The 140,348-nt window shown below is 44.9% G+C and overlaps 8 protein-coding genes and 1 long non-coding RNA gene across 13 annotated transcripts; 5 read left to right on the forward strand and 4 right to left on the reverse strand.

The window, feature by feature from the left end:
- The first annotated feature begins 31,029 nt into the window (after positions 1–31,029).
- On the forward strand, positions 31,030–32,956 carry COX6A1 (cytochrome c oxidase subunit 6A1). The gene is made up of 3 exons (XM_081251750.1): positions 31,030–31,158; positions 31,304–31,446; positions 32,666–32,956. The coding sequence occupies exons 1-3, from the start codon at positions 31,059–31,061 to the stop codon at positions 32,747–32,749; spliced, it is 327 nt and encodes a 108-aa protein (XP_081107876.1). The 5' UTR covers positions 31,030–31,058; the 3' UTR covers positions 32,750–32,956.
- A 382-nt stretch (positions 32,957–33,338) lies between these two features.
- TRIAP1 (TP53 regulated inhibitor of apoptosis 1) lies at positions 33,339–36,356 on the reverse strand. The gene is made up of 2 exons (XM_081251754.1): positions 36,104–36,356; positions 33,339–35,151 (listed from the first exon to the last, which is right to left on the reverse strand). Exons 1-2 carry the CDS (start codon positions 36,281–36,283, stop codon positions 35,068–35,070), a joined length of 264 nt encoding a protein of 87 aa, XP_081107880.1. The 5' UTR covers positions 36,284–36,356; the 3' UTR covers positions 33,339–35,067.
- GATC (glutamyl-tRNA amidotransferase subunit C) lies at positions 36,300–46,489 on the forward strand. Its single transcript, XM_081251749.1, has 4 exons — positions 36,300–36,427; positions 36,523–36,695; positions 43,742–43,845; positions 45,363–46,489. Exons 1-4 carry the CDS (start codon positions 36,347–36,349, stop codon positions 45,413–45,415), a joined length of 411 nt encoding a protein of 136 aa, XP_081107875.1. The 5' UTR covers positions 36,300–36,346; the 3' UTR covers positions 45,416–46,489.
- Positions 46,490–46,639: 150 nt separating this feature from the next.
- Positions 46,640–53,591, reverse strand: SRSF9 (serine and arginine rich splicing factor 9). Its single transcript, XM_081251748.1, has 4 exons — positions 53,284–53,591; positions 50,554–50,714; positions 48,877–49,049; positions 46,640–47,358 (listed from the first exon to the last, which is right to left on the reverse strand). Exons 1-4 carry the CDS (start codon positions 53,469–53,471, stop codon positions 47,215–47,217), a joined length of 666 nt encoding a protein of 221 aa, XP_081107874.1. The 5' UTR covers positions 53,472–53,591; the 3' UTR covers positions 46,640–47,214.
- Positions 49,059–50,826, forward strand: LOC308626555. The gene is made up of 2 exons (XR_014017264.1): positions 49,059–49,605; positions 50,710–50,826. It is a non-coding gene; the product is annotated as an uncharacterized lncRNA (long non-coding RNA).
- Positions 53,592–53,623: 32 nt separating the features above from the next.
- On the forward strand, positions 53,624–76,950 carry DYNLL1 (dynein light chain LC8-type 1). 3 transcript variants are annotated; one of them, XM_081251752.1, is made up of 3 exons: positions 53,624–53,757; positions 74,845–74,982; positions 76,519–76,950. In XM_081251752.1, the coding sequence occupies exons 2-3, from the start codon at positions 74,851–74,853 to the stop codon at positions 76,654–76,656; spliced, it is 270 nt and encodes an 89-aa protein (XP_081107878.1). In that variant the 5' UTR covers positions 53,624–53,757; positions 74,845–74,850; the 3' UTR covers positions 76,657–76,950. The 3 variants fall into 3 exon arrangements, with proteins under 3 accessions (XP_081107878.1, XP_081107879.1, XP_081107877.1); XM_081251753.1 differs by lacking the exon at positions 53,624–53,757 and adding an exon at positions 53,868–53,998; XM_081251751.1 differs by lacking the exon at positions 53,624–53,757 and adding an exon at positions 74,489–74,633.
- Positions 76,951–79,325: 2,375 nt separating this feature from the next.
- COQ5 (coenzyme Q5, methyltransferase) lies at positions 79,326–95,353 on the reverse strand. Its single transcript, XM_081251980.1, has 7 exons — positions 95,119–95,353; positions 91,476–91,625; positions 87,470–87,691; positions 82,450–82,556; positions 80,746–80,834; positions 80,032–80,143; positions 79,326–79,949 (listed from the first exon to the last, which is right to left on the reverse strand). The coding sequence occupies exons 1-7, from the start codon at positions 95,318–95,320 to the stop codon at positions 79,848–79,850; spliced, it is 984 nt and encodes a 327-aa protein (XP_081108106.1). The 5' UTR covers positions 95,321–95,353; the 3' UTR covers positions 79,326–79,847.
- Positions 95,354–98,226: 2,873 nt separating this feature from the next.
- Positions 98,227–129,831, forward strand: RNF10 (ring finger protein 10). 3 transcript variants are annotated; one of them, XM_081252699.1, is made up of 17 exons: positions 98,227–98,831; positions 107,050–107,249; positions 112,860–113,059; positions 114,119–114,209; positions 115,203–115,387; positions 115,467–115,603; positions 118,294–118,454; positions 119,792–119,917; positions 120,223–120,499; positions 120,712–120,845; positions 122,068–122,185; positions 122,424–122,525; positions 123,521–123,676; positions 126,122–126,222; positions 128,625–128,682; positions 128,780–128,938; positions 129,544–129,831. In XM_081252699.1, exons 1-17 carry the CDS (start codon positions 98,675–98,677, stop codon positions 129,618–129,620), a joined length of 2,439 nt encoding a protein of 812 aa, XP_081108825.1. In that variant the 5' UTR covers positions 98,227–98,674; the 3' UTR covers positions 129,621–129,831. The 3 variants fall into 3 exon arrangements, with proteins under 3 accessions (XP_081108825.1, XP_081108826.1, XP_081108824.1); XM_081252700.1 differs by lacking the exon at positions 123,521–123,676; XM_081252698.1 differs by lacking the exon at positions 129,544–129,831 and having other exon boundaries at positions 128,780–129,048.
- A 1,919-nt stretch (positions 129,832–131,750) lies between these two features.
- POP5 (POP5 homolog, ribonuclease P/MRP subunit) lies at positions 131,751–134,002 on the reverse strand. Its single transcript, XM_081252352.1, has 5 exons — positions 133,932–134,002; positions 133,722–133,864; positions 132,526–132,675; positions 132,268–132,351; positions 131,751–132,153 (listed from the first exon to the last, which is right to left on the reverse strand). Exons 1-5 carry the CDS (start codon positions 133,949–133,951, stop codon positions 132,038–132,040), a joined length of 513 nt encoding a protein of 170 aa, XP_081108478.1. The 5' UTR covers positions 133,952–134,002; the 3' UTR covers positions 131,751–132,037.
- Positions 134,003–140,348: the final 6,346 nt, after the last annotated feature.

Here is a 140,348-nt window from a genome sequence, read left to right on the forward strand (position 1 = left end):
ATTTATTCAAGTTGATGTATGTAACGTTTGCACCAGTAGATCACAGTTAATAATTTAAGTTTAAAAATAATAAATTCACTTAAAGAAAAATAGTGAATAAATAGTTCAGGGCATATGCAGATATGGCCAAAAAGCAAAAGCAAAAAAAACTCCAGTGACTGAAGTTGGGAGAAGTATCCAGCCTAAGTTTTATTCCGCTTCCCCTTCTCGTAGAGGGCCAGATAAACATACTGGAAGCCTAGTGAAATTTGAATTTCAGATAAAAAACCGAACACTTTTAAGGTATAAGTATGTCCCATGCAATATTTGGGACATGCGCTGATTTTTTTTCTTTGCTTTTATGTGTTGTTTACCAGAAACTCACATTTATTTGGGCGTCCTGTATTTTTATTTGCTAAATCTGGCAACCCTAGCCTCTCGGGACCCCACCCGGTCTCGCAGCCCGGTGCCCACCGCAGGCGGGAGCGCCCGGCGCGGTGCAGTCACGCCGGGCGCAGCCTGGCAACGCGGCCACAAAGGGAGCCCGGGAGGCGGAATCTTTCCACATGCCTGATCAATGGGGGCGCGGAGACGGCGGCGCAAACAGGCCTGAGACAGGCGCACAAAGAGGAGGCCCCTCGGCCGCTCCCGCCTTCCATTGATCCCGACCCTTTGTGGCTCGGACAAACGGGGGCACGGCGCCTCGCGGGTACTCGGCGCATTCTCCTTAGGGGGAGAGGCCCTAAGGCCCGGGAGGACCCCCGCCCCGCCAGCCCGCCCCACCGTTCCCCCTCCTGTGGGCTCCAGGCCTCAGGTGTGAGGGGGTGTCCAGATCCCTTCAGGGCCACTGGGCAGGGCACAGGGTGGGGTCGGACCAGGCCAAGGAAGGCTGTAGTGAGAAAGGTCTGGAGCCTGCCAGTGGGGTCTGCCACCCACATCCGGTCTCCTGAGGACGCCCCAGTCTGCCCTGGCAGGGCTTCTGTCCCCCGGGTACAGGCAGGCCTTGCAGTCTTTATTTATTTTTTATTTATTGAACAATATTTATTGAGCATTTGCTCCAAGCTGTTCCCACTCTCCTGCCCCCATGGCCATTTAAACTGGCCACTTAAACTCCTCTTCCAAGTTATCACCTCTCTGGGAAAGCATCCCTGACCCCTCTCCCACCCCCAGGTCAGGTAGGGACTCCCCCTCTGTCACTGTGTGTGCCGCCTTCCATCATAGGAACAGCTGACAATGATTGAACACTTACTATGCTGTCTGTGCTAAGCATGTGACATTACCTGTCTTCTTTTATCCTCACAACAGCCCTCTAGGTGGGAGCGGCTATGATCTCCACTTCCCAGAGGCAGGAACTGAAGGTCGGTGTGTTAAGGTTGTCACCCAAGGTCACGCAGCTAGCAAGGAGCAGACTGAGGATTTGAACGCGGGCGGTAGATTCCAGAGCCCAGGCATCCTCCCCACTGTGCAAGCTTCCAGGCTCTGTTCAGGATTCATTACTGTGACCCAGCTGGCACATCCCTGATGTCTCACTTACCCCATCAGAACATTGACTGCACTGTCTTATTGTGTCTATTTGCCCATTTTCTTCTGTTTTCCCCACTAGAAGGATAGGTCTCTGACCTCAGCACCCAGCACAAATAAAGGTGCCCAAGGTATATTTGTTGATCGGCACTATTGAATTTGAGAACATTTTGCTAGGCCCTGGGAGAGTGAAGAGGGAGGAAAACCTAAAGGTGAATCTGATACAGTTTCTACCCACAAATGAGCTTGAAATCAGACACTCAAATAATATAAGAAGGGTTGCAGGGCTCGGGAGTGCTCCAGAGTCTGGTGCACAGTTTTTTCCCCTTTAAAAACAATCAACTTGGGGCTTCCCTGGTGGCGCAGTGGTTAAGAATCTGCCTTCCAATGCAGGGGACATGGGTTCGAGCCCTGGTCCGGAAGGATCCCACATGCCGCGGAGCAACTGAGCCCATGCGCCGCAACCACTGAGTCCATGTGCCACGACTACTGAAGCCCGTGTGCCTAGAGCCCGTGCTCCGCAACAACTCACTGTAACTAGAGAAAGCCTGCACACAGCAACAAAGACCCAACACAGCCTAAAATAAAAAAATAAAATAATTTAAAAAAAAACCCAAAACAATCAACTTTATTGAGATACAATTTACATGAAATAAAATGCACCCATCTTAAGTGTCCAGTTCAATGAGGAGTGGCAAATGCATACACCCATGGAACTAGCATCCTTGTCAGATGTAAAACATTTCCATCTCCCCAAAAAGTTCTCCTGTGCCCCTTTGCAGTCAGTGCCCACTCTCCCACCAACCCACCACCCACCCCCGGTTCCCAGGCAACCACTGATCTGCTTTCTGTCACTATAGGTTAGTTTGCATTTTCTAGAATTTCATATAAATGAAATCATACAATGTGTACTCTTTTGTGTCTGGCTTTTTCCGCTCAGATGCTAGTTTGGAGATTCAACCATGCTGTTGAATGACCCCTTAGTTTCAAATCCCCTCTTTCCTGACCTCTCTGAGATTCAGTCTCTTCAACTATAAGATGGGAGTGGATGCTGTGAGGGTTTTTTTTTTCTTTTAATTAATTAATTTATTTATTTTGGCTGCGTTGGGTTTTCGTTGCTGTGCACAGGCTTTCTCTAGTTGCAGCAAGCGAGGGCTACTCTTTGTTGCAGTGTGTAGGCTTCTCACTGTGGTGGCTTTTCTTGTTGAGAAGCACGGGTTCTAGGTGCACGGGCTTCAGTAGTTGTGGCTCATGGGCTCTAGAGTGCAGGCTCAGTAGTTGTGGCGCACGGGCTTAGTTGCTCTGCGGCATGTGGGATCTTCCTGGACCAGGGCTCGAACCCATGTCCCCTGCATTGGCAGGCAGATTCTTAACCACTGTGCCACCAGGGAAGTCCTATCTGTGAGGGCTTTTGAGAGACTGTCTGCAGAGTGCCCAGGACCTACACATAGTAGGTACACAATAAATGTTCTACATTAGTATAGCGATTCTGGTAGACAGCAAGCTCCATGACACAGTAGGCATGGGACCTGCACACAACAGGCATTCAGTAAATGCTCTTGATTATCATAACCTTTCTGCTAGACTGTAAGCTCCACGAGGACAGGGACCTTATTACAGATGGTGAGTCCAGAGGCTAAGAGAGGTATAGCAACTTGCCTAAGATCACACAGCTAATAAGAGGCAGAGAGTTGAGACTGAACCCAGGCAGCCTAGTCCTGGGATGCTTACTGTTTATTGCTGTTGTTTTTACTGTTGTGAAAAATATGGGGTCAAAAGCTATGGGGTCTTTACTCTTAATCACTATACAAAACTGCCTCACAAACATTTTTCTCCTCTCCCACTATCTCCCTGAACCTTTTTGTCACCTTCATCTTTACCGACCTCCCATGGAGTCAACATAATGTAAAAAAGAACACCTATACTACCCCTAATATATTTTCTGAGTTTATGTGCTGGACAGTATTCTGAGCCCTTCATATATATTAATTAATGTAATTCCCCAACTACTCTGTAAGGTCTGTTCAGTGTTTCTGCCCATTTTGCAGGTGAGGTGGCTGAGAGGCTGCGATTTTGGAGCCAGGACATCCTCCTTTTGAAGCCGGGCATGGCCACATTCTCCATGGAACTCTGGTAAGTCTCTTCCCTCACCAGCTTGTGTGTTCCCTCTCCAAGGCTTCCTGAGAGCCCCTCCCTGGTCTGCCATTTTTCTGGGCACTTCTCCTTTCTGACCCCTCAGCACGGTTTTCTCTTCCTGCTGATTCTAAGTTTCTTTCCCCAGTCACTCCCTGGGCCTTGGCAAGCCCAGGCTACAATTTCAAAAGGAGTTGAGTTCCTTCTGGAAAGGGGCTGGGACTGAACCCTCCCCTCCTCCTGTCTCTTCCCATAAATACCCCCTGTGTGCAGCACCCAGGGGCCCCAGGGAGCCGGGCTGCTGACCTGTAATTAGAAACTTTTCTCCCTTCCCCAGCTGGGAGGAGGAGGGCCCGAGTCTGGGCCTGCCATTTTGTTTGTCATGAATTATTCAGGAGATGGGAAGTGGAGTCGAGAGGGCCCCTCTGCTGACCAGACATCTCAGGCCCTGCCCAAAGCAGACTAACCCCCCAGCTCTGCCCCTTTCTCTGGTTCAGACCCAGAGAATAAACAACCTTTGTTCCAGGCATGTTTACAGAGGGGTTATTTCATCCCGTGAGGGAGGTGTGTTCTTCAGCTGAAGGGGGTGACAGGGACTTACCCAAGGTCACAATGCTAGGAAGAGGACAACTGAGCTGGGATTCAAACCCAGGAATGAGGCTGGACAGAGGGCCAGGGATTGGGAGGGTGGGGGGAGCAGGAAAGGCAGAGGTGCTTCTCTTTCTCTCCTTGCCGCCCTTATTAAATCTCTGGGATGTTGAGAAGGGAGATAATGTTAGAAAACTAAATTCATGGAGCACCAGCTGGGTGACAAGCAGGAATTACTTTGCAGACCATTCAATTTTCACAACACTCTGAGGAACGTGTTATTATGCCCATTTTATGGATGCAGAAACTGAACCTCTGGGAGATAAAGGGAGTTTTTTCGAGGACCCATACAGCTGGTTAGTGGCAGGCAGAATGGTCTCAAACCTAGCACATCCCTCCATGGCACACTCTTTTTCCATCGTACCTGGTGGGTGGGAAGGCAGGGGTGGCAAGGGATCCTGGCTCTTAAACCCACAATGATCCTTGGATCCAACTTTCCTGTTGTCAAAACTCTCGGTAGCCAAGGCACTGGATCCATGGCTCTGCTGCAGGAGAAATCCTTTGAGAATCATGAATGACTCTAAATGAGCCTCAGGATGCTATCTGCCATCCCACACTGGTTAGCCTTGGCAAGGTAGCCCTTTAGAAGGCTCAGGGCTTCCACTGTGGCATGAAGCTGGCAATTCTGAGATAGATCAGCTCTAAATGTAGTTCTCAGAGTGGCTAAGAGAATAGGATTTGGAAAAGGACTGCCTGGTTCCCCTCCTTACTATCTGTACCAACTTGGGACAGTTCCTTAAGCACTCTAAGCATCAGTTTGCCTGTTGGTGAAGTTAGAGGATGATAAGGAAAAAATATGAAGAATAAATATGATAATGCATCTAAAGCATTTAGCATAATGCCTGGCACACTGGCATTATTATTCTCAATAAGAATTATTTATTATCATTATTCCTGATAACAGCCTCTCCTTAAGCATGGTTAATAGAAAGGCAGGAACTGCTAGATAAACATGTGTCTTCTTCAGGAAATAGCACCCCAGTTTCCCTGAGGAGCTCTCCCTCCACCAATATCAGCCCCTGAACCTTGGATGGCGCTTACTCCACCCCTGTGATCCAGCCTGGCCACAGGATTTGTTGAAAGATGGACCTGTGACCCGACAAGAGCCAATCAGAGAGAGCCCTGAGATTTTGGCTGGGGAGAGGCAATCTCTTTTCCACTCGGAGGAGAAAGCAAGCATGGGGCTTCTGAGGGCCATCTTGTCACCCTAGGGAGGAACATGTCTGCCAGAGAATGAAGCCACTGAGGAAAGCACAGCCAGACATGGCAAGGACATTGAAATCTTTGAACACCTGGATCCAGTTGTGAGCCACTAAATAATAATTATTATTAATGATTAATGTTTTTGTTTACATCAGTTTGAGTTGAGTTTTCTGTTGCTTACAACCAAGCATTCTGACTAAATATACCAATTATGTCCTCTCTACCTCCCTCTGTGTATATATAATATATATACAAACGTATATATACATATATATATGCACACACACATATATATCTTTAATTAAAATGACAGTGTATGTTGAAGACTCACTTCTAATTATTACTTTTGTTTTACAAACTTAGGTCAAGAGGGAATGCCAAGTAAGGCTTTAAGATTCACAACACCTACGTACAAATTATGGGCCTTTAACTCACTAAACTTATATTGCCATGGAGTCACAGACTTAGAGTCATGGCTTGGCTTTAACCATGGTTTTCCTTTCTGCTTTCAGGAAAACATTTAATTTCCACCCTGGGCGTAGTCTATCCCAGCTTCCTTGTGGTGCACTGTTTCTGTCTGCCTTTTGTCTGTGTGCTGGTGGTGTCAGAGCTGGTAACTATCTGTTTACAGTTTCAGACAGAAGCATTAATTGCCTTTTGAACCCCCCATTTTCCTCCAAGAGCTCCCCGCTTGTCTCAACTGTCTCACTGTATTTCTTTCTGCACAAAGAGAAATGTCTATTTTTTCCCATAAAGTCTGACCACCTGCAAATCCCTACATATTCGCTTGTGAGTAGGCAACATGAGAGAAAACCATGTAGGCAGCAAAATATCTGTGTTGAACAGAGTTTACAGGACAAGTTGTCACAACCCAGAAGCTTCTAGGCCAAACAAGGAGGCAGATGTGGGGTGGTAGGAGAAGCCCTGGAATTGGAGTGAGACCAGCTTTTGAAATCTGTTTTTTTCGCTCACTTGCTGTGTGACCTGGGGCAAGTTACTTCATTTTGCTGAGCTTCAGTTTCTTCATCTATAAAATGGGCATGATAGTACCTGCTTCACAAGGTTGGACAACATAGCTGCTACACAAAATCACTATCCTCTGGAAAAGCACTTTCCTGTGCTCTTTACTTACCTGGTGTGGGTTCAAAACAATAACAAATTTAGCATTTATTGAGTACATACTATGGGTTCAGCATTCTTTCTTTCTTTCTTTCTTTTATTGGGGTATAGTTGCTTTACAATGTTGTGTTAGTTTCTACTGTACAGCAAAGTGAATCAGCTATATGTATACATATATCCCCTCTTTTTCTGGATTTCCTTCCCATTTAGGTCAGCACAGAGCATTGAGTAGAGTTCCCTGTGCTATACAACAGGTTCTCATTAGTTATCTATTTTGTATATAGTAGTGTATATATGTCAGTCCCAATCTCCCAATTCATCTCACCCCCCCCTTTCCCCCATATGTTTGTTCACTATCAGCATTATTTCAAGTGGAATTCAGCCTTACAATAAACCCTATGAAAGAGCTACTATTATTAGGCTCCCATTTTACAGGGGTGGAAGTAGAGGACCAGAGAGGGTAAGTAAGTTGCTGAAGTCACACAGCTCAGAGGCTAAGCTGGAATTTGAACCCAACAGTTTCACTCCACAGCCTTCTCTTACCCATAAGTACATGGCCCTCACTGAGGTAGCAGATACCAGCCACCCCCACTGGAGGCCAGGCAGGGCCAAAGGCTATGTTCCTGCCTCCTGGGACAAAGCACATCAGTCTGACTTCCCTGCCCTGATGGCCAAGTCTACTCCACAGAGAACTTGATGTTTCCAAAGTCCAGACCCCTCTACTCTTGGGAGGCATGGTGGGAATAAGGACACAGTAATTTAGGTTTGGAATCCAAATCCTGTCCCCCACCCCACACACATAATCACACTTCCTGTATACCAAAAGGAAAGGAGAGAAACCAGGGAGACAGGTCATGTGGGAACCTGAGCGGGGGACTCTGTGTGCACATACATCCCTACATGCCTTGCTCAGTCACCCTCATGACAGCAGAGCACATGTTAACACAGGCGTGAACCCGTGCAGTCACACAGGGAACACATGAGTATGTGTGACCTCACAAGTACATGCATCTTCCCCCCACACTTACACCTCCACCCACCCCACCCTGCGTTGAATTCCTGGGCTTGGTCAGACCTCATTAAGCAGTGTAATGTAAAGGTTAAGCACACAGACTCTGGCTCCTGACTGCTGGGTTTGTGTGTGTGTGTGTGTGTTTTGTTTTGTTTTGTTTTTTGGCTGCGCTGCAGGGCTTGCGGGATCTTAGTTCCCCAGCCAGGGATTGAACCCGCTCCCTTGGCGTTGAAATCACAGAGTCCTAACCACTGGACCACCAGGGAATTCCCTGACTGCTGGGTTTGAATCCACACCAGCTGTGTGACTTTGGGCAAATCCTCTCAGCTTTCTGTGCCTTGACTTCCCCATCTGCAAATGAAAGCAATAATAGTATCTACTCCCCGAGGGTGTTAGCATCAGGAATTTTATATATAGCACATATATAATGTTGATCCTTCAACACTGATCCTTCAATGTGATGTTGTATTCTTCATCCAACTCATCAGCTTCTCCAGAGGCAGACTCAGAGATGGAGCTTGGCACGCAGAACTTTATTAAGAGTTGTTCCTGGCACCAACACCTGTGGAAAGGAAAGGAAGAAAGCAGGAATGGGTGGAGGGAAGAGTTGGGCTGTAATGCAGTCTCAACGGAGGCCTCAGCCAACCCTCTGGAGAGCTCTGGAGCCGAGACGGTCCATCACAGTTGTCCTGAGTTGACATGAGGGGGCTGAGCATTTATAGCTGCATTTGCCAGTCCAAGGACACGAGCTACCCTGAGAAAGGGGCATGACCTTGGTGCAATGGCTCCCTTCAACTGCGAGTAAGCCACAGAGAGGACTCAGCCATGACCTGTCAGCCACCAACACCAGGGAAATGTATACCTCAGTCGTAAAGGGGCATCAGGGCAGTGCACCACGGCATCTGCTACACAGCCCCCAGACCACAGCCAGGGGAGGGGGCATTCTCCCCTCCTTTCATCTCTGGACTCCAAACAAGGACCCTGAAAATAGTGAATCAAGGAACAGGAACCTCAACTTTCCCTGACTTGGACCAGGGTGTTCGCTTTTACCTCTGAATTCCATGGCACCTTATTCAAACCTCAGGACCCTATAGAGCACATCCTTGAATAATAATAAGTGGTGTTAACATTAAGGAGCATTTGCCCAATAGATATGAACCAGTTGAGTATCTTAAATGGATGAACTCATTTAACAATTACAGCAACCCTATGAGGTGAATATAATACTGTTATCTGTACTTTATTGGTGAAGAAACTAAGACACCAGAGAGGCTAGGTAGTTTGCCTAAGGTCACACAGTTTGTGTGGGGTGGAGCCAGGATTCTAACTTGGAGAGTCTGATTCCAGCACTCAGTGTTAACCAGCATGCCCCTGTGCCTAGTGGTTAGTGTTACCATGGATGATGTATACCCATGGATGGATGGATGGATGGATGGACGGACAGAGAGAAGGACTGGCAAATGGATGAACAAATCAATGGATATATGAATGCATGAATGGATGGGTGGAGAGTTGAATGGACAGATGGATGAATACATGGATGGATGGATGGATGGATAGATGGGTGGATGGATATCTAGTGTCCTGGCCTTCTTGGAATTTTCCGTTCTAGTAGCTGCTTCCCCATTTAGAGCAACTGGGTCCGCATGAGCAGGGAGTGTGGTCCAGGCCTGAGCAAGGAAGACAGATCTAGACCTTCACCTCCTGTAGCTCTGACCTTTAACCAAGTGATGATGGGACTATGTAACAGAAGGAGACCTCAGAAACAATGGCAGAATCCGAGGCTTGCCATCTCTGTGGCTGGGGAGAGTCTACCTGTCTGGGCTACAGAGGTCTCATCTGTAAAATGCAGTGACTGGAACTTCTAGGTCAGACACCCTACAATTCTTTGAAGTGAGAACTCGGGCTAAGGCACTTAGTCCTCTTTCACCTGGGGAGACCAGCCAGTTCTAACTTATTTCTTCCAGGCACCATCTCCTTCTCTACCGCCTGTTTTTGCAGGCTTCCCCCAGAATGCACTCCTTTTTAAAGCATTTTTCTTCTCCTCTTCTATCACCTCTTTTCTGTTCATCTTCATACTTCATGCTCCCAACCATGGAATGGCCATTGCTGAATATGCACTGGGGCTGCCCGATTTCCTCCCTGTCTGGGCATGTGGGTGCTTAACTGCTATTTCCTTTTTTTTAATGACTTAACAGGCAGCACCCAGCACTGGAGGGGAGATGCACAGCTGGAGCTGTGGTTCTGAGAGACTCTGAATCTTGCTGGAACCAAAAATCCCCACAGGAAGATTTTCTAAGGCAAAGAATTTTGGAACTCCTACAGTCTTAACTCCCTGGATTAGTGCCCTGTGACCAGACAACGGAGCATAGGGGGAAAAAGTTCAGCAATCTGGGCTTAGGCTCTTTCTCTGATTCTGGGCAATTCACCTCTCTTTTCTGCCTCAGTTTTTGTTTTTTGGGTTTTTTTTTGTGGTACGCGGGCCTCTCACTGTTGTGGCCTGTCCCATTGCGGAGCACAGGCTCCGGACGCGCAGGCTCAGCGGCCATGGCTCACGGGCCCAGCCGCTCCGTGGCATGTGGGATCTTCCCTGACCGGGGCACGAACCCGTGTCCCCTGCATCAGCAGGCGGACTCTCAACCACTGTGCCACCAGGGAAGCCCTCTGCCTCAGTTTTTTAAATCTGTAAAATGAGAGCTTGATCAGTCTATAAATTCACGCAAAGGGAAGCAGATTACCTGGTTCAAACCTCAGATGAACCACTTACCAGCTACATGACCTTGGGAATGACACTTACCTCTCTAAGCCTCAGTTTCCTCATATGTAAAATGGGGATGGTAAGACCACCCACTTCATAGGGTTCTTGTAAGAAGTAGATGAGATAATGTGTGTACAGTGCAAAGCACAAAGTAAACACTTAGTAATTGGTGGTGGCTGCTGCAATGTTAGAGAAGAGAAAGAAAGGAGCTAGCTGGCAACAGACAGGCAGAGATATATATTTAAATTCCAGGTGTTCACACCCAATCTTACCAAGCTGAACCCTCCCCTGCTCCAGAATGCTTGTGCCCTTCATACAGAGTGAAACAGACAGGACATTTCAGAGATTGTGGGTGGGGATGTAAGGAAGGGTAACACTTGAGAAATATTGGACAATGCTTTTTTTTTTTAATTAATTTATTTATTTTGGCTGCGCCAGGTCTTAGTTGCAGCATGCGGGCTTCTTAGTTGCAGCATGCATGCGGGGTCAAGTTCCCCAACCAGGGATGGAAGCTGAGCCCCCTGCACTGGGATTGCGGAGTCTTACCCATTGGACCACCAGGGAAGTCCCTGAACAATGCTATTAAAGTACCTGAAAAATGAGTATTGCCTTTAGCCCAATAACTCCGCTGCTGAGATACAAGGACGTTATTCGACATAGAAGAAAAAATGTAAGTATAAAGTGCTCACCTGAGTTGTTTATAATCACAAAATCTTGGAAACAACTTAGCCGTCTTTAAGAGGGGAATGTTTGAGTGAATGATATTTTGTAACTGTTAAAATTATAGGGAATTCCCTGGCGGTCCAGTGGTTAGGACTCCGCGCTTTCACTGCTGTGGGCTGGGGTTCAGTCCCTGGCTGAGGAACTAAGATCCCGCAAGCTCCGTGGCTCGAGGAAGGGGAGCAAACAAAATTAAACAACTATATTTGCAAGTCGTTTATAATAACATAGAAAAGCATATAAAAATAAGCTAATGAATAAAGGGAAAATACAAATTTACATATATAGAAGGAATGGTGCTGAAAAAAACAAAATCAACTCCCCATAGAAAATGCTGCAGGGAAGCATTCAAAGTTTATACACTAAAATGTAAACAGTAGTTATTTCTGAATAGTAGGGTTTGAGTGGTATTTATTTCCTAACTTTTCTACAAATATATCCTTTGTGTATATTTTTCCACTAGTACATTTTTCAGAGTTAAAAAAAAAACTTTAGAAAGAAAACTATAAGGAAATAAACCAAAATGTTAACAGTGGTTGTCTTTGGATGGTATAGGGGATTATATTTTCTTTAATCCACATTGTATTTCTTTAATGAACTTTGTGTTTACTTAATGAATATTGTACTTTCTTTAATGAACATATATTAGAATTTTATATAGCTAAACTACATTTTTGTTAACTAGTTTAAAATTATGAATATAACGTGTCACATTTAAAGAAAAATTCAATCAGTACACAAAAGTATCAGGTGAAAGTAAAAGTTCTTGGACCTCTCTTTATCCCTTAGTCTCTTTCCCCAAAAGTAACTGTTACCAGTTTCATGTGTGTTCTTCCAGAAATTTTCTGTGCATATACACTTAGATATGATTATCCATTAAAAATATATGTATAGAGAGAGAGATTCACGCAATATAAATGATTCTGAAACGTGCTTTGTTATTCAATGCAGTATAGATTTTTGGGTATCTTTGCATGTATGATATTCTACTGCAATAACTACAAAACATTCCACTGTAATGTAACATTATAATTTATTTAATTAATCCTGACTGATGACCACCAAGGTTGATGATGAACATCAAGGGTGTTGCTAGCTTTTGCTTTTATAAACACTGCTGCAATGAACATATTTGTTTATACTATTTAACTTTTTCCCACTGATGTGACTATATCTGTAGATAGAACTTTATTTTATTTTATTATTATTATTTTTTTGCCACACTGTGTGGCCTGTGGGATCTTAGTTCCCCAACCAGGGATCGAACCCTCGTCCTTGACAGTGAAAGTGCGGAGTCCCAACTACTGGACCGCCAGAGAATTCCCTGTAGAATAGAATTTTATTTTATTTTATTTATTTAAAATAACTTTATTTATTTATTTATTTTTGGCTGTGTTGGGTCTTCGTTGCTGTGCGCCGACTTTCTCTAGTTGTGGGGAGCAGGGGCCACTCTTCATTGTGGTGCACGGGCTTCTCATTATGGTGCCTTCTCTTGTTGCGGAGCATGGGCTCTAGGTGCGCGGGCTTCAGTAGTTGTGGCTCGCGGGCTCTAGAGCGCAGGCTCAGTAGTTGTGGCCCATGGGTTCAGTAGTTGTGGCATGTGGTCTCAGTAGTTGTGGCTCGCGGGCTCTAGAGCACAGGCTCAGTAGTTGTGGCCCACGGGCTTAGTTGCTCCACGGCATGTGGGATCTTCCTGGACCAGGGCTCGAACCCGTATCCCTGCATTGGCAGGTGGATTCTTAACCACTGTGCCACCAGGGAAGTCACAGAATAGAATTTTAGATATGGAATTGCTGAGGCCCAATGGTTTGTGTATTTTAAATTTCAAGATATAAGGTATTAAAACAAAACGATAGGGCTTCCCTGGTGGTGCAGTGGTTGGGAATCTGCTTGCCAATGCAGGGGACACGGGTTCGAGCCCTGGTCTGGGAAGATCCCACATGCCGCGGAGCAGCTAAGCCCGTGAGCCACAACTACTGAGCCTGCGTGTCTGGAGCCTGTGCTCCGCAACGGGAGAGGCCGCGACAGTGAGAGGCCCGCGCACCGCGATGAAGAGTGGCCCCCACTCGCTGCAACTGGAGAAAGCCCTCGCACAGAAACGAAGACCCAACACAGCCAAAAATAAATAAATTAATTAAAAAAAAAAAGATAGGGCCTCCCTGGTGGCGCAGTGGTTGAGAGTCCGCCTGCCGATGCAGGGGATACGGGTTCGTGCCCCGGTCTGGGAGGATCCCATATGCCGCGGAGCGGCTGGGCCCGTGAGCCATGGCCGCTGGGCCTGCGCATCCGGAGCCTGTGCTCCGCAACGGGAGAGGCCACAACAGTGAGAGGCCCGCATACTGCAAAAAGAAAAAAAAAAAAAGATAGAAGATATCGCCATCCAGCAACATAGATATATACATTTATAATATTTAAATATTATATAAATACATAATGTATTTATATAATGTATAATATATAATGGATTTATAAAATATGAAATATACATTATATAAATATATGTATGTTTATATACATATATATTTATACAAATTTAAATATATATACTATATGTATATAAAACACATGAAGAGAAAAGACAAATGGAAGAAAACCTCAATATGTTAAGTAGTGCCAAAAGTGTTTGTGCAGTATAAGTATGCAAAATAAACAAAAATAAAACCAAGAAACTTTGTGCAGAAATAAATCATCAAAGGCTATATACCTAAATATTAAAAGTGACTTTCTTTGGGTGGGATCATGGGTAGTTTTATTTCAGTGTTTTACACAGAATATAAATTTCTTTTCTAATCAGAAAACAGTATCACAGATATTATGAAAAGTACCTCTTTTTTAATTACAAAAGGCAATACATAGTCATTGTACTAAGTCAAAAATAAAGAAATGTGTTAGAAAAAATGTTAATAATGTCCTTCTCCTCACGTCCAAATTCATTCCCTGAGGTTAGCAATGTTGAAGGCCTGGTGAGAATACTTCCATACTCCTTTTCTAGAGCAGGTTATTTTTACACCGGAAAAGAAAGAATGAATAAAAGACCTTAAAAAACACTTTTTTTTTCAAATTAGGACCTCCACTGCCCTTTTGCAGACCATCGCCTCCCTACCACCCACTCTGCCAAACTGTGCGCCCTCTTTCCATGTCCAAACTTGCCTTCAAAGAAACCCACTTGGGGTCCAGCTCCCCAAGGGCACCTGCGCCTCTGCCTTGGTGCAGCCCCAGCCCCGCTGGGCCCGGGCCTGGGAGAGTCAGGCTCCCCGCGCTGGGCGGCGAGGGGCTGGGCCCAGCGGGCCCAGGGTTGCCGGCAAGGCCTCCCTCCCACGTGGGTGGAGCCTGTGCCCGGCCTCCCTCCCGCCCGCCTTCTCTAGGAGTAATTAAGAGTGAAATCCTCCTCCTGGTGACCCCGGTGCTCCTGGCCCGGGCTGATTTACACATGAAAGGTCTACGGAGGGCCTGGGCTTTCTCCTTTTCACGTTCACAATGAGGCGCGGCCTATAAATAAAACCTCTCTGAGAAACGAGAGGCTTCAAAAATGTCTTTGTGTGTGTGTCTGTGTGTGTGTGTGTGTCTGTGTGTGTGTGAGTGAGAGAGAGAGGGAGAGAGGGAAACACGGAGAGAGAGAGAGAGACCACAGAAACAGGAGAATGAAAAAGGGACATCCACTAAGAGTTGGTATTTTTTATTGAGTGCTTACTCTGTGCTTGGCCTCCTCACATCGCTCTTGTAAGACAGACATGATGGTCCCTATTTTATAGATAAGAAACTGAGGTTCAGGGAGGGGAAGACCTGCCCCAGGTCCCACAGTGAATAAGGGGGAAAGCTTGGGCTCAGGAAGTGGGTTGAGCATGAGATACAAATGGTGTTCTAGGCCTGCATTATGATGGTTACAGGACTGTATGGATTTGTCAAAACTCATGGGACTATACACTAAAAAGGGAGAATTTTACTCTATGTAAAACATACTGTAATAACCCTGACTTCAAAAAGGTAAAAGAAAAAAAAAACATACACCCACAAAAAAACCAAAGGCACCCATGGGTCAAGGGGGAGGTCCCCTGGCTGCCTGGGGCTTTTCTGTACCCTTCCATCTAGCAGGGCTGTTTCCTTATACCTCTGTATTCTCAGGCTCAGGGCCTGATATTGAAGAAATGTAGATACTAGGGAAATGTTTGCTTGCTTCAATGAATGAATGAGCTAAATAATTCTCTCTGGATCCATTTCTCCATCTACAAAATGAGAAATTGATGAAACACTAAGGTGAACTCCTGTTAATCAGCTCAGAGGTCACCTCAGGGAAGCCTTCCTAGATCCCCTCCCACTCTCAGGCTGGATCTGGTGCCTCTTCTGGGCTCTCACAGAGCCAGGTTATACTCCCATCTCTGCACTGATCACACTGTATGTTATTTCTTGGTTCTGTGTGTCCTTCGTGTGAATATTCAGGTTCTCTGCAGTAGGGCCTGTGTCTGTTTTGTACTCCCAGTGTGTGGCACATAGCAGGTGGAATGTCTGATGGATTAATGAATTAATGTATTTATTAGTTCTGGTCTGAGGTCCAAAATTGAATCATGCTGGTGTTGGCTGGAGCTGGGCAAGGGTCTAAAGCAGCAGAAACAGTCCAGGGCACAGAACCAGGAAATCTCTGTGCAGCAGAGTTGAGTTGAAAGGCTTTACTTCTAGAGCACCAAGAAAACAATCCTGCTGTGGCCTCTGCAGGAAATCCAAGCCTCCTCCTGCACCAGGCAGGGGGGCCTGGGAGGAGAACAGTCAGACTCTGGAGAGTAGATGGTTTGGAGCGGGGCTCCCCTGGCACTGGGAGCTGGCAACCTGCTTGCATCTGTCCGGGGCAGGGTTTGGGGTGGGACATGTGAGGCACATGAATGTTGTCAAGTCCCAGCTCTCCTCCTTCTTAGCTGTCGTTCCGCCTCACCAAGTCTCAGTCTCCACGTCTGTGAAATGGGCAGGGAATAGAATCATACTTACCTCAACGCATTTATTAGGAGGGCAAAGGGATATAATGAGGTCAAAATGCATGTTATTTTGTACTGCTCAGAAAGATTTTCAACCCCCTAACACGTTTTCCCTTTTCTCCCAGACGTATTTCACCCTAATTAGAGAGGCCTCTTGTGAGTTCCTAATAATAACATTAACTCTTCCTAAGGTTTATTGGGTGTCTGCTGTGCATCAGGCACTGTTCTTAGTTGCTGCACATGGGATCTTCATTGCTGTGTGTGGGATCTTCATTGCAGCATGGGGATTTTTTTAGTTGTGGCATGTGGGCTCTTAGTTGCATCATGTGGGATCTAGTTCCCTGACCAGGGATCGAACCTGGGCCCCCTCGTTGTGAGCACGGAGTCTTAACCACTGGACCACCAGGGAAGTCCCAAATTTGTTTCACTTAATTCTTACAACTCTGGGCAGCGGGCGTTACCCCCTTTTTACAGGTTGGGAAACCGAGGCTCGGAGAAGGGAAGTAAAGGCTTCAAGTAAAACTACCAGCAAGGCATTCAACTGGGGCAAGAATTTAGACTTACTCGATGAAGTAACTACCCACCAGGACATCGTGGGTAGCAAAGGAATCAGAATAAAAGCACGAAAACTTTACAAAGTCAGGAGGAGATGCCTTGTGGTGGGAGGTAAGGAGTAGAGGCTAGGATGTGACTGGCTCATCTCTGGATCCTGGCACACAGTGGGCCCTCAAGAAATCTTTGGTGCTTGGTTGAAGAAATGAGAGGTGAATGAATGAATGAATGAATGAAGTGAGAGACTTGGAGCAAGGCCCCTGCTCTCTCTGGACTCAGTTTCCCATCTTTAAGTGGTTAAAGGCTAAGGTTCTCCTACTCAGAAAAATGGGGAAATGTAGACAATTTTGTACTCCATTTCCAGATGTTCACAGAACACTCTCCTGAACCCCCGCAACAGATTCCTTAGGAGAGGGTGATCCATGGAACACTGAGTAGGGAACCCCTGAATTTGAGGATCTGAGGTCCCTCTAGCTGTGATGTTAATAGCTGTAATGATAACAACAAGAGCAATAATAATAGGATTCAGAAGTTTTCAGACACTGACTCTGGACCAGGCACTGTTACTTCATTTAATCTCTTCACAGCCCTGTAAATAATAATGATGCAGGCATTGTCATTATCATCTCTACTTTGTAGGTGAAGAAATTGAGGCTTAGAAGGACTCATTAACTTGCTCAGGTAGCATGGCCACGTAGTAGGGGCCCTGGTTTCCAGTTCAGCACTGTGGACACCACAGTTTCAACTTTCCCACCTCCAATCCAGGAGAGTATACACATATGAGCCCCATGGGGCTCTTTCAAGGCCCACATCAAGTTGCTGTATTTGGAGAACATATCAATATAATGCTGGCAACCATTCATTCCTTCAAGCATTCATTTAACAATCATTCATGTGCCAGACACAGACTGGCTAACGGAGCCTCACAATGATCATGGTCCCTCCCCTCAAGCAGCTCCATTTATTGCATCCTTCCTCTGACACCCCCAGCACCAGATTCAGGGTGTGAGCAGCTCCATGGCCGATTCTCAGGCCCAGCTCCAGTCCCTGGAATAAGACTCTCTGAGGTTAGAGCTGGGAACCTGCATCTGACAAGTTTCCTGGGTTGACTCATAGACACTGAGATGTGGGAACTCCTGGATGGAGGGTGAGGAGACCTGGACAAGCAAGCAATTGTTTTTTTGTTTTTTAAATTTATTTATTTATTTATTTTTTGGCTGCATTGGGTCTTCGTTGCTGTGCACAGGCTTTCTCTAGCTGTGGTAAGCAGGGGCTACTCTTCATTGTGGTGTGCGGGCTTCTCATTGCTGTGGCTTCTCTTGTTGCAGAGCAAGGGCTCTAGGCACGTGGGCTTCAGTAGTTGTGGCAGGTGGGCTTCAGTAGTTGTGGCTCGTGGGCTCTAGAGTGCAGGCTCAGTAGTTGTGGCGCACGGGCTTAGTTAGGATCTTCCTGGACCAAGGCTCGAACCTGTGTCCCCTGCATTGGCAGGCGGATTCTTAACCACCGCGCCACCAGGGAAGTCCCAAGTAATTGTTACACAGAGGAAAGTTTTCTCTACGGATTATGGAGGTTGCCGGGGGAGGCTTCTTGGAAGAGGGGACCTTTAAGATGAGACCTGAAGGGTGAGTAGGAGTGAATAGACCAAGGGGAAGGGGAAAGAGACACAGCAAGGAAGAAGCCAGTCTCTGTCTTTAGGGAGTTCACAGGGGGGAAGGGGGGAGTGAGGGGAGAGGGGATGGAAAGGGACAGCAGCTTAGCAGAAGGATGTGCCCAGGGGGCTCTGGGAATGTGGAAAAGGTGCCTGACTCAGCCTGGGGGATCAGGGGCGACTCTGCAGAGGAGGTGACTGTTTTCCAACACCCAGGTATAAACATCTACTTCATCACATCTTGAGTGAAGAGAATGGGCATGGAAGAGATCCAGGGCTGGTCGGAGGTGTCATCTCCCAGGACGTTAGAGGCCTCTTATCAGCCTACTAACAGTGGGCAGAAGCCACATCATCCTCTAATCTGGATGCTGTTTTCACCTGCATTGTCAGTGCTAAGCCTTTGCTTGTTTGAACTAAGTCCTTCCATCTAGAGTCCGTAGTGCACAGTAGTAAACGGTGGAGGAGAAGTCCTTTGAAATGGGACCCGGAGAACACCTGCTTAGATCCACCCAATTACAGAAGAAGCACAGGATCTCTTCCCTCTTGGAATGACCCTCCTGGACACCACTGATGACTCATATTAGGTGGATAGTAGGACTCTGGCCCTCGCCAGCCTGGATTCAAATCCCCTCCCAGGACTTCCCTGATGGTGCAGTGGTTAAGAATCTGCCTGCCAATGCAGGCAACACGGGTTCGAGCCCTTGTCCGGGAAGATCCTACATGCCGCAGAGCAACTAAGTCTGTGGGCCACAACTACTGAGTCTGTGCTCTACAGCCTGAGAGCCACACCTACTGAAGCCCGAGTGCCTAAAGCCTGTCCTCCACAACAAGAGAAGCCACCGCAGTGAGAAGCCCGTGCACCGCAACAAAGGGTAGCCCCCGCTTGCCACAACTAGAGAAAGCCCGTGCACAGCAATGAAGACTCAACACAGCCAAAAATAAATAAATAAATAAATTTATTAAAAAAAGAAAAAATCTCCTCCCAGCCATTTTCTAATGACCTGTCCTCGTACTATGTTACTTGACCTTTTGATGCCTCAATTTCCTCCTCTGGCAAAGGAGGCTACTAACAGTACTTACTATCTCCAAAGTGTTATTTTGAGAATTGAATGAATTTTCCTATGAAATGCTTAGAAGAGTGCCTGGCACACAGCAGGACCTCAGAAAATGTTGGGTAGGGACTTCCCTGGTGGTGCAGTGGTTAAGAATCCGCCTGCCAATACAGGCCACACGGGTTCGAGCCCTGGTCCGGGAAGATCCCACGTGCCGCGGAGCAACTAAGCCCACGAGCCACAACTACTGAGCCTGCCCTCTAGAGCCTGTGAGCCACAACTACTGAGCCTGCATGCCACAACTACTAGCGCCCGTGCTCCGCAACAAGAGAAGCCACTGCAAGGAGAGGCCCTCACACCACAATAAAGAGTAGCCCCCACTCCCGCAACTAGAGAAAGCCTGCACGCAGCAACAAAGGCCCAAAGCAGCCAAAAATAAATAAATAAATAAAATAAATTTATATAAAAAAAGTTGGGTAATTAATAAAAAACAAAAGCACAGATTATGATTTGTGCTATAAAAAAAATGATAGTGGCTATAAAGAAAGAGGATCTCTTTTAGAGAGAGTGACCAGGGAAGGCCTCTCCAAGAAGGCTGATATTTAAGGGGAGGCATATCACGTGACAAGTTGGGAGAAGAGGGTTCCAGGTAAGGGGCACAGCGTTTGCAAAGGCCCTGAGGTGGGAATGAGGTTGGCTTGCTCAAGGAAAAAGAAAGCCAATACAGCTGGAGTGTGATCCTATTCTTATTGTTGTCATCTTCCAGCTGAAGAAAGGAGGCTCAGAGAAAGCAAATGACTTGCCCAAGGGCACACAGGAAGTGCTGGTGGCAAGATTTGAACCTGGGTTCAGTTTGACCCAGGAATTTTATATTTTCCAGCAGTGTTCAAGTTCATTCAATGTTTACAAACTTGAATGGAGACCTAGAGTCTGATGTAAACCTGGAGTCTGATGTAAGCCTGAGAATGGGCCTCCATCCCTGGTGAGGTTTAAATAGACCTCCTCTCCATCAGAGTCATTGGTGCCAATGACTGCCAACTTCACAGAAAATGTGTAATGTTGGGATCAATGCTGTGTGCATAACTACGGGCTGGGGTGTGGGCTACAAAATAAGAAAAGAAGCAGTATCCTCACAGGCAGGCAGGTGAGACTTTTCTTCCTCCCCTGCAAAGTCTACAAATGGAAACATGGTTACAGGTGCCATTTAAATCAGCAATGGTTCTAAAGGGTGGGCCAATGGGGAACTCATACCTTCTAATTTATTTCTGTCTGAAGTTTTTACAATTGGCATTTTGTCACCAGAAGAAGAAGAACAACAGCAAAATAATAATAAAAATCTTCAGTGAATTCCCTGGCGGTCCAGTTGTTAGGACTCCGTGTTTCCACTGCAGGTGGCATGGGTTCAATCCCTGATCAGGGAACTAAGACCCCACATGCCACGCGGCCAAAAAGTTAATAATAATGCAATTATACTCCAATAAAGATGTTTAAAAAATTAATAATAATAGTAAAAATAATAAAAATCTTGAATGTGAAAAAAATTTTAGAACAATTAGTATTTATTACTGTGCAGCCTGGCATGGGAAATGCAGACAGTGGGTGACTGGGCGCAGTTTAGGATGTAGCTGTGGGGCACATGAAATTGTTAGATAAAAACAGAAGACATGGGGCTTCCCTGGTGGCGCAGTGGTTGAGAGTCCGCCTGCCGATGCAGGGGACACGGGTTCGTGCCCCGGTCTGGGAAGATGCCACATGCCGCGGAGCGGCTGGGCCCGTGAGCCATGGCCGTTGGGCCTGCGCGTCCGGAGACTGTGCTCCGCAACGGGAGAGGCCACAACAGTGAGAGGCCCACATACCGCAAAAAAAAAAAAAAAAAAAAAACAGAAGACATGGATTTCCCTGGTGGTCCAGTGGTTGCGACTCCGCGCTTCCAGTGCAGGGGGTGCGGGTTTGATCTCTGGTCAAGGAACTCAAATACCACATGCCGAGCCATGCGGCCAAAAAAAAAAACCCCAAAAACACAGAAGACATGATGTTATATTGCATGGTAGAGACCAAAAGTTGTGTCAAAAATTTAAAAAGCATAATCATTTCATTAAAAAAAAAATTAAGCACCTGGTTTGTGTCAGGCACTGGGTTTGGTGTTGGGATACAGGAGTAAGCAAGGTTGACAAGGTCCCTGCTCTCATGAAGCTCCCCAGCTACTTAGAATTTAGTGAGAGGAGGAGTGGGAAGAGCATTCCTGGCAGAGGGAACTGCATGAGCAAAGGCCCTGAGGTTGGAAGGGACTTGGCATATTTCAGAAACAAAAAGATTAGCTCAGAGGATGACTGAGGTGTCCTTAGTGAAAATGGTAGCAGTAGGCAGTGACTGTATATCCTTCAGGACCTCGAAGGTCAGAGTGAGGTGTTGGATTTTAACCTCAGGGAACAGGAAGCCATTGAAGGGTTGCAGAAAGGAGAGGTCTAATCAGACTTGCCCTTTAGAAGAATCACCATAGCTGCCCTGTGGAGAAAAGACTGAAGGCGGTGAAGCTATAAGGAGATGGACCAACCCTCAGGCTAATGCAATAGTCCAGGGGAGAGAGAAGAGTGGCCATGACGAAACAGGGATGGAGAACATTAGACAGACATTTCCAAAGTAAAATCCACTTGGTGGTTGGCTGGCTGTGAAAATGAAAGAGAAGACAATGAGAAAGATCGACTCCTAGTTTGTTAGGTTGGGGACTGTGTGGATGGTGGCGCCATTATAAGGCCACCTACCCAATGACAAGGGACACCTAAAATTAATGATCCAGTAGGAGAGTCAGCCATGGAGACAACCACCATCACACGCGGTACAGTGAAATGTGCTAAAAGAGAGAGGCTAACAGGGCCTCTGGGGGCAGAGAGGGAGGGGGGATAGGTTCTGGCTGGGGAACCTCAAAGACAAAGAGATCACAATAAATGAAGCAGTTGGAAGGAGGCTGGAGGCAAGGAGGCTGGGAAGGTGGCAACATGATGCAGAGCTTGGAGAAGACCTATGTGGCTGATGCATAAAGTGGGTGGAGGTGCCCCTGGGAGGCCCTGCATGCCAATCCAAGGAGTCAGTAAAGAGAAATTACACCGTGTTCTAGAAGAGGACTTGGTCCTTCTTATAGTTTAGAAAGTCACTGATCAGCGTGTGAGAGGCAGTAAAATAGGTGTTCACCTACGTACCGAATATCTCTAGAAGGATCATCAGAAATCTCTAGTATGGTAACCTTCTTTGGAGTAAAACTGGGTGGTTGGAGAACAGGGATGGGGAGGCTTTTCATTCTTTATTCTTTATTCTTAGTATTATTTTGTAATTTGTACCATATAGATGTATGTTTTCGATACTTTAATACTTAAAATAATTATGAAGGAAAAACATGTACTGGTAAAAAGCAGACTTTGGGGTCAGACAGCCATGCATTTGAACCCTGGCTCTGTCAAACTTGTCTGCAGGTTTGTCAATATTTGCATCTCTGAGGCTCAGTTTCCTCATTTGTAAAATGGGGATGATAGTAGTTCTTACTTCAAAGTGTTGTTGGAAGGATTAAATGAGATAATATATGGCAAGTGCCAGTACCACAGGAAGGCTAGGCTAAAGAAATGCTGTTAGTATTAACAATTAATAATGGTCACTTAGATGGGTACACACCCCCTCCGAGGATGTCTCAGCTTGACACATGGTGGGGGAGGGGGGAGGGAGTCGGGGAGGAGGCAGAATCAAGGGAAGGGATTTGGAATCAGACTCAGCTGAGGTCTGCCTCTCTAAGCTACCTCTCTAAGCCACAGTGACCCTCGTCTGCAAAATGGGACGCTAGCACACCTCCCTTCTAAGATCAAAGAGCTCCTGGATGGGCGCAGTTAGTCAACTGCCAAGAGCAGCACCCTGTGAGTTATGAGTTGTGAAGATGAAGATTTTCGGGATGGCCTCTCTCTCTCCTCCTCTGTCTCCCAGGCCCCAGGGGCCTTTCAGTCTCTCCTCTCTGCCCCCCAGCGTGGGGTGGGGTGAGGTGGGGTGAGGTGGGGTGAGGGGACATTCTCTAGAAAGTGAAGTTTCCTTGTTCCAATCCGGGGAAGATTCAGGAGAAGTCTCAGAGGCAAGGCCTTAAGAAGGAGTCCCTGAGCCCGAGCTCCCTCTACCCCTCTCTCGCTCCTGCAAGACAGCCACGTTGAAGGTCGCTGGCGCGACTCATCTGTGGCCAGGCTCGTGGGCGGCGCCCACACATGCGGAGCCTGCCACCCACAGGGAGAGTGCGGTACTGCAGGTGAGGGTACCAGAGAAGCCCCCATTCATCCAGTCACCCTTCCGTCAATCACTCAGGGCCTTTCCTGAGTAGGCAGGAGGGTCCCTGCCCTCATGGGGCTTACAGCCTAATGGGAAGAATACCAACAACACAAGTTCTGGTATCAGCTTCACAGTCTGTCTGCTTTTTGGTGAAAGCCTTTGTTTTTATAGCACAAGTAATAAATATTCATTGTAGAAATTTTCAAAAGAAAATTAAAACCCAGACATACTTCTCTTAACACGTAAGTATAACCCTTACAGCATTTTTCCATGCACTTTACCAAAATGGAAATATACATTTCATCATATTTCGTAGCCTGCTTTGTTGTGTTCAACAGCTTTATTGACATATATTTCACAGACCATACACTGGTACTGTTTTAGCTTAATGTAACAGCAGATGATTAATAATAATACAATACAAATTTCTTCTATTTGTTGAGCAAGATGCTAAGTGTTTTTACACATATCATCACATTCAGTCCTCCCAACAATCTTATTAGGTGGGTACGTACTATGATTTTCCCCATTCTGCAGATGAAGAAACTGAGACACAGAAAGGTGAAGTGATTTGTCCAGCAAAAGTAGCAGAGCCAGGATTTTAATCCAGCTTTGAGGGACTTCCTGGGTGGTGCAGTGATTAAGACTCCGTGCTCGCAGTGCAGGGGGCCCCAGTTTGATCCCTGTCAGGGAACTAGATCCTACATGCATGACTCAACTGAGTTCAAATGCCACAACTAAGGAGCCCGCCTGCTGCAACTAAAGACCTAGTGCAACCAAATAAATAAATACTTTTTAAAAATCCAGCTTTGATTGAGAAACTGAGTTCTTAACCATTTTGTTATGACTGCTCTGTGCCAGGCTGTATGGGAATTCAGAGGAATCTTAGAAAAGGGTGGGAGGAGGGAAGCTCTCCTGGAGCTCAGAGTGGAAATGAGGAGAAGGAATAGTTTTCAAACACAGTGTAGTGAACTTAAACTTCACTGGGGTACCAGAGGCCAGGGGCACGGTGTAACCAGGAAAGGCTGCCTGTAGGAGGTGAGAACTGAGTGGGGTGCGTGCAGACAGAGATGCACAACAGGGTGGGAAGGGCATTTCCAGACAGGGGAGGCCAGCCTGTACAAAGCCTCAGGTGCAAAGCTGATCATCTCTCTCCTAGTTTAAAAGCAAGTCTTCTCAGTACCCTTTGGGTAAAATCCTAACTCATCCTAGCCTGTAGGACTGTAGGGCTCTACGTTCTTTTTTTTATTTTTATTTTTTAACATCTTTATTGGAGTATAATTGCTTTACAATCGTGTGTTACTTTCTGCTTTATAACGAAGTGAATCAGCTATACACATACATATATCCCCATATCTCTTCCCTCTTACGTCTCCCTCCCACCCTCCTTATCCCACTCCTCTAGGTGGTCACAAAGCACTGAGCTGATCTCCCTGTGCTATGCGGCTGCTTCCCACTAGCTATCTGTTTTACATCTGGTAGTGTATATAAGTCCATGCCACTCTCTCACTTCGTCCCAGCTTACCCTTCCCCCTCCCCGTGTCCTCAAGTCCATTCTCTATGTCTGCAGGACTCTAAGTTCTTGCTCCTTCTCTCCCTTCACACCTCTAACGTTAAGGCACCATATGGAATTCTGGATACAGTACCCCTATCTTTTCTCTGTGGTGATGTCTGCCTGGAAAACTCTCCCATCTCCCTTCCAACCAAAACTTGTCCTTGACTCACTCATATTTATTTGGGGGATGGTGGCATGACATAGATGTCACGTCCTACAAGAAGCCTTCCCTGACTGCCCTTCCCTAGTCCAGGACAAATGCCCTTCTGCTCTGCTTCCATAGACCTTGTTCCCCCTCCCCTAATCATGGCAATAATAATAGTTAACAAAAAATTATTGAGCACTCACTTTGTGCCAGGCACCGTGCTAAGGTCACTTGAGTTTGTTTTCTTTTTTGAATTTTATTTAATTTATCTTTTTATACAGCAGGTTCTTATTAGTTATCTATTTTATACACATCAGTGTATACATGTCAATCCCAATCGCCCAATTCAGCACACCACCATCCCCACCCCACCGTAGTTTTCCCCCCTTGGTGTCCATACGTTTGTTCTCTACATCTGTGTCTCTATTTCTGCCCTGCAAACCGGTTCATCTGTACCATTTTTCTAGGTTCCACGTATATGCATTAACATACGATATTTGTTTTTCCCTTTCTGACTTACTTCACTCTGTATGACAGTCTCTAGATCCATCCACGTCTCTACAAATGACCCAATTTCGTTCCTTTCTATGGCTGAGTAATATTCCATTGTATATGTGTACCACATCTTCTTTATCCATTCGTCTGTCGATGGGCATTTAGGTTGCTTCCATGATCTGGCTATTGTAAGGGGTGCTGCAATGAACATTGTGGTGCAAGTGTCTTTTTTTTTTTTTGAATTTTATTTTATTTATTTTTTATACAGCATGTTCTTATTTGTTACCCATTTTATACATATTAGTGTATATATGTCAATCCTAATCTCCCGCATTTTTAATTTAATTTTGTTTTTTTGTGGTACGCGGGCCTCTCACTGTTGTGGCCTCTCCCGTTGCGGAGCACAGGCTCCGGACGCACAGGCTCAGCGGCCATGGCTCACGGGCCCAGCCGCTCCGCGGCATGTGGGATCTTCCCCGACCAGGGCATGAACCCATGCCCCCCGCATCGGCAGGCGGACTCTCAACCATTGCGCCACCAGGGTAGCCCCCGCATGTGTCTTTTTGAATTATGGTTTTCTCTGGGTATATGCCCAGTAGTGGGATTGCTGGGTCATATGGTAATTCTCTTTTTAGTTTTTTAAGGAAACTCCATACTGTTCTCCACAGTGGCTGTATCAATTTACATACCCACCAACAGTGCACACCCTCTCCACATCCTCTCCAGCATTTGTTGTTTGTAGATTTTCTTATGATGCCCATTCTAACTGGTGTGAGGTGATATATCATTGTAATTTTGATTTGCATTTCTCTAATAATTAGTGATGTTGAGCAGCTTTTCATGTGCCCCTTGGCCATCTGTATGCCTTCTTTGGAGAAATGTCTATTTAGTTCTTCTGCCCATTTATTGATTGGGTTGTTTCTTTTTTAATATTGAGCTGCATGAGCTGTTTATATATTTTGGAGATTAATCCTTTGTCCGTTGATTAATTTGCGAATATTTCCTCCCATTCTGAGGGTTGTCTTTTCGTCTTGTTTGTAATTTCCTTTGCTTGTTCACTTGAGTTATTGAAAAGGTATCAGAGTGATTAAACGTGCAAACTTTGAGGCCAGACTTCTTGGATTTGAATCCCGGCTCAATCACTTAGAGGGTGTGAAACTTAGGCAAATGACTTCACCTCTCTTCGTGCCTCAGTTTCCTCATCTGTGAAATGGGGATAAGAATAGTAGCTATCCCATAGGAATGCTGTAATGACTACAGTAATGCATGTGAAGGGTCCAGTACATGGTAAATGCTTAATAAATATTAGCTAATAACTATTATCCTATTAAGTCCTTGTAATAACTCCAATTCACAAGTGAGACTCTAAGAGGTCACTTAACTTGCCCATGATTACGTAGCTAAGTAGCTGACCTGAGACTTGAACCTGATACCAAGGTTCATGCTGTACTGCACCCTATTGTAGAACCTATCGCATTGGTTGTAGTAACTGTTTATTTGTCAGTCTCTCCCTCTAGACTGGGTGTTCCATGAGGTCGCTGCTGTTGCCCCAGTCTAAGGACACAGTTGAGACCCTAATTAAATGAATGAATGATGCTAAGCATCTCAGACAAGTTATTCAGATGATGGAAGTGGTGGTCATAGCACCCTTCTAGCGTGCTTGGAAAAAAGCTTCGGTGCCTTCTACATAGTGCAGGCCAAATACCCCTCTGCTCTGCTTCCATAGAATCTGTACCCCTCCCCTGACCATGGCAAAAATAATAATGAACGATAATTGAGCACTTAATTGAGACTTGGGATTAGTCTCTTGGCAGACAAATATTTATTGGTCCAGGAACTGGATGAACTCTTAGCTGGGAGAAACCACAGTAGAAGTAGCAGGCAGAATGACCCAGATAAGCTTTCCCCTAAGCAAGCCCTGTCCTTGGCTAGGCAGCCTCCCCCAGCCTCCCTCCAATCCCTGCATCAGCAGCTGGCCCCACTATTGAGGTGCCTGCCTGCCAGCTCCCTGTTGCAAGGAAACAGAGCACCAGAGACCTTAGTGGCTTCAACATGAGTGTAAACATCACCAGCTGCCAGAGAAGATGACGTCAAATCCAGGCCTGGCTGGCCATGGCCTTGGGGAGACTCCCTGCACAGAGAGGCCAGATGCCCTGGGGTTCACTGTAAGAGGACGCACAAGCTGGGAACTGCCAGCTCAGCACCTTGAAAACACATTTGATGGTTCCATCCATTCTCAAGGACCCCATGACTTGAAATATTTTTCTTTCCAAACCTACTGAAGTCAGAAATTATTAGCTCTTTTTTTTTTTTCCTTGCTAATCCTTATTCAGAGCATCAGATTAGCATGAGCTTGACAGGGTGACCTCTCGGAGTTGGTGTCGTTCTACCTAAAGCAAAGTCTGTATGGCTTTGAGGTTAAAAGAACTGGCTTGAGTCCCACACTGCCTGAGTCCACCACTTGCCTAAAGCTTTGTGATCTTGGGCAATTTCCTTCACAACCTTGAGTCTCATTTTCCTTATCTGAAAAATAGGGAGAATAGTATCTGGCTCACAGGATCATGGTTGGGATTAATGTATATTCAGTGAGGTCCTATCATGTGCCAAGTGGTCACACCAGTGAACAAAACATAGTCCCTGCCCCCATGGTGTGTGGTGAGGAAAGGCAGACAATAAACCAATAAATATTTAATACAGCAGATGGTGGCAAGTGCCACAAAGATAGATAAGGCGCAGTAAGGAGGATAGAGTGTCAGGGCGGGGAGGAGCTATTTCACTTCAGGGTGGTCTGGGAAGGGCTTTCCAATAAGAGATGGCTTCTAAGCAGAGCCCTGAGTGAAATAAGGAAGCAATTCATGTGGCTACCTGGGGGGAAACTCTTCTAGGCAGAGATATGAGCATGTGCAAAGGTCCTGAGGCAGGGGCATGCCTGGCATGTTCAAGGAAAGGCAAGAATGCCAATGTAGCTGGAGTGAAGTGGGCAAGGGAGCAGGTAGACTACATGATGTCAGAGAGGTGGCTGCGGGCAAGGTGTGTAGGACCTGGCAGCCCACTGTCAGGACTTTGGCATTTACTCTGAGATGGGAACCACTGAGGATTTTGAGCAGAGGAAGAAGATCATCTGACAGGTTTTAAGGGATCCCCCTGGCTGCCACGTAAGAATAGGCTGTAGAAGGGCCAGGTAGCAGGGAGACCAGTTAGGAAGCTGTTGCAATTGCCCAGGTAAGAGATAACACCTTTGATTAAATTGGTAGCAGTAGGTGGTAAGTAGCTGTCAGATTCTTGATAGAAAATGTGTGTGTGTGTGTGTGTGTGTGTGTGTGTGTGTGTGTGTGTGAGAGAGAGAGAGAGAGAGAGAGAGAGAGAGAGAGATCAAAGGTGATTCCAAGGTGTTAAACTTGAGGAATGGAGTGCCCATTTACTGAGGTGGAGAAGACAATTTATGTAAAGTGTTTAGCACAGATGAGGGCATGAAATAAGTGCTTAGTAAATATTACCTGTTCGTTGTATTGATGATTTTGGTTTCCTGGGCTGTCTAAACTCAGTCACCCAAAGCTTTGCAAATGCTGAGCATACCTGGCAATAACATCATAGACATCATGCCTGAGAATGTACTGTGGGCCAAGCATACGACAGACAGAATCTTTACCTAGCACTACCACCCTGCAAGATGTATGAAAGTCCTATGAGAAAATAAACATTTGTTGAATTTTTAACATATCCCAGGCATTGGGCATTTTTCACTTAATCCTGTCTCTAACACTGAATTGTAAATTGCATGAGAGAGACCTTATAGCTCTTGCATACTACTGTGTACACCTGGCACATAGTAGCCACCATAGTTAATATTTATTAAATGAACCATCATTATTATGGATAGAGGGTGAGTAACTGCCCCAGGCGGGGCTGTGTCTTAAATTACTGTTTGTCAGATAAAGGGATGAATAAGTGCATATTACATTCCCATTTTAGAGAAGAGGAACAGTTGGGGGCAGACCAGATTTGAACCCAGGATTTCCTGATCCTTGAGCTTGGACCCTTTCCATGGCTACACTGTGGGGCTTCACAGCCCCTCTGGCTGTGTTTGAGGATGCCTAGGGATTTGACAATCCTAATTTCACCATAACATGCAAAAACCCAGGCTACTCAGAGAAAGAAAGATCAGATTGTGAAGCTCTAGTAATATGATCCTAAATTTTTGTTTTCATGAAACTGCAGGACCTTAAAGCATTCGTTTTATCTAACTTGCTCAAGGTCATACAGGCTGTGTTGGATGGAAACAAAATGTGAATCCAGTCTTACCACGCCAGAGTCCTTGTTTATTCCTCAAAGTAGAGGTTCTTAACCTGGGGCACAGGACTCTTAGGGGGTGTCCGGATGTACTTTATAGTACCTTGTTCCCCCAACATTGTGTGCTTAAACTGTGTGTGCTTAGGAGCAGTTGCATTTTTTGTGAGGAAAGGATTCATAGCTTTCATTACATCCTTAAAGGAACCTATGGTCAAAAAGTTTACTTTCATTTTATCTTATGTATCTATTTTTTAACTTTTATTTTTTAAACTGTTTTTAGATGAGTAGAAGGAAGAAAAGTGACAGGAGGGGTGGGAAAGAATTGTAGAGATAAAATATAACGGATGCCAATTGTTTCCCGTTGCTATTCATTCATTCACTCATTCATTCTTTCATTCATTCAACAAATTTGTGTTGAGCACCTGTTACTTGCCAGGCACGATTCCAGAGTCTGGGGATGCTGCAGTGGCAAAATCTTTTGTCTCCCCTGATAGAACATAAACTCTGTGATGCCGACAAAATATTGTAATAATGATGATGACAATTATTATTATGTCCTGGTGCCATGAAAAAAATAGCGCAGAGTCAAAGGATAGAGAGGAGGGGAAATGGCATTTTAGGTAGAGTGGTTTGTGCTCGGAACCTCCTGTTGCTGTGTATGGACTTCAACGAAGGGAGCGACCCCGGATGCCAGGGTGTCCTCCACAAACCTTTCTTTTGCGCTTAACCTCACCAGGGTGCTGACCTTAGGGAGCAGGGAGTGCACGCAGGAGTGCAGAGCGCATGCTCCCTCTAGCTCTGCGGCTCCGAGCTTTCAGGCTAGGACTCTGCGGGCCCGGAGGACAGTGCGCAGGCTCCTCGGGTTAAAAGGCGCCGCCCAATAGGAACTTCCCTTTGAGGTTGTGGCCCCGCCCCCACAGCCAACTTTTCTGTTTCCGCTTCCGGCGCTGCGGCGGTTCTGGTCGAAGATGGCGGCGGCAGCGGTACCCCGGGTTTCTGGGCTGCTGGGTCGTTCCCGGCTGCTGAGCCGGCCTATGTCGAGTGGCGCCCACGGCGAGGAGGGCTCAGGTACTGGGACTGGGTGCGCAGGGCGGGCCTTGGCCCCACTGGAGCGAAGAGCGGCGGGACTGTGACCTTGGCTTGAGGCCTTGGGGGAGGGAGAGGAGACCCGGGCGTATTACCGCCAGGCCTGAGCGTCGTGCCCCCTCTGCAGCTCGCATGTGGAAGTCCCTCACCTACTTCGTGGCGCTCCCCGGGGTGGGAGTGAGCATGCTGAACGTGTTCCTGAAGTCGCACCACGGAGAGGAGGAGAGACCCGAGTTCGTTGCCTACCCCCATCTCCGCATCAGGTCCAAGGTACCCCTTGTAGTCTCTTCGAGTGTCTCTTCCGCTTTTCATTCCAAATGCCAAGTTCTTCATTCTCTAAAAGCGTGGGTGCCGTGCGTGTACAGTTTCTCATTCAATCCTCCCAAACACATTTTTATTTTCTCCGGTCATATCTCACTTTTCTTCCTCAAGGTCGTACAGTAAGTGCCCTTCAGTTTTCCTTTCTCCGAGTCATCCTACCTTTTGCCTTCTGATACTGTTCTGAAACGGTTGTCGGTGGTACACAACCTGGAGATTTGGGCAACTCCCTTAGACTGGCGAAGTCGGAAGGCGGTTCACCTTTCTAAAACCTGGGCATCTGGAAGCTCCTAGCTGCATAATGAAGAGATTGACCTGACAGCTTCTGTTCACCTCTGTGCTAGTTATCATCCCAGCTATGTCATCCTTTGGCTATTGATGCAGATATATTATGATAATTATTACCTCACTTAGCCCAGGTAGGACTGGAAAATTAAGCAGGATCCTTAGATTCAGAAAGAATTTTTGAGTCTGAGCGCCACTCCCACCCTTGTACAATAGAATTGGAAGCCGTGCAGTAAGGTTTCTTAACCTCAGTACTATTGACATTTGGGGCTGGATAATTCTCTTTGGGGTGAGGAGGGGCTGTCCTGTGAGTTATAGGATGTTTAGCAGCATCTTTGACCTCTAACCACTAGGTGCTAGTAGTATCCGCTTCTCTCCCCAAGATGTCTCCAGATACTGGCTTACGTCCCCACAGGGGCAGAATCATCCTGGGCTGGAAATCACTGCCCTAGAGCAATGCTTTTCAAAAGTAGCATGCAAAATAACTGAGGGTATGTTGCAGTTTCCAATCCAGAGATTTGTTTCAGGTCCAGAAATCTGCATTTAAGTAAGCATCTCTGCCCCCATACCCACCTCTACCACTCTGATACAGGTGACGGGAGGATTGCACTTTCAGAAACACAGCACTGATGTACAGTTACCAGGGAGAGGCTTTTGAGTAACGAACTTGAGCTTGCTTTTCATACTGTCTACTTTACGGGCTCCCCTGGAATTTATAAGAGCTCCCTTAAATCATGGGAGGGCTGAAATATGCCAGTAGTTAAAGGACTAATTTCCATTTTGTTTTCATGTATTATCTGTTACTCACCCTACTTTAGGCAGTTCGTGGTAGTGTTGTTTCTGAACTATTTTCTGGAATTGCCTAATGGACATCTTCACTCCACAGCCCTTTCCCTGGGGAGATGGTAACCATACCCTATTCCATAACCCTCACGTGAATCCGCTTCCAACTGGCTATGAAGACGAATAAAGAGAACCTGGGCCATTACCCAGTGGGGACCACAGCACTGGTTTGGACCATTACTCTGCACACATGGACCAGAAAAGTGTTCGAGACCTTAAGCTCACCTTCTTGTATCCAGTGATGACCATTATACTTCATGACCATTCTACTGATTTTCCGTCCCTTTGCTTATGGCAGGAGATGGCTTAAATAAATAACTTAGTCATGAGCTGAGAGTTGCATTCTTTGGTGGTGTTTTTCCCTCAGAAATTAACATTGATGTTATTTCTATTTCTGCAGTGAAGGTCTGCAGCTGCTGTTTGCAGTGTTTCAGGTCCAATTCAGGCCTCCAGATAACAGTGTTTGTAACAGGCCTGGCATTGGTTTCTTGTGCCTGGGGTGGATAAAGCAGATACCACAAGTCAAGCTAATTAAGGGTCAAAATTGGGTCCTGGCAGACTTCGGGTGGCAAAGACACCAGCATTTGCTGAAGAATTCTCCCTATAGTCAGATAATTTTCTCCAAAGGTGTCAAGTTCTCATCTTGGGTCATCTCTCAGCTCCCTTAAGGCTGGAAGGGTCAGAAACTTTTGGAGAAATAAAGGCAGTGTGACACATTTCTGCATATAGAACTGGCTTTATTTGTTTCTGGAATTAAAACCTTCTTGTAGCCATAGGAATTAGGAGAGATCACCATTAAAGAGCAATTAAGATTTCCTCTTCAAAATTTAAAACCTTTTAAGTAGTTGAGATAGTGGGAGCCATTTTATGGGCAGGATAAAGTCAAAATAGCATGAGGAACAATCAAAAAAATTATTCCCTCAGTAGCAGTTATAATAACATTTGTTTTATTCTCAAGGCTCAACCAGACAGTTTTGTGGTAAGATTCAAGAGCCTGTAAGGTTTTGACTGGCTTGTGGCCAGGCTTATTTCGGGACAGTTATACTTAACTCCAGCTTGCTGCCTGGACGTCCTCAACTGGGTTCCAAATATCTTTTGTATAATGGACCTTAACCTGTCAAAATATAAATGCAGAATGTATTGCAATGACATGAAGGGCTGGTCACATTAAATATGACGTTATTAATTGGTAAAGTGGAGAAGAGATAATAGGATCTAGGACTTCTGTAAATCAAGTTTCATACTATATGGGCACATAAAAAAAACTGAACCACATTACTCAAGATACGCAACTGTGGAGACTACATGACATTCTAAAGTGTGTAAGTGCTCACCTGATCCTGACATTTTTGGGGGTGCCATTATATAAACATTTTAAGATATTAGTGTAGCTTACTGTGGAAATTTTAGAAATCAGTGGTTTCCATTTGCTATACGATACTACCTAGCATAGATAAATCTTCATTTTAAAATTATAAAACTCCCCCCAGTGTATATATGGGATGTGTGGGGGTTACAGGGTGGTAGTTCCATAAAGTGTACCGAGTTTCAGGGGCAAATAATGATAGAAACTAAATCTTACAGTTTGTTCCATCTTCATGATTTCAGGCATTACAGGGCAGGGTGGGTAAAGGAGGCAAATAAAGTGAACTCTTTTCTCCCCCCATTTAACCAGATGCAGCATTTTGGCACTTTTATGATACACAGGTTGACTTAATTCATTTACTTAAGTTGAAAGCTGGCAACAGCAAATCTTTGCAATTTAGGATCCTCCTGCATAGCCACTCCAAGGATCTTAATTGCTGAACTACACCATGAACTCTGAGATGGTGTTCAGTGTTCTTGAAGCTTTCACATCTTAATATGAGATCTGACACCTCTTAAGGTAGGGACCTGTTAAAAGCTGTCTTCCTCTTGGCTAACCCAGTCCACCAGCAATCTTAACAGTTAAGTTACTATATAAAAATAAAACGGTGCTCCCAAGCACTGATCGAAACTGTTGTGCTGGGAACCCTTTCCAAAGCATTATCTCCCTGAGAGAAAAGAGAGATCCTAACCAGTTGCTTCCATGAACAGTAACCCCAGTACAGTGTACAAGTCATGTCATTCGAAGCATAACTCAGGCAACCTTGGTCATCCTGACAAGCTTATCAGCATTTACATACAAGATACATTTAAAACCGATCCCAGACCAAGTGTTGCAACCATAATCCCATTATTTAGCAGACTGAGTTCCTGCTGATGCCAAAGCCAGAAATTTCAAAGCAAAGAGTGATTTTTTTCCATCATCTTTTACAAATGAGAGAAAAATATCAAGAAGGAGGACAGGAAACTCCTCTCTCCTAAATTCATCAAATCGATGCTGTCTTCACAGCTTTAACTGACACGATCCAGAGTCCTCAATTTCCCAATTTGAGGAGTCCATTTTCAAGGTGACTGTCAAGGTCAAGAAGAGCTTTCAGGCTTTTCTTTGCCATGGCCCATGAACTCCAGTCCTTCAATAGGAATCTCCTTCTCCTTTATTGCTTTCTGATGGAAGAAAACACATGATAAAGGTCTACATGGAGTCTGAGGACCAAACTTTATAAATATGGTGGTACAAAAGTAAATCCGACTGGACCATAAGGACTACCAAACATGATTCAAACCCCATGCTTTTTAACATAAGATTACAAAGAAATTAACTGTAAAACCAGAGAGATTGGAAAGAGTTAACATCAAAATTCAGAAGTGGAAATTAAACAGTATCACCACTCTATTGTGACAGACACAAGTTCAAATCAGTCCCAGGACTTACTGGCTATGTAACTTTGATCAAGTCTAACTTTCCTATCTGTTTATTGGGTAAAGACAGCAGCTCCACCTGGGATTACTGAGGATGTTTTTTAAGTTAACTAACTGGGAGTGCCTTGCCCAGGGCTGTTCTTACGATTCAGATCAGTTTCACATTCACTGGGCTGGAATGAAGATGTTCTAGCTAGTCAAGAGAGAATAAAATAGGCCAATGAAGGGAATATAACAAAAGGAGATCCTCCATAATGTCTAACAGGCCAGAGAGGCTAACACCCCTCCTTGTCCCTCAGCAATATTGGAAAAGTGCACCACCGCAAAATCCAAGGAAACTTGATTCTAGTGAACTTCGACTAATCACTTCCTATTTCTGGGCGTGAGTGTTTGATGCATAAAATACGAACAACTATGCCCACTTTGCAAGTTCAGGTTGAGCACCAAATGAACCAAAGAATGTTACTGGGCTCCGTAAAAAGTAAAGTGCTGCAAAAATATTTAACTTTGTCATTCGGAGAGATACCAGGCAGCCTTGGTGACAGTAGGGGAGAGAACTACTGTCACTGGTCTCATCGAGGCTTTTCTTCACCCTGCCAGTCCCAACGCCCTCAAGGTACGATGCGTGAGGCCAGGGACACCGTAGAGAGAAGCCGGTGCCTGGGGTAGAGGCGAGAGGACCCGGGCCTCAGCTCACCTGAACACACTGCTGGTAGCGCTTGAAGAGGTTGGTGCACGGGTCCCCGGAGCAGTCCCCCTTGAGGAATTTCTCGGCAAACCAGCGATTGAAGCACTGGTCGTACTCACGCTTCATGTCGGTGCAAGCCTCCCCTACGCTGTTCATGGCGTCGGCGGTGGCGGCGCTCTCGGATGTCATCACTTTTAAGCGCGTCGCTAGGCTTTACGAGAGGACGCACTACGGGGGCCGAGCAGGATAGAAATGTGGGCGCGGGCCGTGTGGCTGGGCCTTCGAGTGTCGGCGGGCGGCCGCCGGGGCTTCCGCTCCAAGGCCGATCCTCAGGTAGATGCTGGGGCGTCTAGGCGGGTGCCGAAGTGGGGCGGGAGGCGGAGCAGGCCCCACCCGTGACCCAAGCCCTCCGCCTCATCCTCCCCCAGGGAAGCCACCGGGTCACGGCCGAGCTGATCGAGCACCTGGAGCGGCTAGCACTTGTGGACTTTGGCAGCCAAGAGGCCGTGGCACGGCTGGAGAAAGCCATCGCCTTCGCCGACCGGCTCCGCGCCGTGGACACGGACGGGGTGGAGCCCATGGAGTCAGTTCTGGAGGACAGGTAAGCTCGCGACTACGGCCCTCGAAGCCTTGCCTGCGGCGCCTTCGCTCCCAGTTAAGATGAAGATTAGTGTCTCATTTCACAGAAGCGAGATGCGAGAACTTGCCCACGGTCACCCCGCGGGTGCTTTCACTCTTTCCCTTGTTCATTATGGATCCTGTCCCTCCCTTGTAGAATCCTCGAGGGCTCCCAGTGTAACTAGGAACAAAATCCGAACTGCTAAGCTTCACTTTCGAGGCCCAACTTCCTTCCTAGAGTCCCTCCCTACCTCACCGAAGTACTGCTTTTATCACTCCAACCACACTGGCTTTTTTACCGTTTCTCCAACACGCCAAATTCGTTGCTCCTCTAGGATCTTTGCATTAACTCCTTATCCTGTCTGGTTTTCTTCTTTTTTTGGCCGTGCGGCATGCGGGATCGTAGTTCCCGGACCAGGGATCGAACCTGCGATCCCTTCAGTGGAAGCGCGGAGTCTTAACCACTGGACCACCAGGGAAGTCCCAGGGTTTTCTTCTAATATTTTTCTTGATAATCTTATTTTTGTTGATTTGTAATGTTTCTTGTTAATAGAATGTGAGCTCATGTCTGATTTCCTTGCTGCTGAATTCCTGTCTCAAAAATTTTTAATGTACATATTTTCTGACCTAGTGGTTCCCTATGGAAATATCTGTGAAAGTGCATCAAGATGTGTTCACAAGCGCCCAGGGTATGCAAATCTGTTTATAATACAAAACAACAGAAAAGAAACAAAAAAACCCCAGAAACATTTTAAGTGTCCTTCATGGCTAAATACATCATCATAGTACACTGGAATATTTGGCAGTTAAAAATAATGAAATAACTATATATGCTGATATGGAAAGGTCTCCAAGATATACTTAATAAAAAAGGCAAAGTTCAGGACATCGTGTATGATATTATCGATATTTTATGTGTAATCTATTTTATATACTCTGGTGTATACATTAAGTTTTGTTTTGTTCCCTGAAAGGGCATGCAAGAAACTGTTAACGATGGTTAGTGTTAAAGAAGATGGGAATGCAGGGGGAAGATTTTTTTGTTTTTTGGCTGTGTTGGGTCTTCGTTGCTGTGTGCCGGCTTTCTCTAGTTGTGGCGAGCAGGGGCTACTCTTTGTTGTGCTGTGTGGCTTATTGTCGTGGCTTCTCTTGTTGTGGAGCACGGGCTCTAGGTGTGTGGGCTTCAGTAGTTGTGGCACGCGGGCTCAGTAGTTGTAGCACATGGGCTTAGTTGCTCCGTGGCATGTGGGATCTTCCTGGGCCGGGGCTCAAACCCGTGTCCCCTGCATTGGCAGGCTGATTCTTAACCACTGCGCCACAGGGAAGCCTAGAGGGAAGTTTTAACTTTTCATTTTATACCTAGGGCCCAAAACACAAATGCCTAAGGGGGCAGAGTAATAACCCAAGCAGTGAAGTAGTGTAATGAAACAGGGAGGGATGGGTCTTTGACAAAGCAGCTTATGAATACTAAAAGGGTGCAGCCTCTACCCACCTCTACCAATTTTTGCCAAATCTTAATGCATTTTAAAAGAAAATGATCTTTTTTGAAAAGCAGACTTGTTTGTTGTTTGGGACTGCAGCTTCTTAGAAAGGATGGGTATATAGCCTATAAAGATATGGGCAGTCTACAACTCTGTCCTAGCCTTTTTCTGATGGCATTTAAAAAAATAAACTCCTGGTACAGGTGGGAGAAAGAAAGCTGCCATTAGTCAATGCCAGTAGGGAGAGACACACTTATCTGTAACCATAACCTTCATGTAAAGTGCTTGCTAGCCTCGTGGTCTCACTCCAGTCTTCCTTTTTTTTTTTTTTTTTTTTGCGGTATGCGGGCCTCTCACCTTTGTGGCCTCTCCCGTTGCGGAGTACAGGCTCCGGACGCGCAGGCTCAGCGGCCATGGCTCACAGGCCCAGCTGCTCCGCGGCATGTGGGATCTTCCCAGACCGGGGCACGAACCTGTGTCCCCTGCATCGGCAGGCGGACTCTCAACCACTGCGCCACCAGGGAAGCCCTCACTCCAGTCTTTGATTCCTTCAAATCCTCTATTTTGTAATCTTGATGCTTAGGTCTAGGGAGGTTAACCGATTTGCCCAAAGTTACAGTGTTTCAAAACAGAAATCTGATGTCATTCTCCTGCCCAAGCCCTTCAGGTGGCTTCCTAGTGCTCTTTAGGATAAAAAGGAAAGCTTCACCATAGCCTGTGGGGCATCATTTAACCAAGCTTCTGCCCACTTCTTCAAGACATCACTTTCCCAGAGCTCTCCATTCTTTCCCCTTGTTAGAATTCTGGGCTCTTGCCTTTACCCCCATCTCAACGCATGCATTCTTTTTTTTTTTTTGCCTCACTGTGTGGCATGCAGGATCTTAGTTTCCTGACTAGGGATCAAACCCGTGTTCCCTGCAGTGGAAGCGCAGGGTCTTAACCACTGGACTGCCAGGGAAGTCCCCACATTCCTTTTTTTTTTTTTTTTTTTGCTACTTAATTTCCTTCCTTCAGATTTCAACTGTCACTTCCTCGGGGAAGTTTTCATCCTTCTGTATTGAGTCAGGTTCTCTTTCAGGACCTGTGGCTCTCATGGTATTCAAAAGAGCTGTAATTTTCCATGTATTTATACATCAATTTAATTGATATTTGATTCTCTGCCCCTCTCCTACTGCTCATCCACCTCACAGGGAGCATGTCTGTTATTGCTCATCTTCATCTAGCACTGAGCAGACACTCAGTAAATGTTTGTTGAATGTTCTTTATTATCTATGGGAAAGGGGGGAATAGAGTGCAAAGAGCAGTCAGAATTTCCCAAGGCATCTAGAGGGTAACTATAAAGAAATGCAACTATTACTCAGGGAAGAGTTTGTGGAAAGGATGAAGAGGGATTTGGTTCTGGTAGCTGGAATAGTGACTTAGTATTCAGTGATTTGCAATCTTGCCATAAATTAGGAAATCAGTTTGGGGTAATGATTCCATTTTAGATGTGACATTTGTAGGATTTTCATGTTGTGAATGTACTGCCTTCACTGACATTTGAAATGGAACCCAGTTAAGTGAAGACAAGTGTTAAATGGTTTTAGGTGATAGCCACACTAGCTGTAAAGGTCCTGACCGGCTAACAGAAATCTCTTGGCCCAAAATAACCTGTCATTTGTTTTGAGCTAAAAAGCATTAGCATGCTTATGTACCAGGCACTAAGATTTTATATGCGTTATATCTCAGTAATCACATATAATCCCGAAAGGCAAATACTAGTATCTCCTTCATAGATGAAGAAACCAAAGCTCAGAGAGGTTATGTAACCTGCGCCAAAGTTTCACAGGTATTAAGAGGAGAATCCAGGACTTGGAACTCAGAGCTTCTCTCAAATACTGCTCTAGATATGCCCTCTAAAGTCAGCCCCAGGAATTCCCTGGCAGTCCAGTGGTTAGGACTCGGTGCTTTCACTGCCGGGGCCCGGGTTCAATCCCTGGTCGGGGAACTAAGACCCTACCAGCCTCGTGGTGCAGCCAAAAAAATCAATCAATCAATAATAAAGTCAGCCCCTAGAAACTTTATCCTTTTTCATCTCAGATCCAGCGACTGACTCAGGTGACATCTCTGATTGCAGCCAAATAACTTCAATGCTTAGGATGTCCCTCAGAGCCTTATTTGCCAAATCAATTAGCTCTCATTTCAGTCTGCATGAAACTAGAAATAAATTAAAAGGCTTGTAGATGGAAGTAGAGTGGTGCCCAGAGAAACAACTCCTGGCAGCCTTGATAGCAGGGAAGAGGCAGAAAGAAACTAATAAAACAGCAGAACTGTTCAATTGGTCAGTCCAAGGGCCAACAGAGGCACTTCTTCTGCCATGCTGCCATAGTGCTTTCCATGCAATTAAATGCATTTCCCACAGTTACTGGTTTAAGTGCCTTGTCTGTGAGCTTTAGAGGGCAGGGATTTCTAATTCACAGTCAAAAGTTTTCTCAACCAGGGTCTTTCATCTGATTGAGGACACAGAAAGATCAATGGGCTCTTTTTTCAAGTCTTGCAAGGATGGTACATAACTAACAACTAGCCCAGTTGCATAGAAGTTGTCCTACGTATCTGGACTAAACGCTCTTATAATAGAACCCTGACTGAGAAAGATGAGGTGAGGTAGACATTCCTTCAGTCATAATTGATAGGCACTTAAAAAGCTCATATGGTCTTGTTTGGTGTTTTGTGCATGATTCCAAGGTCAAGAAAAGTTAAGCGACTTGCCAAGTGAGGGTTCTGCTTAGTGTGCCACCCTCAGAGACCCTGGGTTCAGTAGCCTCTGTTTAAGAAAATAGGGAGGTGTGGATTTATTCTACAAACAACTCCATCTTAAATAGTAATTAGGAGGAAAATGTATGATATTTGAAGAGGTGAATTTTGTCTTTCTGGAAATGTCACTTAATAGGAAACCCAATTACCAAACGAGTGAACAAATCAATTGCTACCTACTGTTGGGAAGCAGTAGCTTTTAACCACCTCTTGGCAGTAGTAGTCTTTTTTGTCAAAATCTCCAAGCGCCCAGGAACAATTAGCAGCCTCCAGTCCCTATGGACTGGGAGGGTTGTGAGTGATTATAGCAGGTTAAGTGCATAGGTATTCTCTGAATGAATAGTGGGGACTGAGGTGTACCTGGGGTGTACAAACTCTTTTTGAAAAAAGAGCAGGTGCTATTCAGTGCCCACCTCCTGTTGCCCTAAGAATGCAAGCCCAGCATTACCAGACCTTCTTTTTAAACATCATTTCATTTAATTGTCCCAGCAATTCTCTGAAGCATTTTACAAACAAGGCAAGGATACAAGGAAAGGATACATGGAAAGGATAAGTAACTTGCATACAGGCCACGTGCAGCTCTGGGGTTTGAATTCTGCAGTGATTCAGGAGCCCAGTCTCTTAGCCATTTTGTTATATTGCCCAACAGAAATATAAACCCCAGAAAGTCCAATGGTCACCTTTGCAGATTACTTTTATTTTTGTTCTCCAAGTTTCCTTGAATGAGTATGAGTGCATAATCCTTGTATGGTAAAAAAAAAAAAAAAAAAAAAAAAAACAAGAGTGCAACCTTCACTTTTTTGGCAAGAAGCTTAAGGTCTTAGAAAGATCATACTTGTTCAAGGTGACACAGTGAAGACGGTGCCAGTCCTGGAATAGAGTCCAGCTTTCCACTCTTTGTACCATGAATAGGTGTTTGTCATGTCTTGCCCAGGGCTGGGTGCCCCAAAGAAATAGAAGAACCAATCCTTTCCTAAAAGAATCTTATCATTACAACTTGGCCTTCTATGCAGCCTTTACCCAGATGTTTATGTCACACCCTTGCCCCGTTGTCCCATTAGGTTTAGCCCACAGTCTATGTCTGGCTCAGAGCAGAAAGAGCTTGGCTCTTAGTGATTGAGCAGACTGCTTATTTTTCAGCCCAGGTATCTGGAAGCCAACTCAAACCTCTTGTCATGCACTTTTAAACCTTAAAACAGTAGTGAAACCCCACAGATGTGTTCAACTCCTGTTTGGTTTCACTAGTTTGCCATCTGGATAGTTTAATGAAACCACTAAGCCCTGAAAACAGTGTGAGATTCTTCAGCTATGTTCGTGGTACATCTTGCAAGGGCAGGTGCTTTTACATCCACAAAGGTGGTTGCGATGAAAAAAAGCACTCATCTTAGGGGTACCAGAACCGGGCTCGGATCCCAGTCCTGTCACTTAGCAGCTTAAGTTATTTATAACCACTCTTCAGCAAGTTTCTGCACCTTGCTCATTTCCCATCACCCCCCCCCAATCCAGCTGTTTCTCTTTTTTTTAAGTGTATACATATTTTTTTAATATATTTTTTAAAATTATTATTTATTTATTTTTGGCTGTGTTGGGTCTTCGTTTCTGTGCGAGGGCTTTTCTCTAGTTGTGGCAAGCGGGGGCCACTCTTCATCGCGGTGCGCGGGCCTCTCACTATCGCGGCCTCTCTTGTTGCTGAGCACGGGCTCCAGATGCGCAGGCTCAGTAGTTATGGCTCACGGGCCTCGTTGCTCCGCGGCATGTGGGATCTTTCCAGACCAGGGCTCGAACCCGTGTCCCTTGCATTGGCAGGCAGATTCCCAACCACTGCGCCAGCAGGGAAGCCCTCAAGTGTATACATATTTTTTAAATATTTATTTGGCTATGGTGGGTCTTACATGGGATTTCATTGCTGTGTGCAGGATCTTTAGTTGTGGCATGTGGGCTCTTTTTTTTTTTAAATTAACTTATACATTTTTGGCTGCGTTGGTCTTTGTTGCTGCGCGTGGGCTTTCTCTAGTTGCATTGAGGAGCTACTCTTCGTTGTGGTGCGTGGGCTTCTCATTGCAGTGGCTTGTCTTGTTGCAGAATACAGGCTCAGTATTGTGGCACACAGCTTAGTTGCTATGAGGCACGTGGGATCTTCCCTGACCAGGGCTCGAACCCGTGTCCCCTGCATTGGCAGGCAGATTCTTAACCACTGTGCCACCAGGGAAGCCCGGCATGCAGGCTCTTAGTTGCGGCATGTGGGAACTAGTTCCCTGGCCAGGGATTGAACCTGGGCCCCCTGCATTGGGAGCGTGGAGCCTTAACCACTGGACCAGCGGGGAAGTCCCAACCCAGCTCTTCCTTGACCATGGTTAAGGAGTGACATCACCTGTTCTGAGGACCTGTCCCTCACCCAGGCTGGGTTAGTTCCCCCTATCTAGTCCCTTGGCAAGCACTGCTTACCTCTGTTAGATTTAATATACTGTAATTGCCTTACCTATCTCCACCAAAAGCAACTTACCCATAGTAATCATCAAAAATATTAAACATATCAATCCTGAGGAATAATTACCACTTACCTCACAGGGTTATTGAGAGAATCTATAAATGGTAGGCTGTTATTTGTTCTACTGTTGACTACAGCTCCTCCATCTTTGAGCAGTGACTATAACTCAAGAATATGCTGCTCCCTTGTTCTCCCATATTGACCCTCTCCACCCATGCCCTAGAAGCCATGTTCTGAGAAGGTAACCTTAAACTTCTGGTTTTGTAGATGTCTGTACTTGAGATCTGACAATGTGGTAGAAGGCAACTGTGCTGAAGAACTACTACAAAACTCCCATCGAGTTGTGGAGGAGTATTTTGTGGCTCCCCCAGGTATGTGTTGCCCAAAATGGCTTAACTGACTGTCCCACAGTAAACTAAGAATGCAGTAGGAACTGTGAGGCCCAGATTTGCTATGTGAAAGCACTTTGACAAGTATAAAGTGGCAAAAGGGTGAAGGAAGTCAAAAGGTAAAACCTTCCAGTTATAAGTTAAATAAGTCCTGGGGATATAATGTACTGCATGGTGACTCTAGGATGTTAACTAATCTTATTATGGTAATCATTTTGCAATATATACATGTATAAAATCATTGTGTTACACACCTTAAACTTATACAATGTATGTCAATTATCTCAATAAAACTGGAAATAAAAAAAACACATGTATTAATAACAACAAAAAACAAAGTATATACAGGTGGTGACACTAAGGTGGCAGTAGATTCCAGGGGTCACATTCACCTCTAGGGGCCAGGTGTTAACAGGAATGAGCAAAACAAAAACAGGACCGAGGCAGGGAGAGATGTGTAGAGTGGCAAATCTGGAGCTCAAGCTATGCCTAAAGGGGCAGCTGGCATGCGCTGCTTCTCACTCAGTGCCAGGCAGGAATGGGAGCCCATTTTCCCAGAGAACCTGGACATCTGGCATTTTGTGTGCTATTTCCCAAATTTTAAGTGTTAATTCAAGATTAAAAAAAATAAAATACCAAAAAAAAAAAAAACCATGAAAATAAAACATACCTGCTGCAAGCCAGGTGCATCCTGTGATCAATCTGCAACCCCTAGTGTGGAGATTTGCATCTTTAAACCTCACTGTAACTATTTTAAAACTCTGGGCCAGTAATAAAACCCAGAACCTTGGGTAGCTGAACTGCAGATAGGTGAGCCCTCAGAGCTACTGCACCCCTCTGGACATTGGGGAATGGACTAGCCTAAGCACTCCAGGTAGATGGCTTTCCAAGTGCCAGCTTCAAGTTCAGGAGACATCCCTCAGTGGAGAACCATCCTGAGCAGCCTCCAGAGACAAACATCAGTCCTCTGGCTCAGGGAATACCTCTTTGATCAAGACCAGCCAATTAAAGAAAAGCTCTGGTTGAAGCAAGGATGGGAAGGAAAGCTAAAAAAATTTTGAGCTCATGCCTCTGATTAACTAAACCACCTCAGTTAACTGTGGAGAGAAATAAGATTTTATAATCTCTCAATCTCAGTGTCTGATAGCTGTTGCTGTTTCAGCAGACATATCCATTGATCACATATGCTGTTTCTCAAATAGAACCTTGTGTCAGACTTTGCTTCTTGGGAAAAACTGAGTTCAGTCATAGTCTCTCCTTCCTCTCCCATATGTGTATAAATGTCTAATTAACCTGTCTCTGCTACTTACTGAAAAGTGTGCATTGATTAGGCTTCACTTATAACTGGTTCTTTCAGATACTCATAGCTAGAAAAACAGTGTAATAGCTACACTTATTTCCATTGCTTATTTTTCATGACAAACCAGTTAGCTCAGTGTAGAGCCAGTTGGAAAGCAGGCTCAACTATAACATTCCTTTTTGTTATTGTTTTCAAACAGGTAATATCTCTTGGCCAAAGCTGGATGAAAAAGAGCCCTTCTCACACTGCTGAGTAGCTATTCTGGGAAGGGGTGCCCTCTAAAAACGTGGAAGTGCAATGACTATTTTGTTACGAACACTAATGTTCCCACCTCCTTCAGTCACCTGAAAAAAGTGATGGTTAGGTATCTCTTAGTAACTAACTCTTTTGAAGACAGAATTGGGAAAGATCTAGCCAAAATAAGGCAAATAGTCCCTGATGCCAATGGAAGCAGAAGGTATTGCCAGTTTCCAAGGAAAAGGATCAAGTGTACTCACAGGCTGTTCTGTACGGAAGATTTTATCCCCTTCCCAAAAGACTGTCTACCAAACTGCATTTAAGTGAATTTTTCTATTTATGTAACTGTTAGACATTGCATCTAATCACTATGTGACAACCTGAGTTGTCCTTTTCAGTTGCTGCTTCCATTGACTTGAGCAGCCTTTTATCTTTACTGAACACACTTAAACTTGTTCTTGGGTACCCACTTTGTTCCAAGCAGAGGGCTGACTTTCTGCTAAGGTTAGGAGGCAGCTTTGGGAGGTGATGGATATGTTTATGGCCTTCATAGTTGTGATTTCATGTGTGTATACTTAACCCCAAACTCACTGAGTTGTATACATTAAATGTACAGCTTTTTACAGGTCAACTGTATTTCAATAAAGTGGTCTAAAAAAAAAAAAAAAATAGCCCTGGGCCTGTGACAAAGTAGGCCCCCTGCCCCATGATTACTGAACTGAACAGAATCCCAAGACAGTGGGGTTTTTTGTTTTGGGGTTTGTTTTGTTTTTTTAAAGCTCAGATACCAGGGACAAATGAGACAAATTTAGGAGTGAAAGTGATAGAACCAAAACTTTTTTGGTTTTTTTTCCCCCTAACCAACTGCCAAGGTTGGTTTTGGCTAAGAATTTCCCAATGATCTTTATGCTGGTGCCCACTTTTAAAAGTCTGTTTTTAGCCTTCCCATTCCCTTCCCCTATCTGCAATGCGCCCTCTTTTCTTTAAAGCAGCTTAATTTACACAGTTGGCCTTGAATTATAAGAGCACCCTGAACCTGCCCTTGGGATTGAAGTTCTCAGACCACCATCAGAGCAACATCTTTATCCCCAAATAAAGTAATCCACTCCTGCTCCTTACCAACTGGGTACAAGCTGCCCCTACAACTCAATGATTTTTTTTTTTTTTTTTTTTTTTTTTACTATATCAGTGTGCCTGTTTGGTGAAATCTATGAACGTAATTAAGGACAATCACACATGTCAATTACTAAACGTTTAAAATATATTTCTAAACAGAATGGGCCGACTTAAGTCACAGTAACAGCTGATCTCCGTAGAAGAGCAACCCACAAAGATACAGCACTGGTTTTTTTCCCATCATTACGGGTGAAAAATATACAACTTGTTTCTGAACCAAAACCATAATTTCCGCAGTTAAAAATGTTTCACTGCTAATATGGCCCTGGTAGAAATTATGTAGTTTTTGGGCTTCCCTGGTGGCGCAGTGGTTGAGAGTCCGCCTGCTGATGCAGGGGACACGGGTTCGTGCCCCGGTCCAGGAGGATCCCGCATGCCGCGGAGCGGCTGGGCCCGTGAGCCATGGCCGCTGAGCCTGCGCGTCCGGAGCCTGTGCTCCGCAACGGGAGAGGCCACAGCAGTGAGAGGCCCGCGTACAGCAAAAAAAAAAAAAAGAAATTATGTAGTTTTATTTCCTTAAAAAAAAAAAAATTAAAAAAATTTCCTAAGACACTAAATCATCAATCTGGAATGTAGATTCCGAGCACAAAGCAGCTCAGTTCACCTAAAAAATAAAGAAAAAATTCCCATCACCTGTCTCAGTAGGGTCTGAAAGGAGAGAAGTAGTGTGGGGAACCCCTGCTTTGGTATGGAGAGTCACGGCCCCTTGACCCAGACCGAGACCGTGAGTAGCCATAGCTGGTGCTTCTCTCTGGATAAACACGTATGTAGGAAGTTTCACCCTGAAATTCAAACAAAAGGTAAAGGAAAAAATAAGACCCAGAAGAATAAAGCACACCAACACCTAACATGGCTGCCTAACGATAACAGTTAAGTATTGAGCATTTACTGTTTGCTTGGCACAATGCTATCTCATTAAACCCTTGCAATAGTGCAGGAGGTAGGTATTCTTGCCCAGGGTGACACAAATAAATGGCAACTTGATTATGTGGTAAATAACTCAGCTACTAGCTACTACTGTTAACATATCTGAATTCCTGCCACTAACCCCCAGAATCTAAGAACTGGAAAGGATCTCAGAGGTCAGGTAGTTTAGTCGTCTGCCACCTCACATATGCATCTTTGGGTGGGTACCTATGGAAGGAGCTAACCTGTATTTCACACCTCCCAGGTGTCAGGACCTGGGCTAGATGCTTAGTTATCTTCATAATTTAGCTTCCTGGCAAGTCTTTTAAGATAATGCTATTATTGTGACTATTTTGCATATAGGGGAACCAGGGTTCAGAGTAGGTCAGCTAAGATTTTAATAAGCAGCAGAGGAGTCATGTCCAGGCAGGCCTACCTCCAGGCCCTTTGCCCTCAGCCAGCATTCTCAGATCTAAAGACCCTAAGATGAAAGAAGCCAGATGCTTTTTCCCTCAGTGAAGTCAGTAATTTGATTACCCTTACTGAGACCCTGCTTTGAGGTATAACTGACGACCAGGTGCTGTTCTGTTTCTGCTGCAAATTCAAGTCTTAGAGGACAGTCTGAGCAAAAGCACTGTTAACCCATGCAGCCTCCAAGCCATAAAGTTAGGGAATTATATGAATCCTTAGAAAAAGAAATGGGCCCAGAAATTCATGTCCCCAGACATCCCTAAACCCCAGAGTAAGTCAGGACAGGATAACCAGAAAAAATGTCCAATTGGTGGTCTGGTATCTGGTCTCAGTGGTATCAAAGGAATAGTCACCATTTGAATCAGACTGAGATCCAAAGCAGCAGCCACCTACTTGAAAGGAAGTACATCAAGAACTAAGTCCCCAGGGTGAGGTGATGAACAACAAGAAAATGCCAAGGGCTCAGGTTTCAAAGAGGCTCCCGCATCACTTTGGGGAAGGCACAGTGAAGTGACAACTCAGCCCCAGTAGCAGTACCTAGAAGGGCTGAGATGATGAGGTTGGCTTGCAGAGCCCAGACTAGACCCAAAAGAGGGAGAGCCATAATAATTAGGTTCATGGAGGGACACTGCGGATTAAGCCAGTTGTGAAAGGGTGTTATCATGGAATAGCTCACCACATTATGACAGACTGCACCAGTATTCTCTCCAGGTTAAAAATACTATGACTGCAGACTTCTCTCTGTTATGACCCTGCAGGGCTTAGGCATGATGAATTCCTTGGCTTTGTCCACGTAAGACAGATCTTTAATGGTACTGTGAGGTCCTCAAATGGCAAACGCATGGCCTGTTGCTACTTCTGCTAGGTCAGCTTCAGGTGGAGTGGTCTAGGTACAAGCTCCTCAACAGAAGGTGGGGACCCACCTCATGAGAGCGGAATTTGGTGTCATCCAGTTTCCGCAGGGCATATTCCATGTCTTCTTTTCTGAGATATTCAACCATGCCCATTCCATCTTTCTGCACATCTGCGTAACAGACATCCCCAGCTTCTCGCATATGATCTTTCAGGTCCTGCCAGCTGCCTGATGGAGGAAGTCCTAGGCACAGAGAACATAAGAAAAGAGGCCACATCCTTCATCTATGTTAAGAGCCATCAAGACCTAGGGTCCCTTCTCCATCAATCACTACTTTTAAATCCTGAGGGTCTCTAAATCACAAATTTTAATAAGGGACACAAAACCAGAGAAGAACACTAAAGTATGTGTGGTAAACCACCATAAGAAGCTGGTCCTAGGAGAATCTTCCAGAGACCAAGCCTTTCCGACAGACCAAGAAGTTCCTCCCGTTATAGGTTTAGTACCTCTAAGAATTCAGAGCCTCTCTTTCTTTGTCCTTCATAATTAATAACAAACTCCCAAGACTTTGAGTTCTAATTTTTTCCATTATGAAATTTATCGGTACCAATCATTTCTTGCCTGACTGGGTTCCCAGGACATGGGAATTTTGAAACCATCCAATAAAATAACCAAAGTGTAGCTGAAGTAACACAATGAAAATCTAAAGTTTGTTTTCTTGTAGGTGTGAATGACTGACAAACTAGACAAAGTACCTCTTAAAAGATCACCAACACTCTTCAATACAGTAGGGGAAAAGGTAAGACTCAGACGCTAAAACTAGTCGGGAGTCATACAACCCTACCTGATGTCATGAAAGGGAAATGTGCTCCTGCTCTCAAAGGCTGTGTTTACCGCTCACAGCTCAGGACTGCAGCCATTTCCTAATAGTTTTCTAAGCAGGATTTCAGAGCAGCATGGAGAGAAAAAAAGATATGTATGACATCCTGAAGGAGGGAATAGAGTTCTGGGGTTAAAAAAATTACAAAGGGACACAGATAGGCAGATACTGACAGTATCACTCTCAAGCACCATGGGAGTCTGATGTGACTGTGTGACATTCACATCTAAGACAGTGCCAGGCTCCTCAATACACTTCACTCCACCAGGGCCCTAAAACACCCCTGCAATGAGCAGAAGGCCCCAGGTTTTTACCAGTGTGTTAATATTTCAAAAAGATGCATAAACCTCTGAGCTTAGCATTTCATCACTTGTCAGCACTAGACATTTCGTTCTATACTTTGCAATACAATCACTAAGACTCCAAGTTGTAGTTTTGGTTTCTTTTTACATAATTCCAAAACCACCACAAAATATGGCCTATTTTAGGATCCAAGTCTAGGTAATTTGTTCAAATCTGGCTTCTGCAATGTCTTTCTAGCAAGTCCGACACCAGGATACATTCCAAAAGAAAATGTCTTTAGAATTCCAGCTCAAGGGGTTTTGCCATCATTTTCCCTTTCAACACTAGAAAACTCCATTATAAGAAGTTAGTTTATGTTCTATCAAGGCTGCACTATCAGTGCAATTTCATTGGCAAGTACCTGCCTCACTGGCAGGGCTTCAGACTGTCACTGTGCATGGGCTGTTGAAAAGAAAACCCCACACATCCCACGCACTGGAGAATAACAGCTAACATTTCTTGGAGGCCAGACTCTGTGCTAAGTATTTTACATGCATCATCTTATTTAGTTTGAAAGGAACATACCTGAAACAAGAACTCGGAAATCAGATCTTCTTGTAGGAGGCCCATTCCTCCCACCACGGGGCCACCCACCCCGACCTCCGTAAGTCCTGGGGAACTCCACACGAAGCCGGCATTGGCCATAATCATAACCGTTCCTTCCATAAATTGCATCCTCAGCATCTCTGCAAAGAAAAGTCTGGAGTTAGTGCTGCTCAGGAGGGCCGACTGACTTCCCAGTGAGGAACATGAGTAACAAGAATAAAAAGAAAACCTCAAGTGAGAAAAAAAACAAAAGAACAAAAACCTGGAACTTGATGCACTACTGCTTTGGTCTGAAGACCTTTCATGATATTGGAATTAATTTACAGCTGTCACACACAGGGTTCTCTAGGTATGAAATGATAATGAATAGATAAACAGATAAGAACTAATTCAGAAAAAAATAAACTGTTGACAGATGACTGATTTTGCCAATAAAAGTGTTTCTCTAACCTTGGTGAGCTGTTTCTCAAAATGCACACCACACACTAGTCCTTTAATATTCTTCCTCAAGGCCTAGTACATTCAAGTCTATAGAAAGAAAAACCCATTTAAAAAGAGGTAAGGCTCAAAAGACAAATGCAAATTAGCGTTTTGTGAGGAATATGGAATTCCTTCAAGTGTACCTTTTCAGCATGGTTTGGAGGACTAAGTTGTCAAAACCACTCTGGGTACAGTTTCATCAAGAGAGGTAAATATCCAATAAAGTAATACTTTAAAGTCTTTCCTAGGGCTCTAGGAGAGTTAGGAACACCAAGCTGGTTCTCCCATATTGACAGGAGAGAGAATGCCCTCAGGTGAGAGGACAAACAGCTGAAGACATACTAATGAAGGCAGCATTCAGTTGTCACAGGCACATAAACGCTAATCAAGATTCCAGTCCCAGGATTAAGAGCAAGGAGGACCACATCCAGTTCAACCCTAGCTATATTCATAATACAGTGAGAGAGAGGCAGAACTGCCAGGGTTTAAGACTGAATAAAAACTGTCCTCAGTTCAAATCATTCTCCTACTTACTAGTAGTTGTCTCTGGGTAAGTATGTGATCAAGATTTTACATGTGGGGCTTCCCTGGTGGCGCAGTGGTTGAGAGCCCGCCTGCCGATGCAGAGGACACGGGTTCGTGCACATGCCGCGGAGCGGCTGGACCCCTGAGCCATGGCCGCTGAGCCTGCGCGTCCAGAGCCTGTGCTCCGCAACAGGAGAGGCCACAACAGCGCGAGGCCCACATACCGCAAAAAAAAAAAAAAAAAAAAAAGATTTTACATGTGAATGTGAGTAATATGCCTCTCACAGGGTTTTTTTAAAGGATTAAATAAGATACTACGTGTGCAGTGCTTTGCTTGAAACTTGGCATCTAGTGATAGCAAAAGATAGCTTTTCATTATGAAAGGAATGAGGGAAAAGATGACATATCATACAGTAAGTTTGTATTCGACAGGGCAGGAGATTCAAATCCTACCTTCCCTAGGACCCTTCCCTTTTATCAATTCTAAATCCTGTTACCTCATCTGAAATGTGATTAGCAGCACCTAGTTTATAGGCTGTTGAAATGCTATATAATACATAGTATGTTACATGACACATAGCAACTTAAGAAACACGGTAACTGTTACTAATTAATAGAGGTGCAACCTTTTCCAGTTTAGGTGTATGTGAAAATGCCTAGTTCCATTTTTTGAGGCAAATGGCAAGACACTAGGAATGAGCTCCGTCAGTCTTCAGCCAACAAAGCCTCAGGGTGCGTCCAGCCTCCTCATCCTCAGACGCTCCCCTTGCCTCGTATCACCCCTCAAGATGGGCAGGACAGCCCACGGGCAGTCCTCGTAGTGAAGCCCGCAGGGCGCAGACTAGGCAAAGCGCTCCCTCAGCCAGTGCTGGAAACCAGCGAGCGGGCTCCGATTTACCGAGTGTAGTAACCAACACAGTGCGAACCAACAGGCGCAGTGTTGAAAGTTCCCAGGCCTTTTCTGGGGCAAGGGCCGACACTCTTTGCAAAGTCACAAAGACCCCTTCGAGCCGGTTTCGGGATCTAGAGCTTCCACATCCTCGGGGCCCTTAGCATCTAGCGGTGCCTCCCTTATTAGAGAAGGAATAGTGAAATCAGAGACCCCCATCAGACTGTTTTAGAAGTTTTCCCAAATCCCTGACGCTTTTATCAGAACGAGGCCCTGGCCGTGTGGGGCGGGGCGCGCGTGGATGGAGACCCGTTCCATCAAGGAGCCCCCTTTAAAAGCCCTCCAAAGGCATCCACACCCCGGCACTGTGCGCCCCACAACGGCGAGGCCCAGCTGGGGGGAGGAGTGGGCAGGGAGGGCGGCCCTTCCCTCCTCACCCAGTCCTCTCCGGGCCGGCTCAGGGGCCAAGCTTCCCAAGCCCTGGGCCGCTTTCTCCAAAGGGTGCCTGTACTGCCGCGAGGGAGAGAACTGGCATCTGTATCATCCCTGAGGTCGGTCTGCGTGGGCCTGGGCCCTCCCAAGACCCGGCTTTTGTGTTTCTAAGTCAAAAAAATAATAATAGAGGAAGTGACGGAGCAAAGGACTGCCCGGAGCCCCGCGGCGAGAGGAGGCCTCAGCCTCCACCCGGGGGCGCCGTGAGGGGTCTGCGGCGAGGGGGGAGGGGAGGCCCTGGAAGGGAGCGGGGAGAGGAGGGAAGGCGGGGGCCCGGGGCGTCGGGCCGGCCGGCGGGCTGGCGGGCGGCGCGGGGCCCTCACCGCGGGTCCTCGAAGCGCACGAAGGCGAAGGGCACGAGGCCGTGCCGGTTCTTAAGCTCGATGTCGCGGATGCGGCCGTACTTGTAGAAGAGGTCCTCCAAGTCCTTCTCGCGCACGTCGGTCGGAAGGTTCCCCACGTAGATGCGTCCGTCGCCCTCGCCGCCGCGCTCGTCCGCCCAGCCCGACATCCGCACCGCCCGACGCTGCGGGCCTGCCGCAGCCCACGTCCCCGCCGCCGCCTCAGCCGGGGTCCCCCCGCAGCGTCCCCGCGGGCTCGGAGGCGCTCAGCCGCACAGCATTGTGGGAACAGGAACGGAAACGAAAGGGTCGGAGGAGGCAAAAGGAATCCTCTTAAAGGGGACGCGGCTGCGACGACTGCGCGTGCGCTTGCGCCCCCTGTAGGTGCAAAGGGGGTCGAGGGGCGACAACCGGAAGAGAGCTTGGAGTCAGGCGATTTGGAGACAGTTCCCGAAGGCAAGTCCCTCGCCAGCTGCGTCGACTTGGGCAAGTGACTCAGGCTCCTTGGGCCTCAGTTTTCTCCCTCTGTAGCGCTGCCTACCTCACAGGTTTTTGTGAACATTTGCTGAGGTGACACGGTTGTAGCGCTCAGGGTGGGCCTCGCGGGCCGTCGCTCCGCGTGCAGGGCGCCGCAGGGAGTCGGCCAGGGCCTCAGGCTGACGCCGCAGCGGACTGAAGGAGTCCTCGACTGCCTCAGGTCTGTAGCCCTCTGGGCCACCCTGTCCCTGTTTTACAGTTGCTTAGAACCGAGGGTGTTAGGTGGATTAAAATGGGTGTAAGAGACCTGAGATCGGTTCCATAGCTGGACTTGAAATTTATCGGAGACAAGGAGAGAGTAAAAGAATCCTTACGGGAATTCCCTGGTGCGCGCTTCCACTGTAGGGGCACGGGTCCTATCCCTGGTCGAGGAACTGGAACTAAGATCGTGCAAGCCGCGCGGCATGGCCAAAAAAAAGGATCATAACTGTAGCGACTGTCACTATAGAGTGCTTCCCGCGAACTGTGCTTTTAATCCTCACGCAGTATGGAGAGATTCCAATATTACAGGTGAGAAAACGGAGGTATCATAATGGGGTCAGGATTAGAACCCAGAGCCATGCGCTGAGTCCTTCAGAAGTTCAGGAGCGCAGGTAGACTCCCACCTTGGAACGTTTCCACATTTACATTCCATTGAATGCATTTACTTTGAGGGCAGAGCGTTGAGCCTGGGGACGTTACAAGAATGAGGTCTTGCATCTAGAGTCTTGATCTAAAAAGATTTTTCATGTTAAACATGAAATCTCTGGGGCTTCCCTGGTGACGCAGTGGTTAAGGATTCGCCTGACAATGCAGGGGACATGGGTTCGAGCCCTGGTCCAGGAAGATCCCACATGCCGCGGAGCAACTAAGCCCGTGCGCCTGCGCTCTACAGCCCGCGAGCACATCTACTGAAGCCCGCGTGCACCTCAACGAAGAGTAGCCCCCGCTCTCCGCAACTAGAGAAAGCCCACACGCGCTGCAATGAAGACCCAACGCAGCCAAAAATAAATAAATAAATAAATAAATAAAATGTATTTTTAAAAAAGAAACCTCTGTGGATTGATGGATGGGTAGATACATGAGAAAGCAAATACAGTAGAACGTTAACTAGATGGTGGGTTAACTAGTAGAACTAGTAGAATCTAGTGTATTCAGTGTGTTCACTGTACCATTCTTTCAACCTTTATATATTTGGAAACTTTCATAATAAAATGTTGGGGGGAGTTATGAAACAAAAACAAACTCTGTTAGTGCTAGCAATAGCAAGAGAATAAAACCAAATATTTAATTTGTAAATTTATTTATTTATTTATTGGCTGTGTTGGGTCTTCGTTGCTGCTCACCGGCTTTCTCTAGTTGTGGCGAGCAGGGGCTACTCTTCATTGCGGTGCGCCGGCTTCACATCGTGGTGACTTCTCTTGTTTCGGAGCGTGGGTTTCACTAGTTGTGGCACACAGGCTCAGTATTTGTGGCTCAGGTGCTCTGGAGCGCAGTCTCAGTAGTTGTGGTGCACGGGCTTAGTTGCTCCGCGGCATGTGGGATCTTCCCAGACCAGGGATCCAACCTGTGTCCCCTGCATTGGCAGGCAGATTCCTAAACACTGCGCCACCAGGGAAGTTCCCTGATTTCTATATTTTTATTTGTGCTTTTCTGTGTTTATGAAATTCTCTGTAATTAGCATGTACTACTTTCATAATTGGAATAAAAAATAAATTATTTCTAAAATAAAACAATCAGAACCATCTGTTGTATTCTGGATTATGTAAAACTTCTAGTTGTTCTTTCCTGGCCTTCAGAAAGCAAGCAGGAAAGAGCCCTGGCCAGAGTATATAGGAGCTTATGTATCCTAAAGGCATCCTAAAGTCCAAATGCCTCCTCATTTGGGGGGGTGCTTAGGTGTACTAACATCACTCTCTGAGTCCTACCACTCCTACATGATTGTTGCCTGGAATGTGCTGGTGGAGACAGTTGAGTAGTCTCCTAGGGAGAGAGAGGTGGAGTCAGCTAAGTGACCTAACAGAACTCTAGGTGTAAATAGTAATGATTCAACTCGTTTGGTGCAAAGTCTTGCAGCTTGTGATCACCAAAGAAGTTCATATGTAGCCTAGAAAATGTGCCCAGATCTGGGGATGTGACAAGTACAGCCTTTCTGGATTAGGAGGAAGGCAGCTAAGTTGCTAGGAGGCATCATCCAGGGAACCCCAAAGGTGGATTTTGTTTCTGTGAGCCCAGGTACTAACCTTTGCAATTTAGAACCCCAATGAAGCCCAAATTATGGCCTAATGCTAAAGAGGCCCATGGACTCCATTCTCTACTAAGGCCCCAGATGCTAAGGAGGGACACCCTTTTGAGCTTTTGCTCATCTGGTTATTCAACATCATCAAGTACATGCTATAATTTAGGCCCTGGTTGCATGCAGTAATACCATTCTGTCCTCAAGGTGTATATTCAAGTTGTTATTCAAACAGTCAATTTAGAGCACAGTTGTGATAAGGGTAAACTGCTGTGAGCCCACCTAATGTGGTTTTAGAGATTATAAGGGAGACTTCCAGGAGGAGATGTTTAGGTTGAGCCCTGAGGGACCAGTAGGAGTTAACCGTTGGGAAGGAGAAGGCTTTTCAGACAAAAAGGACCGCATGAGCAATTGCTCAGATCATGAGATTATGGCAGACCAGGGGCGAACCCCACCTCCCTACAGTATGGCTGGGGCAAAGAGTTCAAGTAGGAAAATGGAGGGCAAAGGAGCTGGGGCCGGGGCCTGCAAGGGCTAGTAGACCGTATTATGGAGTTTGGACTCTACTGAGGGCAGTGAGTAGCCATTGAAGGGTTTTAAGGAGTTATGTTGGGATGAGACCTTCTCAGAAGGAAGTGGCAGCTGACGGAATGGGAGATAACGAGGAGGGGAGGAGACTGAGAGCTAATTTGAATGGAGGGTAGCCGCAGGATAGTAGGGAAAGGAAAAGGGAGTCAGGGAGAGACGTGGCAGCAGCTGCCATTATAGGCAAACTTGGGGAAAGAGGAGAGATAATTAAAGGGTCAGTGTAGGAAGTATTGCTGTGTAATCGCAGTGTAAGCCCCCTCCTGTGACTTCATTTAAAAATCTGCATTATCGGGCTTCCCTGGTGGCGCAGTGGTTGAGAGTCCGCCTGCCGATGCAGGGGACGGGGGTTCGTGCCCCGGTCCGGGAAGATCCCACATGCCGCGGAGCGGCTGGGCCCGTGAGCCACGGCCGCTGAGCCTGCGTGTCCAGAGCCTGTGCTCCGCAACGGGAGAGGCCACAACAGTGAGAGGCCTGTGTACCGCAAAAAAAGAATCTGCATTATCCATTAATGATTTTAGAGTTGGATTCATATTGTTCTGGGAAGGTATGACAGTGTACTCAGGTTAGCCCAAAGGTGAGTATAGGTAAGAACAGGGATAGCCCTGCGTGGCCTGTTGACTAGCAGGTTACATGGGGAAGTAACATGGGATTGGGTGCAGGGAGACACCAATGGGGAGATCACTGCCGTCATCCAAGCAAGAGATGCCAGTGGTCTGATGTAAGGTGATAGAGATAGATGCGAAGGAGATGAGATATTCCAAGGACAAAAATCATAGGACTTGGAGATAGATTGGTCGTGGGAGCTGAGGAAGGAGGAGGAATCCAGGTCGATTCCCAGGTTTCTGGCTTGGGGTACTGGCTAGACAGTGGTATCGTTCTGAGACAGGGAATAAAGCAGAAGGAACTGATCTGCAAGAGGATGAACAACGATGAGTTCAGATACATGTGGAGGAGGTAAGAAGGAAGGATGAGAAGTGTGATGGCTCTAGGCTCTATGTGCCCTCTCCGAGAACAGAATTCCAGGTGCATGACCAGGTGATGGTGGATGGGCACCAGAGTCCTCTGATACATGGGATAGGCCTGCCCTTCCCACAGGGTGGGGCTTTCACTTATGCTGTATGGGAGCTCAGTAAAGTTCATCATTCCTAATATGATGATAAGAATGGCACCAGTGGGATTGTGTTCAGATTGAAAAGAAGCCTTTGGCCTTGGCAGACTGTGAAGAGTTAATGCATTTCCCACAGCAAGCCATTTACTCCCTACTAGGGAGTAGGGCAGTGCCCAATAAAAAAAAATAATAAAGCAACACTGGGGATAAAACATTCTACGAACCTGCCCATCTGGTTTCCTCCCTTTCCCTATGACATCAGTCTCCTCTGGCATCCAAGCAAAATGTTTTCTTCTCTGCCAGCCTCAGTCATGAGCTTCTCCCAGACCCTGGCCCTTGGGAGCAGTGGGCAGAAGAGGAAGTGATGGGGGAGTAAACCATCGGTGGGAAAATGAGTCATCTCAGAGAAACTGGTCCAGGCTGGCAGAGAGGGCTTGGGCTGGGTCGCTGTGGAATGTGTTTCTGGCCCCTGCACCCTAGGAGCTTTCTGTCATTCTTTGCCGCTTTATTAGTGCTGTGGAGTAAAATGAAACATTCTGGAGAGCTACATAATTAAGAACTGAGCTGTGCAGGAGAGGAGGGGGACAAGCAGCAGCAGAGCTAGGAGATCTGGAGAGAGTGTGGAAGGGGGTGCAGAGAGCTTTAGGGAAGCAAGTGCCATGTGTAGGTGGATGAGAAGAAGAGAAGGATGGGAAAGATAATTCAAGAAGAGTTGCAGTACATTGTGACTATTTGGTGTTTTCTTAAGAGACTGCAGAAAATCGGTAACATTTTCAATTATTTTGGGATAATGAACTGATGTTTCTTTGAATGTGGCCAGACAAGTAGGAACACGAGGGCCTGGTTTCATACGAGGTACATCTAAAGCAGTAAGTGTGCTGAATCTGTAGCAGCCTCATTGCTTCATTTTTGCCAACTTGCTGTATTCTGAAATGGAGGCCTCAAATAGCTTGTCATGTCAGGGCTGCTTTTTCTCGGATCCATGGGCTGCAGGGGTCAGTGAAGCACTGCCTCCCCTCCCAACCCCCCCACGACCCCGCGGAGTTGTGAAAGTTGTAAAGTTGGATGCAAAATATCGCACGTGAGCAGGATAGTCTTGATTCTGGAAGAATATTCACGCAGTGCTATCCAATAGAATTTGCATGATGATAGAAACGTTCTCTATCTGAGTGCAATATGGTAACCCCATGTGGCTACATGTAGCTCTTAAGCACTTGAAACGTGGCTGCTACAGCTGAGAAACTGAACTTTTAATTGTATTTAACTGTAATTAATTTTGATTTTAATAGCCAAATGTGGCTAGTGGCTACCATACAGGACAGTGCAGTTTATCATTTTCAAGGGTCTGTAAACCTGTACACCCCAAACTCCCCCCCAGAAAAGTTAAGAACCACTAGGACCAATCCCTTTATAGCCCTGTTGTGTTGGCACATAGTAAGTGTTTAATAAACACCTGTTAATTTTTTAACTAGTACTTAAAGAAGAGTTGCTCTAGCTCCAGAAAAAGGGAGCTGAAGTACAAAATGACAAATGGGCTTCTCAAGTTCATCAAGTTTTATTTTCTAATCCTAAGTTCCTTACCCTCTACCCAAAACTTTTCCCTAAACATTTTCCACTCTGTCACATACCTTGGAAACTTATTTTATGGCACAGTGAACCAGAAGCACAAGCAAAGGGTGGAAGGGGTGTGAAAAGATTAACAATAGTGCTGATAATGTTTTTTGATGCAGCAAGAGGATGCACTGATTTAATAGAATCCTAATGCTTTTGCACTCAATCTTGTACTAAGCAGATTTTTAATGAACTGCATCGATATAATTAGGTAACAGCACCTCAAAAGTAAACACATTCCTTAAAGGTAAAAACAAATATGGGAAGTACCTGCAGATTTTATAAAAGTAAAAAACAAACCAACAACAAAAAAAACCCCCCAAAACTTCCAAGCTGTACCTCCCGCAGTGCTAACATGTGCACAGTAGCTAAATTTCCTTCTGTCTGGCTGAGGCTGGCTCTCCCCCTCAGCCAGCACATGTGCAGGGCTTCTGTGAATGTCACATTGACAAACGTTCCCTGGAGCTAGGCAGCTGGGGACCAGTTTCTTTTGTTATTCCCTCCTTCTCGTGGGCTGCCAGTTTTTCTTGTCATGGCACACTCCTTGACAGTGCCTGCAGGAGACTAGGGTTTTTTCCCTCGTGGAACACTCTGACCCCAGCTCTAAAAGCCCAGGCTTGTGTATGTGGCATCTGGGACTTTGGTGGTTTTCCCCACTCCTTGCCCACTTGACATTTGTTCATTCATTCCACCGGGTATTTACTGAGCCGCAGAATAGCCTGGCTGTGTGCTGGGCGCCAGGGACACAAGAGTTATCAAGACCCCCACTGTTAAAAAAAAAAAAAAAAGACCCCGCACTGTTCACAGACAAAGGGGCAATGGCAATGGGTGCTCCTGCAGCTCTTAACCCAGAGCTGAATGGGGTGTTCAGGGAAGACTTCCTGGAGGGAGTGGCTTCTGAGCTGAGACCTGATGTACCAGCTGGTGTTAACCAGGTACATGAGGAGAGAAGAAAAGCATTCCAGGCAGAAGGAAAAGCATGTGCAAAGAAAGCTGGGATGACTTCTGTCGCTCTGGGGAAGCTACCCAGCTCAGCACAGCTAGGTGGGGCTGAGGAGTGTTCTTTCTTTCTCACTCTACAGCCGCCAGTGACTTAGGGTGAGAAGCCCTAAGGTAAATCAGAGCCTGGCTGGGTTAGATTATACATGTAAATCCTAAGTATTTCAGCTGCTCATACAAATGTTTATTGTATATGCCTGACTAGGATGATTGTAAAGGGGATGAGATAGGCTGGAGGGAGGGGAGAGCCTGAGGGGAATATAGTCTCACAGTCTCCTAGGGGAGCTGTGCAAAGCAAAAGGGTACTTGTTTGGAAGCCAGAAGGAAAGCAGAAGAGAACCAAGCAGAAACCTAGCGATCCCTCCTAGGCCTGAAGAAGAAGGGCCGCAGGGGGTGCTGTATTCAAATGCTAGGATGTTTATTAGTAACTATAATTCCCTAAGGAACTGGAAGCATCCTCGAGGTCCACCCAGAGGGGACTTGCTACACGGGAAATGTGCAGTTATGAATACCATGCAGATGTGAAAAAGAGCAAGTCCCTATACGTAGTTATGAAAAGATGTGCGAGATATTTATGGAATGCCTACTGTTGGCACTGTGCTTGATGCTAGGGGGCCAGTGGTGGAGGGGACAGTGTCTGCCTCCCAGAGAGAACCCCATCTGCATCCCTTTATCTTGGCCTTTGTGATTTGCCTCCACCAGTCTCTCCCTCATCTCCCATTACTCCCAGATTGCCAGCTTCTCTAGGATCTGCTGTGTCTGAAAGCCTGTACCACGTCTTGCAGGGGCTGGTTCTTCCCCTTGGAACATTGATTTCTCCACCTCTGCCTCCCCAGTCTTTAGCCTGACCAAACCCTCCTTGGCCTTCATGTCCGTGACTTAGTAAGTTGATATTCAGTGACACCAAGACCTGTGTGACCCCAGCCTAGAACTTTCCTCCCAGTTTGTACCTTGGAAAGGCCTAGGTGTCCCCTACTGCTCCTTTCATTCCCTCAGTATTTTTGCCAGTTGATTTGTCTAAGCACATTCTAGAATCTTTTTATCAAGTTCTATATGGCATCTTCTAGTTTTTTTCATTGGAATGGTGTTATATCTATAAATTTACATGGGGAAAATTTTTCCATTCTTGCTGTATTTGGCCCTCCCACCCAGAAGTTTGGTATCACTTTCTATTTAGTCACATCTTTTTTCTTCTTTTCTCCTATTTGTGGCTTGTAATTTTTATATTTATTGAAATCTATATCTGTAGCACTGTGCTGAGACCCAGGGACTACCTGTGGTGTCTTTTTTTGACACCACCTCTGACACCAAGTGTGTCGTTTTTCCACACCAGTTCTCCAATTTTCCAACGCCAACTCTGTGTCCAACAATTCACAACTACCCAGAGTTAGTGCAGACCCCACAGGTTAAGGGCTTAGTCCCATAAAACTTACCCTCAGTTCAGATGCCAGCTGAAAATGGGGTTACCAGTCTACCCACACTTCTTCCAGGCTGACTATAAATTTGGGGTTCCTATAGACTGTTTATCCCCCAAAATTCGTATGTTGGAACCTAACCACCAGTGTGATAGTATTAAGAGGTGAGGCTTTGGGGAGATAATTAGGTCATGAATAGGATTAGGGACCTTATAGAAGAGGCCTCAGAGAGCTCCCTCACCCCCTCTACCATGTGAGAACACAGAGAGAAGATGGCCATCTATGAACCAGGAAGTGGGCCCTCACCTGAACCTGCCCATGCTGGCACCCTGATCTTGGACTTCCAGTCTCCAGAACTGTGAGAACTAAATGTCTATTGTTTATAAGCCACCCAGTCTATATAATGTTCCGTGACAGCATCCTGAACAGACTAAGACAGGAGTCACGAGCATGGAGGTGTTATTCAAAGCCTTGCAAATGGAAACGATGAGAAGTGGTCCAAAGACTGAGGCCCGGAACACTTCTTCCTTTAGAGGCCAGGGAGAAGAGGTAGAGCAAGTAGATGAAGCTGAGGAGGAGCAGCCAGTGAGCCAGGAGAAGAGGGAGAGTCCTGGGGATACTGGAAGCCAAGCAAAGAATGAGCTTCAGAGGGGAGGAGAGCAACTGTAACAAGTACATCAATGAAGGACGCTGAGAACTGGCCACTGGATTTAGCAGCGTGGTGGTCACTGGTAACCTTGATAAACTGTTTTGGTAGAATGGACTGGAGAGTGAATGGGAAGTGTCTTAGTCTGTTCAGGCTCCTACAACAAAATACCATGTGCATCTCATTCAGTGTCCACTTCCTCTACACACAAAATGTAAACTCCATGTGGACAGGAGCCAGGTCTGAGTTGCTCCCTTTCATGTCCCTAGTGCCTAGATGGGGGCCTTGTACCAAGTAGGTGCTCAGTAAGTATCTCTTGAAATAATGAACAAGTGACTAAGACACAGGGCAGGAACTCTCAGTGTTTATCCTCTAATTGGCCAAAGCACTTAGGCAAGAAAAAATTAAATAAGTAATGGAGCTTCTCTTGGGCAGGTGCTGAGGGAGGTACATCTCTGTACCTAGCACCTAGCTCCGGGCCTGGCACACAGTGAAGGCTCAGAGAATGTTGCTAGCTGAATAAGCATTACCTCTTATATCTGCACGTACTCCTCCCATTGATGGTGATCTCATCAAGTCCCATGGCTTTAAGTGTCATCTATAATCTGATGACTCCCCAAATTACAGGTCTAACCTGGACCTCTTCCCAGAACTCATATATCCAACTGCATATTTGACATTTCCACTTAGAATATCTAATAGGCATCTCAAACTAACATAGCCAAAACAACTTTTTGTTTCTCTTTTGGCCAGCCTTCCCTATCTCAATCCATTCTTCTCATTGTTCAGGCCACAAGTCTTGGAGTCATCCTTAACTCGTCTCTTTCCCCCACACCCGGCATTCAGTTAATCAGCAAATCTGTCAGCTCCACCTCCAGAATATATCCAGAATCCAACCACCTCTCATCCTACCTCTGCTTCTACTGTCCTGGTCCAAGCCACCATCACCTCTCACCTGGACCGTTGCAGTAGCCTCTTCCTGGCCTCTCTGCTCCCGCTGGCTTCCCCACATTCTATCCTCCACCCAATAGCCAGGTCATCAAGTCTTGGCTCAAATGGCACCTTCTCAGAGAGACCTGCCTGGAAACCTCTATTTAAGACAAGATCTCTCACTCTGTCCCCTTTGGTTCCCTTAGTCTATTTTTATCCATTGAACTTAGCAGGGTCAGACATATTTTTGCTTGTTTATTATCTTTATTCTCTTGTTTGAATATAAGTTCCATGAAGAAGGGATTTTTGCCAGTTTTGGTCTCTTGTGGATCCCTAATAGGGTTCTGGTCACCAATTATGATGGAGTTTGCCGCACACCAACAAGCAATTCTCTGGACACCAGCTGGGTGTCCTACAATTCAACTCAGTTCTGACACCATCTACCTGGAGATGACATCAGATTCCACTGTCAAGGGTTCAGTCCTACAAGACTGCCCCCTCCCCCCATTTCAGATGCCAGTTGCAAGCCCAGGTTGTTACCTGTACTTTTGACCAACTGACTATAAGTCAGAGGTGCCCACGACCCCCTCCTTGAGTTCAGTTAATTTGCTAGAGCAGCTCACAGAACTCAGAGAAACATTTTACTTACTAAATCACTGTTTGTTTGTTTGTTTTAAACATCTTTATTGGAGTATAATTGCTTTAAATCACTGGTTTATTATGAAAGGCTGTAACTCAGGGAGAGCCAGATGGTAGAGACACAAGGTATGGGGAAAGGGTGGGGGGCTTCCATGTCTTCTGCAGCGCACTGCCCTTCCTGAGCCTCCATGTGTTCACCAACCTCGAAGCTCTCTGAACCCCATCCTTTTGGGTTTTTATGGAGGCTTTATTACATAGGCATGGTTGATTAAATCATTGGTCATTGGTAATTGAACTCACTCTCCAACCCCTCTTCCCACCTCAGGGGCCAGGGGTGGGACTGAAAGTTCTAAGCCTTTAATCTCACGGTTGGCTCCACTGACAACCAGCCCCACCTTAGGTGCTTTCCAAAAGTCAGCTCATTAGCAGAAACCCAGTTGTGGTGGGAAGGGGCTTGCTATGAATAACAAAGCACTCATTTCACCTTTATAGCTCTGAAGTGATTTCAGGAGCTGAGGACAAGAGACCAAATGTTATAACAAAAGATGATCCCACTGCTCTTGTTACATTTATATGTAACAAGATATATATATATTATATATATATGAAATATTTCTTATCATAAATCATAATGTCACAATCCCCAGCATCCAGAACGGTGACTGACACCTGGTTCTCTCTCAGCAATCATGAATGAAGGTTTGAATGAACTCTTGAGTTCTGGAGAATCAGGTTTTCTTCCAGTCAGTGAATAAGAATGGAGATGCCAGAAATCAGATACCAACTGCTTGTTCCTTTGTCTTGGGCCCTAGAATAATTGAGATTTAACTGGGGCCACTTTGCATATAATTAAAGAGTGACAGCAAGGTCACCTAGTGAGTCAGAGGGGACTCCTAGAGCAGGCTCAAGTCCTGCCTCATAGTCTATGCAGGAGGGAACTTGTTCTGTAATTGTTGGACATCCCATCCCTTTGTCTGTAAGTAAGCCCACCTGCCTTGTGGTCCTTACACAGGGCTGTGAGTTTGGGATCTGTGGCATTCAGGCTCATCCTAGATTATTTATTTATTTTTTAGCCACACCGCTTGGCTTGTAGGATCTTAATCCCCCGACTAGGGATTGAACCCGCGTCCTCAGCAGTGAGAGCGCTGAGTCCTAACCACTGGACGGCCAGGGAAGTCCCATCCTAGATTATTTAGGGCACTGGTTCTCAACTAGGGGGCAATTTCACCCTCCAGCAGACATTTGACGCTGTCTGCAGACTTTTATTTATTTATTTATCTTTGGCCGTGGGCTCTAAGTTCCCCGACCAGTGATTGAACCCGGGCCCTCTGCAGTGAGAGTGCAGAGTCCTAACCACTGGACTGCTAAGGAATTCTCTGTCTGGAGACATTTTTGGTTAATAACTGGGTATGCGGTGCAATTGGCATCCAGTGGGTAGAGGCTAGGTATGCTGTTAAACATCCTTCAACGCACAGAACAGTCCCCCAACAGAAAACTTTCTGGTCTAAAACGTTGGTTCTGAGGTTGAAGAATCCTGGTTTAGGGTACCATTAATGATAATTGGTAGCCAGCATCATTGACTTTTGCCATGTGCCAAGTCCTATACCACCTACTTTATATGCACCATCTCAATCTCCAAACTGTCCTTGAGAAACAAGGACTATTACAATCCCCATTTTACAGGTGAGGAAACTGAGGCTCAGAGAGGTAGAGTCACTTACCTAAGGTCAGACACCTTAGTAGGGGCAGGGTAAGGCTGCACACCCAGGTCCGCCTGGCTTCAAAGTCTGTACTTTTAGCCTCTACTCTGGGTTTTCTACTTACTGATTGGGAGCTGAGGGGGGCCCACTAGGCCTCTCTGGACATGCCTGAAGTTATCTGCTGCCCCCCACGACAGGGGGCTGAGCAATCAGGCTTCGGAGGTATCTGTCCATTCGGGCGAAGCTTGGCTATGGGCCAGAAGGAAGCATTTTCTTCCCTGAGTTGTCCCAGTCTGTCTGGCCTCACTCTCCCTGCACTGCAGTACAGTACTTGGCTCCACAACTCAGTTCCCCTGCCAGCCCCAGACTAGTGCCAGCCCTTCTCCGTGGGAAGAAAGCTTCTAGATTCAGACCTAGGCCTTGCACACTCTCCCACTGAGCCTCTCCTTTCTGTACAGGAGTTCTTGAATCAACCCTGGGGACTGCAAGGTCACATTCCTCACACTTCCTTTCAGGTAAGGGAGGGCTGGAGCTGCTAGGTTGGTGACAGAACTCATGGTCCAAGAAAGCGCTTGAGGTCCCAGAAAATCTTGGAAAGTGATTGCTGGACAGGGCTGGGAACAGTGCAGTCCTGGGCCAGTGGCAGGGTGCAGGCTGTGGCTTTTTCTATCTTGTTTTGGGACCTCCAGTCCCTGCAAGAAATCCCTCAGTGTGCTTGTGAACAAATCCAAAGGGCTTTCTGAGGGCCCTGGGAAAGTCTGATGGCTAAAGTACAAAGAATTTGTTCAGGGAAGATCAAGACAGTCAAGGACCAATCTGGGGTCAAATTTGAGAGGAAACAACTCTGAATTAGTTTAAAAAATCCATTCTTTCTTCAGTCCATCTGTCCATCCATTCATCTATCCATCCATTCATCCGTCCATCCAACATATATTTAGGGAGCTCCCACCAGGAGCCACGGATGCTGAGAGTCTCCGGGGACACACATCATCTCCCTTTGTCTGGGGAGGTGAGGCAGCTCAGAGGTTTCATCTACCACGTGGGACCGTACAGTCAGACAGAGCAGGGTTCAAATTCCAGCCTTGTCATTTCCTAGCAATGTGACTTTAGGCAAGGGACCTCACCTCTCCGCACCTCATTTTTCCTTGTCTGTGTAATGGAGAGATCAACAGCTCTTAACATCCACCTTATAGAGTTGTGAGAAGTCAAGGAGATAATGTGTCCCAAATGCTTAGCACATAGTAAGTTCTCAGTACATAACAGCAGTAGCTACCATCTTTTGGACCTTGGCTAGGTCTTTTTTTTGGGGGGGGGTGCTGCACTGCACGGCATGCAGGATCTTAGTTCCCCAACCAGGGATCAAACGCGTGCCCCCTGCAGTGGAAGCATGGAGTCTTAACCACTGGACCACCAGGGAAGTCCCTGGCTAGGTCTTTAGATGCATTATTTAATATAAACCTTGCCACCACCCTACAATGAAGGTATTATCTCCATTTAAAAATCAGGAACCTATACCTCTGAGAGGCTAACTCGTAGGAGGGCACACAACTTAGGTTTTTCCCAAGTCTGTCCCATTCCAAAGCCTATGATCTCAGAAGCTTTGCCTCCCTCTAATGATGATTTCCAGTAATAAGAATAGAAAATGCATGTTTTCAGGCTCAGAAGGGTTCTCAAGAAAACTCAGCAGCTAGGAGTGGAAAACAGTGAGTTGCCCAGACATGTGATGCTACAGAACCCAATTGATGGGCCAGTTCAGTGGGACCTGGTGAGGGAATCTTGCATTCATTCCAAGAGTATAGGTTATTCTAGAGCAATTGTTCTTTATCCTCCTTGGGTTCTGAATCCCTTTGTGCCTCTGATGAAAGGTATAGATCCTCTCCCTGGAAAAATGCCTGTGAGCACAACACACATCTTGTGCATAATTCCTGGGGACATGTAAAACCTTCGCAATCCATCCACCGGACCCCCTTTAAGAACCCTCCCCTAGGGCAGCGTTTCCCAAGTGTGGGACACATATCACTGGCAGGGTCCCAGATCAGTTTAGCAATGTGAGGACAAAACATTTTATATTATAACATTTGTTTATATTTTATGGTTACCTTCTATTTATGATAAATGAGACTAGTATTCTGTTTATGGTAATAATATAAATTTGCCTTTTAAAAATGCTTATTAAAAATAGGGAGTTTAATTAAAGAAAAATATTGAAGAAATAATAGTAGAGGTAGGGTGCAGGTATGGCAAAAATCATGAGGATGATTTAGGAAATGTCTCTGGGGTTTCTCCTTGGTGGAGTCATAGTGGGTTTACTTTAGCTTCATCTGAATTTCCAGAGGACCCTGGAAATGACTTATTCTTGGGCTGTCTACGTTGATGGCATGGTTCTGAGCAACTAAAAATGCTGTTGAGTCTCCACTTTCTTACCTTCCCATGGAATTCCCTTAGTGCCTATGATGAGCTGAACCCTCCCTGCTGCCAATCAGAACTACACCAGATACTGTTCTCATGCAGATCTAAGTGCAAGCATTTGGGTGCTGTACCCATTCATTTATTCAGCAAACACCATGTGCCAAGTAGCAAGCATAGGCCGTGCTCCATTCACGCCCAGAAAGTGTGAAACCCCCAGCACCCAAGGGTAAAGCCAACTTGTCTGAGGTGGTGGAAAGAACACTAGATTTGGAGTCATACAGACCAGGGTCTTAGAAACCTGGTTCCATAACTAACATGCTGTGTAATCACAGGCCGGTCCTGTCCCATCTGCTGTGGTGGCTTTTCTGACGTAACTTTTTTTTGCTGAGCCGCACAGCTTGCAGGATCTTAGTTCCCCAGCTAGGGATTGAACCCATGCCCTCGGCAGTGAGAGCTCAGAATCCTAACCACTAGACCACCAGAGAATTCCATGACATCACTTCTGATACTCTGTCTGTTTGTTTGTTTTTCTAACACCAGATACTTACTTTTACACATCAATTCTCCAACATCCACTGGGTGTCCAACAATTCAGTTCTGACGCTGACTCCCAGAGTTAGCACAGACCCACAGGCTAAAGGCACAGACCCACAAGACTGCCCCCACTTCAGGTGCCAGCTGCAAATGGGGTGCCCAGGTTACCCTCACTGTGCCCAGCTGACTACAAATTTGGGTTCCCACAACCACTTCCTCAGGCTTGATAATTCTCTAGAATGACTCACAGAACTTAGATAAGTACTCTACTTACTATTACAGATTTATTATAAAGGATGCAACTCAGGAACAGCCAAATGGAGGAGATGCATAAGGCAAGGTATTGGGGGGTGGGGTGGTGCAGAGTTTCAATGTCCTCTCAGGGTGCACCACCTGCACAGCACTTTATGGTTTTGGAGTTTTTATGGAGAATTTGTTACATGGGCACGGCCACTGGTGATTGAACTCAATCTCCAGCCCCTTTCTCCTCCCAGGAGGTCAGGAGATGAGGAAGGTAGGAGAAGGGGACATGGGTAGAAATAGGGGGCTGAAAGTTTCAACCCTCTAATCATATGGTTGTTTCCTCTGATGACCAGCTATCTAGATATCTGAAACTATCTGTATATCTGAAGGCAACTTGCCTCCTTCCCCCCAAAGAGTCACCTTGTTACCTAAACTCCAGCGTAGTTGATAGGGACTCATTATGGTAACAAAAGATGCTCTTATAACTCAAAGAATTTCAAGGGTTTAAGAGCTCTGTGCCTGGATCTTTGGACAAAGACCAAATACATATATATATGTTTTATTATCCTTCTTTGAGTCTGTCTTCTGGTTACAAAAAGAGAGTATTCAGCTGAATAAAAGGTTGCCAACTGGAGGCCCATAGGCCATATCTAGACTGGACTGTGTTTTAAGAAATGAATTTGTGACCAACATTAAAATGATGATATTTCCCATAAAAATAATTCAGATTTCTGGTCTCTCTTGAAAATCAGATTATTTTAGCAACACTGGGTCAACAATCCCAAATGGCAACATCTGCCTGACACCTTTTAAAGGGCTTTTCTAGGGACTTCCCTGGTGGTGCACTGGTTAAGAATCCACCTGCCAATGCACAGGACACGGGTTCAAGCCCTGGTCTGGGAAGATCCCACGTGCCATGGAGCAACTAAACCTGTGCGACACAACTACTGAGCCTGTGCTCTAGAGCCCGCGAGCCACAACTACTGAGCCCACGTGCCACAACTACTGACGCCCGCACGCCTAGAGCCCGTGCTCTGCAACAAAGAGAAGCCACCGCAATGAAAAGCCCGCACACCACAACGAAGAGTAGCCCCCGCTCGCCACAGCTAGAGAAAGGCTGCGTGCAGCAACGAAGACCCAATGCAGCCCAAAATAAATGAATAAATTTTTTTTAAAGGGCTATTCTATTTGCCACAGTCCCCTCCACTCCCTATTGTACCACCTACCTCACCTCACTCATTAATGTTACCTGCTGGGCTCCTGTACTTCTAAAGCCCTTTCAAACCCCCAAACCCATGATATTGGAAAGATTAGGTTACTGTTGACTAGAAACTCCTTGAGGATGAGGCTGTAACTGACTCTGGGTATATATTTCAAGCATCCAAATCCTGCACAGAACATTTCATTTACAACTAGCGGATATTTATTACCTGCCTCACTGTGTGATAAGCAGACAGGAAATGAGAAATGATTCTGCAAAAATAAGTGGTAACAGAGTGAAAAAGGCCGTTGGTTCCTAGAAATAATATCCCCAAAAGGTCTCTTGGGGTTAAACACAGGCCAGAAAAGCATGAGTTTATTTTTTTTTTTAATATTTATTATTTATTTTGCTGCGTCAGGTCTTAGTTGCCGCATGCAGGATCTTTGTTGGGGCATGTGTGATCTTTAGTTGCGGCACACGGGATCTTTTAGTTGCGGCATATGGGCTCTCGTTCCCCAACCAGGGATCGAACCCAGGCCCCCTGCATTGGGAACACGAAGTCTTTATTATTTTATTTAATTAAGTTATTTATTATTTATTTATTTATGGCTGTGTTAGGTCTTCATCGCTGCACGTGGGCTTTCTTTAGTTGCGGCGAGCAGGGGCTGCTCTTCGTTGTGGTGCGCAGGCTTCTCATTGCAGTGGCTTCTCTTGTCACGGAGCACGGGCTCTAGGCATGCGGGCTTCAGTAGTTGTGGCACGTGGGCTCAGTACTTGTGGCTCACAGGCTCTAGAGCGCAGGCTCAGTAGTTGTGTCACACGGGCTTAGTTGCTCTGCAGCATGTGGGATCTTCCTGGACCAGGGATTGGACCTGTGCTCCCTGCATTGGCAGGCGGATTCTTAACCACTGCGCCACTGGGGAAGCCTGGGAACACGAAGTCTTAACCACTGGACCACTAGGGAAGTCCCAGCATGGTTTTCTTTTTCTTTTTTTTAAAGAGAGGGTACAGAGGGAGAATTGGGAGAAACAAGCTTGCTATTCAAGGGGAGTTATTATTATTTTTTTAATATAAATTAATTTAATTTATTTATTTGGCTGCGTTGGGTCTTCGTTTCTGTGTGAGGGCTTTCTCTAGTTTCGGTGAGCGGGGGCCACTCTTCATCGCACTGCGCGGGCCTCTCACTGTCGCGGCCTCTCCTGTTGCGGAGCACGGGCTCCAGACGCGCAGGCTCAGTAGTTGTGGCTCACGGGCCCAGTCGCTCCGCGGCATGTGGGATCTTCCCAGACCAGGGCTCGAACCCGTGTCCCCTGCATTGGCAGGCAGATCAACCACTGCGCCACCAGGGAAGCCCCAGCATGGTTTTTGATAGTGCTCTTCCTTCACTTTTTAAATATTTATTTATTAATTTTTGGCTGCATTGGGTCTTTGTTGCTGTGCGCGGGCTTTCTCTAGTTGCAACGAGTGGGGGCTACCCTTTGCTGCGGTGTGTGGGCTTCTCATTGCGGTGGCTTCTTTTTGTCGCGGAGCATGGGCTCTAGGCTCGCGGGCTCAGTAGTTGTGGCACAGGGGCTTAGTTGTTCCATGGCATGTGGGATCTTCCCAGACCAGGGATTGAACCCATGTCCCCTGAATTGGCAGACGGATTCTTAACCACTGCACCACCAGGGAAGTCCCACTTTTAAAAAAAATATTTATTTATTTATTTATGCTGTGCCCGGTCTTAGTTGCTGTGTGTGGGATCTTCGTTGTGGCTTGTGGACTTCTTGGTTGCCGCATGCATGCGGGACCTAGTTCCCCGATCAGGTATCAAATCCAGGCCCCCTGCATTGGGAGCGTGGAGTCTTACCCACTGGACCACCAGGGTAGTCCCTCTTCCTTCACTTTTAAAGAAAATAATTAGGGTCAAGAGCTGGTTGAGATGAGCAGCAAACACATAAGATGCTCGGGAAGGCAGGTGCTACAAATGGAGAAAAACCTACAGGCATTTATCGAGCAAAATCCTCTTATCTGTTAGAAAACCTCAACATCATCCCATTTCAAACCCCTTTTCTTCAAAGTTATTAATAAGAAAAAGGCACACTGTCTCCTCAGCTAAATGTATTAAGGTAATATTGAAGTTAAGAGAATGGACTTTAGGGTCATCCAGACCTGGAATTTATTCCTTTATTAACAGCTTGACCTTGTGAAAGTCAATTTCCTAATCTGTAAAATGGGAATATAAGACCTGGAATTCTTAATTCAATGCATATCTAAGTCAGTGCATGCTATGTGGCAGACGCTGAATTCGATGATGAAGATGCAGCAGTAATGAAGACAGGCAGGGACAGATAGACGATAACTGAGCAAATAAATACATGAGATAATTCATGTGAATTTATTCTGAAGGAATAAATGAGGCAAGTACAATGGAGGAAATAAAAAAGTTACTTCAGTAGAGAGTAACTGGAGTGTGGTGGTAGGGGGTAAATAGAGATGATTCTTTGGGGAAGGAGGCATCTGAGCTCAAATCTAAATGAGCAGAAGTTATGCCAGGAGGGAGATGGGAGGAAAGGGGTCCCAGGCACAGCTGTTGTGAGGAGCAACTGAGTAAATGCCAAGCACTTGGTGATAGGCAACCACTCAATACACAGCTGCTGTTCTTATGACCTCATCCCCCTTAACGACTCTCAGCTCCTTCTGTTCAAACAAGGAGAAGCTGGCCAAGCCATAGATCAGAGGGTTTAAAACTATATACATGAAAAGTAAAGGCCCCCAAGAGAGATTCAGGTTCTGGCATCATCGTTAGATTCCATAGTTCTGAATCATGCATCCAAGTCAGGTAGAAGCACTAACCCAGACTCACTCCTGTTGCCAATCCAACTTCTTCCCCAACAGCAACTCCGTGTAGAACTACTTTAACTCCTCCAACCCATAATCCCACCACTGGAAACCTGAAACTGGGAAAAGTCTCTTAATTTGATTTAATTGATATGCATATGTTGTACCCGAGTTTCTCATTATTCCCAGCTGGTTTCTCTTTGGCATTGTGTGCCTCTCATCAAATTGTAAGGGGCTCTGGATTAATGAGAGTGGGTGGTCAAGTAGAAACAGGCAGAAATGTAAACAGAAAGCTTCTGGTTACATGATTAAACTGATAACTTGTTTATGGAAGTTCAAAAACACATTTTAGGCATTTAAGGGTTGGTTGTTCAAAACCTTGCCATGACTCTTGGGACAGTTCCATAAATTGACAGCCATCGGTAAGATTCTTCCAACCCTTACTATGTGCCACAAGTTGTGCTGAGAACTTCAAATGCACTAGTTTATTTAATACTTCCAACATGCCAATGAAGTGGTTTCCTTTTATATTTAGTCCCTTTACAGATTAGAAAACCGAGGTTCAAACAGCTAGTAAAATGACAGGGCTAGGATTTAAATATTTAAATTCAGATCTGATCCTGCTCCCCACCCCCACCCCAAGTCCTTGCTTTTTAAACCACTTAGTGGTTAGTCTCCCTAAACCAGAGGAAATACCTTTGAGGGATGCCATTCTATTCATTAGGGCACCTCCGCCCTAGAGGTAAATCCCCACCAAGAAACGCCCACACAGGAAAGACTGCCTCATCGGAGCAAGAAGCCCCACCCTGGACACACACCACCGGGATCAGCACTCCCAAATCCACCCGGAGGGCCCCCCACCCCCTTAAATGAGGTCTGCACTGCCCAGCAGGGAGACCCCACTCTTGGGGATAATCTCTTAATTCATAAGGAAACCCTCTCCCATTTCTGAGGACCTCTGACACCTCCAGTCCCATATTTCAGAGGAGGTCCGGCTGCATAATTTGCATGGACCAATGCAATATGAAAATGTGGCGTCCCTTGTTTAAAAAAAAATACGAATTTCAACAATGAGACAGCAGAGCATCAAACCAAATCCTGGGGCTCCTCTTCTGCGACTGCACGGATCACTTGCCCACGAAGCCAGCCCTGCTTAAGAGATACTCTTCTAGTGAAGCGATTGGCTACCTCAGTCAGAAAGGGTAAATCCTTCCGACCTGGGATGGGAGGAAGGGACGTAGGATACCCAAATTCCAAAGACAATACTTATTCGAGAACACACTCTGGGACAACTTCCGTAAATTTGGAATCACTTCTCTTGACCTGGGCGGAAGCTTCCTTCGCACCTCTCTAGCCGCTGGGCTGTCCTCGCGACCCCACCCCAGCACCACCTTCGGGATGTTTGGCCTCATCTCGTGCGGCCCATTGCCGGGGCAACCGACGCCGAGAGCTGTGCATTGTGGTCTGCAACAAAATGCAGGAGAAAGATCCAGAGGGAACCATTGAGTCCATGGGCCAATGGGAGAGTTCTGGGGGCTGTGTCAAGCCAATAGGGACGTTCGGTGGGGGGCGGGGCCGGCGGGAGCAGGGCGGGGCTTAGGTACTAGGCGGCGGCGGTTGGCGTGGGGCTCCATAGATGCGCCACGGCTTTAGTAGGGACCGGTCGTCTCGACGGGTCTGAGCCTCGCCAGCCCCTCCCCCAGGAGACCGTTGCAGTCGGCCAGCCCCTGCTCTTTGGTGAGAGACTCGGGGGATTCCACTGTCTGGCTTCGTCCCCTGCTGGACTTATCCCGCCGTTCGGTCCGCGCGGCCCGCGCTTCCTGAGAAGTGGGGTGGGGGGCCGTCCCGGGGTGGCGTGGAGCGGGCGGAGCGGGCCGGGGAAGCTGGCGCCTCGCAGGCGCAGCCCATACCCCAACTCCTCACCCTTTGCCCGGGCCTCGCCCCCCAGGTAACCATGTGTGACCGAAAGGCCGTGATAAAAAATGCCGATATGTCGGAGGAGATGCAACAGGACTCGGTGGAGTGTGCTACTCAGGCATTGGAGAAGTATAATATAGAGAAGGACATTGCGGCCCATATCAAGAAGGTGAGGACAGGGCGCGGGCGTGGGGTTTCGGGCAGTTTGCGCTCAGCTGGGGCGAGTCACAACTTAGTTCCTTCTCCTCGATCCTGCGTCCCCCGAGCAATGGCAGAGATACTTGGGGGACACGCAAAGTAGCGCGGGTGTAGAGGTTTCCAGAAAAGGACGCAAATGAATTTTGCGCTTCTCTTGAAGATCGGCCCCTCAGCGCTCGAAGTTTTTTTTTTTTTTTTTTTTTTAATTACCCAGCTCCACGGGGAAAGCGCCACCTAGTAACGGTTTCTAGGATCAGGCAGCAGCGGTTCCCCCTTCTGCATGATTGCTGCGCCCAGGATCCATCTGGGTGCTCGAGAGGGGGGGAGCTGCGTGGGTGTTTCCAGCAGGGCCGAAGGGAGATCTTGCCAGCCTTCAGTGGGGAGTCAGTCGGCAGTTGAGGGAAAGTGGGTGGTAGTGAGGGCTGGGTACTAGGTTGGGGGATTGGTAAATGGCAGTCTGTAGAAAGCTGGCAGGCCTGCCAACTTCTCGAGCTATGTTTTCTAGAAGGGAAGGAAGCTGGCAGCCTAAGCCGTGGGAGGGTTCCAGTCGAGAATGAGAAGATGAAAGACTTCAGATGGAGCAGAAATAAATACCTTTTTGACAAAGGCAGCATCAGTGCGTTGGTCTAGTTTGTAAGAATTTTATTCCCCTTAATCTAAAAGACGTTCTTGCTGTGTACAATACAACAGTAGCCAAATTTTGCCTAACTCGCCAGAGACTTGTAGTACTTTCATAGATTAGGACTAGCTTTGGCCCCTGCCTAGAGCTACCCAGTGAAACCTAGAGCCTCTGGGGGTGGGGAAAATAGGGAAAAGTTGTTACTGCAGTTTGCTCTCCTTGAGGACCAGGTGGTAGATTAGCACTATTAGGATAGATGTGGGAAGAAGGGCTTTTGACAGTAAAGATAAAATTTGACCAGGTAGCTGTCAGGTTCTGCTTCCAGCATTCTTTTTATAGGGACAGTGGAGTGCCAAGTGTCTTGTCCGTTTAAATTTTGATCCACAGTGGTTTAGAAGCTCATTGAGGCTTTGTTCTTTTGGAAGTCTTGTTTTCAATAATACTGAAATGAGTTATAATGGGGGTATTTTGGGCTAAATATTTACTATTTTCTTGGCTTTTGTAGGTGCATGTCGTACAGTAGGAGGATAGTTTAGTTCTGTTTAAAAGCTAGAGGATAAACTAGAACTGATGTCACCTGCTGTTAATGAATAAGAATATTCTAGAAGTTATGAAGGTGTAATTGCCATGATAACAAAGTGCTGTGTCTCTGAGGCTGCCCTTTCTGACTTTTACCTCCCCAGCCCCCATTCCCAGCTTAGCTCAGATTGCAAGTATGTTTGCATTAATGCACCATGTAGGCGATTTGGAGCTGAGGAACATTCTTTCATTCTAAGAATTTGCAGATGCTGACGTTCCTTCTTTCTGCTCTGCTTATCTAGGAGGCAAACTCTGACCTCTGGTTTAGCACTAAAATTCTGTGCTCTTTTTCTCCTCCCCTTCTCCCAGGAGTTTGACAAGAAGTACAACCCCACCTGGCACTGTATCGTGGGGAGAAACTTCGGTAGTTATGTGACACATGAAACCAAACACTTCATCTACTTCTACCTGGGCCAAGTGGCCATTCTCCTGTTCAAATCTGGTTAAAAGCGTGGACTGTGCCACACACCCAGTGATCCATCCAAAAACAAGGACTGCAGCCTAAATTCCAAATACCAGAGACTGAAATCTTCAGCCTTGCCTAAGGGAACACCTCGATCTTTATTGCGTTGTTTTGTACAGGGCATTCTCTGTACTAGTTTGTTGTGGTTATAAAGCAATTAGCAAAACAGCTTACATTTGTATTTATTTTCTATTCCATACCTCTCTGCCCCATGTTTTTTCTCTTCAAAATCCATTCCTTTAAAGAAATAAATGTGTTGGAGAAGTGTGCGTTAATAACGATTTGTTCAAATAATCTAGGGTTGAAGATGGCCTATTGTTTGATCTTGGGTAGCTTGGTGGGGGTGATTCCTTGAAGTTTCTGTGGGATATAATAGACCAGCCTATTCAACGCTCTTGAGTTTCATTCTTGCCCATCCTGCTACTGTTATGCATGGAAGAATACTACTCAGAAGTGCATGTTGAGAAATGCATGGCAGAGAAACTACTGAATTAACTCTTACTCCTAATCTGATGCTTTCCTTAAGTGCTCATTTTGTTAAAAGATACTGCTATGGAGTGTCCTGGGCCTTAGGCCTCAAGTGGTGATGAATGTATAGTAGTTCCATGGTTGTAAAATGGAAATAAGCTAATAAGAAAGCTGGGCTCTAGACTAATTTCCCCTCCCCTGCCTTGGCCAAAGTATACTCTAAAGATTAAAGGTGATCTTAAAAGGGAAATCTGTTGAGGCAGCCCTCCATGTGATTCTAATAAAGTCTGCAGGAATTTAAACTTATAAGCCTGCTGTGCTGTGCTTTAACTAGCTGTGTTCACATGTGAATTGAAGCTTTCATTAAAAGACCCAATTAAAACTGGATAAGTAAACTTCATTAAAGGTTTCCTGCTATCAATTTTAGGAAGACAAATCTTTTCTATGAATAAAAGTGAATATGGCAGACGGCTTTTGTAGATAGGAAATATTCCAGAAGCTGAAACAACCCACGCCCATCCTGGGAAGCTGCAAGGAAGGTCCTGGCTTTTAAGTTCCCCTTTGTTTTCAGTGTTCACATGAGGTAAGCCGTTTTGTTTTAGACCTTGGATCTATGAGATACAATTAGTGTGTCTGAGCAGCCAGGCTAATGCTACACAGAGGGGGTGAGAGATCTGAATTGACTGATGATTCCATCTTAAGAGCAGTATTAAGTCTGTAACATCTTTGGGAGGTTGTTTTTCTTTACCAGAACTTGGGGTCTTAAAAGTTCTAGTGAAGTTGATCAATGTTAGGACTGGGAAAGTTTTAGGGTAGAGGGGCAAAAAATTGTTTTACTATTATGGCAATTAAAATGGGAGAAGTTTTTCCCCTGCTTTCTGCAGGAAAGGAGTAGGAGGTACTGTGGAACGGGACTGCAATTGCAGTGGTTTAGGTTTGTATTTATATGAACAGACTGAGAATGCTCCTGTAATACATCTTTTTTCTACCTCCTTTTCCTCTTTTGTGACCTGGCTATATTTGTTTGAAGCCCAACAGGTGTTTGGCTTTCAAAGCTGCATCAATCTTGTCGATTTTAGCTCTACTTCCAGTCTCCAGCTGCTTTCAGGCCACAAACAGCTGGACAATGGGAGTGATCAGGCCCATATCTACCGCCAGGAAGTGACAGCTTTTAACTTCTCTTTCTTGATTCAGATATGAGAATCACATTGCCGCTGAGAGAGGACTGGGTTGATGATCCATGAAGTTTTTTTTAGTGCTTGCTCCTTGTTAATTTCAAAGGCGCCAGCTGGCTGAAAACAAAACTCAAAAGTTTTTCTAAGGTTTAGCTTTTTTTTTTTTTTTCCTGCGGTACGCGGGCCTCTCACTGTTGTGGCCTCTCCCGTTGCGGAGCACAGGCTCCGGACGCGCAGGCTCAGCGGCCATGGCTCACGGGCCCAGCTGCTCCGCGGCATGTGGGATCCTCCCGGACCGGGGCACGAACCCGTGTCCCCTGCATCGGCAGGCGGACTCTCAACCACTGTGCCACCAGGGAAGCCCTAAGGTTTAGCATTTTATCAATTGTTCTTAGGTGCTGTTCTTTGAGACAGGTGTATATAGAGTGCTGTATCTGGAAGCTTTTCAGTGACAAGGGCACAATCTTGTGAGTGAAGGTCGTGACTCACGTGAGGGGTAAATGACCCCTTCTGTGCTGGGGCAAGAGGCAGCATATCTGAAGACTTTTCAAATAGCCTTGAACTAAGGTCTCTGCAATTCAACTGCCAGCCAACTCACAGGTTGATTTCTGCAATTTCTTACCAACCCTCCCCCACCCCCCAAAAAAACCCTTAAGTTTCATCTGCACTGAAAATATTTATGGTCTCATTTTAACATCAAAGAGTGGACTGTATTAAGGAGACAAGAGCTCTGTCCAGCTCTGCTGAGTACTGGAGGGGGTTTGGCTAGACAAATAGTTATCAAACTTTTTTGTTTGGCTATAAGACCCTGACCTCAAACGTATCCTGACAAAGAATCTCTCTTTGTAAGACGTGAAATCAGGTAGATTTATTCTTTCAACGAGGATTTGTCAAGTTTCCTTCATGACAGGCACTGAGGACACAGTAGTGGCTTTTGGTAGAAGAACTGAATGAATAGTGATGAAAGTGTATTTCTTCCACCTACCTCAAGAAAAAAATGACAAAACCCATGAAAATTGTAAACTCATTTAGTGTTACAGTGTACAGTTCTAGTTGTGATCCTTAGCCCTCTAATTTGGGCCTTGGCTTTTGGCCCCAGACTTAGTCCTAGGCTGAAAGATGGACTTGGGTACAGCTAGGAAGTTTTCTGGTTCAAATCATCATTGGGTTCTAATGATTCATTATCCCTCTGGAAGGCAGCACTGGCAGAGAAGCCACAAATACACTTCAAAACTGAGTTTTAGTGCTGGTTTTCCTTAACCACATACTACAGAGCCAAGAAGAATTAGGAGTTAAGCAAAAAGTACAGACCAAATACCTCTGGGAGAAGGCCTGAAGCAGCCCCAAAGGAAAGCTACAATAAAGTGACAGAAGCTTGTTTCTTTCACTTTGAGACTGGTCACATCAGAACATGAGTCCAAGGCGCACAGCCTTAAGAGGAGATGTTGTGCTGGTCTCACTAACCACATTATCCTTCGGCTCCAGCCTTTTGACAGGATGTGACTGGTTCACACTCCAGGATCTTAAAGGAGTTACAGTTTGAAGCCAGAATGAATGGCTACAATGCCTGATGTTAGATTTTCATAAGTCACCTTCTGAAAACCTGCATCTTCTATCATCTCCTTGAATTCCTCCTAAAACACAAAGAAGGATACAGCAAAAATCGCCTGGATTTCAACTGTAGGGCCTTTGTTGTAAGCTATAGAAGTTTTGTACCTGAGATGGGAACTGTCGGATACTTTCTACAAGGTATTGATAGGACTTCCAATCTCCTGCAATGACCTCTCCCAGGACAGGAATGACCTGGAAGCTATATACATCATAGAGCCTAAACAAAAAGGCAAAAGATTAAGATTAGAACATGACCGTTAATAAGCAAGAAGGTCTAAGCCTGGGATTATAAACTCAAATGCCTATAAGGGTCAAGCAGGTACCTGAAATAAGTGAAGTGGGCCAGGTGCAAGAGCCTAGGGAGTAGTGAGGTTGTGGTGACAGGCACAGTTAGGAAGTACCAGAATAGTGGAGAAGGGGCAGTTACTATTCAGCTCTGACTATTGCCATGTGGGAATATGGGCTTAACCAGGGTTGCCATATATCTGATTTCTCAAGTGAAGCTGGAAATCTAGATTTTTATGTAAAATTTCCTGATTTTAAAATATGGACATCTAAGTCAATTTTTAAAATAACCATGAGTCAAACAAAATACATATGTGGGCCCACTTGAGTCTCTGGTTACTGGTTTGAGACCCTTCTGGCCTAGGTGTTGTCATTCAGAAATGGCTGACCTCAGAGGTGGCACTGTCCCTCAGGGACTCTGGGACACTGAACTATGAAGTTCATGCTTATAGCTTACTGGCTATTTTCTGTCCACTTTGGGATGGGAAACGCTTGGCTAGATGAAGAAAATCAAGCCCTGTTAACAATACCAACCTGGATACGAGCGGATTGTTTACTTGGCTGAACTCCAGACAGAGAAACCGTCCTCCTGGCTTCAGGACACGATGGGCTTCCTGGAGCGCCTGAGCAAGACAGGGACAACAGAACACACTCGTCAGCAGCCCTCATTCAACTCTGGGAGGCTGAGGCGGCGTCAGCTCCTATGGGCATTATAAAAGTTATTTCCCACAGATCCCGTGTTCACTCTCAGCTGGGAAGCTGTAATAGCAGAGATAACCCACAGTCTCCTAAATTTTTTAGGCATTCTGCTGCCCGTGACTAGAGAAGGTTACTTGGAGTAATCTAAACTGACTCAGATTGGTACAACCCCCCCACAGGTGGCAATTTTTGAATGACTTCTCAAAATCACAATGGATATTCCTTTTTGATCCAGCAATTTTACTTCAAGGAATCTATCTTACAGAAATGTTTCTACTGTGGAAATGACATGGGTTATTCATTATGGCACGATTTGAACAGCACAAGATTAGAAGTATCTTAACCATTAATGAGAGATGCTAAATTATGGAATATATATACAAAGGGAATGCAGCTATTAAAAAAAGGAAGAGCCAGTGTTCTTTATGTGCTGACATGGAAAAGTCTGCAGGTATATTTTTAAGGGAAAAAAAAGCAATGGGCAAAATGTTTCATATGCTAATATTTGTACAAAAAAAGAAAATAAATACACTTAATATGCACAAGACATCTTTGCAAAGCAACATTAAGAAATTGGTGACAGCAGGGGGAGGAGGCACTGAATGGTTGGGACACAAGGTGAAGACTTTTACTGATATATCCGTTTGTGCCTTTTGAACTTTGAATCTACTAAAATTTATTATTATTTTTTTAATTTAAAAGGAATAATAAACTGGCTACAGACACAGGACAGGTCATAAAAATGAAGCTAAAGTACACCATAAAGGATGTCCCACCTAAAGCAGGCAACTAGGCAACTGGAGTCCACATTACAGAAATGAAACTGGGTGCCTTGCTTACCATCTTCAAATGTTTGAACAGAATGTTCAAGCAGAAATAAAGAAGAGCTGCATCAGATTAAGAGCTGAACATTCCCTTCTTCCTACAGAGGAACCATGAATCTAGCTACTTTCTGCCAAAATAGGGTTTGAGTGCCTTTTTCTCTGTCAGCCTTGGAAATCCCTCTGGTCTGCAGTGTCAGAGTCAGGTGGCTTCACAAGCGAGAGGAAGCAGATGAAATGAGAGAGCAAGACTGACAGTCTCAAAAATGTAAATACCGGGATTTCTCTGGTGGTCCAGTGGTTAAGAATGTGCCTTCCAACGCAGGGGACGCGGGTTTTGATCCCTGGTTGGGGAACTAAGATCCCACATGCCACGGGGCAACTAAGACCACGCACTCAGGAGCCCGCGTGCCACAACTAGAGAGAAGCCCGCCACCGCAACTAAGACCTGATGCGGCCAAATAAATAAATTTTTTTTTAAAAGATGTAAATACCAACCCAAGCAACAAAGGCTTCTGTGGGGATCTGCTCTGTGTTTTTTTTTTCAATTTTGTGGGCAGGAAAATTGGCAATTTAAAGGATTAAGACCTCTAAGTCTGAAACATTCAACTCAGGAGCTGAGCCCAGAGAAGAATCTCTCCCTTTCCTCATTCACGGTGGAGCCACTCCAGGAGAACTAATATCCTGAGTCATGCAAGCGGATGCAGCCATTCATTACCCGATCGATGTGTGTGACATTCCGGATCCCAAAGGCAATGGTGTAAACATCAAACTTGTCATCATCAAAGGGCAGTTCTTCAGCGTCTCCCAATACCCAAGCAAGTCCTGAAAGAGAAAAGCAGTTCTGGCCTCAGTCTGGACAGCTGTCTCCTCTGCACCCAGTGAACTGTCAAACCTGAGGAGGGGGTCGTGGGAAACCCTGAATTTGCAGTAGGCCGGACAGAACTGTGGGTACCGTGGACACCCTGTTGGCGGCTGGCTTGTGAAGTGGGGGCAGTCCTGTGGCAATTAGCCCTTAAACCTGTGGAATCTGACGCTAACTCTGGGTAATTAGTGTCAGAACTGAACTGAATTGTTGGAGAGCTGGTTGGCGCTGGAGAACTGGAGAGCTGTTTGGTGCCGGGCAAACATCACACGTGTGGTATCTGAAGTGGTGTCAGAAAATGCACACCTGCCTTCTCCAGTGGATTCCTGGCCACCGTCTTCACGGTGTCCTCCAGTCCTGAGAATGTGAAGCTGGTGCCCTTGAAGTTTAGCAGGAAGTCCCTCCAAGGCTCTCAGAGTAGACACTGGTCACTTAGTTATGCCTTACCCTTAAGCAATTTTTATCCAACTAGGTGTTTTGTGTAAAGCACTGTGGTTAAGAGCCCAGGTCCTGGGGTTGCCTGTGTTCTAATTCCAGCTTCCCCATTTATTAGCTATATAATGTTTAATAAACTACTTTGTTTCCTCATCTGTAAAATGGAGTCAATAATAGTACCTACTTCAGACAGTCATTGGAAGTATTCTAAGTATGTAATTTAGTATAATTATATTGGTTCTCCTGGAGTCATAGCGAAGCAGAGTGTCTTGACTGCAAGTCTGGTCATGAATTCAGAAAACACCCAAGGGAGCTCCCCATCAGGGTAGCTATGTCCTCTGAGGATCCTGATTTGGCTTTAATATTATTCAACTTGCAGTGAATCAGACATCAAGTATGATAGAGGGACTTCCCTGGTGGTGTAGTGGTTAAGAATCTGCCTGCCAACGCAGGGGACAAGGTTCGAGCCCTGGTCTGGGAAGATCCCACATGCCACGGAGCCACTAAGCCTGAGCACCACAACTACTGAGCCTGTGCTCTAGAGCCTGTGAGCCACAACTACTGAAGCCCGTGCACCTAGAGCCCGTGTTCCACAACAAAGAAGCAACCACAATGAGAAGCCCGTGCACTGCAATGAAGAGTAGCCGACGCTCGCCGCAACTAGAGAAAGCCCGCGAGCAGCAACAAAGACCCAATGCAGCCATAAGTAAATAAATAAATAAATTTAAAATAAAATAAAATAAAACATTTGGCTTCCTTAAATAAATAAATAAATAAATAAAATAAAAGCACTGTCACGTTCGGTGTCTCAATGGAACTTAAAAAAAAAAAAGTATGATATAGAAGGAAGGCACTATAGGGGAAGGTCAATGGAAATAACCCTCCTGGAAGGCATGCCAGCAGTATTTAACAAGAGCCCTAGTAATAAGTATATCCTTTGACCTAGCTATTTGAATTTTAGGAGGAGGACATTAATGACATCATCATCAAAGCTACTGCTTACTAAGCCCATGATGGCAGGGTCTGTGTCATCACTTCGCATACATTATCTTCTCACATCCTCATACCGACTCTGAGACAGCCGTACTATCATCTTCATGTTTCAGGTGAACAAAATTGAGTATCAGAAAGATTGAAGTAGCTTGCCTAAGGTCACACAGATGGATTAGAACTCAGGAAGTTTTATTCCAGAGCCTGTGTTTTTAACAGTTATGGGATAGTACCTCCTACTGTGAGAAGGGTTATTATTTTCTACATTTTATAGATAAGGTAATTGAGATCTAGAGAGCCTAAACACTTGTCCAAATATATAGTCAGTAAAAAGAAAATAATGATGCATGCAAAAATTTACAAATAAGGATGTTACAACATTGTGCTACATGCAAGAACATCAGAAAAAAAGAAAGATCAACTAGTTACGTAAATTGGTTATGCAAATCATAAAACATCCATATGAGGGAATATCATAAAAAATGATTTTAGGGCCTCCCTGGTGGCACAGTGGTTGAGAGTCCGCCTGCCGATGCAGGGGATACGGGTTCGTGCCCCGGTCTGGGAGGATCCCATATGCCGCGGAGCGGCTGGGCCCGTGAGCCATGGCCGCTGGGCCTGCGCATCCGGAGCCTGTGCTCTGCAACGGGAGAGGCCACAACAGTGAGAGGCCCGCATACCGCAAAAAGAAAAAAAAAAAAAAAAAAAAAAAAAAATGATTTTAAGGAAATTTTTTTTTTTTTTTTGGCTGCACCATGTGGCTTGTGGGATATTAGTTCCTTGACCATGGATCGAACCTGAGCCCTCAGCAGTTAGAGTGTGCAGTCCTAATCACTGGACCGCCAGAGAATTCCCAGGAGTTTTTAATAACATGGGAAAATCTCATGATACAATGCTGAATTAAATAAAGCAGGATACTAAATTATATACATAAGATGTTCTCAATTTTATAAAAAGAAAATGATTAGGAAAAAGCTAGGAAGGAAATATATTGAGGGTCATCTCTGGATGCTGAAACTCTGGTTAATATTTACTTCTTAATACCTTTTCAAATTTTTGATTTCTAATATCCAAAATTTTCCCAAATATATCACTTTTATAAACCATCAAATAATCTTTTTAAGGTTCCTGCCCTCCAAGCTTCCATTTTGGGAGGAAGTGCTACATGTAAGTAAAACACATAATAGTACTACACACAAAAATGCCTTTACACATTAATTTTTTAAACTATTAAATCAGTTCTAGGACCTTCCTACTTAGTTTCAAATTTTTTTGCATGATATTTTTTGCAAAGGTATTATTGGAGATTGATAAAGCAAGGAGGAAAGATAAAACCATACTATGCAGCATGTAATGATTCCTACGCAGGTGGATTTCTTGGCTGTTAGGAGAGCCTGAAGGGCAAGCTGTGCTATGGAAGAGATGATTCGAGAGGTGGAACATTACCCATCATTTCCATCTTTGTTCTCCAGTCTTCGTGGCTAAGCACCAGAGAGAAGGGAAACACGTTTCTCAGTAGGAGTAAGAACACGGTGCCTTTGTCTAGAAACACTAGTGACTGTCAGCCTTCTGATCAGTGTTGATGGTTAACAAAAGAGCCCTTCATTTGGGGGGCCAAGTGGGCTGCAGTTCGTCTAGGCAGCTCATTCTGTGGGTGGGAGGAGGAGGAGGCAGCAGAATTGAGCTAAAATAACCATAGACACTCATGGTGGGGGTGGGGGAGGGGAGAAGTGCTGATAGGGACCCAAGGGACTTGGCTTCCTCTGCTGTGCACCACTGCCTCTCACGGGGGCTGCCTGCAGCGCTCGGCCAGCGTGGAAGAGGGCAGTGCAGCGGCTCTGAAGAGCTGGGTAAATGTGCTGCAGCTGCCAGATCAGTACTTCTACTGGGGCAAAAAACAGGGGGCAAAAGTATTTCAAAATATGAAAACAAACAGAAAGCCAAATGCAAAATGTATATCTTTAAGCTAGAGCAGAAACTGTCTATTTGGAGGCTGCAACAGGTTCCTGGAGATAGCCAGGCATTCTCCCATTGGCCACTGAGAGTACCGTGCTAGGGAAATTTGAGGAGTACCATTTACGGGTGATTCTTCAACTGCATCAGCTGGGCCCTCTGAGAAACCCACGATGAAACAGAGGTAGGAGGGCAAAAGGTTTTTTTTCTTTTTGGGGATGGGGGTGAGAGGAGACACCTGGGAAAAATAAAAAGGAGAGGAAGCAAGGCTGTGTGGGAAAAGCCATTAGACCTGCAATGGAATATTACTCAGCCATAAAAAGAAACGAAATTGAGTTATTTGCAGTGAGGTGGATGGACCTAGAGTCTGTCACACACAGTGAAGTAAGTCAGAAAGAGAAAAACAAATGCCGTATGCTAACGCATATATTTGGAATCAAAAAAAAAAGGTACTGATGAACCTAGTGGCAGGGCAGGAATAAAGACGCAGACGTGGAGAATGGACTTGAGGACACAGCGGGTGAGGGGCAAAGTGAGAGTAGCATCGACATACATATACACAACCAAATGTAAGAGATATAGCTAGTGGGAAGCAGCAGCATAGCACAGGGAGGTCAGCTCGGTGCTTTGTGATGACCTAGAGGGATGGGATAGGGAGGGTGGGAGGGAGCCTCAAGAGGGAATATGGGGATGTATGTGTGTATATGGCTGATTCACTTTGTTGTACAACAGAAATTAACACAGTATTGTGAAGCAATTATATTCCAAGATGTATTAAAATAAATAAATAAATCACACACACACACACACACACACACACACACACACACACACACACACACACACACACACACACACACACACACACACACACACACACTCACTCCCTCCCTCCCTCCCTCCCTCCCTCCCCCCCCCCAAAAACAAAGCCATTAGACCTGGATGAAGATCTGAGAAAGTCTCAGCCCACCCAATGGTGGGGGTGGGGTAGAGGTGCTCTGGAGCAAAGACTGGCTGTAAAAAGAGCCCCACATGGGAAATGTCCAGGCCCCAGGAGCCCTGGTTTGAAAGCTGAAGCAGAGCTTAGTTTTGGGAGGGAGATGAAATGGCTCAAGAACAGGGCATGGGGGTCACTGGGGAGCTGCTGGGAATTAAAAGCCAAACTTGTCTCAGTGTCCAAGAGCTGAGATCCAAAGAGCCAGCCCCCATTCCGGATCTGCCATTTAAATTGTGTTAGTTGAAGCAGATACTTAACCTCTTTGGGTTTGGGTTATCTACCCTGTCACATGTGGCTGATAATCTAACTCCCTGGGTTGCTGAAATAATGTACGTAACAGCACACATGCTGGACGCAGCCACACAAATTATCCTCCACTCCTACCTATCTGTAAGTTTTTGAAACCTGGAAGAGAAAGCACTTCAGCATTGTACATATTCCATCTTATTTTATAAACATATCAACATCTCCTCTGGGTCCACTTTCTGCAGGACTTACCAGCTTTGTATCCTTGAGCACGGGCTTTCTGTTTTCCAATCTTTAGCATCTCCTTGTTGATGTCGCAGACCATGACATGAGAACCGCCCAAAGAATCCTCTTCATTCTGGTACTTTTTGGCAATTTCTTCCCAGGATAAATTTTGTTGGGCCCTTAATTGCCTCTTCTCCTTTCTCTGATGCTGTGCCTGAACATAATTAAGGAACCGGAATGCAATGTCACCTGTGGGAAGCCAACAGGAGGAAAGATCAAACACAAACAAAAACAAAAACCCAGCATTTCTTAAACCCAAAAGGAGCAACAAAGGTACAGGGGTTGAGGAGTGTATGAAAATTGAAGTTTGTACTCATCTCAACAGTAACTATTTTTTTAATTTTTATTTTTATATATTTTATTTATTTATTTTTGGCTGCGTTGGGTCTTCCTGGCTGTGCGCCGGTTTTCTCTAGCTGCGGCGAACGGAGGCTACTCTTCATTGTGGTGCACAGGCTTCTCATTGCGGTGGCTTCTCTTGTTGTGGAGCACAGGCTCTAGGTGTGCGGGCTTCAGTAGTTGTGGCTCGTGGGCTCTAGAGCGCAGGCTCAGTAGCTGTGGTGCACGGGCTTAGTTGTTCCACGGCACGTGGGATCTTCGGGGACCAGGGCTTGAACCCATGTCCCCTGCATTGGCAGGCGGATTCTTAACCACTGCGCCACCAGGGAAGCCCAGTAACTTTTCTTTTTAACAGCAAATTTTTAACGTCTAAGATTCTTTAAAAAACCTGGACTTCCCTGGTGGCTCAGTGGTTAAAAATCCGCCTGCCAATGCAGGGGACACGGGTTCAAGCCCTGCTCCAGGATGACCCCACATGCTGCGGAGCAACTAAGCCCGTGCGCCACAGCTACTGAGGCCACGTGCCACAACTACTGAAGCCCGTGCGCCTAGAGCCTGTGCTCCACAACAAGAGAAGCCACCGCAGTGAGAAGCCTGCGCACCACAACGAAGAGTAGCCCCCACTTGCTGCAACTAGAGAAAGCCTGCATGCAGCAATGAAGACCCAAAGCAGCCAAAAATAAATAAATTAATTAATTAAAAAAAAAAACCTCGGGCTTCCCTGGTGGCGCAGTGGTTGGGGGTCCGCTTGCCGATGCAGGGGACACGGGTTCGTGCCCCGGTCCAGGAAGATCCCACGTGCCGCAGAGCGACTGGGCCCGTGAGCCATGGCCGCTGAGCCTGCGTGTCCGGAGCCTGTGCTCCGCAATGGGAGAGGCCACAGCAGTGAGAGGCCTGTGTACCGCAAAAAAAAAAAAACCTTTAAAAAATTGCATATGTAATGCATGGACACATTCTTACTATAAGACTCAATACCTAAACATGTAGAATAAAACATGAAAGTTGCATTCTCTGTCCACACTCTCCAGACATAACAAGTGTTTAGAGCTTAGCATGCAGCCTTCTAGTCTTTTTCTAATAATTTTTATGACAGTAACATAAAGGTAAAGGTACAGTCACAAGCAACAGTTCCTTGCCACACCACTTCCTACTCCCAGTTCAGTTCCCCACAGACCATCCTTCCCAACTCCTTTAACTGTTTATTCTGTTGGTTACAGCTACTTCTTTACTCACCCCCATCTCTGCTTGCTTTTATCCTCCCAATATATTTTATCACTTTTCATAATTCCTCACAGATACCTTTGTAACCTAGAGTAATAAACTAATCAATATATTTTTTTATTTTAATTTTTTCATTGAAGTATAGTTGATATACAATGTTTCAGGTGTACAGCAAAGTGGTTCAGTTTTACATATATATACATTTTTTTTCTTTTTCAGATTCTTTTCCATTATAGGTTATTACAAGATATTGAATACAGTTCCCTGTGTTATACAGTAAGTCCTTGTTGTTTATTTTATATATAGTAGTATACCTCTGTTAATCCCAATTCCAAATTTATCCCTCCACCCCAGTATTTTATTTCTTATTCCACCAACTACAGACAGTACCTCTTGACTCCCTTCAGCATTCCATCATATATATATTTTTATTCTGTCAAGCCTGATAACATTTTATTTGTTCTATAGCTACGTCTTCTGTGCTTTGTTGATGGTTTGAGTCTAAAAGCTGAAAATCAAGTGTGTACATTATTGTGACCAGGTAAATATTGTTCGGGCAAAGCCAGTGCTCTCCGGATCACATTTCCCTTTTTATAATGCAGTTTCCTTGTCTTTGTTTATTTCTTACACTGCAAGAAATATATCCTTAAGTTTTTCCATTCTCTCCATCCAATTAGGTATTCTCTAGTCACTTTCCTATATATCTAAATATATGTACTCATATAAAACAACTTAAAAACATAAATGGGGATCATATTATATGCATTGTATACAACTTTTCTTTTTCTTCCCACTTAATATGTCCTTGAGACCATTCCATTGGTATTTATAGGCTTTCCTCATTCTTTTAAATAGCTACCTAATATTTTATAGTATTGATGTATCTTAATTTAAAGCCATTTCTTTTTTAAAAATATATATTTATTTATTTTATTTTTTGACTGTGTTGGGTCTTCGGTGCTGTGTGTGGGCTTTTCTCTTTAGTTGTGGTGAGCAGGGTCTACTCTTCATTGCGGTGCACGGGCTTCTCATTGTGGTGGCTTCTCTTGTTGCGGAGCATGGACTCTAGGCTCGCAGGCTTCACTAGTTGTGGCACATGGGCTCAGTAGTTGTGGTTTGTAGGTTCTAGAGAGCAGGCTTAGTAGTTGTGGCGCACAGGCTTAGTTGCTCCGCGGCATGTGGGATCTTCCCAGACCAGGGATCGAACCTCTGCCCCCTGCATTGGCAGGCAGATTCTTAACTACTGCGCCACCAGGGAAGTCCCTAAAGCCATTTCTTTATTGAGGTAGAAATAGGTTATTTCCAATTTTTCACTATGACTAAAAATTATGCAGTGAGCATATTTGTAGCTCTACTTTTTCAATGTCTTTTTAAATATATGGGATTACTTTTCAATTGTATTTTCTAAATGGGCAGTTGCTAGCATGTGGTAATGTTACTGGCTGGGGTACATTGGAGATAGAAGCAGCTCTGACTGACCCCCTTCTGTAGCTATCTCTCTGTGCAAGTTTTTGTTTTTGTTTTCAGACTACATATCTAGAATTTGAACTGTGGGATCCTAGACTGTAAGCATTTTAGATTTTGATAGATTCTGCTAAATCGTCCTCCACCTTACTGCCCTCTGTGCTTCCTTTTGGGTAGAGGGCCACACCAACAAAGCCACACATATGCATGTTTCAAACATGGACATTTGTCTACTGTAATTTATTATTATACATTATCCTATTAGTATAGATTATGACATTATTACATTATATTACACATTATGACATTTTTCTCTCCAAATGCCTAGTGTGCACCAAATAACAAAGGACCATGCATAAATAAATGAGCTTTTGATATCTGATATCATAGTAGGTTAGGCAGAAAAGTCTGCCTAGAAAGCTTACATAACATGATAAAAGCTCTCCCACTTCCCCACACCAAAGAAAGAGGGAAAGTGGGATAAAGGTTAAACAGAAGGTAAAACGGTTGTTTAGATGGGGAAATGCCACTGGAGTTAAAAATTGGTCGTTTTACTTTGTAATCCTCTGAATTTTAGAAAAGTGACAGGCACAAAGCTGATATTCTGTGCTTTTGACTGACATTCAGTTAAGAAGAAAAGAGTAAATCTTTCTGAGAAGTGTACTGATTTTCAATTACTATCTTCAGGCTAATGGTAGGTGAGCTAGCTCATTCCAACAAGAGACACTAATTTTTTAAAACTATTTTATTTTTATTTTTTACTTATTTATTTATTTTGGCCACACTGCGAGGCATGCGGGGTCTCAGTTCCCCGACCAGGGATCTAACCTGTGCCCCCTGCAGCGGAAGTGCAGAGTCTTAACCACTGGACCGCCAGGGAAGTCCCAAGAGACACTAGTTTTTATAAAAGGAGCTTAGTGGTACCCCAGGATACAGAACTGTATGTTACCTGTGCCTCCAGCAACATCCAGCAGCTGGGTCCCCGGAAACGGGCGCATCTTCCAGAGCAGCAAATCCTTCCAAACACGGTGGATACCAAGACTCATCATATCATTCATCACATCATACTTCTTGGCCACACTTTCAAACACCTGATAGACTTGAGAGAAATACAACATGATTGGACTATTCATAAGATTAACCTGGAAAAGTCCTAAATGAAAGAGGAGAAAGCTTCCCCCCCCATGAAATTAACTGTCTGCAAGGTGGAGCCAAGTCATAATGCTTGATGCCCAAATCTTCACCTTAACATTACCCCTTCTAAAAAAGGCTTAAATTACATCATGTAAGAAAGAAGTCAACCTCTTTTCTGTTATCTTAGTTAGCTTTACCTAGGGTCATTACCTTGTAATAATGTCATGCACATACTTAAGTACTAAATAGGTTTCTGTTTTTCTTTTTCTTTTTTTTTGCCACGCAGCTTGGCTTGCAGGATCTTAGTTCCCTGACCAGGGATCGAACCCGCGCCCTCAGCAGTAAAAGCGCTGTGTTCTAACCACTGGACCGTCAGGCAATTCCCCAGTTTCTGTTTCTTAGAGGAAGGGGCGGTGGGGGGTTGGAATGTTTCTAATATTATTATAATAAAAGACAACAAAATCCATTAGAAAGACATGACAAATGGATGGGAAGACCTCAGCTCATCTCTGCCAGCATCACTGAGAAAAACCTCATGTACAATTTGGTGGGCAGATGGATGGCAGGATGTGAATCAGGGCCAAGTCACACTGTAGAGGGTCCTCATGACCCTCCATAGGATTAAGGCAGAATGTGGAATCTGGGCTAGCTGAAGAGTTAAGTAATTTACTATCCAATACACTTTAAAGTACAGGCTATATTTAACTTCTTTGCACCTCAATTTCTGCCCATGAGATGAGAATATCAGCGCCAGCCCCCTACCTGCCTGCTGTAAGGCTGAATTAGGTAATGAAGGGGAGACACGTTGAGTTCCTCAGATAAAATGTGCTGCTTAGACCCAAAACATTACTGTCCTCTGCTGAATCAGCAGACTACAGAGCCCCCTCCTTTAACTCAATCTTGAATGTCTATTCTCAACCTTGGGATCCTATAAGCTTGCTCTTTGCTTTTGAACATCTTTTTTGGGGGTACTTAGAGGGACACTAAGGCTCAATCCACTAAGTATAAGCCCTTCTTGCTTTACATGGTTCTAATATACAAGAATTTCAGTTACTGTGGTTTAGTTCAATAATACCAGTCCTCCAGCAACTTCAAATCCAGTGGTCTATTAACTGTGACTAATTACATAAAGTACAAATTCTGCTAGTAGTTCTTCAGTCCACAAATCATACATAAATAACAGATATGCATCATGATCAGAAGCCAATAATGTCACTTCTCAGTTTGTAGGTGGTTGGTCACTAGACATCAGTTATTCAGTTCACATGCAGACAGCAAAGCATGTAGTTGTGTTATCTTCTTATCTCAGCTGTAAATCTCTGTGGCATTTTACAAAACTAGATAACTGAAAGAGGAAATTGGCCAATGAAAATGAAAGTGCAACAAAATAATGAAAAGTGATAACCCTGGAAGTGAAATTTGAATATGTCAGTGGAGTTACAGGAGAAACATGACCATGGGAATGTTGATACTGCTGCTGCTCGAGAGGCTTTAGATATGCAGCCAGAGGAACTTTGGGAAAATTAACTTATGGATGTAAATGAGAATGTGGTTGTGATGAAAAGGTTGAAGATGTCCCAGAGGAAATGATGCCAGCAAAAAATTTCACATTAAAGGAATTCTTGGAGATATTTCATGACATTGAAAGTGAAAGGATAAAATGTTAGAAGCTGACTGAACCTTAGAAAGAAGTATGGCCGTTTGCTGAGGCATGGAGAAGGTGCTCACTCCCTACTGTAAATTATATGCCAAAAAGGACACAAACACTGTTTAAACTACTCGTGGTAAATTTTTTACAAAGGAATAAAACAACTTAATTCTCAATCTTTCTAATTTTTTATTAGATTTTAGTTTAATTTAAAATTTTAAATTTAAACAATTGAAAATTCTAATTGTATTAATTAAATCTAATTTTAAATGACAGTGTGCTAAATAAATATCAACTTTACTATTTTTTCATTTCCTTATACATTTATAACTGACAGTAAGAGAGTTTTTGATGTTTGATAATTTTTAAAGGTTCTGGAACAATCGCAATTTTCCCCATTGATCCTTAAGGTCATTGTCATGATTTCAGCTTGCATGGACATTTTTACTGTCCTGCATCATTGTGCAAAGGGAAGATTGCCTGTACTTCAATCCTGGGTCTCAACCTGGAAGTCGTATTTAGCTTACTGGGTAACTCTTCCCCCCCGTCATTGTGTGAAATGTTGTTTATACATTGTAAAGCACAATACAGAGGTTAAGCATTATTATTATTTTGGAAGCAACCCATGTGGATTCAAATTCCAGCTATGCCGCTTATTAGTAGTTTATTCATCTATACAAACAGGATAAGAGTTCCTACCTCATACGCTTGTATTTATAAGAACTAATGTGAAATATTTTTAAAAGGTTTCAGGGCCTCAATAAAAGTTTGCTATCGTTTTACTTGGCTCCATTTATTTCACGCCATAATCAGTTATCAAGCTCCCAATGTGCATCAGGTGCTGAGGATACAGACGTGAATGAGCCACCATCCTAGCTTTCTGGGGATTCACAGTGAAATAAATGTTAATTTAAATTCAGTATTCAAAGAGTTACAGTAGAGCTACGTATAATATTTAGTTAAGGTTCAGGTGAGAGGTAATACAACGTGCTAGTCTATAAGAGGATGGAAATTCAGTTGTAGGCTCTTTCTCTTATTTCCTGGGTGACCATAGGCCAAGTTAAGGAACCTCTCAGAGTCTCACCTTATCCATCTGTAATATGGGCATAATACCTTCCCCATTACAAATGGTACAGAGTTTTTAAAAAGTTCTTTTCCTTTCCTATGCTTATGGTGAACACAAAAAACTGCTCAACAATATCTAACATTTACTGAGCAATTATGAAGTGCCAGGCATTATTCAAAATTCTTCACTGTATGAAGTAATCTAATCTTCACAAGAACTCTATGAAAAAAGTTACTATTATTCCTATCGGACAAATTTGGAAGCTGAGGCACACAGAAAATAGTTTCCTTCTTTCTTTTTATAAAAGATGGCCTATCCCTTTAGCAAGAGATTAAGAACGTGGGCTCTGTAGTCCGACCAAACTGGGTTGGAATACTAGTTCCACCACTTACTAGCTATGTTAAACTGGGCAAGTTTTTGCTTAACGTTTAAGCCTCAATTTCCTCATACGTAACATGGGATAGCAATATTCATCATCGGGAAGTTGAAATGAGAATTGTAAACAATGTCTGCACACTGCCTGGCACATCATAAACGCTCAACTGATGGGGTTTTGTGATAATTACTTAAAAAGAGGAAGCGTCTCAGTTTGGCAGGGTTAGGCTGGGGATACTCCTTGGAGGTCAGGACTGCAGAAGATAATGCACCAGAGCCGACAGGACGTTAAATCAACCCTTAATAAGGGCAGAAGAAACTAGATCGCAGACGGTCAGATTCCCCCCTCCCCCCTCTCACCCTTTTCACCTTTGCCCCCCTTCTCCTCTTCCGACACAGTCTCAAACCCGAAGTGCGTTTCGGTTGCCCGCTTCTCTTGGGACAAGGGCCGCGCACCCAGCGGGCCCCTGGGCCAGGAGCTACGAAGCCCGGGAAGCCTGCAGCCCGGCAACACTCGCGACCACTCACGGCAGCAGAAGCTCCGTAAAACCCAGCTCCTGGGGGCCGCCATCTTGACAGTCGGGTGACCGCCGCCAGACAGGATGTCGCGTTGCCTCACTAGATGGCTGACGGCGGCCGGCCAGAGTCATTATTAGCTGAAGGCGTCCTGAAACCTGATATTAAGGAGTTCTGCAGGATCTCTGGGATTCTGAGGCTATTTAGGCTTTGAGTACCCGAAATCCCTTTCTCTCTCTCTCTCCAAATTGAATATAGAATTTACCAGGAATGAGCGGACCCTAGGGAGAACCCCCAATCACCTCTCTGAGGCCACGTCTCTGCATCTTGCCAACCTGTAGTACGAACTTCCAAGATATTGAGTAACTCTTGTATTCTGGTGCAGAAGAGGGCAAACGGAGGTACAGTGTGGTAAAAGGCTAATATTACAGGATCAATTCTCGCAATCCTTGGCGTGCATAAAGAATCACTTGGCTTGATCTTAAAGTGCACATTTCCGGGCCCCAAATACCAGAGATTTGGGATCAGTAAATCTGATATGGATACTGAGAATCTATTTGACCAAACTTCTCTGGTGATTTCTATGAGAGGGATTGGCAGACCAGTCTTGAGAAACATGCTAGACTACTCTGAATAATAAACATAGGAAAGATTGTTCGTTGGTCTTTCCATTTTATGAACCTAGGAAGTTCATAGATGGGAAGGAAAGCTCTGGCATCTATTTAGTAAGTCACCAGAAAACACCACTCAGCCTCCCTCTCCTGCTATCACAAAGCTACATTTCTAGCTCCAACTGGTATAGAATGAGTGCTTTACTTCAACCCCAGATTTTCCCATTCTTTTCTATGGTAAGGGTAACGTAGAGCATCTTGCGCAAAAGAGGATGGAGGTGGTGAGTTTTATTTGGATGTCTGTATGTTTCTGCTTTAATTTTCTTTAAAGTATGTTTCCTGTAAATGTTTCACAAGGAGAAAGCGCCAAGGACCCTAAGAAACTACTTTGAAAAGGAAAAATCTCTTCTTGGCTTAATGTAACCTGACAGATGGACACCTACTGCTTTATTTTGGAAGAACCACACTGGGATTTCTCTCTTTCCCTCTCTTTTAAGAGTGATAGAAGAAAGGAATGATTCACCCGTGTAATCAGAGTTCTCACATCTTTGTTAAAGGAAATAAAAAATCATCCAGGAATCTTAGTGTATCTTCCACGTCTATTCATACATAAGAATGGACTTTAGGATTTTCTAGACTTAATTTGATGCATGATGTAGCCGTTCTCTCATTTCAATATGATTTGTGTGTGGGGGGAAAGCTGGAAAAGGGAAAGCAAGATAAGGACTGGTGGAGGGCATTTAAGGAAATTTAAAAAATGAGATTAGGGCTTCCCTGGTGGTGCAGTGGTTGAGTCCGCCTGCCAATGCAGGGGACGTGGGTTTGAGCCCTGGCCTGGGAAGACCCCACATGCCACGGAGCAACTCAGCCCGTGTGCCACAACTACTGAGCCTGCGCTCTAGAGCCCGTGAGCCACAACTACTGAAGTCCGCGTGCCTAGAGCCCATGCTCCGCAACAAGAGAAGCCACCACAGTGAGAAACCCGTGCATTGCAATGAAGAGTAGCCCCCCACTCGCCGCAACTAGAGAAAGCCCGCGTGCAGCAACGAAGACCCAACACAGCCAATAAATAAATAATAAATAAATTAAAAAATGAGATTAGTATCTAATTTCCTTTATCCCAGTTAAAACTGTTAACTGCAAGATTGATTGACTTGTATATACTTATTAATGTTTTGTATAACATGTGACGATTAATAAGGAACCCAAAAGGGCCTAATTAGGGGAAGTCTGGGATTTTGTCTATTTGTTTATTTGTTCATCTATGACTGTTGATATTCTGCTCATCCTTCTGTGCTCAGCTCAAGTAACACCACCTCTGGGGAAGCCCTCCTCTACCCCTGCTAAATTTTTGTACATCTCTCCTTGAGGCCTCTGCTCTGGTCAGCATTTTGTGTTAACTTTATTATAGTCCTTATCACATTCTTGCATTAATTTATTTCGGAATTCTTTGTGCTGAGCACAGTGCCTGGCATATAATAGGTTTCTAACTAGATAAGGTTAGCCTTATTTATTGTTATATTTATAAGAATTATTTATCTTTTTCACAGTGTTTTTCTGTGATCCTTTGAATCTTGAACTGCTACTGTTGGAACAAATCATTTATAATTTTCCAAAGTACAGATGGGTGTCATATGATTTCTAAAATACATATGTGATTTTCTAAGTCTCAGTGTCCATATCTGTAAAATGGAGAACTGCTTATCTTACAGGTAGTTGAGAATGTCACTTATTAGCTGTGTGATCATGGCAAATGATCTAAGCTTTTTGAGTCCGTTTCCTTGTCTTTAAATTTGAGTTATTGTGAGGATAGATGTGATACTCCATAAAAACTGCACAGAGCAGTGTCTGCTAATGATAAGCACTCAATGATAACTATTATTATTAACACTGAAATGAAATATTAACAATGATTTATATTAATTAATAAATGACTATGAAATTAAGTAATTGTATGAGGAAGTGCTGTAGAGTGATATTAAATGTAAAGTATTGTCATTATTATCATTATTAGGAGATTGAATAAGAGCCATACATAAATTGATATTAATACTAGAATAAGAACTATAACTTACAATGAGTCAATAAAGGAATTCCACAGGTATTCCAATGTTTGGATGCATTATGAGTGGTATGTATTATTATTAGTGTACTAAGACCAAAACCTGTACTGCAAGTCCCATCATCCTGTAAGATCTCTCACACATTGAGGAGGAAAAAAAGGAAAACAAACAAACAAAAACCCATTGGACCCGGATGTAGGCAGAAAACTACATTTCCCAGCGTGCTTCACGCTCACATCTCCACTATATATAGTTCATCCGGGTTCTTCGAGATGCTGTTTGGCGACTCGTCGCCATTCCCGGAGCAGCTCGGCCTCGGCCCAGAGGCGAGTGTCGGTCCCTGTGTCGGAGACACTTGTCCCCGACACCAAGACAGCAAGCCCTCTCCCCTGCCCCGCGGCGGGAGAGCGTGTCCGGCCGGCCGGCGGGGCTCGCGCACCCTCCCTCGCCTCCCCTTTCCCCGCAGCCTCCGCCCCGCCAGGCCCGGCCCGGACTTCCGAGCTCCGGCCTCCTCCTCCTTCTCGGTCACCGCCGCCGCCGGGCTCAAGAGCCCCGCCCGCCGCTTCTCCTTCCAGTTTGAGAAGCCGAGGAAGGAAACAGGGAAAAATGTCGCCATGAAGGCCGAGAACCGCTGCCGCCGCCGAGCCCCGCCGGCCCCGAACGCCATGAGCCTGGGTCTCCGCCGCGCCCGCTCCGCTCCGACCGCCGCCGCCGCCGCCGCCAAGGCCCCCTTTGATGCCGCAGAGCTCCCCCAGCGCCGCCGCCACCGCCTCCGACATGGACAAGAACAGCGGCTCCAGCAGCTCCTCCGCCTCTTCGGGCAGCAGCAAAGGGCAACAACCGCCCCGCTCCGCCTCTGCAGGGCCGGCCGGCGAGTCTAAACCTAAGAGCGGTAAGGGCGGGCTACTGTGGCGGTGGGCGGGGGGCGACTGCTCCTAATGCTGGGGAGGATCCTCGCTCGTGTGCCAGCTGGGTCACCCAGGGACAAGCTCCGCTTTCTACTATTCATATCTTTCTCTTTTCCATGGCTCCCATTACTTCTAGTTAACACTTAATGGGAACTGTACTGCGTGGTTTTAGTACATCCTTGCATTAAAGCTCGAAATAGCTCTGTGAAGTAGGTGCTATTCTTATCCCCATTTTGCAGATGAGGAAATTGAGGCTCAGAAAAGGTGAGGTCACCAGCTAGTATGTGTAGCAGGCCTGAAGACCCGGTTTGTCTGACGCATCAGCGTACGCTCCTAAAACCACTATGTTCATTTACTCTTAATGTTGAATTAGAATTGGGTAGTGTTCAAGTTTAAACAGGGGATGGTGGGGCCCAGAGATTTGTTAAACTCAAATCTCATGTTGAATAACCTGGTCCCAGATCTCCCCAGATGAAGAGGACTCATCTTTGAATGGCTTCGTTTAGTGTGGAGTAGTGGTTAAGAGAACAGTCTCTGGATTCAGTCTTTTTAGGTTTGCCAGACCTTGAGTGAGTGTCTCAGTTTCCTTACCTGTAAAGGTGGAGAAAATAAATTAACTTAGGAAACAAATGAACTAATGCTTAGGAGAGTACCTGACACCTGTTATGCACCAAATGCACATCATGTCTATTTCCTTGTTAGACTAGGGTGGTGTCATCTTATGAGGAAGATTTTGTCATTTCTGTAGTCATGCCTCTCAATGTTAAATATGACCATCATGATGATAATAGCTACCATTTATTGAGGGCTTACCATGTGCCAGGTACTGGGCTAGGCTTTTACCTCTTTTTTCAATACTCCCGTCACCTGTCCAGCAGGGTGGAATTGTTCACATCTAAAGAAGGAAGAAGGTGAGAGGCCAGGAGTTCCGGAGTTGGCAGAATCTGGAGTTGAATGGCTTCGTCTTACTTCAAAGCTCTGCTCTTTTGTATTTTGATTAAATTAGCAGTAATAGGAAATGTTTTCAGTGGGAATAGTGGGATGTGTGGCAGAGAGGGGAACATTTGGAGTCCCCAAATGTGGAGCTCCAGTTGTTTAAAACTTCCAAGATTAAGAAAACTGTAAGGCTGACTTAAAAACCAGAAAAACAACTGTAAGGCTGAATTGAGTTCAGAGTTTTTCTGCTCGATATAGCAAACTTGTTTACCTGGTACATCAAGGTCTTCTAGAGCTTGCTTTTGGAACTCAGGTGGAGACCAGTTGTCTTGATAAGAATGAATGCTTTAAATATCTAAGCAGGGATAAGTGTAGACTCTCAGGCCACGTCAGGCAATATTATGTAGACTAATTTTGGGGTTTTGCACATGTGTAGGTTTATCGGAGATCTTCCCTAGAGGTAGAGGTTTGCCAGTCCTCTTGGCCAGTGTTGGAACTAGTTTAGAACAGTCTGCATATTTTTCACTGTAGCTGATAAATAACGTCTGCATTCTATTCCTAGATGTTAAAGATTCTGGTTCTCCGGCTATCTTAATTCTCAACTAACTTTTCTGGGGCTCCTGTTTAAGCCACTGACTTACAGTCATGAGTCAGTTGCAGTAAATGCCGTAAGTTGATTTATTGTTTAGTGAAGCAGTAGGTGAAAGTGTGCCTCAACTCAAACAAAATAAAACAGCAACAAAACTGAGGTATGTAAGGCATTTTACTTGTATTGTCCTGACTTTGAATATGTTGATTAGTGGAACTAACTCTCATTACCCAACAGGATGATACAGAATTCTATTGTGGTTTGACCAAAGCAAATATTTGTCCGTGTTAACATTTCAGTCAGACTTGTATAGAGTAAGTATTAATTGCTGGGTTCATTCTGACTGAAGTGAATTTTTTTTTTTTTTTAAGCAACTACATAAAGGGACTTCCCTGGTGGTCCAGTGGTTAAAACTCCACGCTTCCACTGCAGGGGACACAGGTTCCATCCCTGGTTGGGGAACTAAGATCCCGCATGCCATGCGGCATGGCAAAAAAAAAAAAAGAAAGAAAACCATAAAATACTCTTTTTTTTTGGCCGCTGCTGCCATGGGGCATGTGAGTTCCTTAGTTACCCAACCAGGGGTGGAACCCGTGCCCTCTGCAGTGGAAGCATGGAGTCTTAACCACTGGACTTCCAGGGAAGTTCCCCTCCCCCACAAAAAAAAAAAAACCCATAAAATACTTTTAAAACACTATTCACCTTATCAATTGAAAGCTTCTGAGGAAGGAAGTACAAACTCACGGAAAGGACTTTTTTGCTGGACTTTATGAAATACACAGGTGTGCCCTCTGGTAGCATTAGTTTTTGTTTAATATGTTTGTAAGAGAGCTTGAATATGTTTGCCATTGCTATTGCCTACTTTTCTGGCTACTGCTATGTATATTCCCTTAGCAAAAAGGAAGGATAGGCCTGTAGCTAAATAGAGTTCCTCATCAACCATAATCACCTGTTTGCATTTAGGAACAAATTCAAAGAGTAAATAGAGATTAAAAATGGCTTAGGAAACTAGATACTGGCTAAGGTTGAGCTGAAAGGTAGCATATACTGCCTTAAGAACATTACAACTAAGACTAATGCTACCACAGCAGATATTGTTCAGGACCTCTTACACAGGGACTTCTACTTCTAGATGGCTGCTCTAACATAAGAGTAGATTGAAATTCTGCATAATTCCGTAAAAAGATTTCTGTAGGATTTCAGAAGCTGACTCAACACTTGATGTACTTGATTCAGCTGGAAATTGTTGAAGGGACCCCTTGAGTTTCATGGTACTGAGTTGAAGAACAGGAAAGGTGAGGTGAAAAGACATGACTTACAACTTGTCTTTCTGTTGTTAAAGTAACAAGAACATGAATTTTTCAGTTTTTAAATATTTAATTCCCTTTTCCACTCTCCTTTTCCTACCTCACATGAGAAAAACACCTTTGGTTTCTATTCTCTAAACCATGTGTGTAATAAATGGTCATTTGCTTCCTAGTTACATGATTAATATACTTGAGTCGTTGTTCCTGCGACTGGCTTAGGTTTGCCCTTCATGCACACAGGAAATAAGTACATTTGGCTAACAGGGTTTACTTGATCTTTCTGGCCAGATTGGCATACCACAGTTTCTTTGCCTTGGCTAATTGCTTCAAACATTTGCATAATACTCCTTTTCTTGGATCTGTTCCTACAGTTTTGTTCCAGTAGGGCTAAGATGTAGTTCTAAGAACGTTCAACAGTAAATACCCCAGGAATGTAGCCCAGAGGAGAGAGGTGAATTAGAGTTTGGAGAAAGTTGTTTAGAAAGAGCAAAGAGGGACTTCCGTGGTGGCACAGTGGTTAAGAATCCGCCTGCCAATGCAGGGGACACGGGTTCCATCCCTGGTCCAGGAAGATCCCACATGCCGCGGAGCAGCTAAGCCTGCGTGCCACAGCTCCTGAGCCTGCGTTCTAGAGCCTGCGAGCTACAACTACTGAGCCCACATGCTGCAACTGCTGAAGCCCACGCGCCTAGAGCCCGTGCTCCACAACAAGAGAAGCCACTGCAACTAGAGAAAGCCTGTGCACAGCAACAAAGACCCAACACAGCCAATAAATAAATAAAAATAAGTATTTAAGAAAACAAACAGTAAACTGATTAAAAAAAAAAAAGAGCAAAGAAAGTAAAAAGAAGCAAGAGAGAGACCTGGCTGTTTTGAGGCAAACAATGGACCCTGGCCCAGAACCAGTCTCTTGGCCCATCCTTCTGGGTGGGGGATGGTACTGCCATGGAGGTTAAAGGAAGGTCAGGTATTATGAAGCAGTTATTTTGAGGTTGGTGGTATGAAGCACTGTCTTGACACTCCTCCTCTTATATTCCGGTACCAGAAGCCAGGTTACTAGGGGTAATCTGCTCTGAAGAAAGCCTCTGAGCTGTAAATGGACCTGGAGGTTTTGATGGCTTTGAAAATTGAGGTGACTTAAAGCCTTCTATAAACACCATTTAGGGAAGTTAAAAGAACTTCCAGGCTGGTTGGCTTGAGTCCTTGGTTTCTATGGCTTTTTGAAAGTCTAATAGGTGCTCTTGATAGGAATTTTAGATTTATTAATAATAGGCTTTCAAATAACAGCAACTATGTGCCAGCCACCATGGTAGGCATTTTACAGAAGTTTTCTCTTAGTCCTCATGACTCTATAAGAGGAGGGAGGAGAGAGGATTAGCCCTATTTTACTGACAAGGAAACCAGGAGTTAGAGTAATTGTCCAAGTAAATTTCTAAGAAGTCCCAGGCAATATTACTAAATACACTTTATATAAATTCACTTAACAAGCAAGTAACTTATTGGCACATGCGTCATTCCTGATACCCCCCTCTCTCTTCCTTTCATTCAGAATTACTAATTTCAGCTGGATTCAGTTATCAGTTGATTCTGTAGTAAGGCCATATGTTGCCCCTCCAGAGGTGCTTGTCAACCGCTTTGGATGATGGGTAAGCAACTTGCTTGTGACATGGCATGAATCAGCAGCAGAAACTTCCTGGCTGGTATTCTGATCTCTAGACTGTCCCACCTGTTACAACTACAGCTAGAAATGTTGATGATGCCAAATTTTTTAACTGAAAAATTTATGGCCTGTAATTTGGTAATCGGGGGAAGAGACTGAGATACGCTTACTGTTACTTGGTGGAGACCTTTCTCTTAGGGAAATGTGGGACAGCTGAGACACAGTGGATTAAGTTTTCAAGTCTCTTGAAACTAGGATCCTGTGTTCTGGATTTGAGCCATTTAACTAATGGTCCATTTTGGACTGTGTCTTGAGAGTTTTTGGCAGTTCTCTTCTCTGGGTGTGCATTAGAATCTCCTAAGGACCTTTAAAAAAATTTTTTTTAAATAAGGATGTGTGGGGCTCTTCCCTAGCAATTCTTTCTGATTCTTTAGGTCTGGTTTGGGCCCTGACATCCATAGTTTTAAAAGTCTCTGCAAATGATTCTCTTGTGCAACCAGGATTGTGAACAACCACTTTGAAATTTAAAACTTTCAACAGAGAATATGTGTGTCCTAGGAACTTAGTTTGACTTTTTTGTCTGTTTTCCAAAATCTAAAGCAGATCACCTCATTGCTATCTCCTATTAGAGAAAGGAGGACAGACTCAACCCCCAACTTATTCACATGTATATTCTGGCAAGTTGCCTGTAGGACACCTCAGAAATAGCACTCTGAGTTTTATCTCTGGGTCCCAGGCCTGACTGTACCTTCAATCTTTAGCTGCCTGGGTCTAGAGATAAGAGCCAGCCTCTCACTTTAGATGTCTGACTTCATGCCTGTAGGTAAGTGAGAGACAAGATGAGGGAGTGGATTTTAGCAACTAAAATCATGAATCCTTGTGTGGTCAGTTGTAATGTTTTAGAAGTGAGCAGTTCATTGTCAGCAGTTCTGTAAGCATTATGAAACCGTTTCCTTGCCAGTGTGGTAATAAGTGAAGAAATGAAAACAGCCCTCCTCCTGAGTGCCAGCTTACCTTTTTGAGCCCTTGAAGTGTAGAATCTGGCTTTACCTAAATCTATGCAGTCTACATCTATTAGGTCTTGAAAACAACAGGGTCAAATGCAGGATAATAAGGTTTGGATAATAAGGTTTGGGGAACATGTTTTCTGCATATGCCTATCCTCTTCATAAAACCTCATTTCTTTTCATGGTAAAGTTAGCTGGGGTTCTATATCCCTCTGAATTTTTGATTTATTTGAAGTTTTACTATAAACTAACTCCATGGGTTGAGAGCCAGGCAGAATTTGAGATCTGAAGCTTCATTTTCTAATTGTTACCACTGATGCCATGTTTGACAGTAACTGTTGTGAACTGAAGTAGTAGGTAAAAGTCTCGTTCTTAAATCCTAACTTTTAAGCTCCGGTCACTTTCCCTAACTGGGATTGAAAGGTGACTGGTAGGAGTGAACCCTAGCCTGGCAGTGTTTCTTTGACCATCTGTTCTGTTTATGGTGCTGCCATCTCACGTGACTATTTGGTCAGGTTTGGAGAGGGTGGCATACCTCTCATTTACCCCATGTTGCTGGCAAACTGAGTGTGAAGTGGTTGCTTTGAAAATTTGGACTCTGGTTTATCAGCTAATGTTTCCTTTTCCCTGAGCATACGCTTCACCTTGAATTTATTTTTGTCTGCTGTAAAAGAAGCTGGTCACCTTGTCTAGAAATAATTTCTTGCAGGTGCTTACAATTTTTTAATTATCCAAATTATTAGTATACAGAACAGTAATTCTGTTTACTTAGGTCAGAGTCTTAGAGGGTGAGGCCTGAGCACAAGAATCCCTTAAAAGCTCATCTGGGTGATTCCTACAAACTGTAGGATTGAGAACCACTGTTTTAGGCCAACGTGAATAGCTTCATTTCCCAAAGGTAAACGTCATTAACAGCCTGCTCTGTTGCCTTTCCAGACATGTTTCTATTAATTATATATTTTTAACATAAACAGGATTAAGCTATATTTTGGCAGGTGGGGGGGTTGTAGTTTCTGAGGCTCATGCTGGAGTCTCTTGACTTTATAAACTACCACCCCTTTAAAGTTTGAGGGTAAGCCTAATGGATTTCTTCATGAAAAGTCCCCCAACTTCTGTTTTCTCTGTTTTTGCTTTTAAAGCCATTAAAGTAGGATACAGACTTGATTTGGTCAGATTTCTCTGTTGAAATAAGGCAAGATGGAGTGAGTGAAGGGACAAGAAAGATTAGTCTTTTTTTGTCCAAAGACTAATTTGGGGACCTTTCACCGTTATTTACTTGGTATGGTTCTCAGGTTCTCAGATAGGTTTTATTTTGCCTCCTCTCCCCTGCTTTTTTTTTTAAAGCTGGTAAACTTTGGCACATGTTAAATGTGTCTGGTCAGGGTTCTTTGTTCAATTTGGACAAAATAATCTATACAGTTCAGCTCCGCAGTAGAAAAAGTGGGGCAAAGAATACAAACGAGCTCTTTACACAAAATACAAACAGACTGAAAAAATGTTTGTTGCTAGTCATCAGAGAAATTCAAATTTGAAACATTATTTTGACCCTTCAATTTAACAAAGTTTATTCAACTCAGTATTATAAAGAATGTAGTAAACTAGATGTTCTCTCTTATACTGTTGTTAGAATATAAATAAATTGGTATGGTTTTGGAAAGCAACTTGAGGATGTGTAAAAGGCTTTATGATCATACTTAATCTGCTAATTCTACTTTAAGAACTTGACATAATTATACACAGGCCTCTTTATAAAGAGGTTCCCAATACTATTTAATAAACAAAAAGTCAGAAGCCACCTAAATGTACAACAAATTGGTTATGTTACGCCATAAGCATATGGTAGACAACAGTGTGGCCATTAATCATGTTTTTGAAGCCTAGGGGTGCATGCAAATGCTCATGGAATAATAGGTGGAAGACAGTATATCTTATATGCCTGTCATTCTGTGGAAGATGTGTGATGAGTGTATAAAATGGAGAATAAAAGGGAATTAAACACTTCATAGGTTGGTATTCCATGGGCACTGGCGAATTTATTCTTCTGGTTTCCAAAATTGAACATATGTTCTTGTAATTGGAGGAAAAAAGCAAGAAACAGTTTTTAAAAGGGTATAACTTTACGCTGATATAGTCTTAGAGTCCAGCTTCTTTTGTTTTGTCAATTTAATAGCTTCTCAGTTTGACCTCTAAAATGTATGTAAATATTGTTTTGCTTTTGTGCCTTCTGTATATCTGCTAAGACCTAGGCCACACCATTGCGGTATAGGGTCTAGCTGTGTTGTAGTAATTTAAGAAGAAGGCCTTCTGTCCTGCCTCCAGATAAAGTACTTTTCCTTAATATAGATAGGCTGTTCTTTTTCTGTCACTCTGTCTGAATGGACTTTTATCAATACAAGAGCAGCGATTAAGCTCTGTTATAAAGAAAGACATTGTGAACTGAGAGTCTCTGTGGTTTGATCTATATTGTGTCCCTCCTGAGGGAGGGACCCTTTAGGCTTCATTCCAAAAAAAAATTTTTTTTTTCACCTTACTGTGTAATGTCTTGCCCAAAGCACTGATGCTCTGGCCCAACCCAGATTTCTTGGAGGTCATGGAAGGGCCCACTTGCCTTTGTTTAAACACAATTTTGTTGGGAGGTGGAAAGCAATTCTCCAAGTATATGTATCGTTTCTTAACTAATTTTTTCACATTTCTTGCTTTCAGATGGAAAGAACTCAAGTGGATCCAAGCGTTATAATCGCAAACGTGAACCTTCCTACCCCAAAAATGAAAATTTTATCAACCAGTCCCGTCGCTCCACTTCACAGAAAAGCAAAACTTTTAATAAGATGCCTCCTCAAAGGGGCGGCGGCAGCAGCAACAAACTCTTTAGCTCTTCTTGTAATGGTGGAAGACGAGATGAGGTATGGAATTTTCGAATGTCCTTTCTAGAACATAAGAAGCGTGAGGTCTGATCCCCCCATCCCCAGTTTATTAGTGGTTGGGAAGGGGTGGGAGCAAGAGGTCCCCCCCTTTCCGAATTACTTGAGTAGTTGAGGATTAACTAGGTTTGGAACTTTGCCTCCTTTCTTCCCTTGAAGGTTATGAACATTTTCTTGGAAGACATTGTAATTATGGATTGTGAGAAATTATAGCAAATTTCGGGTACCTTAATTTGTATCATCCTTTAAAAAATTTTGTGTCATCCTTTTATTATCACTCTTGATTTATAGGTACACTTTGTGGAATATTTAGGTAATAAAATGGCATTAATTAATGACACTAATTTGCCCTATAGTACCTAGAAAAATGTAAAATGCTGTATATCCTTAGTCCCAGGTACTCTGATTTTAGGAGTTTCTTAGATATCTTTCTGTAAGTGCATAAAGACTCATGTACAAAGGAGGTCATTGTAGCATTGTTTGTAGTTGCACAATTTAGGCAACAAACTAAATGCTATCAAAGTTAAATATATTATTGGTTAAATATATTATCCTGCTGTTTGAATGTTGCATACTACGTAACCAGTATAGAACAAGATTTAATGGAGCACTAATGGAAGAATTCATTCACTCACCAGAAATTTATTCCTCACCTACTATGCACTAAATATCATTTAGAGCTTGGAATACAACATTGGATGGAGCTTATAATCTAGTTTGGGGAGACAATAAACAAATTGTTATGTAATAAATACAATTATTAAATTTAAAAAAAGTAGGCTGAGAGCGGTAAAGGGATAGAGAGTAACAAAGAGTAGTTTTAGGAGGTGGCTAAGGAAAGCTTCTCTGAGGACTCTCTGAGTCCTGAATGAAGCAAGGGAGCACACAGAATTTGAGGAAGGGTGTGTTAGCAAGAGCGAATTTACAAGTACAAGGGACCAGAGATGGTAATGTTTTTCATGTGTTTGAGGTAAAGCAAATAGGCTACCGTGGGTGGAGAAGCAGGAAATGAAGCCAGAGAGTAAGACAGAGGGATCAGATCACCTGGGCCCTTAAAGGACTTTGGCTTTTGTTCAGAGAGATGGGAAGCTATTGGGGGGCTTAAGAAGAGAAGGTACTCTGACTTGGAGTTGTAAAGGGGAGAGTGGAAGCAGGGAGACTAGTTAGGAGCCTATTAAGGTGTTCCTGGTGAGAGTGATTGAAACAGAGTGATAGTGATGAGAGGGAAGCATATTTGGGGAGATAGTTGCAGGTAGAGCCAGCAGGATTTTTTTTTTTTTTTTTTTTTTTTTTTTGCTGTACGCGGGCCTCTCACTGCTGTGGCCTCTCCCGTTGCGGAGCACAGGCTCCGGACACACAGGCTCCGCGGCCATGGCTCGCGGGCCCAGCCGCTCCGCGGCATGTGGGATCCTCCGGGATAGGGGCACGAACCCGTGTCCCCTGCATCGGCAGGCGGACTCTCAACCACTGCGCCACCAGGGAAGCCCCCAGCAGGATTTTTAAATAGATTAGATGTGGGGTTTGAGCAGAGAAATAAATGACTAATGTTTTTGGTAGGGGCCCAGTTCAGGTACCGTTTGCTGAAATGGGGGAAAGTTCAAGAGGAGTACAGGGTTTTGGGATGGGGAGGGAAGGAGGATGTTTAGATTAGATAAAGAATGTCATCTGGGGCTTCCCTGGTGGTGCAGTGGTTGAGAGTCCGCCTGCCGATGCAGGGGACACGGGTTCGTGCCCTGGTCCGGGAAGATCCCACGTGCCATGCAGCGGCTAGGCCCGTGAGCCGTGGGCGCTGAGCCTGTGCATCCGGAGCCTGTGCTCTGCAACGGGAGAGGCCACAACAGTGAGAGGCCCGTGTACCACAAAAAAAAAAAGAAAAAAGAATGTCATTTGGAAGTGTTATATTTGCATTGAGATGCCTGTTGGATCTCTAAGTATAGATAGGCTGTTAACTGAGTCGAGTTCAGGGAGGAGACCCTGGCTAGAGAGCTGTCCGTGTACACTTGGTGTTTGCAACTATGGAGCTAAGTGGGATCATTAAGGAGTGAGTGTTGCGAAAAGGGAATCGATTCAAGGACTGAGCCTGGAGTCAGGATGATAAGGAACCAGCAAAAAGGGAGGAGGAGAACTGAAAGCCATTTGGAGAAATGGCTTGTTTTGTCCTGTGCTGCTGTTAGGCTGGGTGAGAAGATTCGGATGGAAAGTTGACCATTAGATTTCGAAATGGGAAGGGTTTAGGTTTTTGGCCTTGCGCTGCTTTGGTGGAGCGGTGAGGACAAAAACCTGATTGGCATAGCTTTAGAGAGGATATGAAGAAGAAACAGCAAGTTTAGATAGTTACTTTCTAGTGGTTTTGCTCTTACAGGGGACCAGAGAGGCAGTAGCTTGAGGGGAATGTGAGGTCAAGAGAGATTTTAAGCTTAGAGAAATGCAGCATATTTCTGCTAATGAGATTGTTCTGGTAAGAGGGAAAACGTGATGCAGAGGAGAGAGAGAGAATTACTAGAAGTGTCCTTGAGTTCCTGAGCAGTTGGCGTCTAGTGCCCAGGGGGAGGAGTTGGCTTAGGAGCTTCGCCAGTTCATCCACAGTAACAAGAGGAAAGCAGACTAGGAGCACGTAGGAGTTCTTTTCTGATTGTTCTTACTGTCTCAGTGAAGTGTAAAAGATGAGCCAGGAGAGGAGGTTTGGAAACCAGAGGACTGGAGGATGTGTCTGGGTGTCTGGGGGAATCCGTGGAGCACAGAAGTGTAATAGGATTGCAGGATGACCGCTGGGCCGCAGAAAGATCTACTTCAGCGAGGCTGGTTGGTATGGTGTGGTTGTGTTCTTTAGCCATGTTTACTTGCTCTGATGCCGGTGTGGATTAATTGGGAAAGTTTTGCCCGGTGAGTACAGCTGACAAAGAGATGAGGGCAGTGGAATAGGATCAGAGCCAAATAAGGAAAGAAAATTTGGGGGGAGGGTGTTGGATCACTGGTTTGGAGATCCCAGTGGAGGTGAAAAGTTGTTAGAATCAGAACTAACGGAAACAAGCTGAGAAAGGAGTGAGTTGCTGGTAGTGTGCTCAAAATTAAGATGGTGGAAGAGGTGCAGTTATTACCACTGTGGTCTAGACTGTAGAGCAGTGCCATCCAGTAGAAATGCTAAGATAGAAATGGCAAGCCAAATATGTAACTTAAAGTTTTCTAGTTGCCACAGTAAACACGTAAAAATGATGAAATTAATGTTAATATATTTAATCCAGTATAGCTAAAATGCTATTTTATTATGTGGTACTGGCCACATTTTAAGTGCTCAGTAGCCATCATAGCTGGATAGTAGTGGCTGCTTTGTTATGACAGCGCAGCTGTAGATGGTGTGCCCTTGGGAGCGGGTGGCAGAGGTAGAGTGGAGGGCAAGCTGATTGGAGGAGAGGAAGTCAAGGAACTGAGAGGTGAACGTGTTGGAAGTGTAACCAGGAATTATGATGGGCAGTATTAGAGACAGTGGGCCAGTTAGGGTAAAAAGATGAAGGTAGAAGGTTGAGAATGTGGGAGATTTTGTTGAGTTGAACACGAGCTCTTATCTGAGTTTGGGGCATTGGAGTGGAAGACTGATGAGGGGAGGCAGAGCCATATGGAGGTGAGGGTCTAGGGGGTGAGAGATAAGGGATGACCTGGAAGTCTTGGGTTTCCTCTGGTGAGTTACATAAACAGTGAGGGGGGAGGTGGTGTCTCCCAAGATCTGTTAAGATAAAAGGAGATTGGGCTTCCCTGGTGGCGCAGTGGTTGAGAGTCCGCCTGCCGATGCAGGGGACACGGGCTCGTGCCCCGGTCCGGGAAGATCCCACATGCCGCGGAGCGGCTGGGCCCGAGAGCCATGGCCGCTGAGCCTGCACGTCTGGAGCCTGTGCTCTCCAACGGGGGAGGCCACAACAGTGAGAGGCCCGCGTACCCACACACACACAAAAAAAGATAAAAGGAGATTGCCTAACTGTGTGATATGCCACTGTATTTAATCATAAAGGTCATATACTCTGATGCTGTATTCATAGAATATCTCAGAGGGTATATTGGTTGCCTCAGGAATAAAAGGTATCTTTGGCTGTATCCCTTTTTGTAGTCTTTTTGCCCTCACCGCAAGGCACGCGGGATCCCAGTTCCCCCGTCCACCAGGGATTGAACCCGTGCCCCCTGCACTGGAAGCGCGGAGCCTCAACCACATGACCGCCAGGGAAGTCCGCTTTTTTGTACTCCTTAGATTTCTTTGTCATGTATATGCAAGTGCTGCTTATTAAACTCTAAATTTGACTTTACTAACAAGCAGCAAAAGCCTTAAATTTGCATTTCCTTTGACTCTACTTTGATTGACTCTACTTCCTTTGATTCCTGCTCTACATTCAAAAGAAATAATTGTAGGTGCTCAAATGCTTGTGCACAAAGGTCTGTCAACTGTGTTTATCATAGCATTATTTTGTTAATGCTGGAAAAGCCATGAACCATCTGTGTCCTACACTAAGGCATTATAGTATGCCCATCGTAATATAATGGTATATAGCTATTTAAAGTGACTCTTCAGGGACTTCCCTGGTGGTCCAGTGGGTAAAGACTTCGGCTTCCAATGCAGGAGGCGCGGCTCGATCCCTGGTCAGGGAGCTAAGATCCCACATGCCTCACAGCCAAAGAACCAAAACATAAAACAGAAGGAATATTGTAATAAATTCAATAAACACTTAAAAAAAAAAAAGGTCCACATCAAAAAAAATCTTAAAAAAAAATAAAAGTGAAACTGGCTTACAAAAAAAAAAAGTGACTGTTTACTAGTATTTAGTGACAGGGCCAAGTGCCTATGACATTAAATGGGAAAGTGGGATTAGAAAATGCACTAGCTGACTTATAGCAGGTACCTGTACCATTCCAATTTGGGAACATCAGGAGGACCACAAAAGCTCCAACACAATAATTCTTCCATCTCTGTGCAATGGTATTTCTCATACGTGGTTTCTTGTCACTTTCTAAGCTGTTTCTGAATGTGCTGATTGGATTTATTTCTGGACACAGAGCAGAGCTAGTCTGCCTACATGTTCTAATTCTGTCAGTTTTAATTACCAGTGAATAGCAGTGTGTGTCTTAGACAGGAGGTCTCTGGCAGGATCCTGAAGCCTATGGCAGTTAGTAGCTGCCTGCAGGCCGCCTCCAGAGTATAGTTCCACAGATTCATGTTGACCAGAAACAAACCAGAGAGCAAGTAGCTAACAAGAGTTAAGGTGTAGGAGTCTTATGGGACTGTGGAAAGATTAATCCAGTAAGTAAATCTTTGTACTTCAAGATAGCTGGGTTTTGTCATTTAATGGTTAATTGCCACTTAGGGCAGACTAAGTAGTTTATAAGTAATTGTATGTTAGAGGCTCTTTTTCTCTTTTCCACTCCCATCTAGATCTTAGGTAGACTTTTGCATTACCCCGTCCTAGGAAAATTGTTTACTAAATATAAGCCTGTGTTTTATTTAGTTAATATTTTAAGCCGTGTAGAAGGAGGGGTTGTGCAGGTTTCTGCGGTCATTTAGCAAGTGTCATCCTAATTTAAAATCCTCTGATTTATTCTCATTCTCTCTAGGTAGCAGAGGCTCAGCGGGCAGAGTTTAGCCCTGCCCAGTTCTCTGGTCCGAAGAAGATAAACCTGAATCACTTGTTGAATTTCACTTTTGAACCCCGTGGCCAGGCAGGTCATTTTGAAGGCAGTGGACATGGCAGCTGGGGAAAAAGGAACAAGTGGGGACATAAGCCTTTTAACAAGGAATTGTTTTTACAAGCCAAGTGAGTATGGCTACTCTTAGGAGGGAAGTGAAATTGAGCCTTTGGGCATTTGTGGTGCAAAGAGGCTTCTTTTAAACTACTGTGGGAGAGAGGCGGGAAACGGAGTTGATTCTCTCTTCTCTCTCTCTCTCTCAGTCTCTCACCCACCTCGCTTTGAAAACACGGATGTGTTTCAAGTGGATGTTCCTGGTGCTCAAAAGAAGATAATAAATTTATTTATTTAGCTTAAATAAATGCTAAAATTAAATAATGCTTTAGTATCATGATGAGGTAGTAAAAGTGTTTGCTTTGGAATTGAATCCAGATTTGAATCTTGTTTTGGCCTTCGACCTTGGGTAACTTACCTAACCACTTTGAGATTCAGCTTTTCCTCTATAAAGGAGGAGAAATTACTTAAGGGAGAATTGAGTGCCAAGTTGGAGTGCTTGGCATACATTTGCTCAAATACTGATTCTCTTTTGTTTCCTTTTGTGTGGCATTAGTTATAATGTAACTAATGGATCCAGACTGAAGTAACCATTTAGTACTTTATATAAACTGGTGGGAGTTCCCTGGTGGCCTAGTGGTTAGGATTCCAGGCTTTTAGTGCTATGGCCTGGGTTCGATCCCTCGTCAGGGAACTGAGAATTCCCTAAGCCATGTGGCGTGGCCAAAATAACCAAAAAACTAGTACTCAGAAGATTGAGTGGGGACAGTTTTTTCTACTGCCTTGAAGACTAGTGGTTTCTGGGGGTGAGGGAGGAGATCTGGCTTCCCTTCTGGTTGATGGAGCCACAGTCTGGCTTAATTTTAGTTCAGAGGAGGGCCTGCAGGCAGCTTGGCTGGGCCTGGAAGCAGAAGAAACAAAGAGTTCATGGTAGACTCCTACCCACTGAATCTTTGGATTCCTTCCAGAGCCAGGACTTGGAACTGAGGCTGAAGTCCTAGTTTAGTGCTTCACAAAGCATGGCTGTTAATGGCCTGCATTTGGTTTCTAAGTGAAGAGCTGATGAATTTCTGCTGAAGGCTTGTTGGTGGATTCTGACAGTCTGCCTTTTACTTGTCTCTCCCTATTTTTAGCTGCCAGTTTGTGGTGTCTGAAGACCAAGACTACACAGTTCATTTTGCTGATCCTGATACCTTAGTCAACTGGGACTTTGTGGAACAAGTGGTGAGTAGCTCAGCTAAGCTTATAACCTGTTAGTGGGAGAGAGAACTAAAGAAAGGGACCGTGGTGACAGCAGCTTTTGGCTGGGTTTACTGCTGATCCCACTTTCTGCCTGGCCTTACTGTAGACATTTTCCAGAGAGATCAGTCCTGGTTTCTTCTGGAGTTCATTTTGTGCTAATTGGCTCTGGCCTGCAGGACTGGGCGTTGGAGGGCTCTGATCTGTAGGATAAAAGCAGTCCTACCTCTTCTCTTATGGGAAGAAGTAATCAGGGGAATATGAGAACTCTGGTTACCCTCCTGACCCCGGATGGACTCATTACATGGACCCTGCTTCATTGGTAGCCATTTGTAGTAATCAGTATCAGATTAGGCCTTGGCCTTGTGACAGGTGAAGTGAGCCACACAGCTGTACTTCTGTCCAAGCTACTGCTGTGTTTGTCTTCTCTTGAAGTTATGGTCTCTGGGTATCCCCTTGTCACTCCTAGGTTATATGATGTAGTTTCAAAATGATGGACCCAGAGCCTGGACTCCCATTACTGTGAAAATTCATAAAATCATCTGAAAATGACATAGAAGGTCTATGAAACTTAGGTTTTATATGCATTGGTTTAAAAAAAAAGGTAGAGACATATAGTATAAAGTGGAAGTCTCATTGACTCCTCTGTTGGAAATTACTGGTACATTACTTCTAGAACCTTTTTGTACCTTTATGTATGCGTACATATAAATCTTTTTTTGTAAATGGGATCATATATTGATTTCTGTCATTTTTTCCCTTTGATGTAGAACCCCCAAAATACCTGTTGTATAGTTGTTTTATTTCCTTTATGATTTGCTTGAAGTGCTATTGTACCATATACCTGCACTGTTGAACAGTTTTGTGAAGATGTGTTGTTAGAGTTGTATAGGGATGGGGATGGAAGAGGAGAGGCTTTAACTTTGATGATCCGTAGTCAATTCTGAAAGTAGTTTAACTTGTGGCATTTTGTTTCAGCGCATTTGTAGCCATGAAGTGCCATCTTGCCCAATATGCCTATATCCACCTACTGCAGCCAAGATAACCCGTTGTGGACACATCTTCTGCTGGGCATGCATCCTGCACTATCTTTCATTGAGCGAGAAGACCTGGAGTAAATGTCCCATCTGTTACAGTCCTGTGCATAAGAAGGATCTCAAGAGGTAAGATGGAGATATTTACTAGATTAGACCCCAGTCTGCTAACTCCTTGCCCTGCTACATATAAATGTCCATGTTACAGTGTTGTTGCCACAGAATCACATCAGTATGTTGTTGGTGATACCATTACAATGCAGCTGATGAAGAGGGAGAAAGGGGTGTTGGTGGCCTTGCCCAAATCCAAATGGATGAATGTAGAACATCCTATTCATCTTGGAGGTAAGTTTGGTTAATTTGGGGGCAGATAATGGTGGGTATATACCCTTTAAGATTACTTGTATATATCTTTCTACTGTCAGAGATCTAGCCTTTCAGCAAGCCATTTCTAGCATTTCCAAATTAGTCATAGTGTTCCAGTAGGTTGGGGTGGAGTTTGCAGAAAGTGGTTTAACTCTTGGTTTCAAGTTTGGTTCAGTTGTAAAATGAAAAATTAAAGTACATATAAAATAAAGCTTTGTTGAATAGTGTCTGGCTCTGTGCCCAGGTTTTGGGGATTCCACAATTCCACAGTGAGCCAGTCTTGGCACCTGTCATCAAGGAACTCGGTGTCTAATAGAAGAGACAGACTGGTGGCCAGGCAGTTCGGATCTAGAGTGTGGGCAGTGCTTACAGTGGGGGAAGTGCAAGAGGTTGTATTCTCTGTATTCCACATGGAAATGAGCATTGAATTAAAGTGGCATTTCAATTTCTGGGCAAAAGAGATTTTTCAGTAAACAGTATTGAAACAGTTGACTCTTACAGAAAAAATAAAATGAAATTAGAGCTCTATCTCATACCATTCATAAAAATCAACTTCTGAGGGTTGAAGAATTAAATGTAACGAAATCCAAAACTTTTAAAAGAAAATACAGGAAAATATCTTTATAAATCCTCAGGTTTTTTACCTGGATGGAATTTTGAACCAGGCTGAAACCATAGATGCTATAAGAGAAAAAGATTGATGAATTTGATTTTATAAGAATAAAATCCAGCAAGACTCCTCAAAGTCAACAGGTGATAAATAAACTTAGGGGAAGATTTACACATTTAAAATACAGATTAATGTCCAGAACATACAGGTGTTCTATAAATTAGATGAACAGTCTAGTGGAATAGGCTAAGCATCTGGCAAAGCATTTCCCGGAAAAGGATATCTGAATAACTCCCAAGTATCTACAGAGGTTTAACTTTGCCTAGAGTTATGCAAATCAAAATGCCTATCATAGTCACTCTCACACACGCGCACACGCACGCACACGATGAGGCAAAAATACAGGCATACCTCGTTTTGTGCTCCACAGATACTGAGTTTTTCTTTTTTTTAACAGATTGAAGGTTTGTGGCAACCCTGCTGTTGTCAGATGATGGTTAGCATTTTTTATCAATAAAGTATTTTTTAATTAAGGTATCTACATTGTTTAGACATAATGCTATTGCACACTTAATAGACTACAGAATGGTGTAAACAAAACTTTTATATGCACTGGAAAACCAAAAAATTTGTGATCCACTTGATTGTGATGCTCACTTTATTGCAGTGAAACCAAACAGGCTTATCTCTGAGGTATGCCTGTACTGGGTTTTGGCAGGGGTGGGGAATTAGGTACTCTTGTTCTTTGTAGGAGTTTAAATCGATACAGCCTTCTGTGTGTGTGTGGGGGGGGTGGATTTGTTAGTATTTAAAATATGCACAACCTTTGATTCAGCATTTATACTTAAATATCATAAAGAAGTTATTTGTACCAAGGAGCATGTATAAGGATATTTTTGTTACAGTGTAATAGCAATTGGCAATAACCTAAATGTTCCACAAGAAACTTTCATTAGAGTATATCATGCTGTCGAACATGATACAGAAGGTAAAAATGAGATAGATCTGTCTATTACATTTTAAAGTCCACAAAATCTGGGGGAGGGAAATAAAGGAAATAAATCATCCATGATCCTTTTACCCAGAGGTATCCCCCAAATGTTAATTGTACAGTTTTCTTCTATGCCTATATATTTTTGTGAGATTGGGATTGTTTTCTTTTTTGGCATCTTTTCTTTCCCCATGTAATGTGGCTGTTTCTCTGTGTCACTAAATTCCTCCTTCTTAGAAAAGCATTTTTAATGTCTGCAGAATTCTCTTTAATGAACATACCATCATATCATTAACTTTCTTTATTGGACTTACTAGTTGGTTGCGGCTTTTCTGATACTAAAGATAATGCTATAATTAATGGACATTGGTTTTTGTTTGTTTGTTTGTTTGTTTTTTTGGCTGCAACTCACCGCTTGCGGGATCTTAGTTCCCCAATCAGGGATTGAACCCAGACCCTCGGCAGTGAAAGTGCGGAGTCCTAACCACTGGACCACCAGGGAGTTCTGAGAGCATTAATTTTTTGACTACATCTTTGGTTTTCTTAGGATAGCTTTCTTGTGTTACGGGGTCAGAGTTACAAACCTTATATTAAGGTCATTGCTAAAATTTTTTAAGGAAAACATGCTAAATCAGTCCATTTTCACTTCAGGAAAAAAGCTGTATATGAAAGTTCCTATTTAGTCACACCGCCGTGAGCTTTTTTTTTTTTTTGGCTGCATTGGGTCTTCGTTGCTACGCGTGGGCTTTCTCTAGTTGCAGCGAGTGGGGGCTACTCTTTGTTGTGGTGCGCGGGCTTCTCATTGCGGTGGCTTCTCATTGCAGAGCATGGGCTCTAGGCTCATGAACTTCAGTAGTTGCAGCACTCGAGCTCAGTAGTTATGGCACATGGGCCCTAGAGTGCGCAGGCTTCAGTAGTTGTGGTGCAAGGGCTTAGTTGCTCCGTGGCATGTGGGATCTTCCTGGAGCAGGGATAGAACCCGTGTCCCCTGCATTGGCAGGTGGATTCTTAACCACTGCGCCACCAGGGAAGTCCCGCATTTCTGTCATCTTGTTGGCTTTCTTGTAGATGAACAGCACAGCCAGTACTCCAAATTGCTGCTGGCCTCGAAGGAGCAGGTGCTGCACCGGGTGGTTCAGGAAGAGAAAGCAGCACTAGAGCAGCAGCTGGCAGAGGAGAAGCACACTCCCGAGTCCTGCTTTATTGAGGCAGCTATCCAGGAGCTCAAGGTGAGATGATGCACTGGAAATGGGACGGGGTGGTGGGGATTAGTTACTTCAGCCCCACATCTAAGATTACAAGCGGGGGAATGGCTAAAAAAGTAGGTTTGCTCTGGGCTTTGGTGATAGGAGGGAAGGGGTTGACCTAGGGATTTTTAAACTGTTCTCTGGAGCTGAAAGGAACAAGTCAAGGTGATCTTATAATGAGACCCTTGAGTTTCTAGATTAGCTGTGTTCTTAATTAAGCAAGGTGGGTTTTTTTTGTTCTTTAGGAAAACACTTGGACTTATTTTTGGAGATGTTTTATTTGAGGGACATTGTGGAGAAATTACTATGGCCTCTCCAGTGGGCTCTAGCAATGCCTGCTGAGGATTTTGGAGCAGCAAGAATTATCCAAATATAGAATCTCTTATGTCCTGTATCCTCTACAATAGAGATTCTTAAACTTGAACAAGCATCAGAATCGCTGGTTGTTGTGCTCCACCCTGAGAGACTGATTCAGTAGGTCTAGGCTCAGTAAGCTTAAAAATTTGCATTATCACAAGTTCCAGGGTGGTTCTGATGCTGCTCATCCCCAGATCACATTTTGAGAATCACTGATCTATATTAGAACAATGAAAGCCCCCATGAAAGGGGCTGTGCTAAGGTACTGTACTTATTTTTATCTCACTTAAGCTCCATAACCTGGTGTGATAGAACAACTATCCCCTTTCATGGATGAGGAAGTGGAATCATGGGTTAGATAATTTACTTGAGGACATATAACTAATACAAGGTGAAGCTGGTATTTGAATTTCTATCTCTCTGACTCTTAAGTCCTCTTTGGGCAGCATTGTGTGTATTTATTGGGCTGACCAAAAAGTTCGTTTGGGTTTTTGTAACATCTTAACGAAAAACCCGAACGAACTTTTTGGCCAACCCAATAGTTTTTAATTTCTTTCTTTAGTGCGGAGCATTTGTTCACATGCATTTCAGGGAGAAGAAAAGCTGCCTAGAAATAGAGCTGTCCGGGTTGAGGTGGGGGTTGCCCAGACTCTTGTCTCCTGTACTGGGGCTCTCTCAAAGCTTCGTTCGTAAAAACTAGAAGACTAGTTCTGTGTCCTGGGATTTCTGTTCAGGAAGCTTTTTTGTAGTGTTGTCATTATCATTGTCAGAGATGCTAAGCAGAGTACCATCCCATTTGAGTACTAGGTGTTTTTGCTTCCTGCTTCCCTTAAAGATTGAGAATTTTAAGTACTTAGACTCTTCCTTTTTGCCTTTTAACCTTTGCTTCTGTTGAGAAAGGCCATTGTAAGATTTGGCCCTTCAAACTAAGTATGTTTCTGGATTTCTCTCTGGTGCTCTAGACTCGGGAAGAGGCTCTGTCAGGATTGGCTGAAAGCAGAGGGGAGGTCGCTGGTGTCGTGGCTGCTCTGGAACAACTGGTGCTGATGGCTCCCTTGGCGAAGGAGTCCGTGTTTCAACCCAGGAAGGTTAGTGTCCCAGTTACAGACTAAATGGCTACCATTCCTCAAGTGCTGCTCTTCAGCTGTTAGGCCCTGTTGTGAGGTCTAAACTTTTTTGGGAGAAGAGGAAACTATGAGTATTTCCTATGTGCTTTTTAATTTATTTATTTATTTATTTAAAAATTTTTCCTATGTGCTCTTTCTACGTGTGTTATTTCCCCAGTGATGTTAAATCAGTGAATGTAACAGCTAAGGTAAACCTCAAGAGAGCTTGGTTCCTGTGCCTGCCTTTGCCACATGTTCTTTCTGTGACCTACAGTTTGTCCCAACAGGGCATGCTGGAGTATCTGTCTGCTTTTGATGAAGAGACCACAGAAATTTGTTCTCTGGGCTCTCCTCCTCGTCGTCTTGCTCTCCCTCTGGTAGAGGAAGAGGAAGCAGCTTCTGAACCAGAGCCTGAGGGGTTGTCAGAGGCCTGTGAGGACTCAGGGTTAGCAGAAGACAATCTTGGAGAGGGGACCATTTGTACCGAGTCCAGCCAGCAGGAACTCGTCACCAAGCCAAGCATCACACACCTGAGCAGCTCTCCTTGTTACTACTTTTACCAAGGTGAGTGTCCCTGAGGAGGAGGGCTGGGTTGCTGCTTAATGTTTCAGAGAAGTGATCTGGCTCTCTGAGCAGAGGGAGGTATTGCCACTAGCTCCGGGCAGATGGGTCTGTTGTGCCTTTCAGCTTGGGGAGGGAGAGTCGGGCCTGGGATAAGGAGGGCCTGACTTGAGGACTGGCCAAGAGTATTGTGTGATAGAGCCACTTGTCTTCAGCGGAGGATGGGCAACACATGTTCCTGCACCCCGTGAATGTGCGCTGCCTCGTGCGGGAGTATGGCAGCCTGGAGCAGAGCCCTGAGAAGATCTCAGCCACGGTGGTGGAGATCGTTGGGTATTCCATGTCTGAGGTAAGGGCCTGCCTTGCGAGGTGGAGGGGCAGGAAGTGGCATTAACCTAATCTCTTTGTGGTGGGCCTAGCTGATCCAAGTTCACAGACTTTCAAGGCCTTTAGTCTTGAAAGGTTGTAAGTCTTTTTGTTAGTGATGGTGCCTGTGAATTTTTAAAAAGTTAAATGACCCTCCCCCACTATGCTGGGGTTCTGTTAGGTCACTCACCACTGCTCTGTATCACAGGTTCATTTATTGTGGTTTGGGAATAGAGGTGTCTCCTACTTTCAGAGATGAGTTTGTTTTTGTTTCTCCTTATTGCTTGGGAGAAATGGCAAGAAAACAAAGTCCTTGGAGGCTTTAAGGTAGCTTACACAAAGCTCGTTATGAATTTTTGGCTTAGCAGGTACCTAAATTAGTGTCTGATAATTTACATACGTGAATATTTGCTCTTTGAGAGTTACAGTTGTATTGATCACAAATTTGATAAAAACCTGAAATTTAGAGATTTTTCCAAGTACTATGAACTTTCCATCAAACATGCAGAAAAAGAATTAAAAGAAAATTAAATTAATTGCCTTCATTTTTTATTGTTTTTTTTTTTTTTTTTTTGCGGTACGCGGGCCTCTCGCTGCTGTGGCCTCTCCCGTTGCGGAGCACAGGCTCCGGACGCGCAGGCTCAGCGGCCATGGCTCACGGGCCTAGCTGCTCCGTGGCATGTGGGATCTTCCCGGACCGGGGCACGAACCCACGTCCCCTGAATCGGCAGGCGGACTCTCAACCACTGCGCCACCAGGGAAGCCGCATTTTTTATTCTTTTAGGCCAAGCTTTGTTCAGTAGAGAAACCTGCTTTATCTGCCTTCCCACTTATCATTAATTCAGTCAGTGGTTTCCAGATTTTTTTCCCAGTAAATAACTCTTACCTTCCTTATTCTCCCGTTTGTTGTGGACCCCCAGAAAAGCTGAAACGGCTGATCAGCTTTAGATCATTCATTACCAGCCTCAATTAATTCATTTGCAGCACAAACCAAAAAACTGCTTTTGGTTGCTTATTCTACCTTACGGTAGGTTAATTGACAATTTCTGTTCAGCTTTTCAAAAGCTGATAACTTGAGCACTAACTCTTTGAGCCCCATTGCTATCTGAGAGGGTGTGGTATACTGCCTGAAATCTAGGGTGGGAACCTCTGCTCTTAGAGTTAGGCCTGGTCTTAGTTGAGCATCGGTCCCTTTTCCCTTGTAGGATGTGCGACAGCGTCACAGATACCTCTCTCACTTGCCGCTCACCTGCGAGTTCAGCATCTGTGAACTGGCTCTGCAGCCTCCTCTGGTATCTAAGGAAACCCTAGAGATATTCTCAGGTGAGAATGCCCCCTACTTTGCTTCCCTTTTTAGTGGAGTTTAAGGATTCTTGTGACTAGAAACCCACAAGAGGAAGTAAGGAGCTTTTGTCATGAGTCTCAGAACCTCCTGATACACTCCATCTGTTCATCCAATCCAGCTGGGCCCACTCATGTGCCCTTAGCTGCTAGCCAAGTGGGAGGAGTTAATGGCCAGGTTGTCCTGCGTCTGCCTCCTCACAACCTCACCAACCCGCAGATGACATTGAGAAGAGGAAGCGGCAGCGCCAGAAGAAGGCCCGGGAGGAACGTCGCCGAGAGCGCCGGATTGAGATGGAGGAGAACAAGAAGCAGGGCAAGTGTAAGTTCAAGAACTCTCATCTCAATGACGAGCACAACTGTGCATCATTGTACAGAGATCCCGTGCCTGGGCCCAGGGCCCAGACTGTTTAGGTCGTATGTCAGGTCTACCACTTGCTTTCTTCAGCTCTTAAATGTGAGTTGTGAGAGTACCTCCTTACTTGTAGGCTTACATGAGAATTAATGAGTTGATGGTGGTCAAAGTGCATAGCACATAGTAAGTTCATCCTTGGCATAGTGGGTGAAAAAAAACCTGGGCGGGTGGGGGAAGGGAATTGGAGATCTGCTGCATGTTGGGGATAACTGGCCCTGTGCTCTCTGGATACATTGTTGGCCTCATCTTTGACTCTGGAGACATCTATACATAGCAAGTCTACCAGGAGAGTCTGAAATACTAGAGACCTGTTGACAAACTAGGAAATACATGCAGGAAGTTAGATTTGAGCTCTTTAATACCAGTAAGTAGAATCTTTTGATCTGGTTCTTAAACATAAGCTTCACTGAACCAAGGATTGTGTGACATGAGGGTCTAGTTAACCTCCTGAAAACGAGGAATTGAGTCCTTGGCTAGGGAAAGGACTTAACTATTTTGACTCCATGTGGTATGGTAAACATAAATTTTACTTCTTCAACTGGGATAAGTGTATAGCTGGCATACCAATGTTGTGTAGCTGTTTAGCACAAGTCCTGAATAGTTGAGAAAAGTGATGTTTCAGGAACAAAGGCTTTTTTGTTTTAACTTTTTATTATGGAAATATTCAAACACAAGTATACAGAATATTATAATTAACCTCCAGGTTTATCACCAAGTTAGAAAAAGGCTTTTATATTAAAACAAAGACATATTATAAAGTGACAGTTACTATAAATTTGGGTTTTAAAGCTCTGTCTCCATCATTCAGACCCCTGGGGGATTCATATTGACTGTCCACAACTGTTGGAAAAGATGTGAGGAATTCTGTACGTGGGCCTACCATTCTCGTCTTTGCTTTGCAGACCCAGAAGTCCACATTCCCCTAGAGAATCTACAGCAGTTTCCTGCCTTCAATTCCTATACCTGCTCCTCTGATTCTGCTTTGGGTCCCACCAGCACCGAGGGCCATGGGGCTCTCTCCCTTTCTCCTCTTAGCAGAAGTCCAGGTTCCCAAGCAGGTAAATAGAGTTGGGATTTAAAGAGTCAAGTTGACCACCAGCCACAGACCTTAAGCAAAGCCCTAGTGTCTGAATTTACAACTGTGATCTCGGCATGGTGGGGGTCTTTAGGGGACTAACCTTACTTGGGTAGTTAATAGATTCCTGAGATCCATCAAATTCCTACCATTTGGTTCACTTTTCCATTGGCTGTACCGACTTAGCTTCTAAAAACCTCAGGCAGCTCATACAGCAGGATGGTTAAACCTAGATTCTTCTCCGCACCCCAGCTGTTTTATTTCTAGCTTCTACCTTTAAGATACTCCCCCTGCTTGTGTGAACATCTTTATTTATGTCATCTTATTTATGATGGGAGAAAACAGCCTAAAGTCTACTGGTAGGGAAATGGCTAAATTACAGCATTTATACTATGAAATTCTTTACACCTACTGAAAAAGGAAATAGCTCTCTTCCTGAACTAATGGATAGACCTTTAAGATAAAAGGAAGTTGTAGAACAAGACAAAACATGACACCATTTTTAAAGCCACACAAAACAAAGCATTTCAATATGGGTTTATATGTCTAAATATATAGAAAAATACTGGGATGATTGTGTTCCAGACCGGTAACAGTGTTCCAGTCTAGGGAGTGAGATCAGGATTGAGAGGCCTTCAGCCTTTTTTTTTTTTAGCATCTTTATTGGCGTATAATTGCTTTACAATGTTGTGTTAGTCTCTGCTGTATAACAGAGTGAATCAGCTATATGCATACGTATATCCCCGTATCCCCTCTCTCTTGCATCTCCCTCCCACCCTCCCTATCTCACCCCTCTAGTTGGTCACAAAGCACCGAGCTGATCTCCCTATGCTATGCGGCTGCTTCCCACTAGCTGTTTTACATTTGGTAGTGTATATATGTCCATGCCACTCTCTCACTTCGTCCCAGCTTACCCTTCCCCCTCCCCGTGTCCTCAAGTCCATTCTCTACGTCTGTGTCTTTATTCCTTTCCTGCCCCTAGGTTCATCAGAACCTTTTTTTTTTTTTTTTTTAGATTCCATATGTATGTGTTAGCATACGGTATTTGTTTTTCTGACTTACTTCACTCTGTATGACAGACTCTAGGTCCATCCACCTCACTACAAATAACTCAATTTCGTTTCTTTTTATGTCTGAGTAATATTCCACTGTATATATATGCCACATCTTTATCATTCATCTGTCGATGGACACTTAGATTGCTTCCATGTCCTGGCTATTGTAAATAGTGCTGCAGTGAACATTGTGGTACATGACTCTCTTTGAATTATAGTTTTCTCAGGGTATAGGCCTTCAGCCTTTTAAAAATGTTTTTCCTTATATATAGAATATATTAATGTGTCATGAAATTAAACAGTTAAAGGGAGTTACTATAATTTCAGAGAGCTGTCTTTTCTGATCTTCATCCTCCTGGCAGATAGTTTTTGATACTTAAAATTTATTTTTGTCAGGCATTTTCAATGAAAGTTCCAAGATCAGAATATTTAAAACTCTTGGTGACCCTTGTGATCATATGCCCATCACTTGGCAGATTTAGGAGCCTGAGACCAAGGCAGGGACTTGGTTAGTGGCAGGGACTGGGACTAGAATCTGGGTCTTGAGGGCTGCATAACCCTTATGCTCTTCATAATGAGGAGAGCTACTAAACAAAGGAACATGGCAAAACATTGACTACATCATCTGTGATAAAAAGATTGCATTTTCACATACTAGCTTTTCTGAAGTTATTTGGGCTTTAATGTATTCAGGCAAGAGCAGTTGGATGGTCCTAGGAATAAAAGTACCACAGAGCCCTGGCTGACTATGGCAGGGCCTGCTGCTGGGAGAGTGAATAGGCCTCTCCCTCCCAGCAGTGATCAGGGCAGTGGGTAGACTGATCTGTGGGAAATGTTCAACCCTAGGTCAGAAAGGATGGAAAAGACTAATTTACCTAGGGAGTATCAGGGAAAAGCTTGCATCTTGCTGGATTTTGCTGCTGTATGTGTTTTGGATTCTAACTGAATATTCCCAGGTCATAGACTTCTTTTGGCTGGAACATGAAGGCTGACGTGATTACATTTTATATCTTTTTTTCTTGGAGCTTTTTCATCCATGTAAAACCATTCTATGACAGCCCGGTACCTAGGTCTTGAGAACCAGCTGATGTGGAGAGGATTTTTCTTACCGTGGGAATAGATTTTGCTGTGCCTTCTAGTGTTATTGTAACCATGAAACTTTTCTCTCTATGCTGATCACTCATGTGAACAATAGGCCATGTTCTTGGTTTTATAAGCATATGGCAGAGTTGAAAGTGGATCACAGTTAGCTTTCTGAGGCAGGGTTAGTAATTATCCAGACCCGATTCTGGGTTCGTCTCTTCTCTCTTATTAACAGGACACTAACTCTTTGGAACTTGACTTGTATAATCAGGTCTCTGGTTCCCTTTCAGACTTTCTGCTGACCCCTCTGTCATCCACTGCCAGTCAGGGCAGTTCTTCATTCTGCGTTGGGAGTCTGGAAGAAGACTCTCCCTTCCCTTCCTTTGCCCAGGTAAACCCGTTGCTTGTGAAGCAGCCCAAGGGTATTTAACATGAACTCTGATGCTTTTTCTTTCTGGAAATCCCTCTGTTGGAGATGGGGAGACTTACAGGCTAATGTTGCACTGACTCTAATAACCATGGAAGGCTTTTTAAAGACGGAAGGTCATGGAGTTAGTCTCAGATATTACCATAGACTTACCAAGGAAAGAGGCCAAGAGTAGTTGAGGAAGAATCAGGAGTTCTAACGATTTAACAAGTCAGTAGATACTTTTGTACTGAGCACTGTTCTAGGGGCTGGGGATATGTCAGTCAATTTTAACTGGTCCCTGGTTCTAGGACCTCTGATTCAGTGGTATCTGTTACATATAATAAACAATTCTTCTTCACTTTGGGAAAGGGAAAGTTGTCTTGGTTATCCTGTAAGTAGCCAAATCAGCTTTCTTGAGGAGCTGGGTTGGAGGCAACACTAGGCTAGTGAGATTTGATGTCAGATCAGTATTAATCTTTAAAACAAGCAAAACACTCAGCATTCCTGCATTCAGATAACTGAGGAAGATGGACAGACAGCTTGACAAAGCAGCCTCGTAGGAGGTTAGTATTCACTTCTTTGGGGCTAGTTTGGAATCATTAGCTTAACAGTTCTTTAGAGCAGTCAGTTGATATGGATATTTCTCACGTACAAATGGCAGTTTGTTCTGAGGAATAAGGAGGAATTGAACTTTGGTGAGGAGAGTCTTTGAAGTCAAGGAGGATGAAATAATTGAGAGCAATCCTGAGAACGAACTGCTAGGTTTCAGAGGTTATAAGCAAGTGGCTCCTAGGAGTAAGGTCAATGCCTAAGTTGTTTTTTTAGCTAGGTTTTACTGCCATTGCTTTTTTCAACTTTATAGTTTGAAAAACTCAAACTTAGAGAGTTGAAAGAATAGTATAATGAACATTCATACCTTTCACCCAGATTTACCAGTTGTTACTATTTTGCTATATTTGCTTGCTTTTCTCTCTCTCTCTTTTTTTTTTTTTTTTTTTGCTATGTTGAAAGTAAGTTACAGACCTCATGAATGACACTTCACAACTAAATACTTGGGAGATACATGCCCCCAAAATGACATTCTCCTGTATAACTACAATTACCATTATCACATCAAAGACAGCTGATTTAATACTGTCTAAGATGGCACATACTTTTATTTTCCCATTTGTCTCAGTGTCCTGTATTGTTTTCAGTCAGATTTAATCAAAGACTATTCATTGCATTTAGTTTTTCAAGTCTCTTTAGTGTCCTTTGATCCATAGCAGTTCCTCTGGCTTCTGTTTTTTTGTTTTTTACCTGTGACATGGATATTTTTGAAGCATCCAGACCAGTTGTTCTGTAGGTTATCCTATAGTTGAGATTTTTCTGATTGTTTCTTCATGAGTGGACTCAGGTTAAACATTTAAATATTTTTGTCAAGATTAAAATATAGGTGATATATTTTAATGACCTTGGAAGAGTAAGATGATTCAGATGTCGTACTATTGGACCCCAGACTCCCAGGTACCAAGGGAGCAGATCATCAAAGTGTGGTACATGATGAAGAAAGTTTATCAGTGAAATCAACATCTGCCAGTTGAACTCATCTTGCACAACATGCAACCCCCACTTTGGTAAACATTTAGGACAGGCATTCCTACTTGTATCTTCTTGGGGTTGTCTCGGTAAAATTCACCCTGCTTTGAGTAGCATGGTGTATGTGTGGCAGCTGGGATGCATAGTGGCCCTCAGCACTTACAAAGCTGGTCTTGGCCAAGTGGGATGAAAAATTTCCTCACTCAGGGGCAAGAGGAATTGTTCTGATTTTACTGTACTTGCAGGAATATGGTTTATGGCTGGATCTAAAAGTTAATAGTTAAGGAACTATTGGAAAAGCAAAGACCACAAGGTAATGAGGACTGTGGGAGCAGTTTCGAGATAAAGTTAAATTGATTTTTGTGGCCTTGAGTAACTGAGGTTTGATAGCCAGGTGGTTTGTTTTAAAATTGGAAGGTCCTGTACACTCCTTATTCTAAGAGGTTGATGTTTTTAGGAGTCTCCAGAAGAGTAGGAAAATTTGTCAGAAGCAGGCAGTGACAGAGTCAGGATTCCCAACTTCAGAATCTGAGTATGAATCTCTTGTGCCTTCTTTGCAATATGCTTTACCTGTTTCCTAAGGAACAACTGGTTTCCCACCTTGTGGGTTTCATTGCCAGTTCCATTGGTCAGGATATAGAGGACATGACCAAAACAGTGTTAAGGAGAGAATTATCTAGAAAATCTTTTTCCCAGAGGGGTAGTTGGTTCTTTGTCCCCCGTACCAGTTGGTGTCAAGGTAGGAGTCTGGAGAAGAAATGGCGTCAGTTACTTAAATTCTTTCCTCCCCTTTCCCACTTTGGCAGATGCTGAGAATTGGAAAAGCAAAACCAGATGTGTGGCCCAAAACTGCTCCAAAGAAAGGTGAGAACAGCCCTCTGGTAAAGGGGAAATTTGGCCCCTTTCAGAAAGTAAAAGGCTCTAGTGTTGTTTCTGCAATTTTAACACTGGTGTTTTTTAGATGAAAACAGCTTAGGTCCTCCTGCCCCTGTGGACAGCGATGGGGAGAGTGATAACTCAGACCGTGTTCCTGTGCCCAGTTTCCAGAATTCCTTCAGCCAAGCTATTGAAGCAGCCTTCATGAAACTGGACACGCCAGCTACTTCAGATCCCCTCTCTGGTAAAGGCACAGAAGTGGGATGCTCAGCTCAGGGCTGTCATTCCCTCCTGGATCCAGTGGCAGACATCACTAATCAGTTGCACTTTTCCCTCTGAGCCTCAGGGCTCACATTCTAGTGTCAACTAACATTCCATTTGGTACGTTAGCACCTTTTTGCACCCCAGATTAGTTCTTTTGAGGCCTTGGTGTGAAATTCTGAGGACTTTTTTTTTTTTTTTTAACCTTCTAAGACACAGTGGTGGAGGGTGGCTAATAGATGGAGAAGTTCAGGCTTGAAGCACACCCCGCTCTGTGGTGTTCATGAACTAGATAAGAACAACACTGGCATTTATGCGTGCTTCCTGTGTGCCTGGCATTGTGCTAATTTTATTCTCCCAATACCATATTAAATGGGTATAACTCACATTACAGATTAGGAGCTGGGCTGGGGACGTAAGTGATGTACCTGAAGACAAACACCAGAGTGTGCAAGGACTGGTATTTGAATCCAGGAGGTCTAATTCCAGAGCCTGCACTCCTAGCTGCCTGCGACTATCATTAATGAAAACTGGCCAGGGGGCAAGGCGATGGCATTCTAAGCTAAGCTGTTTCTGTTTTCTGTTTAGAAGAGAAAGGAGGAAAGAAAAGAAAAAAACAGAAACAGAAGCTCCTGTTCAGCACTTCAGTCGTCCACACCAAGTGACACTACTGGCCTGGCTACCTTCTCCATCTGGTTTTCTTTTTTCTGTGCTTTTGTTTTGCTGCTGTAATTTTTAAGTATTTGAGTTTGAACAGATTAGCTCTGGGGGGGAGGGGGTTTCCACAATGTGAGGGGGAACCAAGAAAATTTTAAATACAGTGTATTTTCCAGCTTCCTGTCTTCACACCAAAATAAAGTATTGACACTCACAAGAGATCTCTTCCTGCCACGGTTTTTAGTTTGTTGCCAGGTTAGTCTTTTTGACCCATGTGTAGTTAGTTTTTCTCAACCCGAACTAAGTTTGAGTCCCTTGGAGCATCCCAAACCAGTGTTAGTGTTACAGCACTGCTCTGCTGTGACATCTTGTGTCAGGGCACCATGCTTTCAGCACAGCTAATAGTTGAATCTTTTCTATCTGTTCAGTTCTCCTCTTGTTATCTTTAAGAAACAGAGGGATGGGAATAATATGGATTTAGGACACCCAGCTTAAATTGCAGTTTTTCTTCTGACAAATAACCACGCTGTGGTGTCAGACCCAGGTTGCACTGGCATGTGTGATATGGAGGGTTTTGCCTCCTGAATGTGGCTTCTGTTTGGCAAGGAAAGCTGTAACTGTCATTGACGAAGGAAGCCTGGGGACCTGGCAACCTTTAGATCAAGCTTGTTTCAAGTGACAGTGGCCTGAGTTACAGGAACAGAGGAGCCTGGCACACCCGGAGGAAGAGCAGGACAGGTTTAAAAGCGGTGGCCTTGCCCACTGCCTCCCTGTTGCCCAGAGCAGTCTTATGCCTTGGTTTCAGCTGAAGTTGAGTGATGTGAACTATTTTACTGCTTAATAAAGTGACCTCTAGGTGTAATAGACTATGAAGGCAGATAGTTGCAATAAATCACCTGCACAAGCATTGTGAGCATTCTGGTTTCTTTAAGATGATTTCAGGTCAGCTTTTTTTTTTTTTTTTTTTTTAATATTTATTTATTTGGTTGCACTGGGTCTTAGTTGTGGCTGGCAGGCTCCTTAGTTGTGGCATGTGAACTCTTAGTTGCAGCATGCATGTGGGATCTAGTTCCCTGACCAGGGATCGAACCTGGGCCCCCTGCATTGGGAGCGCTGAGGCTTACCCATTGCACCACCAGGGAAGTCGCTAGACATATACTTTTTTTTTTTGCGGTACGCGGCCCTCTCACTGTTGTGGCCTCTCCCATTGCGGAGCACAGGCTCCAGATGCGCAGGCTCAGCGGCCATGGCTCACAGGCCCAGCTGCTCCGCGGCATGTGGGATCTTCCCGGACCGGGGCACAAACCCGCGTCCCCTGCATCGGCAGGCGGACTCTCAACCACTGCACCACCAGGGAAGCCCTATACTTCTTAATAGATTAACAGCTATTGTGAGCTTGAGCAATTCGAGTAATGTCTTTCCTAGTTCAGGCCTGAAGGGTTCTTGAGCTGGGTTTAACTCTAACCTCCCATTCTTAAAAGGAAGAGATCCTGGGTCAGGAACTCTCCTGGGTGGATGAAGGGGCATGTGAAGCAAAAAATCACAAATCTTTGTTAAATATTTAAGGGACTTTGAGTGATGTCCATTTCATTAAGGAGAAAATAGGTCCTAGAATTGTCTTTCATAGGTAGTAGATCAAAACTGATCATAGTCTCTTGTCCCTCCTAATTCCTGTGAGTGCACTGTCTCACCTGCCTTCAGGTGCCAGGCAGGTAAAAGGCAATAGGGAAGGGTGGAACTGTGGAAAACTACCAGAAGTTGGCAGCTGCTACTTGACTTTGTAATAATTAGGTCAGGTGAGACCAGGTTTTTTTTCCCCACTCAAAAGTGCAAGAACTGTATTTTTTGTCAGGTTACCTGGTTAAGTATTGTCAAGGAAACTGGAATTCTTAAGGTCCTGTGGGTCAGTACTGAGACCAGCTATAGATCTGTGCCAGTTTAGTTGCTGTGTCTCACTAAAACTGCTACTCTGAATGACCTGGATTACTTAGGGCCCATCCTAGGGGCATGGGTACAAGGTCTCAAGTGGGAGGCTATGCATCTAGTACCACATGGGGAGCCAGTTTTCTGGCCGAGGCCGAGGGTGGAGGGGTGAAAGAGACTAGGCCAAGCATGAACTTCACATGTGCACTAAATACTACAGAAGCCAAATACATTTATTAAACCTGCTCTCAGCCAGGCAGTTAGATGCAAAGATGTCTATAACTACAGGGGCTTCACAACCTCCAGAACCACTTAACCAGGCAATGCTGGGTAAAGGTGACTTCGATTAGTTTTAAGCAAATAAGTCCATTTTGAGCTGGTCACTCGGCCTCTGGTCAGCAGTCATCCAGTTTGAGAAGTACAGGAGATGCTGCTGCCTCCGAGAGTGTCCTGTCCCAACAAGTGGGCCCTGAGGCTGGGGCACAGGGCAGTCTGCAGAGCTTCACTCCATTGCCTCAGCAGCCTCCTCACCACCACTGTCTGAACGCTCCTCCCCAGCCGACCCCTCCTCTAGTAAACAGCTTCTCGTGACAGACTTCTGGATAGCCTCTCGTTCTCCTGAAGAAAGAGTACAGTACGGATGATTAAAGATGTCTTTGGGAGTGGCCTTTCATTTAGTTGGGGGAGGAGGCCAGTCACTTGCTCAGTGGGCACAGGGCTAGCGTGCCTTACCTTCATCAGTGCAGTTCTGCAACAGGATCAACAGCTGTCTCCTGTTGTACTGAATCAGGAACTTCTGACATGTTCTGATTGTACCTGGCACATGAAAGAGCTTTGTGGTCAACAGCTTGTGAAAAGTGTTTGCCTCAAGAGGCTTGCAGAGCTAGGAAAAAGTATCTTGCTCTTGGCAGGAGAGCAGGAAGATCCACCCACCACTGAAGACTGAACTTGTTACCTATTGAAAATGAGACATATCACATGCACCCATACCTCCCACGTGTAAGGTGTTGAGAAAACACGGGTAATGGTGTCCTTTGTTCTCCAAGTATGTGATGAAGGGAAGAGCTGACCACACAAGCCGGTAGAATTCCTTCCTGCATCGAAGTAGCACTATTCCAGTATAGGCATTGAGGTATCGCACTACAGCAGGAAAAAAAAAAATCATTTGGGGAAACTTTGGATTCTCGGGAATGGGTTAAATAAACATCTTGGGGTAAATGAGAGCCTATGCGCTAGAGATCCTTCAAGGCAGTGGCAGCTGGGATGCATCAGTAAGCAAAAACTGATTTCTAAAGAAAAAAAAAAAATTAGGACAGACCTTCATTTACAGAAGGGAGAGAAACAACATCCAGTGCCTCGAACACCACTCAGAATTGGTGAATTCAGAATTTAAAACGGTCTTCTAATCGACTGACTAGTTAATGAATGGGTAGGGAGCGCAGAGATCCATCTTCCTCAGAAAACCCTTGGCTGAAAAGCAAGTTGCTCTGTAACTGGGCTATGCAGGTTCTTGTAGCAGCCAACTGGGTCTCACCTGATGTAGGAGAGTTGTGCCTATGTGCATTACCTTCTACTGGATTCAATTTCGAGTAGATGGTAAGAGAAAGTTTACATAGTGTGCCTGTTGAAAGGGCCTTCTGCATTTATCTACACACATTCTGTACTTCACAGGCCCTTTTCAGGGTTAATTTTGACAATGTTTTTTCCACGTGATGTCAGCGTAACCAGTCAAGTAACTTAGAACCATACACAGCTTCCCTCGTTTAATTTTCACCATCCTGTTAAACTCAATACATATATCAAATAGGTACAGGGGGTTCTTGCCCAAAGTCTCACTGCCTACTGCTCTTAACTCTCCTCCTAACTCTGGACTCAAGCAGACCTTGGGCTCGGATCCGAGTTTCCTAAAAAGGACGATATCTTTTTTTTTTCTTTTGCCCCCACCCCCACCCACCTCATGTGGGATCTTAGTTCCCCCTCCTGGGATCGAACTCGCGCCCCCTGCATTGGAAGCGAGGAGACTTAACCACTGGACCTCCAGCAAAGTCCCAAAGGACGATATCTTTCATAGGACTGTGCACAGGGCTTGGCAGTTGCTGGGGTCGCCCGTGCCCCTTTTTTCTCCCTCCTCTGGCCACCGCCCCCTCCACGCCCCGCCGACCCCCGGTTCCCCAGCACCCTCGCACCCGCGAAGCCGATGGAGCAGGCGGCCGCGCCGAAAGTCCCGTGCACGCGGGCGATCGTGTCCCGTACCAGGCCGCCCAGCACTCGGTCCTCCAGACTCAGGCGGCAGCGGGGGTCGTCAGACACCACTTCACAGAGCAGGTACCTAAGGCGGGCGAGAGGGAGGTGAGCGCGGGGCCAGGCCGCCGGGGACCGTGCAAGGGTCTGCTTACCTGTGCTTGAACCGCACCATTTCGGCCTCCGCCTCTAGCAGCCGGACCCGCAAACCGGATGTCTGCTTTCTGGTCGGCGGCCAATGGGAAGTTGGCCTGGCAGCCACTCAGATGGGGAGGCGGAGCTAGAACGTAGGCGGAGCCCCGTGTCGGTCTCCTTCGAGCTCCGCCTCGCTCTGAGGAGCGCAGGCGGCCTGCTCAGCTCTTCGCTGATTGGGTTGTTTGGGAGCTGGATTCCGAGACTGAACACCTTGTGCTGTGGTGGGTGGTTACGCCCCACGCCGGAGTTTCCACCGCTGTGTAGGACGCAGCCGCGGCATTTGGAAGCTCCAGGACGTTTACCCTCTATTAGCTTGCAACACAGTCGTGTGTTCACTTATATTTTCTCCCCAAGATGGACGGTGGAACTTTTGAAGGCAAGACTTTGCACTCACAGGCCAGGGAATGACAGAGGGGAAATCGGACCTTTATTTTCAGATTAGAGCTCGGTTTAATTTCCCCATACAGCCAAATATGTTATTACTGTTTAGGCCTTTCAACAACCTTATGGAGTCGGGTGTATTGTCTTGTTTTTTGTTTGCAAAAACCATCCGTGGTCTTTATATTTTCTGTGTGGAACAGAAATGCACAAAGAAGCAAATAAAAATAAATTATAATCCCAGCACCGAGAGAGAATAATTTATAATGTAGTGGGTTTTCTTCCTTCACTTTCCCCCTGTGCCAGCAGTTCTCCAGTGAGGTCCAGGAAGCACTGGGTTTTGTGAGACTCTTTCAGGGAGTCCTCAAAATCAAATTACTTTCATAATAATACTAAGATGTTACTTGTTTCACTGTCTCAGAGTGGACAGTGAAGTTTTCCGGAGGCCACATTGCTGACATTATTGCTTTGATGGCTAAGAGAATTGTGTATTGTGTTTTAAACATTTCTCAGTTTTAACAGACATGGTAAGTATCAATATATCCCACAAAACAAAAGCTCTTTGGGATCCTCAATAATTTAATGAGTGAAAAGGGGTCCTGAGACAAAAACAAAGTATGAGATGAGAACTTCTGCCGTATGTTAAATTATATTTTTCCTTTTATTTTCTTTTTAAGAATAGGATCATACTGGACTTCCCTGGTGGCGTAGTGGTTAAGAATCCACCTGCCAATGCAGGGTACACGGGTTCGAGCCCTGGTCCGGGAAGATCCCACATGCCGTGGAGCAACTAAGCCCGTGCGCCACAACTACTGAGACTGTGTGCCACAACTACTGAGTCTGCGTGCCACAACTACTGAAGTCCGCGTGCCTAGAGCCCATGCTCCACAACAAGAGAAGCCACCACAATGAGAAGCCTATGCACCGCAAGGAAGAGTAGCCCCCCACTCGCCGCAACTAGAGAAAGCCTGTGTGCAGCAATAAGACCCAAAGCAGACAAAAAGTATATATATATAGGATCATACTGTTTAGTACTCTTTTTTTCCCCTTGAATATCTTTTTAAAAAATAGTCTTAATGTGGCATAACATACATAAAGCGCATATTAAGTGTACAACTCATTGAATTTTTACATACATATAGACTTTTGCAACCATTGCCCACATTAAGAGAGCGTTTCCAGCACCCAGGAAGGTTCCTGTGCCCTCTCCCAGCCATAAACCTTCCCAGAAATGGCCTCTATTCTGACTTCTATCATGATAGATTAGCTTTGCCTGTCCTTGAACTTTATATAAATATAAATCTCCAACAGCATGTTTGTGTGTGTGCGTCTGGCTCCTTTCTGTCAACATATTATCTGTACAATTCATTCTTGTCATTTGACTATATTTTCATGTCAACTGTTCTTCAAGGTTATTTTTCAGCTGCTAAACTGGTCAATATTCCCACGATGGACGTTTAAATTAGTTCCAGATTTTCTTGTTATACCCAGCACTTTGATGCCCAGTCTTGTAACAAGCTCTTTATATCCATCCCTGATTATTTGTAGACTTGTCATGGACTTGGCGGGCTCTGTGAGGTCCCTGAAGGGAGTCGGGTTTTACAACCGATTGTTTGCAAGATCTGGAATGAGTTCTAAATTTTTCCATCTCTCACTCTAAATCACCTTAAAAGAGGGCTAAGGAAGTAAGGGGAAGAGGGAGAGCAGTGGTCCTGCTGAGGGACCAGGGCTCTTTGCCCCTCACCCAAGAACCACCTCTTTATCCAAAAACTGTTCCCGCCAGCTTCCTCCTTTGGTCAGCAGGGGGCGTCAGAGGCTCGTAGTGCGTCGAGGAAGTCAGCCTCTGAGCTTCCCCCCTCCCCTCCCGTCCCTGAAGTAACTCCCCCAACGCTTCCCGGCCTTCAACTCACTTAATCCAAACACCGCGCCAATTTCATAGATGCCGTTGGGGCTTTGAGCAAAATCACACATCCAATAAGGAGCAGGATCCGAATTCGAACTCCAGGCCATCCGACTCCGTGGTCCTTACTCCGGTCTACACCGCTGATGTCCTCCGGTGCACGGTTTCGCTGTCCACTTCGTATAAATTGGAGAGACTACAGACGTAAATTAGAATCTCCTCTCCGTCGTTTACCAGCCACATGCTGTGAGGCGGTTAATTCGCGTCTCCAAGATCTCAGTTTCCTCATCTTCAACAGGATAATAATGGTTCCTCCCTCATGGGTGCATATGAAATTTAAACCAGATATCGTGGGCAAACGCCTGGCACAGTGAGTGCACAGTAAACGCGGATTTGAGCGAATGATTTACCGCTACCCGCAGGCATAGCCCCAGGGGAAGCACAGCGGGGCGGTCCTGGGCCTCCCCTCCTCCGACCCGGCCGGGCGGCCTGCCTGGAGGCCCCACGAGGGTCCTGGGCGGCCGGGAGGGGCGGCGCCGGCGGCTCAGCCCGCTCCCCGCGGTAATTAGCCGGTGTCTGCTCCGGCTGCGCCAGCCGCTAATTACACGTCTTCTAATGAGGCTGGCGGCTGTTTGCAATCACCGCGCGGCGCGGGAGGACGCGGGGGAATCCGCCCGAGGGGTGTGGACAGAGGCTGCCTCCCCAACCAGGAGATCCGCTTGGCGGCGGCGGGTTTGCGCCCCGGCAGCGCCTGCCCCCCGATTGCGCGTCCGTCAGTCTTTGGAGCCATTATCATCTCACTTTTACAGGTAAGGAAGGGGCCTGTGGCTCGGAGAAGTGAACTCACAGGCGCGAAACTCACGCTGGAATAGGTTAATCCTTACCTCCCTGCCCCCGAGCCTGTGCTCTTAACCGGCTACTGCCTAGATCAGTGGGGTACTTGCTGTTGTGACTCCTGGGACTACTCAGAAGAGTGGGTCTCAGATCAGATAAAAGGAGGAATGGGTGTGTGTGTGGGGGAACTTCCTTTGAGCTCTTCCCCTCCTTCCCATCTGAAGGTTCTCACTGTCAATTTGGCCTTTTGGATCAGACACAAAGCCGAGTATCAGCTCTAGTAAGTCCTTTAAAGCTCACTTGGAAACGTAAATCACACAACCCATTTCTCGGACTGGGAAACCTGGCGCATTCCCTAGGAGGTAGTTGAGGCAACTGCTAAAATGCTCCCATAACATGAGGGTGGGAAGCTATAACTATGTACCTTGTTCTCAGGGCCTTCTGCGGTGGAATCCAGAGTAGTTGGCTTTATTCTTCATCCTTACGTTCTGGGCTACCAGTTTTTTTAAACAAATTTTATTGGAATATTGTTGATTTAAAATGTGGTGTTTAGTTTCTGCTGTACAGCAAAGTGAAGCAGTTATACATACACATATATCCACTCTTAAAAATTCTTTCCTCATATAGGTTATCACAGAGTATTGAGAAGTGTTCCTTGTGCTATATTAGTTATCTGTTTTATATGTAGTAGTGTGTATATGTCAATCCCAATCTCCCAATTTATCCACCCCCCTCACCCCACTGCCGGTTACCATTTATTAGGCTCTCTGTTCCAGACACTGTACTGAGCACTTCATGCGCTTGACTTCCTTTAGTCCTCATGACAACCCCATGAATGTAGGCTCCATTATTCTCTGAGGCTCAGGGAGGGAAGTGACTTGTCCAAGGTCACACAGTAATTTCAGCAGACAGGGACCTTCTGTCTTACCCCCAAACCTGTGCTCTTGACCCCTTGCTCTCTACCTCTTCTGGGATGTCTGGGACCTAGAAGAATGTTCAAAGAAGGCATATACATTCTGAAGTGTCTTTGGCAGCCAGGGGGTCCTGATCAGAGCCTGGATGCTGCCGTGGTGGATGGTAGCAAAGGAAAATTGTTCAGCTTCAGCATTTTGTTAAGCAGCCGCTGCTCATTAGGGGCTCCTTCTCCTCTAATCCAATCAGCCAATTCCCTATAAAACCTTTATGGGGAAAATCTGGATAAAATTAAACCCTCCATCTGCCTGGCCAGGGGCCTGGGGAGCTGCTGCATCTACTGGGTTGCCCCTGGACCTCAGAGACACAACCATCCTGCTTCTTCCCTCATCCTCCCTGCTTTGTGGACCTCTTTCCCTCTGCCCTGCCTGCTGTGAGGATTCACTCATCCTCAACTTAATTGAAATTACAAGGGCACTACTGTTTGACCCAGCAATTTCTCCACCAGGAATTTATCCCACAGAGATTCTTGCACTTGTGCCCACTGACAGGTGGACTAGGACATGTCTTGCAGCATTGTTTGTGATAGCAAAAGTCTACCTCAATGTCCGCCAGAAAGGATCCACTGTATGTGTATATTTATTAGATGGCCATGTGCCAGAGAATTTGTTAAATGCTTTACATAGATTGACTCATTTAATCCTCACAACTACCCTATAAAACAGGGACTTAGTTTTATTAACCCCATATGACATGTAACTTGCCGAAGCTTCATGTAGCTGGTAAGCAGCAGGGCCAGGATTTGGACCAGGCAGTTCTTGTCCTTAACCACTATCCTATTCAGCTTCTCTTTCTTTATGTGCATGGAAAATTTCCAGAAGGTGACACAAAAGCTTTGATGGTGGTTAACTGTGGGGATAAGAATTACAGGTGTGACGTAGGAGGGGGACCTCACTTTTTACTGTGTCCCCTTTTATACCATATTATTTTACCATGTGCATACATTAGTTTCATAATTTAGAGGAGTTACTGAGCCCCGGTCACTACAGTATGTTATTACTAATCCTTAACTCAACCCTGGCCGTGGGTTCTATCATGACCCCCATTTTGCAGGTAAGGAAGCTGAGCTCACCGAGGTGGTCTTGCTGGGTGACATGCCTGGGAATGGCAAAGGGGTACTGACCCTCAACCCAGTGCTCACTCCCCTAATTTATATTAGCCTCCTGGGCTTGGAAGGTCCAGAGGGGAGAAAAGCAGTTAAAAGCATGGGCTCCAGAGACAGCTTACCTGGGTTCAAGTCCTGACTCAGCCACTCACCAGCTGTGTGACTTTGGGCAAGTCACTTCCCCTCTCTGAACCTCAGTTTCCTCTCTGTGAGAATTAAATGACTTACCTCCATGTCAAGTGCTTAGAACATTACCTCCATGTCAAGTGCTTAGAACAGGGCCTGTCTCATTGTGAACGCTCAAGAAATGTTGAGTATTTTTATATATTGTCCTGAATGCTGTCTTCCCCAATGTCAAGCTCAGAGCAGTTCTATCTCCCAGTTGGTGGGTTCAGCTGTGGCTGCTCCAGTCCCCTCCCTGAAGGGAAAGGCCCAGCCTGCCCTGTGCCCCAGCCTCCAGCAGAAGTCCTTCGGGATCTGTTCTCCTGGGTTATCCCACTGCGGTTGCTGTGATCAGAATTGATCACATCACCAGAGCTGGAAAAAGGGGCAGACCCGCAGGGCTGGTGTGGCCCAGATCCAGGGTGAGTCTGCGACGGGCGGCCTCCCAGTTCGGGATGTTCCCAGCGCCTTCCCACCGCTCATGCTTGGAGGGAGAAGGGTCTCAAAATAGCTGTTGCTTCCCCAGCACGGCACTAGGCCAGGGACAGGAATAGACATCTGGGGGTGGCCGCCTCAGCTTCCCTCAGGAGCCCTGGGGGACCGGGACTAGGCAGAGGCCAGACTCCCCCCAGTGTGGGGCGGGTGGATAGTGCAGCTGTCAGTATGCAGTGACCCACCTGTGACAATCCAGCCCATGTCAAGTGTTGTCCCACCTGGGCTGGGTGGTCAGCAGGTCACCAGCACTGGCTAGATCCTGGCCAGGACCTGGACTCTTAGACCAATAGGAAGTGCCCTTCAACACTGGTCCCCACAATCCTCTCTTGGCAGGTGGGGAAACTGAGGCCCGGAGAGAGGTTCACATGCTCGAGATCACAAAGCTGGTTAGAAGCCAAGCTGACGGGAGAGGCAGGCCCTGGGGCTTTGAGAGGCTTTATAGGGTGGTGGTTAAAGGGTTAAAGGACTCAGAATATAGGGGTTCAAATCCAGCCACTACTACTTACATGACCTGTATACATACTCGTGGGC

Source organism: Mesoplodon bidens (genome assembly GCF_964165515.1).
Source record: "Mesoplodon bidens genome assembly, chromosome: 13".
Taxonomy (NCBI): Eukaryota; Metazoa; Chordata; class Mammalia; order Artiodactyla; family Ziphiidae; genus Mesoplodon; species Mesoplodon bidens.

Bases quoted from the DNA above. Each gene is read 5' to 3' on its own strand.
- TRIAP1 (XM_081251754.1), bottom strand. From the start codon at position 36,283: ATGACATCCGAGAGCGCCGCCACCGCCGACGCCATGAACAGCGTAGGG. The intron at 35,152-36,103 runs GTGAGCTGAGGC...TTCTTCCATCAG, and splicing joins GCTACCAGCAGTGTGTTCAG to AAAGCAATAAAGGAGAAGGA.
- GATC (XM_081251749.1), top strand. From the start codon at position 36,347: ATGTGGGCGCGGGCCGTGTGGCTGGGCCTTCGAGTGTCGGCGGGCGGC. The intron at 36,428-36,522 runs GTAGATGCTGGG...ATCCTCCCCCAG, and splicing joins GCTCCAAGGCCGATCCTCAG to GGAAGCCACCGGGTCACGGC. The intron at 36,696-43,741 runs GTAAGCTCGCGA...CTGGTTTTGTAG, and splicing joins GAGTCAGTTCTGGAGGACAG to ATGTCTGTACTTGAGATCTG.
- COX6A1 (XM_081251750.1), top strand. From the start codon at position 31,059: ATGGCGGCGGCAGCGGTACCCCGGGTTTCTGGGCTGCTGGGTCGTTCC. The intron at 31,159-31,303 runs GTACTGGGACTG...CCCCCTCTGCAG, and splicing joins CCACGGCGAGGAGGGCTCAG to CTCGCATGTGGAAGTCCCTC. The intron at 31,447-32,665 runs GTACCCCTTGTA...TTCACTCCACAG, and splicing joins ATCTCCGCATCAGGTCCAAG to CCCTTTCCCTGGGGAGATGG.
- POP5 (XM_081252352.1), bottom strand. From the start codon at position 133,951: ATGGTGCGGTTCAAGCACAG. The intron at 133,865-133,931 runs GTAAGCAGACCC...CGCCCGCCTTAG, and splicing joins ATGGTGCGGTTCAAGCACAG to GTACCTGCTCTGTGAAGTGG. The intron at 132,154-132,267 runs GTAAGGCACGCT...CTCTTTCTTCAG, and splicing joins GCAGAACTGCACTGATGAAG to GAGAACGAGAGGCTATCCAG.
- SRSF9 (XM_081251748.1), bottom strand. From the start codon at position 53,471: ATGTCGGGCTGGGCGGACGAGCGCGGCGGCGAGGGCGACGGACGCATC. The intron at 50,715-53,283 runs GTGAGGGCCCCG...TTTTCTTTGCAG, and splicing joins GTGCGCTTCGAGGACCCGCG to AGATGCTGAGGATGCAATTT. The intron at 49,050-50,553 runs GTATGTTCCTTT...CTCTGTGCCTAG, and splicing joins TTTCCGAGTTCTTGTTTCAG to GACTTCCTCCATCAGGCAGC.
- DYNLL1 (XM_081251752.1), top strand. From the start codon at position 74,851: ATGTGTGACCGAAAGGCCGTGATAAAAAATGCCGATATGTCGGAGGAG. The intron at 74,983-76,518 runs GTGAGGACAGGG...CCCTTCTCCCAG, and splicing joins TTGCGGCCCATATCAAGAAG to GAGTTTGACAAGAAGTACAA.
- RNF10 (XM_081252698.1), top strand. From the start codon at position 98,675: ATGCCGCAGAGCTCCCCCAGCGCCGCCGCCACCGCCTCCGACATGGAC. The intron at 113,060-114,118 runs GTGAGTATGGCT...CCCTATTTTTAG, and splicing joins GAATTGTTTTTACAAGCCAA to CTGCCAGTTTGTGGTGTCTG. The intron at 115,604-118,293 runs GTAAGTTTGGTT...GCTTTCTTGTAG, and splicing joins ACATCCTATTCATCTTGGAG to ATGAACAGCACAGCCAGTAC.
- COQ5 (XM_081251980.1), bottom strand. From the start codon at position 95,320: ATGGCGGCCCCCAGGAGCTGGGTTTTACGGAGCTTCTGCTGCCGTGAG. The intron at 91,626-95,118 runs GTGAAAAGGGTG...ATTTCTCTCAAG, and splicing joins AGAGGAGAAGGGGGGCAAAG to TCTATCAGGTGTTTGAAAGT. The intron at 82,557-87,469 runs GTAAGTCCTGCA...TTTCTCTTTCAG, and splicing joins TGCTCAAGGATACAAAGCTG to GACTTGCTTGGGTATTGGGA.